The following is a 107,521-nucleotide window of genomic DNA, read 5'->3' as shown; positions in this document are numbered from 1 at the left end:
TGGGGGGGTGGTGTGTGGGGGGGGGAACACACGCAAACACGGGGAGAATGTGCAAACTCCACACGGACAGTGACTTAGAGCCAGGATCGAACCTGGGACCTCGGCGCCGTGAGGCAGCAGTGCTAACCACTGCACCACCGTGCTGTCCAGGAATCGTATATGTTTTTTTTTTAAATAATTTTTATTGAAAAATTTTGATTTTATACAACATTGACACACCTTAATAAAATACCGAAAATAATAATATTAACGATCATATACATTCGCCCCACCTCCATGAACAACACAGCAGTTTAACAACAATGCAAATTAACACACTATAAAGTTACAGAATAGACACTACAATAATGCACCTCCCCCCCCCCCCCCCCCCCGGGTTGCTGCTGCTATTGACCAAGTTACCTATCTCTGAGCCAGGAAGTCCAGAAAAGGCTGCCATCGTTTATAGAACCCTTGTATTGATCCTCTCAGTGCAAATTTGACCTTTTCCAATTTTATAAATCCCGCCATGTCACTGATCCAGGTCTCCACGCTTGGGGGCCTTGCATCCTTCCACTGTAACAGAATCCTTCGACGGGCTACTAGGGACGCAAAGGCCAGGACACCGGCCTCTTTCGCCTCCTGCACTACCGGCTCTACCGCAACTCCAAAGATCGCGAGTCCCCACCCTGGTTTGACCCTGGATCCAACCACCCTCGACACCGTCTCCGCCACCCCCTTCCAGAATTCTTCCAGTGCTGGGCATGCCCAGAACATATGGGCGTGGTTCGCTGGACTCTTTTATACAACATTGACACACCTTAGAACCAGGCAACGTGCCTCAATGACTACCGCCCGGTGGCCCTGACGTCAGTTGTAATGAAGTCCTTCGAGAGGCTGATCATGAAGCGCAACTGCAACTGGATCAAGTTTGCTGACGATACGACCATAGTGGGCCGGATCTCGAACAACGACGAGTCTGAATACAGGAGGGAGATAGAGAACCTAGCGGAGTGGTGTAACGACAACAATCTCTCCCTCAATGCCAGCAAAACTAAAGAGCTGGTCATCGACTTCAGGAAGCAAAGTACTGTACACACCCCTGTCAGCATCAACGGAGCCGAGGTAGAGATGGTGAGCAGTTTCAAATTCCTAGGGGTGCACATCACCAAAAATCTATCCTGGTCCACTCACGTCGACGCTATCACCAAGAAAGCACAACAGCGCCTTTACTTCCTCAGGAAACTAAGGAAATTCGGCATGTCCACATTAACCCTTACCAACTTTTACAGATGCACTATAGACAGCATCCTATCGGGCTGCATCACAGCCTGGTATGGCAACTGCTCGGCCCAGGACCGCAAGGAACTTCAGAGAGTCGTGAATACCGCCCAGTCCATCACACGAACCTGCCTCCCATCCATTGATTCCATCTACACCTCTCGCTGCCGGGGGAAAGCAGGCAGCATAATCAAGGATCCCTCCCACCCGGTTTACTCACTTTTCCAACTTCTTCCATCGGGCAGGAGATTCAGAAGTCTGAGAACACGGACGGACAGACTCAAAAACAGCTTCTTCCCCACTGTCACCAGACTCCTAAATGACCCTCTTATGGACTGACCTCATTAACACTACACCCTGTATGCTTCATCCGATGCCAATGCTTATGTAGTTACATTGTATATATTGTGTTGCCCTATTATGTATTCTCATGTATTTTCTTGTATTTTCTTGAATTCTGTTTAATTCCCTTTTCTTCCCATGTACTGAATGATTTGTTGAGCTGCTTGCAGAAAAATACTTTTCACTGTACCTCGGTACACGTGACAATAAACAAATCCAATCCAATCCAATCCAACTCCCCGAACATCTGGTGCACCTATCCTCACCCCCAAAGAACTTACTCATCCTGGTCCCAGACATGTGGGCCCGGTGCAGCACCTTAAATTGGATGAGACTAAGCCTCGCACATGAGGAGGAAGAGTTAACTCTCTCCAAGGCATCCGCCCAAGTCCCGTCCTCTATCCGCTCCCCGAGTTCCTCCTCCCATTTAGCCTTCAGCTCCTCCACTGACGACACCTCCACCTCCTGCATTACCTTATAGATGTCAGACACCTTCCCCTCTCCGACCCACACCCCCGAAAGCACTCTGTCCATCGTCCCCTGCGAGGGCAGCAAAGGGAATCCCTCTACCTGTCGCCTAGCAAACGCCTTTACCTGCTAGGAATCGTATATGTAACTGCAATTATGTAAAACTGTTGCTGGGCAGAAACTGATAAATATGTCACCTTCTCCAGATATAATGTAGAAAACAGCTTTCATTCTAATGTCTTTGACTAAGACTGACATTTCAAAATACCAAGCACTTTTAATAGTTTGTCACCGTCATAAGCACAACATTTCATATTCCCTGGTTTGTTGGAAAGGGGACAATTTTGAAGTTTGTTGAACATTTTGTTTCCCATGCTATTGACAGATCTTTCTGTATTTATGACAGCATCAATATATCCAAGCAGTTAATGGTCGCACTCACACATGGATGGTTTTTGTGTCTGAAAGAGAGCATATCAGTGTATTCAAGTTCATCCACCTCTACCGTGACTACTTGAGCCATCTAAGATGTCCACCTGCAAAGGACCATGGGAAGTATGGCCAACCCAGGACAACTCAGACAGATACAGAGCCTATGTGTATCTAAAACACAGGTAACCAGACCTGATTGAAACTCCCACTTGTTTGCATTTTAATGGCCCATTTTCCCAGGACAATAGAACTCCAATCAAGCAACCGGAACAGCCACAGACTGATCGGCACCACGCCCCTTACTCAGAAAGCACAATTGCCAAGATCAATGACCACTAAGGACCCGCTCAGCTACCAAGGCACCCGCCCCTTTATTGGCCGAAATCGAAGACAGTGATCAGAGCCCTGTCGAACTATTGGGTCCAGGGTTAAGGACCACCTCAAAGACGTGAAATCCCAGAAGGATAAAAGAGGACACAGCCATATGTTCTGTCTCTTTTGGATCCGGCCAGTGCCAACCCAATTCTAGCAGGAACAGCCAGCCAAGCTCAAGACCAACGATCGCTACCTGACGGATGAGCCCAGCAGAGACAGAGCCACTTTCTTCGAACCAGCCAAGTGAAATCCAGATAAAGGCCTTACCCATTTGCACAGTGCCGGTCGCCCTGAAGTTAAGTATAGGTTATTGTAGCTGATAGGTAGAGTAGTTTAACTCGTAGTAGATATTGTGTTTGCATGTTGAGATAACTCTTGTGTACGTAAATAAATCATCTTTTGAACTAATTAACTGGTTGTGTGGTCGTTTGATCGATATAAGGGAAGGCTTGTGGTTCACTAAGATAAATAGAAATACCCACAGTATTGGCGACGCTGTTGGGACCGAAACAGAGCAACACTACACTCCCTCGCTTTCTTGTTGTGGTCAATGTATGGGGCATCCTTCTGGTAATATTAGCTTGAGTCGTTGATTTTGCTGATGAACGACAAACACAAGCAAAGTGGTTGAATTTTCCACAGGCTTCACGCTGTTTGCCAGTAACTATACACTGTCTGGTATGGATAAGCACCAACGGAGTGGAAACATTCTTATGACAAATCACAACTCTGTGAGAATATTTTTGCTTTGCAGGTGGTTTCTTGGCAGTTAGTGATGAGCGGTGTTCACAACAGTCAAACTTGAAGTGTGTGGTATTTACTGTTGGCAGCCTCAATGTGAGTAACTCTTGACTCTGAAAGGGATAACGATCTTTCAAACTGCTACAGCTTTCTTCCTTTCTCATCTTCTGTACCACAAAGTTGAATCGAGGGAGACAACCTTCGACTAATTGTATTTTGATTTCCCACTTGGTACGTTCAACATCACCAAAGTCGCATTTGTTTGCTACCTGCCTCAATCATGTACAATATTAGTCAAATGTCTCGCTTGCTTGTTGCTTAGTGCGTTGGAAGACAATTGTTTCATATATTGTATTTTTCCTGGCCATGAATTAGATTGTTAGTGCATTTTTGACTGAGTCACAGACATCTTGCTCAGGTAAGTCTCGAAAATATCTTCTAATTCTTCACCTCCAAGGAGGAAAAGTAAAATCTTGTTTCTTTAGTCACCTGCCTTTGCACCTTTGAATTGCCAAAGCCACTGCTTGCCAATGCAGGAATACAAACAATGGCTCATTGCACATCAACATGTGGTAGAGTGGGCACAGACAACACCTTGATTTTCAGCACAATTATGTTGCATGATCAAGGATCCGAGATTGCATTCCTTTCAAAGATAAATCTCTCTGTAATGACCCCGCAGTTCATTCTTTTTTGACTGAATCATCATTTTTGTGAGATCAATATGGTGTGAGTATTTGTGTGTGTGTTTGTGTGTGTACAGTGCGCAGGCTTTTGTTGCTACTCCAGAGTTGGAATGTCTCTTGTGTGTCTAATAGTGTACAGCCTCAATGTGTTCCCTCTTATTCCTCCAATTTAAAATGCTCTATGAAGAAATTAGACAAAGATTTTCCAAACGTTGCACACCTGAAAGCAATGTTTCATATTTTACACCATTCTTGTTGCCATTATCAAGCTCCTGGGAAGAAAACGTAAGATTTAGGAAGATTCAGTAAGCAACAGAACTGCTGTGAATGCTGTTACAATGTGGATTATTTTATTCTCCTGGACTCCTTCCACTGGTATAAGTGGACAAAGTGCACAATACAATTCTCAATACGCTACACCTTCCCCGAGATTCTGTCCTCAGCTTGCGCCTTGAAAGTTGCATCTTATTAGCACATTCTGCCTTCTGTTTCTCCCTCCAGCACATCTCAACAGAATGCACATTATTTTCCAATTAGAACTTCCATGCAAAATAAATGCTACCAGCAATACAAAAATAGGATGAACCTGTATGTTGTTGTTGTTTCTTTTCCAGCGCCTAGTGATGCGCAAGGCATTTGTTTCCATTGTGAGTTTTGACCTGGAACAGGTCACTAGCCTGTCGCCAGAGGCTTACAGCTTGAGGGGCGCCACGCCGCTTCAAGCATGGCTGACCAGGAGTCTCTCCCACTCTGTACCGTCTGCCATTGGAAGGATTTTGCAGGTTGATACTCAACCTGTTGGCTGCGCTCTGAATGAACATTCCTTGGCCATCAAGGCCTGGAGTGAGAGTCTAAGAATTTGCATGTTGGAGGTACAAAAATAAATGGGAAAAATGTTCATGCTCCAACAGCATGACCCTGAACAATGACTATATTTCTCAAAGGAGTGTGGGATTTTATAATTGTTTAAAACAGTAAATCCGTTATGTTATGTAATATTCAAAGTGTCTTCTGGTTCATTATGTTTCTGCTAGCTTACAGGTACGTGGGAACATAGGAATAAAGGAACATGTGTGGGCCATTAGGTTCCTCGAGCCTCTTCAACCTTTCAATGAAACCTTGGCTGGCCTGTCACCTAAGTCCATGTATCAACCTTTGGCCCATATCCCTGAATGACTACGGCTGGCAAAAATCTTTCAATTGCACTTTTACAATTAACAATTGATCTTGACTTTAATCTATCCAAATGAATGGTTATCTAATGCTGCTAGCTTGTCAGTTGTCTAAGGCATCTAATTTTAAATGAATCTCACCAATTTGTTTCAATATGAGCAAAATGAATAGCAGGGATGGGTGATAAGGTTAGATGAAAAGGGGTGGGAGGAGGCTTATGTGAAGCTCAAATGCTATCAATGACCAGTTGGCCTGGATGGTTTGCTCCAATGCTGTAAATTCTAAGTAAATCGATGCTCCCTTAAGAATGAAAACATGCGACTGGAGAGCTTAAATCCAACACTAATCTTCTTTCAGCGAGGTAATCACCCGTGTTGTAAGCTTGGTGAAGCCTGATTGAAACTAGTTTCTGATAAATGGACTTAATTCAAAATGGTGGGCTGCATAAATGAAATCCAGTTAATTAATAAACTCCATCATTGACTAAACCAACTTAATGTTTTGGTACTATTTTACACTTGCTTTGATACAACATGCATATGAAAAAGAATTGCTTCAAGCCCCAAAGCTGTTTCATCCCAACAATTTTGTCGCCTTCTGAAATTATTTTTTGTCCACGATCTTGTTTCTCTTCCCTGATGGAGTCGCTGGTCAGCGACTGACAAGCACAAGGGCAGAAACAAAGCACAGAGTCAATCGAGAGACGATACTGGTGGCTCCTCATGTTCATTATGATTAGGTTGAGGTGTTGGGTGTTGGGCACTGTTGTTCTGATCCCAGATCGGATTGGCATACTTGCCCAGTGCCATTGGCCCAAGTTTCAAAGACTACCTCTCACAAATGTGCACAGTTATGGCTGCCTTCTGCTATCGGAATAACTAAAAGCAAATAAACAGCAACAACTTATGTCAACATAGCACTCAAGGTGCTTCAACATCAGGTGATCAAACAAAATGTGACACTGAGGCAAATAAAGAAATGATGGGGCAGATGACCAATAAGTGGGTCAAAGAGAGTGGGGTAGATATTCCGTTCCTGCCCCCCACAGAAATCATTGCGGGTGGGACAGACAATTTGACAGACTATTGAAAAGCCCATCGACCTCGGATGGGCATTTTCGGTCTCGGGCGCACAGGACCCAGTAGTTTTTAAGAAACATCTAAAAGAGGAAAAGAGAAGTTTTTGGAAGGGGCGCCAGCGCTTAGAGTTTTGGCTGCTAAAGGCACGGCCCGCAAAGATGGAGCAATTAAAATCGGAGATGCTCAAGAGGTTCTAATTGGAGGAACACAGCTACCTCAGAGGGTTGTTGGGCTCGAGAAGGTTACAGAGATAGGGAAGGATTAAGCAAGAATGAGAACTGACGCATTGCCTAACTGGCAATCAACAAGGGTCAGCGAGAACAGGGTGGATAGATTACGTGCACATAACAGCAAGGGCAGTATGGACGTCCTCAGGTTCAGAAGAGTAGAAGATAGGAGGCTGGTCAGATGTGCACTGGAATTGTCAAGTCAGTCGGGGACAGAGGCCTGGATGAGGGCTTCAAGCATCAGATGAGGTGAGAAAGGGATAATGTTACGGAGGTGGAAAGGGGCAGTCTTAATCGTGACTCATCTCGGGGTCAATTGCAATACCAAGTTTGTGAACAGTCTGTTCAGCCTCAGGCAGCTCGGGAAAGGGATGGAATTGGCGGCTAGGAAACAAAGTCTTTGGCAGGGACAGATATTTCGTTGGAGGACATTTCTGCTCATCCAGCATTGAGGCGTTACAATTTAGAATAAATCCTTGGAGATCACCAGAGGTAACAATACAGGAGAGGAAATAGATGCCACTGTACATGGCAGCTACTGGATAGATAAGAATGGAAACAAACGAGTGCAGTCCAACCCATCTGGACAATGGTGGAGAGACATTGGAGAAGAATGATGTGGTCCAATAGAAATGCTACCTTTGCACCTACAGAAAACATTTATTATGTTGCTTGACAAGGAGTCCTGCATTTACAGTAAGATTAACCTCTATGTGCCAGCTAAGATGCAGACGATGGAAAATTATTGCATATAAAATCCTGGTAGTATTAGTAACTGGTAACATAAATGGAGGGAGAGGTTTGTCTGAACATGAATTGTAAAATCACCTTTGCAGAAAAGAGAGAATTTCTTTGGAAAATAAATAAGTTCATGACAAGGAATAAATCAGGACCAGAGCTCCACACTGACATCCATTCCAGTGGTGCAGTGGGCCCAAGTAGTTCTGTGATAGATCTTTCTTTGGTTGGTCAAGCCACTCATTGGAATCATGTCGATATCTTGATATTGTCTTGATTTATGATTGTGTTTATTTAGCAATTGAGGGTCATCAGTCTATGGAACTCTCTTCACCAGAGTGGTGGATGCAGCGTTATTGACTACTTTTAAGGCAAAATTAGATAGATTGTTGATTAACAAGGGAGTCGAAGGGTATGGGAGTGGGGGGCAGAATCAGATATCAGATCTGCCATGATCTTATTGAATGGTGGAGCAGGGTCAAGGGGCCAAATGGCCTACTCCTGCTCCTAATCCATATGTTTGGATGTTTTTATGATCATTCCTCATCTTCTTATTGATGTTAGTTCAATTAAAGAGGGTTTAAAATAGCTGGACATGTGGAACATAAACCGGAGTGTAGATCCTAAGGCAGAGAAGCAGAATGGAATTTTCCATTTTGGACACTGAGTAAGTCACACGTAGATGGAAACTAAAATATACAAGGAGGATCTTAATGACTGAGCCTGTCACCTCTGACTCTTAGAGATGCAGAGAAGGAAGAAGCTCACATACGCCTCATCAATCCGGCTACATCATTGCTCCTGATGAAGGCACGTCGAGATGCAACTCAGCATACCCCTCTCAATATCACTGGTAAGAAGATAGCCAACATTTTTATCATTCCTCTCCAATTGAGTCCTCCATTGTCCACACACACATACACACACACATGTCACATAGAAGTGAAATGAAATATATTGGACAAGTGTTCACGTGTTCTATATATAGTGTGAATACAGTAAGCACGGGGAAGCCATCAGTGCTCTAGGTGAGACGGCGCCCTGCACTCACACACATTCCTATGAAGTACTCTCACTGTGTTGCCTCAAAGGAGGTAGAGGAAGGCCGTTCAATTCTCAGTCTAAATAATAATGAGTAGTGTGGTGGTCAGGTTCATTGTTCAGGCACCCATTAGGGACTCCTTTAGAATCAACCTCTACATCTCTACATGCAACTGCGATCACTGGCACATGTGAAGCAGACTGGGACTCTGTTGGAAGAGTTCGGGTGGGGGGGGGCTAGCTGTGGATGAGGATGCTGAGGAATTCTCAGTACCTTCACCCTCGTCATTGACCTCCACAACCCTGGGCTACCCTTCAGGTTCATGGGGTTGGCTGCTGGTGCACAGCAGTAGTCCAATTCAGCAACTGCTGGGCCACCCGCGTGACCGGCCTGTTAAGGGTAGGCAGCTCCTCATGTATCCCATGGAGATCAGCATTCATACTCTGAGCAGATTGCTCCAGGCTATTGAAGGAGGCATCCACCTTTTCATGGCTGAGATGCTGCTCTTACATTCACTCCTGTATGTTCCTGTATGTGAGTCTCCATGAGATTGACCAATCAGAACTCATGCGGCTGAGCCCCCAGGACAATGTGCAACTCATGATGGCGATTAACTCCTTGATGCTCTGTTTAAGAGCTCCCACTGCATCAGGGAATTCCACCAGATGTCCACACATCCACTCCTGATTGGACAAATACTCTGCCTCAAAATTGATTACTTGAGGTTCCACATTCTTGTTCACTGGTGCATCATTGTGACTTTTCCACCTCCTCCGAAGGGGACTGTGCGCAGATATCTCCAAGTCCGACACCTCCTCCTGCATTCTGGCACGATGACTTTCATCCTGTGCCACCAACACTGAACACACGTGACATGTATCTGAAGTGCCCGTTGGCAGGCCATGGGCTAATATGATACGTTTCTTCCTCAGACATCTCTTCCTCCTCTCTGTGACCAATGGGCGAAATGGACCCATTGGAAGAGCCAGCAAAGCTTAGACCTGCGTGAGACACAAAAGGAGATATTTAGGTATAGCCCTTCTCATTAGGGAGAAGGCTCTCAACATTGCCTTAACTATGCTCCTACCTTTAATGTTGCAAACCCTTTGTCACCTTCCCTCTCATACCAAGGTGCCATTGTGCTCGGTGAAGTGATAGAATGACTTCCACCATGTGCCAAGGTAATCTCAGCACCTCCTATGTCACCTGCTACTGGAGATTCACAATCACCAACAGCCAACAGCTCGGGAAACCTCTGCGATCTCCAGGGCCATGTGCCCTTTGGTGCACAGAGGCCTCAGTTGAGCTCTCCCACCCCGAGTCCGGGCCATCTCTCTGGCATTCCCCACCCTTTTGTTCTGCAACCCCAATGCCTGAACCTAGGTCACACTCATAGGTCACACATGCAGACCTATTGCTCTTCAATGCGCCTGCACATTGTACTGCCTTTTCACGTCTAACTTCCATGTAGATAAATGAGCTGCTCCCACAATCCTCTGCTTCAGCATTCAGAGAGCTGTATGTACTGTTTTTCACCTTATCATGCATATGCGGCCCTTCCCTTTGACCTCTGTGCCTGAGTCAAGCTGCTCCCCTTGTCAGAATGCACAAGGTCACAAAACCTTTTGTGACAATGAATCCACCATCTTCTGCATTCGCCTCTGGCACTCATCAGCCCGTGATTTGCAGCCTTGCCGTCTTGCTCATGGTGGGTGATTTTCGATAGCCGACTGGGTGGTGTCCCTTCACTATTCAGTTTGTGGTCGGAAAAACGTGGGACAGCGAGCCCCGTCCCTTTAGATCTGTCTGATCTGTGCGATATTCTATGAATTATTAAGTTAATTCATGAAAATATAAGGTGAGAAGGGTCATGAGCAAATCAAAATACATTGCTATAATTCAATTTTGTGTGTTTATATGCACTAACTATGCACATCATCTAATTTATGAATACTCATAATTGAGAGAAGAGCTCCGCACATACACTTTGTGTCTTGTATGTTGGGGTTTTCCCTCCAATGTCACAAACTGTGCTCAAGGCCAATTGACAGACCTACTGATTTACTCCCTCTGATTCAGACTGTTAAGTCACTGCACTGTGTAAATGTGAGGGACCTGGGAAAGGACCCAAAGTATTGGCGCATCAGAGTGGCAATAGGGTAAGTAGATGGGATAATGAGCATGGTAATGTTCATCCTCTGAGTCAAGCCAGTTTACCAAATCATTGCCTATTATTTATAACAAGTAGTGGTGGAAAGACAATGCCACCTCCATGGCTATGTCTTGGGAATCCACTCAGTGGTCTAGTTCAGCACACTTTTGATTCGGAAGCATCAATGGCAGTTCTACTGGAGAGAGAGTCCATGGCGGGCCATCCATTCTCAGATAATCTAACAATTGGACGACATTTAGTGCTTTGTCAGACCCTGACCATTCCGCAAAGTCTCCACCAAAACCCATGATGTGCTCAATTCTCCAGGACTGAACTTTGAAGGGAGCACTTTATATCTGCACGAGAGGTGCTCCACCCACATCAAGCCCATCTCTGAACCTTCTCAAACTTCCAGGCTCACCGGCCCCAACTCCTTATACAACACCCCCCCCCCCCCCCCCCCCCCGCCGCTCCCCAATAACTGAAAATCTGACCAGTGGGCAGACATTTCTAAAGGTTGTGTTCGCCAAGCTGTGAAATCCCCTGACTTGGTGGACCCAACCCGAGGATGGAAATCCAGTCTGAGGTCCGATGGCAGGTGGGAACATCGATGTGGTTCCCGCTGGGCAGTGGGATGGCTGAACACGCGCAATCTTTCTCTGGTCAGATCATTAATTATGCATCCACGAGGAACTCGGTGAATCTCATGGTGGGTCAAGCAGGAAGTCACCTGCCATCTCCTCATGGGGCCTAATGTTCTGGCAGCACCCAGATAGACATTCGCTCATCACAGACCAGGAGTTCCGCACTACTCCCCCAGAGTCCTTGTGGCCGCAGCTCGTACTGAAGGTGGCAGATGTAAACAATCACGTCCTTGGACATACAAGGCCCCTTACTGCTCAGGCTTTTGCTCCTCATGGTCCTGTGCCAACCAGTGACTGGCCCTCCATCTCCTCATCTGAATGAGGAGCTGATACCGAGGCAGGGTTGCCTGCAGCCTGCATCATTGACGTCTCAGTGGATGTGTGAATGGATTGAGGTGATAAATTTAGTAAACTTTTCCTTTACAGGTTTCCCGCTATCTCAAAGCCAATAGACAAGTGCAAAGCCCTTCACCTAGACCCTGTCTAAACAAAGCATCCCCACCCCATCCCTTCTGATTAAAGGACTTCCAGGGGGACCAGTGATGGGTGTCCCTCCCTTTCTTGCATGTAGACATTGTTTTATGAGCAGGGTGATGAGAGCAAGAGGCCTTCCTCTGACAATGTTCCGCTTGCCTCCGCGACTCTGTAGGGCAGGCATTGTCAAACTTGGGGACACGACCCGCGGGTGGGTCGCAGGCAGGTGTCGGGACGATCGCGGAGCCGTCCATCGCGGCACTCCCGATCGGCGATTAAAAACGCCGACTGCAAGCGACCTTCAAAATGGCCGTAAACATGTAAAAAAAATGTGGCCGCACTGCGCATGCGTGTCAGATCATCGGCGCGCATGCGCATAGCTTTTTTTTTTAAACGGTCACAGCTTTTTGTTTTACAAGTTCGGGGAGGTTTTATTAATTTTATTCATTTATTTTATTCATTTAATTTTTTTTTCATTTACTTTATTCACTTTATTTTTTTTTTTTTACAAGTTCGGAGGGGGGTTTATTTGATAAAATTTTACCGGAAAAAAATGCAGAACTTTGGACAGATGGAGACTCCATACTTTCCGACACTGAAAGGCTTCACCTTCATCCAACAGATTCCATTGGAGGAGCGTGTACGAGGGCCAAAGGGACCCAAAACCATTTCCTCCATTTTTGTCAGCAGCCTCCCTTACTCCCCCTGTCACCCATCAACTACCTCCATCACCACTCAATGTCACCAGTCCTCTCCCCTCTGTGACCTTTGGACTGTCGCCTGTTCCCGTGGACCGCATCATGATGCACTTCCCCATGCCTTCCCTACACTCATAGTCAACACCCATTACTGCCTCCATGCCCATCCTGACCCTATCCCCTCTCGTTATCCAAGCCACCTCTCTAGCTCCCCTTCATGACCCCCCCCACATGGTACCGTCACTGACTAGAGTCACCCTGGACCTGCCACCCTACTGCATCCCACTACCTCCCCCAACCCCTGACACTGACTGTTCCCTCCTCGCACCTGTACCATGATTTCACACCCCAGGAACTCAAGATCAACACCACAGACCTGGCTCTCTAAGACGCTTCCCCACTTTTTCCCAGGTCACTCTCCCCAACATCCCTGGTAAGCCTGCCTCCCCTGTCCAGCCTTCGCTCCACCCTACCTCCCCATTCCAGCCTTCATGGGCTTCCAGTAAAGTTGTGTGATGTAGCCACGTAGGTGAAAGCAACACTTAATGCTTCCATTATTGTTGTGGCAGAGAAAAAGCTGACCAGATACAGTCGCTTATGTACAGTCGCCAAACTGAACCTTCCAAATTCTCACTCGTGAGAAACTTAATTTGGAGGGCAAACTTAATTCCAGCAAGGTGGCCTTTTAATTAGCACCCATGAAATGGGATTGCGGACAATGTTCCTTGGAAAACCTGACCCGCACTGACCACACCTGGAAAGCCAGGAGAACAAAATTCCAAACTAATATTCTGCCAACAGAAAATTTACTTTTTCATTAAAAAAAATGTTTTAAGAGTACCCAATTTTTTTTTCAATTAAGGGGCAATTTAGCGTGGCCAATCCATCTACCCTGCACATTTCTGGGTTGTGGGGGTGAGATCCATGCAGACACGGGGAGAATGTGCAAACTCCACACGGACAGTGACCCAGAGCCGGGATCGAACCTGGGTCCTCAGCTCCGTGAGGCAGCTGTGCTAACCACGGCGCCACCATGCGCCCCCCCCCCCCCCCCCCCCCCCCGCTTAAAATTAACTTTTTCGAGCATACCAAGTTAAGTGCCCTAGCCTGCCACGAATCCCGCTACTGGAAGGAATGAAAAATTGCGTCCGCAATCTTGGAAACGGAGAACAGGAAATTGGTGAGTGTGTAAAGCAGAGCAAACAAAGGCTATATATAATAGGCAACAAAGGGATTATTCACAGATCATTAGTGTATACTTCAATGGAGTCTTGTGAATAAAGTAGATGAGCTGACGACACAGGAAGTATGATGAAGTAGCTGAAACATGGCTTAACTAAGGATAGGAATGGCAGCTTAATATTCACAGTTACAGGGTTTTCAGACGGAATAGAGAGGGGTTAAAAAAGCACGTGGGGGGGGGGGGGGGGTCTGTATTATTAGTTGAAGAAACACTCACTGCTGTAAGGAAGATTGGTATGTCAGAAGGAGACCAAAGGAGTTCATATGGTTGAATTAAGCAACAACAAAGGGCAAATACGCTGCTGGGAGTGTGCTGAGACCCTCAAACAGTCAGAACAAAATAGAAGAGCAAATACCAAAGGGCAGTAGTAGAACCAGATTTCAACCACCCTAAAATGCACTGGGTTAAATCAGTATTAAGGGGAAAGAGGGTGTGGCATTCTTGAAATACGTTCTGGAGAACTGTTTGGGCCAGTCAGTGCACAGCAAGCCCAACAAGAGTTTTAGCGCTTCTGAATTTAGTCTGAGGAAATGAAACTGAGCAGGTCGAAGGAGAATCAGAGGTAGAGCATTGCTGTTAGTGATCACAATTCATTTGGTTTTAGTGGAGGAGAAAGATAGACCAGGAGTAAATGTTCTCAACTGGGGAAAGGCCAACTTTACTAAGTTGAAGAGGTTTGGCCGGCGGGTGGGGGGGTGGGGGGGGGGGGGGGGGGAGTCCCATGTGGGTGGGGACAATGCCATTTTTGCGTCAGTAGGAGACTCCTGGGGGGGTGGGGGGGGGTTACCACTGGTTCCCGGGCATTGTTCCCCAGATTTCTTATCCTAGGTGAGGAGGGATGAACTGACTGCTTTTCTTTATTCAAACCCCTCAGTTGGTCACAACAAGATTGATTTTAAAGGGGTCCATTTCCTTGTGGATATGTTTTCCCAGTCCTAATGTATTTATATTTTAAAAGGAGCCAATTGAAATGAAAATGAAAACGAAAATCGCTTATTGTCACGAGTAGGCTTCAATGAAGTTACTGTGAAAAGCCCCTAGTCGCCACATTCCGGCGCCTGTCCGGGGAGGCTGATAATTTAACCAGGCTTTCATAAGTTAAGAGTTTATTCGCTACTAAATACTACAAAAATGATACAGCATATGCATATACATTCACACAGAAATGAGAATTGAGACCAAAAATAAGTAAAACTATACAAATCAGTCTTTGAAGAGTAGATGGTGCAACGTTGCAGCCATTTGTGATTCCAATAGCATTGACTTCAGCAGGTGAATAGTCAGTTTCGAGATTCCAGTGTTCTGCAGTTTGTCTGCGAAGTTGACCTGTTTCCTTTTCAGCTGTGGCTTTCCTTTTTTTTATAAATGTTTTTATTCAGTTTTCATATTTTATATTGAACAAATTACAAATTGTTAGGAGAGAAAAAAAAAAAGAAAAAACAAACACGCAAAAATTAACATACATATTTACAGGTAAGCATCTTCGTAGTAGTAACTGCGCCCGCCCCCCCCCCCCCCCCCCCCTCAACATGTTTATTTAGTTTGGTTTTGGGCCTTAGCTAGCCATCGAACCCCCGTACCGAACCTGTAGCCCCCCCCCCCCCCCTCCCGCTACCTTCCCCCGACTATTCTTCCTCTTGTACATTGGCTACAAATAGGTCCCGGAACAGTTGCATGAATGGCTCCCACGTTCTGTGGAAGCCGTCGTCCGACCCTCGGATGGCAAATTTGATTTTCTCCATTTGGAGAGATTCCGAGAGGTCGGACAGCCAGTCCGCAGCTCTGGGCGGTGCTGCTGACCGCCAGCCAAACAGGATTCTACGGTGGGCGATCAGGGAGGCAAAGGCAAGGGCGTCCGCCCTCCTCCCCAGGAATAGATCTGGCTGTTCTGAAACCCCGAAGACCGCCACTATCGGGCATGGCTCCACCCTCACTCCCACCACTTTGGACATAACCTCGAAGAAGGCTGTCCAGTACTCCACGAGTCTGGGGCAAGACCAGAACATGTGGGCGTGGTTGGCCGGGCCTCTTTGGCACCGTTCACATCTGTCTTCCACCTCCGGGAAGAACCTACTCATACGGGTTCTTGTTAAGTGGGCTCTATGTACCACTTTTAGTTGCGTCAGGCTGAGCCTTGCGCACGTGGAGGTGGAGTTGACCCTATGCAGTGCTTCGCTCCAGAGTCCCCACCCTATCTCCATCCCCAGGTCGTCCTCCCATTTCCTTCTTGTTGCGTCCAGTACGGTGTCGTCCCTATCTACCAGTCGGTCATACATGTCACTACAGTTCCCTTTCTCTAGGATACTTGCGTCCGGTAGGTCTTCCAGTAGTGTCTGTCGTGGCGGTTGTGGGTACGTCCTTGTCTCCTTTCGTAGGAAGTTTTTGAGCTGCAGGTACCGTAGCTCGTTCCCCCCAGCTAGCTGAAATTTCTCTGTCAGTTCGTCCAGTGTTGCGATCCTGTCGTCCGTGTATAGGTCCCTGACTGTCAGTGTCCCCCCGTCCTGCCTCCACCTTTTGAAGGTGGCGTCAGTCAGTGCTGGTGTGAACCTATGGTTGTTGCAGGTGGGAGCCCTGTTCGACATTTTGGTCAGGCCAAGTTGCTGCCGCAGTTGGTTCCAGGATTGGAGGGTGGCTGTCACCACTGGGCTGCTGGAGTGTTTTTTGGGTGGGGATGGGAGTGCTGCCGTGGCGAGGGCCCGGAGGGAGGTTCCCATGCAGGAGGCCTCCTCCGCACGCACCCACTCAGCTTCTGGCTCCTGGATCCATCCCCTTACTCGCTCGGCTGTTGCTGCCCAGTGGTAGAGCTGTGGCTTTCCTGACTTGGCTTTCTTCAGCAATCAGGGGGAGAGAGCTACCGACAAAACTTTCAAGGGTCTGCTGTCTTACATCCTGAATCATATGCTGACATGCCCAACATTAGTCAACACTGACCAAGTTTTATCCCAGTCTTTGTATATTACTTGAAGTCAAAAATCCACAAACCAGTCTGGGATGTTGCTCACAGGATGCTGGGATGACAATCAGCTCCCATTATCTCCACAGGGGATAGAAGTTAATTTCTATATGGATTATGTGCGTTTTATGTTTCCTAACCTCGAGACAGGGTGTGATTCCATTCTCTCTCTCTCTCTTCGTGTAACCCACCAGCAATTCAGCCTATGACTGAGTTGATTTCCTCAGCCATCTTTGGCTTGCATGCCCATTTTTAAAACCACAGGTTTTATTTAAAAGTTCATTACGTCTCAACATAATTTGGAGTATTCTCCATCTTCAGGGGTTAAGGGTAGTGGAATCCTGTGGGTAGTAAAATCAGCAGCTAGGGGAGACCCCTGGGCAGTCTGGGTGTGGAGGGGAGGGGGGGGATTCCCAGGGGTAAAGTAAAGTCACCTCAGTCCCAGCTGACCATAGGCTGCTTTCCCTTTTGAGGGGGAGAGCTGACTGATGGTGATTTAATCTGAGGATCACCACACCTCAGGTGAAGAGCAAGGTTAGAATGCAGGGCCTTCATGAATAACCGCAGCCCATATGGGAACTGAACCCACTTTGCTGCTCTTGCTTCGCATCATGAACCATCTGTCTAACCAACTGAGCTAAATCAGCCCCCCGCGGGTAGGGTAGTCAGGGGATGGGGAGGATCCTTCGGGGGGGGGGGGGGGGGGGGGGGGGGGGGGGGGGGGGGGGGGTTCCATGGCTATTCTGTCTGGGTGTGTAAATAGTTTCCTGGATGTTGGAAGTGGATTTAATTATTCTAACTTTTTTTGCGTAACTATTGATGAAATCCTGTAGGAACCATCCAATGTTTTCAATTTAAATCACATTCCCGGATCGTCCCCAGTGCAGTTGGCCAGGGGAAGGTAGCATTCCTGGGCAACTGTTATACAAAACCTTGGGGGGAGGGGCATGCCCATGAAGGGTGGGGGGGGTTTAAGGAGGATATAAAGGGACATTATGAAGGTTGTGGGGTGAAGGGAGGGGGGGGGGGTGAAAGGGGGGCCCTAAAGGTGGGGTTGCCCTCAATGACCCCAATGAGGGATGAGCTCACTTGGGTGTGAAGGGTTATGCCCATGTCTGCGGGGGAGGGGGGGGCACATTGTCCATGGGTGGTGGGGTGGGGGACGCTCAAGCTCACTTAGAGATCGGGGCACCCTTTAAAAATGGTCAAGGAAACTCCCCCCCCCCCCCCCCCCCCCCCCCCAGCTCCTCAATTCCACTGTTTGGACATCAAACAATACCGGCAGAAACAGCAGCAAGCCAACATTATCCAGTCTCATCCACTTCCTTGAGGGAAGTGGGGTTTGATTCACCCATGGAATTTCATGAGTGTACAATAAGGAGAGGACATTTCCCTACCGTGTGGGATTTGATCTGACTAGCTAATTCCTGAAGGCAGGGGAATAACCTTTAGCTGATTCACTCAACAATTCTGAAATGAATACATCATTGCAGCAAACACATTTTAATAGTGAGCACTTTCAGTGCTAATAAATTGAAATTAGCCACTGACTGGCCTTCCTTGAACTGATCTAGATACACAAGGCAGTTCTTTGTTTCTCACGTGTCAAGATCCAATTAAATGTTTTACGTACAATAGAGGTCAGACCATCAACAGGCTTAGTCTCCATTACGCTCATAGATGCTTAATGCTGCTTTAATCAGCTCTTGTTAACGTAATATATAGTCATGCAACTTTGTTTAACGCAAATGGGATTATATGTTTCAAAGTGTGGAGGACAAATTACGAACACTTCGAGGTGGGAAAGAATATTTCTGCATTTAGTAGCTGCATGAATCAGCTTTAGTGCGTGCATTTAAAAAAAAAATTTCGAGTACCCAATTCATTTGTTCCAATTAAGGAGCAATTTAGCATGGCCAATCCACCTAGTCTCTGCATCTTTGGGTTGTGGGGGTAAAACCTACGCAAACACGGGGAGAATGTGCAAACTCCACACGGACGGTGACCCAGAGCTGGGATCGAATCTGGGACCTCAGCGCCGTGAGGCAGGGTTAACCCACTGCACCACCGTGGTGCCCCTAGTCTGTGCATTATTGATGGAGAATAAAACGTCACTCCCTGGTTGAGCAAAAATCATTTGCAACGTTTTTTTTTTTACTTTCAATACCGATGACTTTGTGCGCAGGTCACCAGTTGATGTGACACTGAACCAAAAATAACAGAAGATTCCAGTTATAAAACCCAGTCAATGCTCCAACCTGTAGCTTGTTTGGGCTTGAAAAACCCTCTCTTGCTTTCTGAAATCCTGTTCAAGGAGAGCAACTCCCTCTGGCGACTGTACCTCATCTTGGAAAGGTGCGTCTGCAAGTAAAGTGTGCAGATAACACTGAAGGCTGAGGACTACGCCACAGGCCATGAGGGAGAAGCTCGAACAATTTGTCAATAATTTGAAGTCAGGACTCTGCGGCCATTTTCTGACTAAAACTCCTTCCAAACGCTAAGGAAGGATGTAGCAGAAAATGAAGCTCTGGCTTTTTAATTTGGATGGAACATCATGTGTTTGAGGATGCACTACTCCCCATATGTTTTTCGAGCATGCCAGAGCCAAAGTAGAAAATGCTCTCACCTGTCTTGGTACTTTCTCATTCCTTAGCTTTTTCACTGATTTCTCCACTTCCAGTGACTCTTAGTAGATTTCTCTCACTGCTGACAGTCACCATGTAGCTATATGTGACTTCCTTGTCTAAAACCCCCTTTGCCTCTCCTGATTCAGGATCATTCTTAAAACCTGTGGCTTTGATCACCAAGTTCATGCGTGCACCACAGGCACATAGCTATTGAAAAGCTCCTCTTTCGTTCACTTAAATAAGATTTTTAAAAATGCAGTGGTTTTATTAAATAAAGCAGGACATCCCAGTGACATTTGTTTGACTGAATAATAGTTTCAACACTTGGAACATCTGCTAAGAGTATTAATTCCTTCCTACTTGTTTTTTCGGCGTAACTTCCAGTATTCCTTACACCTCTGTGAAGCACCTTGGGGAAATCTTTCTATGTTTACGACATTGTAGAAACGTAGATTTGCAGTGTTGTTGTCAACCGACTGGGATAGTTTTTTTTTACTGAATTCTGTTTCCCTTTAATGGTCAGAAAGCTGGGGGAGCATGTTTGCAATTTCCTGACAAATGCCTCTGATGAGCAAAGTTCAAGCAATTGCACAGCAAATTTCACAGATTCAAGGCTCCCAAAACTGTCTCCCAGTCAATTACATCCCAATAAAGTCACTGTTCTAATGTGGAGAAATGCAACAGCCAATTTGTGGAAAGTTTTCACCAACCGCCTTGAAATAATTTTTTCAAAAAATGTTAGTTCAGGAATAACTACTGGCCTTGACAACTCCAACCCTTCTTTGAATCATGCTTAATATGCCTACTTGAGAGCCCACTTTATAATTGCACTCGGTTTATGAGAGAAACGCTGGTTCCGCCTTCATTTGCTTGGTTTTCAAATCCTTAATGAGGTTCGCACACAACGAGAACTTGAGCCTTGAGTAGCTATGCCCAATCAGAAAATACCAGACACAGTAACATTTATTTGTCTGAATACTAGTTTCAACAGTTGGAACATCTACTAAGGATATTAATTCCATGAGATTAAGGAAATTGTTCTATATAAAATTAGGATAGTCATTTATTAATGAAAAAATGAAAATGAAAACCGTTTATTGTCACAAGTAGGCTTCAAATGAAGTTACTGTGAAAAGCCCCTAGTCGCCACATTCCGGCGCCTGTTCAGGGAGCTGGTACGGGAATAACTTAATAACTTAACATTGTGTTTTATAGTCAAGATCTAATTACATAGAGTGGGGCTGAAAACCTATGGTGGATGTAGAAATATAGAGAGCGCGATCTCATATTTAAAAAAAATCAGAGTCTGTTCTGGGCGGGATTAGCAGGATCGCTCGCGGAGCTACAGGCTACAGGAAGAACCTCGATATTTAATCACATTCCCAGCGGGGAAAGTTGCACCAAGGCCACACTTTGTGTCATTTCCTGGACTGTGGAGCTCCGAAGAGCAGAGCTTCTCAGTGAAGGGATTGGGACGCCAATCTCGTGACACTGTCCCCCCCCCCCCCCCCCCCCTCCGGCCCGCCCGCAACGTGACCCCCAGATATCCCCTCCCCAATGCCCCAATGTTACAGGATCCTCGAGCCCACAGGCACCGCACCATATACCGGCAGGACACACCCGAGCCCAATCCCCGACCCAGGCAAAATGCCAACTTGGTACCTTGGCACCGCCAGCCTGGCAGTGCCTCCTGGGCAGGATCACTATTTTTGCAAACCTGCATATTAGAGTTAGACAGCTAGTGCGCTCCCGTGATCCACCTGAGGTGTTGGGATCAGAGGCCCCCAGTCGCTTGCCCCGGGCAGGGTGGCACCCTTACACTGCTGGTGTCCCCCAGATGGCACTGCCAGTGTGCCAGGCTGGCAGTGCCAAGGTGCTGGAGTGGCACCAGGCATGCTAGGATACCAGCCTGGCCAGAGGCTGACCACCAGGGGCCTCTGATCTCCTCAGAACCCCGCCTCTCCCCCCCCCACCCCAAGTACCCATACGGCTGGTCCCTGTTTGTGGGGACCAGTACTAATCGGCACTCGCCAGAGGTCTCCAAGGTGAAGGGGCTAGATCTGCTGCTCACAGCGCCGAGGTCCCAGGTTCGATCCCGGCCCTGGGTCACTGTCCGTGTGGATTTCGCACATTCTCCCCGTGTTTGCGCGGGTTTCACCCCCACAACCCAAAGATGGTTGTGCATCTGGGCAGCAGGGTAGCATGGTGGTTAGCATAAATGCTTCACAGCTCCAGGGTCCCAGGTTCGATTCCCGGCTGGGTCACTGTCTGTGTGGAGTCTGCACATCCTCCCCCTGTGTGCGCTTCCTCCGGGTGCTCCGGTTTCCTCCCACAGTCCAAAGATGTGCGGGTTAGGTGGATTGGCCATGCTAAATTGCCCGTAGTGTCCTAATAAAAAAGTAAGGTTAAGGGGGGGGTTGTTGGGTTATGGGTATAGGGTGGATACGTGGGTTTGAGTAGGGTGATCATGGTTCGGCACAACATTGAGGGCCGAAGGGCCTGTTCTGTGCTGTTCTATGTTCTATGTGCAGGGTAGGTGGATTGGCCACGCTAAATTGCCCCTTAATTGGAAAAAATGAATTGGGTACTCTAAAAAATTTTCAACTTCAAAAAAAGTATTAGAAGAGTCAAAGAGACTCAAAATGTTAAATCTACTTCATCTCCCACAGATGCTGTCAGACAAACCCGCTGTGTTTTTCCAGCCTCCTGTTTTCTTTCGGATTCCAGCATGCTGTATTTGGTTTGTTACAGTATATCTGGGCCCATGCAGGGGGGGGGGGGGGGGGGGGGGGTGCCCTAAAGAAAGGCTAAATGAGGGTGATGGGTTTTATATACAAGTTTAATATATTACTTTGGAACAATTCCACATAAATTAAACTGATGACCTTCACACTTTCATGGAAGAAAAATAACATGCTGCTGTGGGGAAATAGAAAGCAAATTACTTTGGAACCTAGAAGACTAGAAGCCTAAGAGGAAAGGTTGAGTCTGGAGTAAGAACTGTTGAGTCAAACATTGTCTCATTTCCTCTGTGGCTTTTCTCAGAGTCCTTCCTTTTTGCTGCCGTTCATATTGGCTGCTTTGCTCTGAGCATTGGAAAAATCCCTACATAACTGCCTGATATAGTGTCGAGTCATTGAGGTTAACACCACTTCTGTGGTCACCGTCTGCCTCCTATCTCAGCAGGCCATCTGTGTGGCCTTGCCATCAAGCTATAATCTCTGGTGTCAAAACTCTGGCAGGCGGGAGGACTTCTGCAAACTCAATTGTGATGCTTCATCGCTGTCCTCTGCTGCCCATAAGGAGATACTACAGGATGTTTTGCATATATGCTAGGGGGGGAATCTCTGCTTCCTGCTGCTGAGATCAGAATCCCAGTCGGGTGGAGAATCCTGTGGCGGGGCAAAACCAGGGGCCGGATTGTCCAGTTTTGGGACTATATCCCCACGCCGTCATAGAAACTGTGGCCTCTCGCGCCAGAAAAACTGGGGTCAAAAGGCCCCATATTCACGGGCTAGCAGGGACCCATCTTGAATCTTGCAGCTTTAGATGCGGATACAGGGCCCTGCACTTCGAGGTCAGAAGCCGCGCATGCACATGGCGGCTGCCTCCAGCGGCCGAGCCGTGCTCCATTGGCAAGATTGGAGTCAGGTGCTGTTAGTGCAAATGTGGCACCTACCTGAAGTGCTAGGCAGTCTAGCCGAGACATGTGAACATTGTGACCCCTTCACAAAATCTCTGAATCTCAAATTCTAGCTTTGCTGGTGAGGTGGGAAGAAAGCTCAATTTACAGATGATACAAGGGTTGACACTGACCAACTATATATAACATGCCATTTTTATTAATGACCTTTCATCAAATACGTATTTGAATTTAAAAAATTGTTCATGTGCACAGAGGTTTATGGGGTGAATTCTCCGCCGGCGGGATTTTCCGTTCTACTGGCAGCGCACCCCCCCCCCCCCCCCGTCCTCGCGGGTTTCCACAATGGGAAATCCCATTGGCCAGCGGCCAAGGAGCATATGACTGGGGTGGCAGAGAATTCACCCCTATGCTGAAAGGTACGACATTTATGTTTCAATAAAAATAGCTGAAAAGAGCCTTATCAATCAGAGGTTGAGAACCACATCCTAACAAACGGAGAGTGTTGTACAAAGTTTCTATGTTATAATTGCGTAACTGCCAATGGCTGATATGTGTATAAAGTAGATCCTTTGGACAGAACTTAACACAAACGTTTACTTCAAACGTGGTGACATAATTCCGTTTGGATGTTTTCTCGAGTGAATGACAATCACCATGATAACATCTTAGGCTAATCTAAGCTCTTGTCCTGTCTCTCTGAAACCTTCTACCATTGGATAATGTGTGACCTATATAAACACTGTATCGCACATGCAGAAAGCAAAAGGCTGTAATTAGTTGTGTACAATCTAATGTCAAAAGACCTATGATCTAATATTGACATGGTAATTTAGTATCTTTTTATACTGCAGAATTCTCCAAGGTCTACCTTGAAAACTATACAGCAGTTAGTTCTGCTGAAACACTTCGGTTTATGCAATTATACGGTTTTAAACTTCAATAATGATGGGTGGGTGGTCCTTCCAGCCATGGTGGGAGTAAAATAAAACTATATACAGCTTTTGTAACAATGTTTTGATCATAAAAGGTTAAATGGGTTTAAGCTAAAAGCAAAAGCAAATGTTGGAATCTGAAACAGAAACAGAAAATGCGAGACAATCTCAGCAGGTCTGACAGCATCTGTGGAGAAGGGAGCTAAACGTTTCGAGTCTAGATGCCGCTTTGTCAAAGATGCTGTCAGGCCTGCTGAGATTGCCCAGCATTTTATGTTAAATGGGTTTAATGGCAGATAACTGATCCCTCGCAATCTGATGTGGAATGGACCTCCATTCTTGCCATTTTTGACATGGGTTGCTCAGTTCAGATGGGCAACAAGTGATTTTCCTGGCAGTCATGCATCTACCTGCTTCCTAAGCGCCTAGTATGGGGAAGATGAAAAGAGATATCACTGCGGTGAGTGTCTATCCAATCACACCAGCACAATGTCTGAAACTTGGCTAAAAGGCGTGAAGATCAATATGATAAGTTATGACCCTATATAGGAAAAAAAACATACTAAACATAGGTAGGAACCAACTCAATTTTGATTTAGATACTATCATCTTAATACTTGCTTCTGAAGGGCTAGCTAAAACTAAGCCTAAATTTAAATCCAAAAATTGAATTAACCCCAACATTCATCCCTCTGGGTATGCAAGATTTTTGAGTATGTTAAAAACTCAGGTAATCACTGGGCTCTTTCATTGTACAATCTTTTTGTTGTTCAAGGTTGAATGAAACAGATGTTATTTTCTAAATCATGGACCCAAAGAATCATATGGCCCAGAAGGAAGTAATTTGGTTCATTATGCCTATGCCACAAATACTTTAGGTGGCACAATGGTTAGTACTGCTACCTCACAGAGCCAGGGACCCAAGTTCGATTCCAAGCTCGGGTGACTGCGTGGAGTTTCTATATTCTCCCTACGTCTGAGTGGGTTTCCTCTGGGAGCTCCGCTGTCCTCCCACAGTCCAAAGATGAACAGGATAGGTGGATTGACCACGCTAAATTGCCCCTTAGTGTCAACGGTTAGGTAGGGTTAGGGGGTCGGGCAGGGGTGTGGGCCTAGGCAGGATGCTCTTTCAGAGGGCCGGTGCAGACTCGACGGGCCGAGTGGCCTTCTTCTGCACCGTAGGGGTTCTTTGATTACATTCTATGATTAAACAGGTAAAATTACATAGTTTACGTATCTGGTGTTTTTCTTCAGCACGTTTTCCACATTATATTCCTTCTTTCCCAAAGCTTCATTCCTTGTGATCTTTGCCTGCTTTCTTTGTAGATCAATGGATCATTTATGCTTTAGTCAAAACATAAAGAAACTGGTCTAAAGAGGTCCAACCACCACACACATATTGCAAATAAAATTGGGGGTTAAATGGCCTAATTTGTTTTCACGGGACTTGTAATCTCCATAACTCAGCATAATTGATTTTAATGAAACAAGTACAAATGTTGCAAATTAAACTAATCTCAGGGTCATACTTTGTGTTCCTTCGGAATATGTGGCTGTGGAGATGCAGGAGGAAATGAATGCTGGCCAGATCGAAATCATTCTCTTCAACTGCTTTTGGGACTATTTCATATTTGAAAACTTAATATACGACCATACTATTCTGAAATATTAATCAAATTTCTTTAAATAATTCAGGGTAGCCTGGCAGCTTTTGTTGAGGCAGGGCTCTGGATTGTAATTTGGCGATTTCACATTGCAGTCTTGTTTGATACAGGAGTTCCACTTCACTGGATTTTCAACCACACTTCTTTGATAAGACATAAAGTAGCAGATTGATGAGTCTCTGAGGAGGGAGACATTTATCAAAGACTATATCGTCTGCTCCAACTGAATTCACACTGTCTGACAATATCAATGAGGCATTGATCACGAAGGTAGAGTTTCTTGGATCAAATTGTATTGCAACTGAAGATTACTTAAAGTGGAAACTTGCTGGTAGTTGTGTCCGTGTGTTTAGGAAACATTGAATCTGTGGGCTAAAAGAGTTTTTTTTAAAGAAAAGATCTTTTAAAGAAACATGACAGATCAACTGTAACAAACTATTATCTCTTAAAGAAAATAGTCAAAATAAGAATCGTAGAACATATAAGAATAATAGAATTCCTACAGTGCAGAAGGAGACCATTCAACCCATCGAGTCTGGACTGACCCTTTGAAAGGGCACTCTACCCATGTCCACTCTCTCGTCTGCCCTACTCTATCCCTATAACCTAACCTGCACATCCCTGAACACTAAGGAGCCATTGATCATGGTCAATCCACCTAACTTGCACATCTTTAGACTGTGGGAGGAAACCAGAGCATCAGGAAGGAACCCACGCAGACACGGGGAGAACGAGGAAACCCCACACAGTCACCCAAGGCCGGAATTGAAGCCGGGTCCCTGGCGCTGTGTGGCAGCAGTGCTAACCACTGTGCCATCGTGCCGCCCTATTAATTATAATTTCCACAAAATAAATGAAAACAGTTATTTACGTTCAATATTTTGGTTATATTTATAAATCCTTGATTTTTCCTTTGAAGCACCTTTATTGTTGTGAAGTGGTGGAAAAGTTTACAAAATTTGAATTCCTGCACATGCAACATGGTAGCACAAGTGGACGGGCAGCACGGTAGCACAAGTAGATAACACTGTGGCTTCACAGCGCCAGGGTCTCAGGTTCAGTTCCCCGCTGGGTCACTGTCTGGGCGAAGTCTGCATGTTCTCCTCGTGGCTGCGAGGGTTTCCTCCGGCTGCGCCGGTTTCCTCCCACAGTCCAAAGACGTGCAGGTTAGGTGGACTGGCCATGCTAGATTGCCTTTAGTGTCCAAAAAGGTTAGGAGGGGTTATTGGGTTACGGGGATAGGGTGGAAGTGAGGGCTTAATGTGGGTCGGTGCAGACTCGATGGGCTGAATGGCCTCCTTCTGCACTGTATGTTCTATGCTCTATGTGGGTCTGGAATTAAAACTGAAATGCTGCAAAATGGAGGATAGCATTGCGTGAAGTTAATTAAGTCAGTGTTCAGGTCACAGCGACGAGGAAATAAAATCAGATACTGGCCGGATTCTCCCCTACCTGGCGGGACGGAGGGTCCCGGCGGGATGGAGCAGCGTGAACCACTCCGGCGTCAGGCCGCCCCAAAGGTGCGGATTTCTCCGGAGTGGATGGCGCCCCGCCAACTGGCGGGAAAGGCCTTTGGTGCCATGCCAGCCAGGGCCGAAGGGACTTCGCCGGCCAGCAGAAGTCCGCGCATGCGCCGGAGCATCAGCGGCTGCTGGCGTCATCCCCGCGCATGTGTAGGGGAGGGGGCCACTTCCGTGTCTGCCATCGTGAACGCTAATGCGGAAGGAAAAGAGTGCCCCCACAGCACAGGCCCGCCCACCAATCGGTGGGCCCCGATCGCGGGCCAGGCCACCGTGGGGGCACCCCCCGGGGCCAGATCGCCCCACGCCCCCCCCCCCCTCCCAAGGACCCCGGAGCCCGCCCGCGCCGCCTGGTCCCGCCGGTAAGGTAGGTGGTTTGATTCCCGCCGGCGGGACCGGCATGACAGCAGCGGGAGTTCAGCCCATCGCGGGCCGGAGAATCGCCGGGTTGGGGGGGGGGGGGGGGGGGGCGCCGACAGGCGCGGCCCAATTCCTGCCCCCGCCGAATCTCTGGTGCCGGAGACTTCGGGAGACGGCGGGGCGGGATTGACGCCGGCCCCCGGCGATTCTCTGACCCAGCGGAGGGTTGGAGAATCCCGCCCACTGTTCCTGCGAATTGTTTTGAGTTTCGCTCGAAAGATGGGGAAGGGAGAGCAGAAGTGGGAAAGCAGGTTAAGGGAGCTCAATATCATACTTGTAGTCAGAATAGAGGTGCTCAATATCATACTTGTAGTCAGAATAGAGGTGCTTAACATACTGGTTCTTAATCTGTTCTTGGTGCACAGGTAAATCTCCACAATATGTTTAGTTCATAAACTTAAAATTGGCAGCAACTTGCCACCCCTGTCCCAAATATCGCAGAGCAAATTTCCGTGTGGAGGTCTGGAGCAGGTGTTCCGGCTTTACCTGTACAAAAAACCCAGCACCTATTTTATGTGCGACCTTGTTTCTGGTGGAATGCTTTCTTGAGAAGTGAACACTTCTCCCTCAAACTGGACTCTTCTGCTTGTTTTACATCGGAAAACCCCAAGAAGGTGGCTCAGATATAGGTGACACTTTAATGGAAGTAATCTCAACAAGGGAATATTGGGATTTGGGAGCACAGATTCGCAGCACAAAACCGACCACAGGTGTTAAGACAATGTTCCTTTCTTCCAGTTCCTCAATCAACTTAGTGATGGAAAATAACATTATAAAGAAGTGAAATTCCATAGGAATGCGCATAAAGTCAATACCGGATTAAGTGGCTCTGTTGCTTTTTCTTCTCTGTGGAGATCTTGTAATGATATTTTGTAAACGCTGCAGTGCATGTGCAAATTGTTCTGTTCATACCTAAATGTATTTTTCCAAAGATAAACCAGCGTTTGCAATTGCAAGCATTTCCTTAGGTGCGAGAGTTAACCCAGACTGGGAGGGGAGAGTTTGCCGGAAAATTTTATCCATACTTCCAGTATTCCAACTGAAGAAGCGAGACAAGTTCTACTCTACAGGAAGTGGATCAGCCAGTATGGAATTCCTACTGCATGGAACACTGTGTACCAGGACCAAAACAATGACTGCAAAAATAAACAGCTTTTCAGCTCACAGAAAAATAACAAAGAAGAATGGTCTCTTTTTTAGCACTTACTTTCCTCTCGCCTCCCTATATTCTTTGCTTGGAGCCTGTTTGGCACTATCTGTCCTGTTTCAGCTTTGAGGATAGGTGGGTCAACATTGGGTCACTGGTGTCTTTGCGTTCACTGTTCCTGGGACTCCAGAAGGTGTCCTGTGTAAGCTGCAGCTCTAATCGTGCAAGTCAGTGTCAGGATTTCCTCTTCCTGAGATGAGCTGCCTCATTTATGACTTCCTCTTTACTCAGCAGCCATAATGAAGAAACAATGGTCAGCAGATTCAAGTGGCAGATAATGCTGGAATTCAAATCCATACCGGCTAAATCGGGAGAGTGGCTGCAGTGCTTTTATTTGGGTTTACAATGTGAAATTAAAATATTCTGGGATTGGCGTTTACATTTGTTTTGGGTAGGTCTAAATAGTGGCGGAATTCTCCCACGTGCCCACCATCGGGTTCAAAGGTGGGTGGGCAGTGGAGAATTCAGTGGGAGGTCCATAAATCAGGGGAGGGATTCTCCCGCCCGCCAGTCGCGTTTTCCTGTGCGGCGTGCCCCCCGCCAACAGCGGGATTCTCCGTTCCCATAGCCAGCCAATGGGGTGTCCCATTGTGACCACCCCCCAACATCGGGAAACCCGCGGGCGTGGGTGCGCTGCCGGCAGACCGCTGTGTCCCACCGATGGAGAATTCCGCCGATGGAGAATTCCGCCGATGGAGAATTCCGCTGCAGTTTACACCAGTGTGAATTTCCCACAGAGGGCTGGATTCTCCGATCTCCAGGCTATGTCCGTAGGATCTGTGGCGTTTTACGTGGAAATCTTGGCGCGGCCCACACACTGATCCTCCGACCGGTGAGGGGCTAGCAACTGCGCCATGTAAAACGCACGGCCTTCCCGATAAAAACACCTGGAGAATTGCCGGGCCCGTGGCGCACGGTGACGACCTGCAGAGTTCGTGCCATACAGCGTGGTGCGCAGACCTGACTTGCCAGATGGCGCCCCCTGGATACCTCCTCGCCACCCGGCGCCATCCCCCACCAGTCTACCTAGCCCTCGCCAAAGCAACCCCCCGCCACCTCTACACCCTGGCCAGCAGCACGGCTCTCGCCCGAATGTGGCACTAAAGGTTAGCCTGGATGCAAAATTAATGAGGTTGGAGCCGGAAGCAGTGGTGTGGTTCTCTCTTGGCCTCGGGAAACACTGCCCGTTCTCCATCCCCACCACGGGACTTAGACCCAGATAGGAGAATTCTGCCCAAAGTACTGCACGTAGCTTTTAAGAACATTAGTTTCGTGGAAGATAAATAACAAGTTTCGTGGAAGATAATTTACAGTGCATGAGCTGAAGCGGAAAACTCGATATTCATGAAATGCTTAAAAACATCAGAATCCTTGGTTCAAAAGAAAACTGTGAAGATTTTCATCTGTATTAATTATTTCCTAAGAAACCGAGTTCTGAGCTTCGTGAACTCAATCTAGTCCCATGTCACTGAAAAAAAAACTTCTGGATTTAGCATTTTGTGTCCGTGTTGTAAAATCAAGACGAGCTGGAGCAGAAAGGTAGAATCAGGTCAGTGGGAAGACCATTTGAAACAGATAATATTTTTAAAATGTCTTTTAGAAGAATCTTCAATCCGGGGTGCTAGACAAATAGAAATTGCGGGCGAATGCCGATTTAGAAGAGCTTGCGTTCTGGAGAGGTGAGCTTGATGGGCTATTGACCTATCATCAACCTTACTTGTTCATTACGTACCAGCTAATTCATTTTTAAAATTGTAAATAAAATTAAGCGACAGCTGACATTACCTACCCCTTCTGTCGGACTAAAATCAACAGCAATTAAAAGCAGTGACATATTCCTTCTTATTACATACCTTTATTGGCAACGCAGTAACAAATCAACCCAATAGTCAAAACCAGCAGAACAGTGGCTGTGATACTGACTGCAATTGTTACAGGTTGGAGACTGGAATCTGGAAAAGTAAAACGATAATGATTATTACGTTCCTGTAATGTCTGCCTTATGCCATTGAAATTAATAAATTCGCACATTGTTGTTCGTCTCAATGGCCTTGAAGCTGCTCCTTGGAATATTAACATATATACCCTTAATACATTTATGTGCAATTACTTTGCCTGTTACTTTAAGCAAATTAATACTCCTTTAAGGAACACTGAAGCAGCAAGGGGCAGATTTTGCTATTGCCACCAAGAATTGCCCATGCAGAGTGAAAGAAGAAACGTCAGCCAGGAAATATTATATACTCGTCAGGATGGGTTACCGGCCCTGCTGTTCCCATCATTGCCCAAGGCCCCTGATGCACTATCAATTACGACGAGACGAGAGTAGAGAGTAATCGAGGCTTTATTACGCAGAGATGTGGAGCCTCCCGCAGCTGCTGCCGAAATGGCTACAGCTCGGAGCGCCCACACACTTATACTCTGCCTACTGGGCAGAGCCAGCAGGCAGGGATCTATCCCTGTACCTGTAGTAAAGGGGTCTTATCGTAATACCCTCGTATGCAGAATACACAATACAACAGTGGTGACTACCACATTCACCCCCTGTTTAAAAACAAAAAGAGTCCAGCGGGGGTGGTGGAAACTATTTACATACAGGTTGATTAAAATTCAAGAGGTTACAAATTTAGACGGTCGGGCGCCTTAATCCAGCGTTGCAAGCGCCGCAGTTGTGGTGGCAATTCAGACGTCGGTTCGGTGATCGGTGACTCCGGGAGCGTGTCGACCTCATCTTCATCCACGGGTGGGACCAAGGGGAGGGTGGATCGTCCTGCATCGGGGGCTGTGTTGGAGTGCGCCGGGGGGATGGAGGGTGGCGCCGGGCAGAGTGGGGGGAAGGGGGGGGGGTTGTGGGGACCCAGCTAGTGCCAGGTCCCTGAGTGAGACTGTGTCTTGGCGGCCGTCGGGGTACGCTACATAGGCATATTGCGGGTTCGCGTGGAGAAGCTGTACCCTCTCAACCAACGGGTCCACCTTGTGGAACCACACGTGCTTGCGGAGGAGAATGGGTCCTGGAGCTGCCAGCAATGTTGGGAGCGAAACCTCGGAGGTGGAATTCCTAGGGAAGGCAAAGAGACGTTCATGCAGAGCTTCATTAGTCGAGGAGGACCTCCTGCCAGCAGGAGACCGGGAGATTTCTGGACCGTAGGGCCAGCTGGACGGCCTTCCAGACCGTCCCATTCTCCCACTCCACCTGTCCGTTTCCCCGGGGGTTATAGCTGGTTGTCCTTCTCGAGGCAATGCCCCTGTTGAGCAGGTACTGACGCAGCTCATTACTCATGAATGAGGATCCCCGGTCGCTGTAGATGTAGGCGTGGAAACCGAACAGAGCGAAGATGGTGTTGAGGGCTTTGATGATGGTGTCAGACGTCATGCCGTGGCATAGGATGGCGAAGGAGAATCTTGAGTACTTGTCAGCCACATTGAGAAAGTACGTGTTGCGGTCAGTGGAGGGGAGGGGCCCTGGGTGGCAGAGATCGTTGTGCAGGTTTCGGAGTCGGTCCACTTGTGCGCTGGCAATGTACCTCGGGATAGGGCATCGGGGAGCTCGTTGAGCTTACCAGGGCGATACAAAATCTCGTAATTGTAGGTGGAGAGCTCGATTCTCCACCTCAAGATTTTATCGTTTTTGATCTTGCCCCGCTGTGTGTTGTTAAACATGGAGGCTACTGACCGTTGGTCAGTGAGGAGAGTGAATCTCCTGACGGCCAGGTAGTGCCTCCAATGCCGCAGAGCTTCAACGATGGCTTGGGCCTCCTTTTCAACAGAGGAGTGCCAAATTTCGGAGGCATGGAGGGTGCGGGAAAATAATGCCACGGGCCTACCTGCCTAGTTAAGGGTGGCGGCCAGAGCGACGTCTGATGCATCGCTCTCGACTTGGAAGGGTAGCGTCTCGTTGACCGCATGCATCGCGGACTTGGCGATGTCGGCCTTGATACGGTTGAAGGCCTGGTGAGCCTCAGCTGTTAGTGGGAAAACAGTGGAGTGAATGAGTGGGCGGGCCTTGTCTGCATAGTTAGGGACACACTGGACGTAGTACGAGAAGAAGCCCAGGCATCGTTTGAGGGCTTTGGGGCAGTGGGGGAGGGGGGAGTTCCATGAGGGGGCGCATGCGATTGGGGTCGGGCCCTAGAACTCCGTTGTGGACCACATAGCCGAGGATGGCTAATCGGTCCGTGTTGAACACACACTTCTCCTTGTTGTAGGTTAGGTTGAGGAGTTTGGCGGTGTGGAGGAATTTAGAAAAGGTTAGCGTCATGGTCCTGCTGGTCGTGGCCGCAGATGGTGACGTTATCCAGGTACGGGAAAGTGGCCCGCAGTCCGTACTGGTCAACCATTCGGTCCATCTCCCTTTGGAAGACCGAGACCCCGTTAGTGACGCTGAAGGGAACCCTAAGGAAATGGTAAAGGCGGCCGTCAGCCTCAAACGCGGTGTACTGGTGGTCCGCCTTGTGAATGGGGAGCTGGTGGTAGGCAAATATGAGGTCCACTGTCGAGAAGACCCGGTACTGTGCAATCTGATTGATCATATCAGATATGCATGGGAGGGGGTACGCGTTGAGCTGCGTGTACCAATTGATGGTCTGACTGTAGTCAACGACCAACCTGTTTTTCTCCCCAGTTTTCAACACTACCACTTGGGCTCTCCAGGGGCTGTTGCTGGCCTTGGTGACGCCTTCCCGCAGCAGCCGCTGGACCTCAGACCTGATGAAGGTCCTGTCCTGGGCACTGTACCGTCTGCTCCTGGTGGCGACGGGTTTGCAATCCGGGGTGAGGTTTGCAAACAGGGAAGGTGGGTCGACCTTAAGCGTCGTGAGGCCGCAGACAGTAAGGGGTGGTAGGGGCCCGCCTAATTTCAGGGTTAGGCTCTGGAGGTTGCACTGGAAGTCCAGGCCGAGTAGCAAGGCAGCGCAGAGGTTGGGGAGGATGTAGAGCCGGAAGCCGTTGAATTCTACGCCCTGGATGGTGAGGGTGGCGGTGCAGTACCTTCGGATCACCACGGAGTGGGATCCGGAGGCCAGGGAGATTCCCTGGTTGGTGGGGTGGACCGTGAGGGAGCAGCGCCTTACCGTATCGGGGTGGATGAAGCTCTCAGTGCTCTTGGAGTCCAGAAGGCAGGATATCTTGTGGCCGACGACCTTCACTGTCGTCAACGCGGTCGGGAGGTTGCACGGTTGGGACTGGTCAATCGTGACGGAGGCCAGACGTGGCTGGTCAGCAGCGATTGTAGGCGATGAGCGGCCCGACGAGCTGTCCGATGAGTCCGGTGCTCCGTGCCGGGCAGCGTTTTCGGAGATAGAACATAGAACAGTACAGCACAGAACAGGCCCTTCGGCCCTCGATGTTGTGCCGAGCAATGATCACCCTACTCAAGCCAACGTATCCACCCTATACCAGTAACCCCCCCCCATTAACCTTATTTTTTAGGACACCAAGGGCAATTTAGCCTGGCCAATCCACCTAACCCGCACATCTTTGGACTGTGGGAGGAAACCGGAGTACCCGGAGGAAACCCACGCACACACAGGGAGGACGTGCAGACTCCGCACAGACAGTGACCCAGCCGGGAACTGAACCTGGGACCCTGGAGCTGTGAAGCATTTATGCTAACCACCATGCTACCGTGCTGCCCAAATAAAGATGTTTTGACTGTCCGCAGAAATAGCACTTGGGTCCCCCGGGATTGTTTGGCTGCCGCGCGGAGCAGGCCTGGGGTTGGCTGGGGGAGGTCGCTGGTGGGGTGCACGGTAGGGTGTTCGCTGGCGGGGTGCACGATACCCAGGAGGACTGGGCCGTGCGCTCGGGGCCATATGCCTGTATATTGCGTGAGGCGACTGTGAGCAAGAGCGCTAGTTTCTTGGTCGCCGCGAGGTCGAGGGTAGCCCCTTCGAAGAGTCGCTGGCGGATGTAGTCCGACCCTATGACTGTAATGAACGCATCTCTAAGTAGCAGGTCAGAATGTTCAGCGGCTGAAACGGCCTGGCAATCGCAGTCTCTCACCAGGAGTTGCAGAGCATGCCAGAAATCTTCCACAGACTCACCAGGGAGTGATGCCACATGGAGAGGAGGTGCCTGGCATAGATCTTGTTGGTCTACTGAGTGTAGTTCTTCTTCAGTAGCACCATGGCCTCAGCGTATGTCGGCACGTCCCGGATGAGGGGAAAGATGTCTGAGCTCAGCCGCGTGTAAAGGATTTGGAGCTTCTGTGCCTCGGAGGGTGGTTCAGTCGCAGATTAGATGTATGCCTCGAAGCCAGCTAGCCAATGTTCGAAGGCCGACTTGGCGTTGTCTGCTTGAGGGTGCAGCTGCAGGCGATTAGGTTTGATGCGGAGATCCATCGTTTTAAAATCTCTGTGTAATAAATTGATGCACTATCAATTACGACGAGAGGAGAGTAGAGAGTAATCAAGGCTTTATTACGCAGAGATGTGGAGCCTCCTGCAGCTGCTGCTGAAATGGCTGCAGCTGGGTGAGCCCACACACTTATACTCCGCCTACTGGACGGCGCCAGCAGGCAAGATCTACCCCCGTACCTGTAGTACGGGGGCCTTACCGTAATACCCTCGTATGCAGAACACACAATACAACAGTGATGACTACCACATTCCCAACACTGGCCAGTCAGGATTTTAAAATGCAATTTGGGGTCCTATCACATAAAAAGGTACCTGGATCTGTACCCAAACTCCTGCAATCTGTGAGGCTATGGGCCAGGTGCTGGTCGGTGGGATTGGAATAGGTGGCTAATTTTTAAATACTTTAATTTATTTCAGCCCGCACGCAAAAGGATGGGCTGAATGGCCTCTTTCAGTGCAGTAGCTTTTCTGTGGGTCCATAATTCTATATATAGTGCCCTGCTTAAGTGGGGCACTCAGTTTACACTAATGTGGTTCAGAATTGACAGACCCGCCCATGGTGCTTTGAAAATGAGATATGTACTGGGAACCATCTATACATTGGGTTTCCATATCTGCCTGGCAAATAGCTGATATTGAGAAAATAGGAAACGTTTGATTGCACAGCACCATTATCCCTTGCCTTTGCTACTAAAAAAAAAAGACGTAAATCTTTCCAGCGGAAGAAACACCAATGACATGGTTGATGATAACACTCCAAATGTACGTTACCTTGACCTGGTACTTCAATCCAGTTGCTAGTCTGCTTGTTAACTGAACAGTAATATCTTCCAGCCTCTGTTTTAGCGACAGTTAATTGATTCCCAGTTGTATTTTGGGTTGAATTCTTTCCTGGATGCACAAAGTGCCAGGTGTAGGGTCCACTGTGTTCATAGGAAACGCTGCAATTAAGTGTGAACTGGTGGCCTGGTATCGGGGGATCTGGATCGGATGTCATCTTAACAGCTAAATCTGTAAAGGAATTCAGAACAGAAATCTCTGATTGTTGCATGACCAGTTGAACTGGATTCAAGGCGTTAAAAGAAAACCTGCATATTAAGCAAATTATACCTGGCATTACCGGGGCTTCTGATGAAACCATCAATTCACGCGACACGTGGTTAGAAGAAGTGAACAATGGTTTTAATCGTCTTACAACAGAGCCTGCCTGTGATGAAATGAACTCTAGATGAACTGGCAGGCAGGCTCCAACTGCCAAGCTTTGTACAACCAGTGGGGGGGGGGGGAGGAGTCATGGGCGGTGCCGAGGGTGAAGCCCAGTACAAACTTCCGTACATTCCCAGTACACCTCCCCCTAGGGGCAGAGCCGCGCAACTGCTCGTGTGCCGAGCTTACAGAGGCATGGTGCAACATTTGATAACAGTGTGAATTATGCTATTATGATTCACCACAGCTTCATAACAAAGACAATAATTTTGCTACCATGGTGTCATGTATCTTTGTATCCATGAATGCAACTGTAAAATTCTTAAGGTTACTCCAGTGCAGGGAAGATCTCCACACCGAAATACTGTTTCCTGGTTCAAGTAAAGTAGCTATAGTATCTACCATAGGCTTCTTGCCCCTTTGAGGGGGGAGAGCTGACTGGTGGTGATTTAACCTGAGGATCACCACACCTCAGGCAAGGAGCAAGGTTGAGAAGGTAGGGTCTTCATGAATAACCTCCATTGTTGAGTATAACTAAGGCTCAGATGGAGGGATTTTGAAGTGTAGATTGAGGGATTTTAAGGTTGAGATAGAGATTTTTGGTCTCAGTGAAGCAAGGGATTTGGGGTGTGGGCAGTAAAGTAGCTTTGAGGCGAAAGATTAGCCATAATCGTATTGAATGTTGGAGTAAGCACAAAGGGATTATATGGTCTACTTCTATTTCTCATGTTTCATTTCACATCTTTTCACAATGGTGGTCTAGGACTGGAGACTTGTCCTGTTAGAAAATCAGGGTGAGAATGTTCATAGAATCCCTACAGTGCGGAAGGAGGCCATTCGGCCCATTGATGTGCACTGACCCTCTGAAAGAGCATCCTACCCACACCACTCCCCCCACCCTGTCCCCGTAATGCGCCTAACCTAAGGGACACCAAGGGGAAATTTAGTATGGCCAATCCACCCAACCTGCACATCTTTGGACTGTGGGAGGAAACCGGAGCACCCGGAGGAAACCCGTGCAAAACATGGGGAGAACATTCAAACTCCACACATACAGTCACCCAAGGCTGGAGTTGAACCAGGATCCCTGGCGCTGTGAGACAGCAGTGCTAAACACTGTGCCACTGTGCTGCCCTAAAGATAGTATTAGCAGCAGTTAGCAGCAGCATTCACTCCTAAAAGCAGCAGATTTGGTTGGAGCAGCATTGAGGGAGGAAGGTCAATGGCTGAAACTAAAGTGCTTTGGAGGGAAAGAGAAGCTGTCGGCATCTCTTTAAAATAAGAGAGCAGGCAGAAGCAATCTTTTTTGTCTGTTGCTACTTGCCCCCCTCCCCCATGTCACTCTATCCAGATTAGCAAATATATTCAGTAAAACATATATTCCAGCAAGGTCCCCTTTGAAAAAAACTGGAAAATTAAATGAGTAATGAAAGAAAAATGATTTAAATTATAACACTGAGTGTGTCCATACCTATATTTATCGCATTGCTGTATTTTGGTTGAAATCCATTCACAGCTTTGCATTTGAAGTTATACAGCTTGTCACTGTATTTTCCTGGTACAAGCAACTGTCCTTCTCTCCGACCGTGTGCAATGTAACTGCTTACAATTGTTTCATTTCTATACAATGTATATGTTATTGGTAAGGTTCCTTCACGAGATAAACAGGAAAAAACGGTGAACATTTTCTCCTTATCCATAAGGGTTATTGTTGCAGAAATCTCAGGATTGGACGCCGGAACTTAAATGACAAAATGAAGAACATAATATTACTTTAAAGTGACAGTTTTAACTTCTTTTCAAAAATCAAATACAGCTCACACAAATCCAGAACAGTTCCCCGATCCTAATGCAGCGAATGGTTCAACTGGTGTCAGAAACAATATGGCCGACATTTTTGTAACCGGGACAATTCTGAGCAGGCTCTGCCTCTATTAAATTTGAATTCATTGTGAACAGTAAGACTGACTACAGGATCATCTTCCTATGCAGCCACAAGGTTTTTGTATCATTATTGTACCTGGGTCAGTGAATGGAAAATTCAGCACACTATTTGTAGAAAGACAGATAATCAACTAAGGTGAACAGACCTAATGACAGATCATTGACCTGAAACGCTAACTCAGTTTCTCTCTCCACAGATTCCACCAGGCCTGCACTTGCTGCTTTTAATAATAACAATAATAATCTTTATTAGTGTCACAAGTAGGCTTACCTTAACACTGCAATGGACTTACTGTGAAAATCCCCTAGTCGCCACACTGCGACACCTGTTCGGGTACACTGAGGGAGAATTCAGAATGTCCAATTCCCCTAACAGCACATCTTTCGGGACTTGTGGGAGGAAACCGGAAGGAAACCCCACGCAGACACAGGGAGAACGTGCAGACTCCACACAGACAGTGACCCAAGCCAGGAATCGAACCCAGGTCCCTGGCGCTGTGAAGCAACAGTGGTAACCACTGTGCTACCGTGCCACCCTATCAGATATCAGGGACTGGATTCTCCGCACCTCGGCGCCGGAATCGCATCCGGTGCCAGGACGGAGAGAATCCAGCATGGAATCAGGATCAGCGCCGGTTCTTTGATTCTCCGGCCCCCGAAAAGCGGTGTACTCAGAAAATACACTGCGCCACGTAACCCCTACCCGCGCCCATTGCCAGAGGCCTGCCCTGCTATTCTCTGCCCTTGACCGGCCGAAGTCCCAACGGCGTGGACCGCTCATGGTCCTGACGTTCGGGATACTCGGGTGGCGGACAATTTGTATTTTGTTCTTCAACGGAGGCTATCGTTTGCATCATCACAAAAGAAATAACTAATAGAATATAGAAAGCACTTACCTTTCACAGTGACTTGTGTGGGATTGCTGGTAATCCTGAATGTTTTCATATTGAATTGATTGCTGACTTCACATTCGTAACTACCAGTGTTATTGAGATTTACATGATCAATAACCAAACTGGATTGGTTTATTTTGACTGACGGAGATGGCAATAGTTGCTGGTTATCAAAGTACCATTGGAAAGTCACATTAGAACCTTGTTTTACAAAGCAGCTCAGAGACAGTTTGCTCTGTACTTTCAGGACTGGTGGATAAGGTGTTGACTTTGTCGTAACACCCAATACTGGAGCTAAAAATAAATACAAAGAATGAATTGATAGTTTAAAGTTCTTAATTTCTCAGTCCTTATTCGAAAATAGTCATTAGAAATGAGGCCAGGAGGATAACCAGGACATGCTCCCCGCCATTGAGGAACTACACCAATTGCAACATGTAATTGTAAGGCAGCTTTAACGTCGTGAAATGTCTTGGGCGACTTCCCAAAGTGTGAACAAAAAACACGGAGTGAAACAAGGAAAGATTAGGTGGGGCAAAGGTGCTCAATTATCACTGGATGTCAATTGGGTGGACATCAAGGAGGCTCCAAAGAGGGACGAAAATTCCAGGGATGCAGCCTAGGGAGAGGAGTGCAGCTGTTGGGTGAAGGAATGAGGGGATGCAAAAGAGACCAGAATTGGATCGCCAGTGATTTAAGGGACCGTCGTGAGACAGGTTAGTTTGACCCTACTGATGATTAAAGGAGCCGTGTTCTAGGGCTCGAAGAGACTACAATGAGAGGGAGGGGTTTAAACACAAAGAATGGGCATGTTAAACTTGAAGCAGAGCCAGGGAGATAAAACAGTGCAAGAAAGGAGACTGAGAGGGAAGCTGGGAGGATAAAGGAGTGCGAGAAAGAACGAGACAGAGAACAGAACCGGGAGGATAAAGGAGCTCGAAAAAGTGCGAGACTGAGAGCAGATTTAGGACGATAAAAGGGCGCAAGAAAGAGTAAGACTGACAATGGAGCTGGGAGGATAAAAGAGTGCAACAAAGAGCGATACTGAGACCGTGGCTTGGAGGATAAATCATGGTGAGAAAGAGAGAGAATGAAAGCAGAGCCAGGTGAATAAATGAGCACAAGAAAGAGCAATACCGAGAGGGAGCTAGGAGGATAAAAGAGCGCGAGAAAGAGTGAAACTGAAAGAGGAGCCAGGAGGATACAAGAGCACGACTGAGAGTGGAGCTTGGCAGAAAATGGAGCACACGAAAGAGCAAGATTGAGAGAGGAGCTTCCAGGATAAAAGAGGGCAAGATAAAGCCAGATTGAGAGCGGAGACGGGAAGATAAAGAAGCGCGAGAAAGAGTGCTGGACTGCGAGCAGAGCTGGGCGGATAAAAGTGTGTAAGAAAGAGTGAGACTTTGGAGCGGAACAAGGGAGATAAAAGAATGCAAGAAAGAGCGAGACTGAACGGAGGCAGGAAGATTTAAAAAGCTTGAGAAACAACGAGACTGAGAGTGGAGACAAGAAGATAAATGGTGAGACTGAGCAGAATCAAGAGGGAAAAAAACGAGCACAAAGACGAGCGAGGATGAGAGTGAAGAGCTAGTTTGAAGTTTGGAGCTCCTGAGATGACGTCAGGATTTTAGAATGACGCGCGCAAGTGGAAGCAGCTGATTGGGTGAGTCTGGTTGGATAGATATTTACTACTTTTATCACTTATATTTGGTAAGGTCTACATTTCGTGACCTATAGTTTATATTCTATATATAGTCTAATTTTTTTTTTAAATTCAGAGTACCCAATTATTTTTTTCTCTAATTAAGAGGCAATTTAGCGTGGCCACTCCACCTACCCTGCACATCTTTGAGTTGTGGGGGTGAAACCCACGCAGACATGGGAAGAATGTGCAAACACCACACAGATATTGACCCAGGGCCGGGATTCAAACCCGGGTCCTCAGCGCCATAGTCCCAGTGCTATTCACTGCGCCATATATTCTAATGAAACGAGGATCAGGGAAGAAGCGCCCGAGAGTAATTGATATTATTTGATTTTAAGTATCTTCCAGAAGTTTTAATTTAAAGGGTTAAGTTATGGTAGGAGAGCTCAAAGCCATTCTGCTACTCCTGCTCCATGTGGGAAGCTGGGAACTGTCCCAGTGCCCAGGGCAGCATATGTGCAGCAAGTGTTTCCAGCTGCAGCTCATGAAAGACTGGATTTCGGAGCTTGAGTTGCGGCTGGGTACACTGTGGAGCATCAACAAAGCAGAGTGTATCGTCAATAACACAGATAGAGAGATGGTCTCACCGCAGGCTAAGACCCCACAGGCAGAAAGGGAATGAGTGACCAGCAGGCAGAGCAAGAGGGTAGTTCAGGAATCTCCTGTGTTCAGTGCCTGGCAAACATACATATGCTTTGTATACTGGGGGCGGGAAATGGCCTCTCAGGGGAAAGCAGCAACAGCCAAATATGTTGCACCATGGTTGGCTCTACTGCACAGGGGAGGAGTAGAAAGTGTGGGAATGCAATACTTGTAGGGGGTTCAATTGTAAGGTGAATAGATAGGTGTTTCTGTAGCCATAAACAAGTCTCCAAGATGGTATGTTGCCTTACTAGTTCTAGGGTCAAGTATGTCTCACAGCGTTTACAGGACATTCTGGAGGGTGGACAGCCAGTGGTTGTGGTACACATTGGTACAAACAACATAGATAAACAACAGGAAAAGGCTCTAAAAGAACATAAGAAGTTAGGAAGTAAGTTGAAGAGTAGCACCTCAAAGGCAGTGATCTCAGGATTACTAGTGGCATGTGCCAGTCTCAGCAGAAATCGCAGGATATGTCAGATGAATTTGTGGCTGAGGAGATGGTGGGAGGGGGGGGGGGTTCCCGATTTCTGAGACATTGGGCGGAATTCTCCGACCCCCCCGCAGGGTTGGAGAATCGCCCGGGGCTGGCGTAAATCCCGCCCCCGCCGTAGCCGGAATTCTCCGCCACCCGGGAATCAGCGGGTGCGGGAATCACACCGCACTAGTCGGCGGGCCCCCGCGGCGATTCTCTGGCCCGCGATGGGCCGAAGTCCCACCGCTGATAGGCCTTTCCCGCTGGCGGGAATCAGAGCACCTCTGGTGCCGGCGGCTCCAGCAGGCCCCGGGGTCTTGGGGGGGGGGGGGGGGCGCGGGGCGTTCTGACCCCGGGGGGTGCCCCTACGGTGGCCTGGCCCGTGATTGGGGCCCACCAATCGGCGGGCAGGCCTGTGCCATGGGGGCACTCATTTTCTTCCGCCGCTGCCACGGCCTCCACCATGGCGGAGGCGGAAGAGACCCCCTCCACCACGCATGCGCCAGTGTGACATCAGCGGCCGCTGATGTTCCGGCGCATGTGCGGACTCACGCCAGCCGGCGAAGGCCTTTCGGCCAGCCATTAGCGCTGGCTGTCAGGGCGCCAACCACTCCGGCGCGGGCCTAGCCCCTAAAGGTGCGGAGAATCCGCACCTTTGGGGAGGCCCGGCGCCGGAGTGGTTCTCGTCACTCCGGTACGCCGGGACTCCCTGCCCCGCTGGGTAGGGGAGAATACCGCCCATTAGGTCCAGTTCTGGGGAGGTGGGACTGGTACAAATTGGATGGGTTACACCTGGGCTAGACCGGGACTGGTGTCCTCAGGGGAGTATTTGCTAGAGTGGTTGAGGAGGGTTTAAACTAAAATAGTAGGGGGATGGGAAACTATGCAAGGTGCCAGAGGAGGGAGAACGCAGACAAGAACAAAAGACAGAAAGGGGAGTAAGAAAAGTGACAGGCAGAGAAATGAAAGGCCAGAATCAAACAGGACCACAGTAAACAAAAATGGGAACAAGACAAGGAATGTTAAAAAGACAAGCCTTAAGGATTTGTGCCTTATTGGGTTGAGAATGTACAATAAAGTGGGTTAAGTAATCATGCAAATAGTTGTAAATGGTATGAAGAGTTGGGATTACAAATACATGGCTGCAGCATGATCAGTAATAGGAATTGAGCATCCAGGATGTTCATTATTTAGGATGGACAGACAAACGTTAAAGGCGGTGGGGTTACTTTGTTGGTTAATGAAGAAATTAATACAATTAACAATGAGAAACACCAAGGAGGCAAAAACATTAGTGGGGGGGGGGGGGGGGGGGGGGGTGTATAGACTCCAAAACTGTAGTGGTGATGTTGGGGATGGCATTAAACAGGAAATTAGAGATGCATGCGATAAAGGGATGCATTTTGGGAGACTTTAATCTGCATATAGATTGGCCAAATGAAATTGGAACACCGCCATGGAGGAGGAATCCCTGGAATGCATACGGGATGGTTTTCTGGACCAATACACCGAGGAACCAACTAGGGAACAGGCCATCCTGGACAGTGTATTGTGTAATGGGAAAGGAATAATTGGAAATCTAGTTGCGCAAGACCCCTTGGGGATGAATGAGCATAATATAGAATTCTTCATCAAGATGGAGAGTGATGTAGCTGATTCTGAGACTAGCGTCCTGAATCGAAATAAAGGAAACTACGATAGTATATAGGTGTGAGTTGGCTATAATGGATTGGGGAATATTTTTTTTTAATATAAATTTAGCGTACCCGATTATTTTTTCCAATTAAGGGGCAATTTAGATTGGCCAATCTACCTATCCTGCACATCTTTTTTGGGTTGTGGGGGTGAAACCCACGCAGACACGGGGAGAATGTGCAAACTCCACACGGACAGTGACCCAGGGCCGGGATTCGAACCCGGGTCCTCAGCGCCGTAGGCAGCAACGCCACTGTGCTACCGTGCTGCCCGGGGAATATTATTTAAAGGGATGACAGTGGATAGGCAATGGTAAACATTCAAAGAGTGCATGAGTGAACTGCAACAATTGGTCATTCCTGTCTGACGCAAAAATAAAATGGGAAAGGTGCCCAAACCATGGCTTGCAAGGGAAATTAGAGATAGTATTAGATTGAAGGAAGAGGCACAGGCCAGAAAAAAAACGCAGGCCTGAAGATTGGGAGCAGTTTAGAATTCAGCAACGGAGGACAAACGGATTGATTAAGAAGGAGAAAATAAAGCATGAGAGTAAGCTTGCGGTGAACATAAAAACTGACTGTAAAAGCTTCTTTGTGAAGTATGTGAAGAGAAAAAGATTGACGAAGACAAATGTAGGTCCCTTACAGTCAGAAACAGGGGAATTTATAATGGGGAACAAAGAAATGACTGATTAATTAAATACATACTGAGGTTCTGTCTTCACAAAGGAGGACACAAATAACATACCAGAAATGTTTGGGAACGTCGCTTCTCGGCCTTTTGACTGAGATGAGCGGGAGGTCATGTGTAATGCCTGGATCTGGTATGTCTCTCTTGTGGGGGCCATGAATTGGATTCAATTCGAATTGGTTTTTGGAGCAGGCAAGGAGCTGGATTAGGGGTTTGCTCCTGTCCACACCGCTTATAACTCTGATAAAGTAATAAAAAAAAGAAATGTTGGGGAACACGTGTTTAGTGAGAGGGAGGATCTGAAGAAGATCAGTATTAGTAGGAAATAGGTGTTGGGAAATTGATGGGATTGAAAGCTGATGAATCCCCAGGGCCTGATAATCTACATCCCAGAGTATTTAAGGAAGTGGCCCAAGAAATAGTAAATGCATTGGTGGTCATCTTCCAAGATCCTATAGACTCTGTAACAGCTTCTACAGATTGGAGGGTACCTAATGTCACCCCATTATTTAAAAAGGGAGGTAGAGAGAAAACAGGGTATTACAGACCAGTCAGCCTGACGTCAGTAGTGGGGAAAATGCTACAGTCCATTGTAAAACATTAATAGCAGAGCACGTAGAAAACAATGCAGGACTGTACAGGAGGCATTCTTTTATAAAAAGGGAAATTATGCTTGACAAATCTACTGGAATTCTTTGAGCATGACCTCTTAACTAACAGAGTTGAGGAGGGGGGGAAGCCAATGGATATGATTTATTTGGACTTTCAGAAGGGTTTCAACAAGTCCCACACAAGAGTTAGAGTGTAAAATTAAAGCGCTTGGGTTTGGGGTAGAGTATGGAGATGGATAGAAACCGAATTGACAGACAGGAAACAAAGAGTAAGAATAAACGGGTCTTTTTCAAATTAGCGGGCAGTGACTCATCAGTTATCACAGGGACCAGTGTTAGGACCCCAGCTGTTCACAATATATATTAATGAGTTAGATGAGGGGACATGGAGGGGGCCTGGGAGAGACAAGCGGGCATGGGGTGAGCCGGGGGTGAGGAGATGTGGGGAATGAGGACAGTCTAGCAGTCTTGAATACAACCAGGTCAAAGTCCCAGAGAACCACGATGGGCCTCTAACCAGCCCGCCTCACTTGCATGCATTGGAAGAATCTGAGATGAAGCTCTAATGATTGTAATGCAAAGTATCAATTCCCCCTTTCCCTGTTCACCTCCTGCACAGGTAGAATGTTACACTGTTCAGTTACAATGGTACCTAATACTGCAATCTTAATGCTTTCACTGTATTTTGCTCCAGTGCCATCGCCACCATAAGCTTTGCATTTGTATGCTCCTGCATCACTCTCACTGCGAAATGACACTGAGAAGTTAGCCACATCAGGCGTCGATACATTCTTTGTTTGGATGAGTGTCATCTCCCGGAATAAACTGTACATTATCAAACGTGCTTCTGTCGTTGCATTGCAGGATATTGTTTCCGTCTCATTTATATTAACTCTGTCAGGACCTTGGATAGTTGGATTTAATAATTGGCCTAGGGAAAGAATACAGATAAAAATTAATTTTTTCAGCTTAATGTGAATAAGTTGAATCTCACACTGTACCAAATCTACCACATCCTGTTTGTCAGACTATCCAGTGGAAAAGTTCAGATGGAATTGTATGCTTGGGGTAGAATTTTCCACTTGTCTTTAAAAGTCTTCTATGCTTGCGGTGCCCATTTTTCAGTTTCATGAGCAGTGGCAGTTCTCTGGTAGCACGCGCTCAAGTTACTATTCTTTGAGCCAAGCCTGACCTGGGTCTGGGTATTTGTCCATTGGGGTGTTTGGTGCATTCGATAGTTCAAAAGTTTATATGTATCTGTAGACTCTTCTCTGTGCGACATTAGTCAAGACTGGTTTAGTAACAGAGAAAGAGAAACTAAATGAAAAGCAAGAAAAGTGTAAACGTGAGAGAGCAAACCTTTCAAAAGCATTGTAAATAAGCTCCTGCTCAGTCATATAAACTTGTTTATTCTCTCTGCAAATCTCAGAGGCATAAAATACAACAATTAGTGAATTGTTTAAATTGACCAGCTCCAAGCAACTTTCCCTTCTTCACTGGACAAATCTATTACCCCTAGCTCTGGACTCCCTCCACCACGGGGAACATTCTTTCCGAATCTACCCTGCCTAATCCTGTTAGGATTTTATAAATTTCAATGAGGTTCCCTCTCATTCTTCTAAACTCCAATCAATATAATCCTAACCGAGTGAAACTCTCCATATATGACAATCCCAGGAATCAGCCTGGTAAACCTTTGTTGTACTCCCTCTATAGCAAGAACATCCTTCCTCAAAAAAGGACACCATAACTGCACACAATACTCCAGGTCTGGTCTTACCAACATTCTGCACAATTACATCCCTATTTCTGTACTCAAATCCTCTCCCTATGAAGGCCAACATACCATTTGCCTTTTTTACTGCCTGCTGTACCTGTACGTTTACTTTCAGCAACTAATGCACGAGAACACCAAGGTCTCTTTGAGTATCCATGATGTGGAGATGCCGGCGTTGGACTGGGATGAACAAAGTAACAAATCTTACAAACACCAGGTTAACGTCCAACCGGTTTGTTTCGAATCACTAACGTTCGAAGCACTGCTCCATCCTCAGGTGAGCATTCCGCATTCACCCGAGGAAGGAGCAGTGCTCCGAAAGTTAGTGATTCAAATCAAACCTGTTGGACGTTAACCTGGCATTGTGAGTATCCACCTCTCTCAATTTACACCGATTCAAGTAATAATCTGCCTTCCTATTTTTGCTACCCATCTGTATAACCTCACATTTATCCACATTATACTGCATCTGTCATGCATGTGCCCACTCACTCAGCCTGCCCAAATCCCGATGAAGCATCTCTGCATCTCCTCACAGCTCATCCTCTCACCCAAGTTTGCATCATCTGCAAATTTGGAGGTAATATACTTAGTTCCCTTCTCTAAATCATTAATATATAACGTGAATAGTTGGGGCCCAGCACTGATCCATGTAGTACCCCACTAGTCACTGCCTGACACTTGGAAAAAGACCCATTTATTCCACCTCTTTGCTTCCTGTCTGCTAACCAGTTTTCTATCCATCTCAAGACACTACCCACAATTCCATGCACTTTATCTTTACATAATAATCAGCTATGTGAGACCTTGTTGAAGGCCTTCTGAAAGTCCAAATAAACCACATTCACCTGGTTCTCTCTCGTCAACTCTACTAGTCATATCCACAAATAATTCCAGAATACTAACCTTTTGTAAATCCATGCTGACTTTGTCTTATTATACCGTTACTTTCCAAAGGTTGTGCTATGGAATTCTTGATAATGGACTCAAACAATTTCCCCACTATCGATGTTAGGCCCACTGGTCGATAGTTCCCCGTTTTCTCTCTACCTACCTTTTTGAAAAGCAGGCTAACTGTCCTCCAATCTGTAAGAAACATTCCAGAGTCCAAAGTATTTTGGAAAATGACCCCAAAGGATCTACTATTTTTTGAATTTAGAGTACCCAATTAATTTTTTCCAATTTAGGGGCAATTTAGCGTGGCCAATCCACTTACCCTGCACATCTTTTGGGTTGTGGGGGCGAAACACACGCAAACACGGGGAGAATGTGCAAACTCCACATGGACAGTGACCCAGGGCGGGATCGAACCTGGGACCTCAGCGCCGTGAGGCCGCAGTGCTAACCCACTGCGCCACAGTGCTGCCCAGGATCTACTATTTATAGGGCGACTTCTTTAAGTACTCTCCAATGAGAATTATCAGGCCCTGGTTATTTATCAGCCTTTAATCCCATCAGTTTCCCGCAAACCATTTCTCTACTAAACCGGATTTTCTTCAGCTCCTTACTAAAACATGTATTTCACGGAATTTAGACATAGACATAGACATAGCATTTACAGTGCAGGAGGCCATTCGGCCCATCGAGTCTGCACCGGCTCTTGGAAAGAGCACCCCACCCAAGGTCCACACCTCCACCCTATCCCCATAACCCAGTAACCCCCACCCAACACTACGGGCAATTTTGGACACTAAGGGCAATTTTGGACACTAAGGGCAATTTAACATGGCCCATCCACCTAACCTGCACATCTTTGGACTGTGGGAGGAAACCGGAGCACCCGGAGGAAACCCACGCACACACGGGGAGAACATGCAGACTCCGCACAGACAGTGACCCAAGCCGGAATCGAACCTGGGACCCTGGAGCTGTGAAGCAATTGGGCTATCCACAATGCTACCGTGCTGCCCAAATTTCTGGTACATTATTCATGTCTTCCTTTGTGAAAACAGAAGCAAAGTATGAATTCAGTTCCTCAGTCTTTTCTTTGTTTCCTGTTATGAATTCCGCTGTTTCTGACTGCAAGGGGACTACATTCATTTTTGTCAATTTTGTCCTCTTCATATACCTATAGAAACTTTTACAGTCAGTTTTTACGTTCTCCACTAACTGACTTTAAAACACTATTTTTTCCCTTCTTAAAGCAATCCTTTGATCTGCCTTTGCTGAATTTTAAACTGCTCCCAATCCTCAGGTCTATTGCTTTTTCTTGCCAATTTGTATGTTTCTCCTTTGAATCTAATACTATCTCTAATGTCCCTTGCAAGCCCAGTTCCCTTTCCACTCTTGCGCCAAATAGGAAAAAACAACTTTTGAGGAATAAACACATGCATGAAGGCATGTTTCCCCTATCCTGAACAAATGGGCAAGGAAGATACTCTTACTAAGAAGTAACAAAAACAATGAACAATGAGAGGGATGGTCCCACAAATAATTGACACCTGAGAGGGCCAGTCAGGGGACAATGGGAAATGAAATCAATAGATGATCATCATCCTTGAGAAACCAATTAGAAACTGATAATGATTGGGGAAGCACGGTGGAACAGTGGTTAGTACTTCTGCCTCACGGCACCGAGGTCCCAGGTTCGATCCCAGCTCTGGGTCACTGTCCGTGTGGAGTTTGCACATTCTCCCTGTGTTTGCGTGGGTTTTGCCCCACAACCCAAAGATGTGTAGGGTAGGTGGATTGGCCAGGCTAAATTGCTCCTTAATTGGAAAAAATGAATTGGGTACTCTAAATTTATTTTTAAAAAAAGAAAATGATTGATCACACACCCCGTAAGCCAATTAGAATTTAGCCTTGCCCCATTTAGGCCAATAACATCACTGATTACTAATCAGCAGCTTTCACTGAGAAAGTTATGCAGCAAGTTTGAAACTGAAGAGCTTGATGTCCACAGGGAAGGAGATGTTGTGGGGAGACAACAGAGTCGGAGTGTCAACTTGCCCAAGGTTAAACCAGGAAGCATGTGCAGTTATATGCCAGGCAAGTCCTGCCCTGCTGCTGATAAGTGTTAATCTACAACTTATTAAACATTTCCTGAGTTACTGCACTAAACTACCTCCTGTGTCGATATGGTTAAAGTCTCAAATGAATGCAATTCAAATTTAAATTCAAATAGCAGTAGAATTTACTTGGTTACAGTCCTGAGGGATGGGGGGGGGGGGGGAAAGAAAATCCAAGTCCAGATAATGAGGTGGCCGTAGTCCTTTCTACCTGAATCTTCCTCATTCTCTGAATAATTTCAGCCATGGTTGTAAAGGAGAGTCCTTCACAAAATTAACTGAAGCTCTGTTGAATTTTAGTTTAATCACCCGTGCAATTTTATTCAAGTGAGGAAAAAGGAATATTTTGTGTAATTGTTATGTTACATGGATTGTTGCAGGGTTGCACTCTGATTATTTGTTATAGGAATTGTGCATGTTCCTTCAGCTAAAGCACTAAGTATTTGGTTTATCTGAGAAGCTTAAATGTCAGCGTTAGCTTGAATGTTTTCCTATTGTCTGTGGAACTGGAGTTACCCGAACAAAGGAAATTAAGGGTAAGGGTTTCAATTTTTAATGGGGCTGTGTCTGGAGACTAAATGATATTTGCGATCTGGCACTACTCATCACTGCCAATACGGTTTTGAACCTTGTATGCTTCAGCTTCCTGCATAAAAATCAGAGAGGGAAGACCTTCTTTCCATTAAACAACAATTAACTTCAACCCTTTTCAATTTATCTGCACTCCAGGATGTGGCAGCACACGTACAAAAGAAGGCAAGGAAGTTGGAATTTAGATTAACAGAGCTATTTTCAACTACTACAGGAAGCTGCTAACAATATAGTATTCTCTTTCTGTTAGATGATTGGCTTGATGAAAAATGTGTGTCCACAAACGTAAACTCATCGAATCACGTTAAACAGTTTTCAAACCCTGCTGCACTAGGCTGGGTTGTTTTAAAATGTACTACATCAAACAAATGTGACTTTTAAACAAGAAAAGTTTGAATTCCATTAGCTCATCGAGAAGCTAAATTTAATGTAAATGGTAACCACCAAATAGTTCTGTTCTTTGTGGTGTTGACTTGATTATGATCTTTAAAGTACAATTGATGTGTGGGGACGCTTTGCATTGTTCCTGTGGGTTCAAAGATTTGTCATAACAGGACGTCTTCCATGTTCTTTTGCATCTCACCAGGTATGAGTTTATATTTTATAATGACATTAAACGCCTGATGGGCATGTTACTCAGGTGAATGCCATGAGTAACTGTGTAAGTGCAGGAAGGTGTAGGGAGCGATCTAATGGAAAAGTTTCTCAAGGTTTCAGGCAGGTTTTGCTGGGAGTTTCTCCCTAGCCCACTGCTATCTAACCACACATTTTCAGGCCCTGGAGAATTTCTCCCTGGGCTAGCCCACACCTACAATTTCTTCCCATTACTGGGGAGCTGAACTCTCTGGCCAGACCGGCTCCTCTGAGATCGGGCCACCATTTTGAAAGGGTGCCCCAATCTCTAAGTGACCTCGAGGGTCCCCCATGCAATATCGCCCCCCCCTACACACGCACACACACACACACGGTCATTACCCCCCACACCCCCAAATGGGAACACCTCACTATGGGGCGCTGAAGTTCCCCTCCCCTTTTCAGGCCACTTTTGGGGCCTCCTCATTCCAGGAACCCCACCTTCACCCCCTCCTCCCCCAACATGGAGGTTTATTCATACCCCCTCATCCATCCTTTTAAAGGACATGGCTCCCTCCAGGCCCTGACCCTTGCCACTGCTTACCCTGGAGCCCTGGATGTCCTCCTGCCAGGCTGGGAAATGCTACCTTGGGTGCCTTGGCAGTACCAGGGTGACAGTACCAAGGTGCCTGTGTGCCAGGGAGCCACCCTGTACTATACCCTGGGGCCTCCAATGATCCGGGAAAGCCCCCAGGTGCCATGGCCATATGCAACCTAACGCTAGGGAGCCGGTTAGATTGCAGGAGGCTGGTGGATTTGACGACCATCTCGTTAATGAGATGGAGATTGGCCTTACTTGGTGTTTATTGGTTTCTCACCACGTTTGGCGAGATCCGGATCATGCCAACGGGAGCGGGGTGGTTAGATCACAAACCGCCAAGCGCAGTTCCCGGTTCGGGCCTCTCCTGCGATCTAACTGGCCTGCACGGATCCTCACTGGGCGCCATGCAGCCGTTAAAGTGCACCCATGGTCTTTTATAACCTTGCTTCAAAAGGTGTTGATTTAAAAGATATTTACCTAGAAAGTCACTAGGAGAAACTGTTGACCTGCCACAGATATGCCTATGTGTTAATGTTTTAGCCACATGTATTCATTTTAGTAAAAAATAATTCGGATAACTGTACCTCACATGCGTGAAAATACTAAACAATATCTACCACTGTTCAGTAATCAAGGAAGCAAAGCTCTCAATGATTTAAAAAACATATGCACAATCTGCTTTCTGGTTTACAATTTTAGCAATGAGTGCACAAAAAAGGTCACAGTAGATATGCATACACTGTGTGGACAGAAATATTTGACATCACCTGTCCAATTATAATTTTTGTTGGTCATTTTTTAAAAAAATGTTCTAATCATAAATGTATTGAGCGACATCTGGATGGTCAATTAGCTGGACCTGCACTGCAGGAAGAAGGAAAGGCTGAAGGCATTGAGTTCCATATTATTTAGATCCTAGGATTATATCTCCCAATTTGTTTTTTGCCATCGGTGTGCCGTCAGCAATATCATTGTGTTGCTAAGATAGATGGGGAAAGTCCAGAAATGAAAAGACGATTTACAGAACCATTAATCGCAGCAGATTGCATGAGAAATTAAAATAAATGTTTCTGTTCCACTGGAATGTCCAACCATACCTCTATCATGGCAGCAGCTAAACGTACTGGAAATCTCACCAAAAAAAAACACATCTGAACCGGTGTTGGGAAGGTCCTCTGGAATCAGAGCCCCTGGAAGATGAGAACAAAGCCCCGCCCCCAACCACTGACTGTGACCAATTCTTAAAGATAGAAGACAAAGATCACCACTTTCGGTAGGCCCATGCCCAGGACCCACCCAAGAAAGCCAACAACCCCGCCCCCAAGACGAGGAAAAGAAAAGCCCTTCGTCCCAGTGAGATTCCTACCCCTCCCCCCTGTAAACTTGAAAAGACCTTACCAGAAAGTTGGCTCCCACTTCTCCCTGCCCCGCCACCAACTTCCCCCTCCCCCCAACCACTAACCCCCCCCCAACCACCAAATAAACAAGCTAGTTCACTGACCCTTGTTCAAGTCGGTCCAACAAGCCACAGCTCCTTCCCACCTCACTCCGTTAACGAGCTGTAACTTTACAGCTAGCAAAGGAAACCCCCACCCAGGGTGTATGGTCAAAGAACAAAGAAAACAACGGTCCCCAGCTTGTCCCAGCCACAGAAGAGTATCCGAAGCCCAACACCCTTACAACACTTACCCTCTCTCTCTCTCTCTCTCTCTCTCCCCCCCCCCCCTCCCACCCAGGGGCTATAAATTCCCTCTTCTCCCCCCCCCCCCCCCCACCCAGGGGCTATATATTCCCCATATGGTTACCCTGACCACTATCCCCCCCCCCCCCCCCCCCAACAACCATAGCCCCCTCAGTCCCAAACAAACCACAACATCTCTCAAACCAACCCCTCTCAACCATCCCGATTAAAGTCCCAATTAAATCAAGTCCAAGCTGATGCTCCTTGGCAAAACACTCCACCTCCTCCAACCTATTGAAAAAAATGATCTTTCGAACGGAAAGTCACTCAGCCTTGCCGGGTACACCACTCCAAACCTGACTCCACTCCTGAACAGTGCTGACTTTGCCTTATTAAAAGCTGCACACCACTTTGCCAACTCCGCTCCGACATCTTGGTATAGCCAATGATGCTTCCTTCCCACCTTGAGTCCCAATTCACTTTGGCCCATTGCACAACCTGCTCCTTCTCTTGGAAGCTGTTGAATCCAATAATTATCGCCCTCGGTTGCTCCGAGGCTTGCACCGAAGTACTCGTGTGGGTCCGATCCAACTCAGGAGGCAACATTTGCCAGCACCCACCCCGCTCCCCACCCCTCAAAAACTTGGCGAACATCTGAGCAAAGTACTCTGTCAGCTTCGGGCCCTCCACCCTCTCCTGAGGTTTTGTCTCCACTTATCCACCTTTGCCATCGGGGTCTTGTTCCCCTCTTCCACCAGCAACATCTCAGCTTCCAACAAAGTGATTCAATCCCCATGCCTCAACAAGGCTGCCTCCAAACCCTTCAGCAGCTTTCCATGCTTCTTCACCACCTCAGAGGTTTTTTCCGGCTTCTCCCGAATCGGGTCGAGTGCCTCTTCAATTGATCGCTTAAGGGTTTCCTTCATCACATTGCCCTGCTCCTCAAAATGCTTCCCAAACTGTTTTTTCAAACTCCTGCGACATCACCTCAGTCAGCGTTTCCATCGTGATATCAGCAGCCCCACCCAAGGTCAAAACCCCCGATAATCCTCTTGTTATCAACCTTCTCCATAGATTTCAACACATTTTTGCTGACAAATTCCTCATCCCATATGATGGGCCAGTTTTGATAACCAAAATCCCTGGGAACCGGGTTTAAAAAGTCCAAAAAACAAAGACCATGGCGGGAGCTACCTTATGTGTGGCCTTTTCTTAACTGTCAGCACTGAAAGTCCTCCGTTTACAATCTTGGCATCATATCTGATCCCAAGAGGAGCTACTGACCTAATATTCGCAGCATCATTAAGACCTCCATAACAATGCCCGACTTTGCACTGTCTCTGTTCATCTGCTGTTGTAATCTTCATTCATACCTTGCTACTTCTGGATTTGACTATTCCAATGGCTGGCCATATCCTATCGATATCCAAAACTTTAAGACTTCCAAAACTCTGCTGTCCATATTTTAACTCACACCACCTCCCATTCACCTATCAGCCCTGTGCTCACTAATCTACATTTGTTCCCAGTCAAACAATGTCTTCACTTAAAATTCTCATCCTTTTCTCAAATTCCTCCATGCTCTCATCACTCTGTAGTTTAGGCCCAGAGCACTGGAATTCCCGTCCTACACGTCTCCAATTCTCGACCTCATTTTCCACCTTTAAAACGCCCCTTCAAAAACCTACCTTTTATGACCGAACTTTTGGTCAACTGACCTAATAACTCCTGATGTGATTTGGTATAATATTCTGTTTTATAACGCTCCTGTAAAGCACCTTGGAATGTTATATTATGATACAGGCGCCATATAAGTTGTTGTTTCTTCACTTTGTGCTAATTTTCTCAAGGTCCATTACCAATTCAATGGGGCCAATGAGGGGTTCATAGTAATTGAACGACAATAGTCAGAGTGTTGAAGCCATCTTGTGCCATAGCTGGAATGAGCCATCAATTCACACAGTAGGCCATTAATTTGCCCTTTCCTGAAGTTTAGTTTTAAATCTTTCATCAGCCATTTTAAAATACTTATTCTTCATTTCTCAGTATAAAATTTTCTTTCTGTAGCTTTTATGACCTTAACAATACACATATTTACATTCCAACCTGTTACAATGGCAATACATTACTAACCACCTGCTTGATTGACATCTATTTACGACTTCAGAATTTCGTTCACACTATTTTCTGCCACCATTTTGGGATTTTCCTGCTCAGTGCTATTGGTGGACTTTTGATGCACACATGCCCCTACCATTAAAATAAATAGTCAGAAAAATCATGGAAAATTCCTCACTCCTGCTCCAATACATGCACCCAACCCAGAACAGGCTGCAAGTGCAGAAGTTGAAAGCAGTGATCATTGTATATTTGTATTCCACATGCCTCTTCCTTTGTGATTAATTTTTTCAACTTGTTTCTTTGACATTCCACATCGTTCCTCAGGTTTCTCTCGTTTTCTTTATGACTTTTATCTTTTCAGTTTTAGAAAAGAGACTTTTCTAACTCATTACAGATACACTGGATCTTCTTCCAGGAGTTACAATGCTTACATGTTTGATTACCATTTTGTTCTGGAATGTTCCTTAAGGCCCACCAATGCCTGTGGCCATCACATACTGTGGTCCCGTTTTAATGAATGAAATAATACTGGTAGTGAGAAGATAGCCAATATCTCTCTCTTATCTGCTTTCCACAATGCTGTCTAATAGCTCAGATGACGTCAATCGTGACTTCATTATGTTGGTCCCTTAGTCAGCACATTTGTACCAGAACAAAAATATAGCTGTGCTACAATAATCAATAACCCGCATGTAAATGTAAAAGAAAACTCTTCTTGATAAAGGAGTCGCCTTAGTAATGAGTTACATCAGTAGTATATTGTAGTTGGCTTGTGACTCCGATCAAGACACGGCTTTAGATCTGAGCTCAATGAGAATTAGGGTCAAAGAAATTTCAAGCAGTGTGGCTTTACCATCATGACACCTCGGGTTATACTTGAGCTTTGTGTCACACAACATTCACTGAACCGATAAATAGTGACCACAAAAATGTTTCGAATAATTATGGCAATAGAATTAAACACAACAATTACATAACTACACAGTACTTTTTTAAAAAGCTGAATGCAATCTAAGAATCCAGTACTGTAGTGCTCACCTGAGAGTTCCTGGCCTGCAGCAGATTGAACCACAACTGTAAGAGGAGAATAGCATCATTTATACACATGGCAGCATTTACACCAATGTTTGTTTCTATGTATGTTTGTGTGAAGGTTAAATCTTATTTAAGCTGAAGAATTGCACCCGAACAACTTGATCCCCCAAATTAAGTTTAAAGACACCATAAACCCGAGAGGTTAAAGTTAGCAGACGTAATCGCTTCTCGGCCTTATGGTTAAGATCAAGTGTCTGCTCTGCCTTTTGGCTCAGATCTGGTATGTCTCTTGTGGGGCCATGAATTGGATTCAATTTGAATTTGAATTGGTTTTTGGAGCAGGCAAGCAGCTGGATTAGGGGTTCACCCCTGTCCACACTCTTGAGCCCTAGCTTTGTAACTCAGAAAAAGTAATAAAGAAGTTAGCAGGCGTAGTTGAGACAAATGTGTATCATCATCCCATGTAACAGACAACATAGGGTGGTTCAGTATTCCATTAGTCAATTGACATACGGTCGAGCAAGGTGGAGACAATGCATAAGGCATGGTTAACGATGACCATCAACTGCTTTCAGCGATATATTTTGAGAACAGATGTAAACCTTTATTGTTTAAAATATTGCATTTATTCCTTTCAAAAATGTTTGGCTGATTTACACCGAAAGTTCTATTAGCGACCATTCTGTTCTCTATCTGGATTTTATTTGCTCAATTATTATTTCACCAAATGTTTTTTGGCAAACGTTCAAGAAGAAGCCCAAATATCTTAAAACCGAGGCAATTCTTGCCAGGTGCGAGGTACGCTTGCAAACAAAAGACTTCGCCTTGAAGAACCACTCTTAGCCAAAGTGGACTTTTCCTCGGTTCGTGACGGCGAACTGCCCCGAATCCGACAGTACAAGGGGGGAAAATGACAACATTTCTGAATACTGCTGGGAGGTTGAACAGAACCCTGAACAAATTGAATTTCTGAACGACAGAACTTTTCTGTGTTATAATGTCCAATTTGCTGCCTGTATAAACAGAAATATTAACTGAGCCCGTTTACAAATCTCTCTAATCAAACACACGCTGAGAAAACTGCAAACTTTTTGGGTGCCTCGCAGAAACCCAACTTCACAGAAACACAACTTTATTTGAATATGCCATGCTCCATAAATCAATGTTTTAAATATTTACAACTGTCATAGAATACTATGATATTCACACTCAAGTGTTTTCTTGCTTCATTGAAAACTGGCAACCGTTAAAATTGTTACTCACCGAGCAAAAATAATAGGTAGAGATGGATCCCCGTCATCTTGAGCAAGTTGCCCCTTCCTCTGCCTGGTAATTCACTGTTCAATCACTGAATAGAGAGCGTCCAGAGCGAAGTCAAATTACTTAATTTGCTCTTCAGAAGCACAGCAAAGTGTAACAAATGTCTCTCTCATACCCTCTGGGCCAGCCCGATGCTTGAATGGCCCACAGCCCAGACTGGGAGTTTCTAGCACGCCTATGACAACTGCACCCGAGTGATAATAAATGGAAATGAGACAGCACAAGGACATGCTGCAGTGTGATTGGCAGTTGTGAACTCAACTGGGTTTGTTTTTAAGCATTCGCATCATTTTTTTAAAAACTGGGGAAACTGCTGATCTTCCATTTGTGTATCAATTTCGCAAAATTATAATATAAAATCACCCAAGTGTCACGAGAGGTTCTCCACCATTACCCTGACTTATTGCAGTGTATCTTGTCGGTGGTACACTGTTTGTCGGTGGTGGAGGAATTGAATGGTTATGGAAGGGGTTGTGGTGTTAAGCACACTGAGATAACACAGGCTGCAACTGGATGCAGCTATAACTGAAATATACTCCAGACCTTGAAGTTAGTTCAATTTGATTTATTGAACCTGTCACACAGTTAGCTCAGTTCTCTGTGAGTTCGACTCTCTGCTAACCTGTGTGTGATTACTCTGTCTGACTGAACCGACTAGTTCTTAGCCACGTGCTGTAGGTATTATGTGGAATATACACCTGACTATTCTGTAGATGTCCCTAGTGGAAAGAGGAGGAGTGAGGAATCTGGAGCATCCGGAAAAATCCCACGTGGCACAGGGAGAAAGTGTAAACTCCACACAGTCATCCAAGGTTGGAATCGAACCTGGGTCCCTGACACGGAGGCAGCAGTGCAACCACTGTTCCACCCAACAAGTGACCAGTCCAGTTTAGTTTCTGATCATTGGTAACCCCCAGGATCTTGATAGTCAGAGAATTCAGTTATGGTAATGCCATGGAATGTTAAGGAATAGTTAGATTCAGTGCTTGCACTTGTCTGTCCAAGCCTGAATGTGGTCCAATACGTGGGCATGGACTGCTTCAGTTTCTGAGAAGCTGTGAATGATCGTAAACACTGCAATCACAGTAAAAATCCCTAATTTCTGATATTATGTTCGAGGGAAGATCAGTGATGAAGTAGCTGAATCAGTGTGCTGGTTCGACCCAGAATACTGGTCGAAGGAACTCCTACATTAATGCCTTGGAGCCGAGATATCATCATCATAGATTGCCCTCTCCTCACCTCTGGAATTCAGTTTATTTTATCCATGTATCGACCAAGACTATAATGAGTTCAAGAGATGAGTGGTCCTGGCAGAACCCAAAATGAGCACTGGTGAACGGGATGCTAAATGCCGTTTTATAGCACGGTTACTGACATGATTATGAGGCAATAATTGGTTGGATTGGATTTGTCCTGGTTTTTGTGAACAGGGCATATTGGGGATATTTTCCACATTGTCAGACAGATGCTGTACTGGAACAGCTTGGCTAAGGGCAGGGCGGGTTCTGGAGCCTAAGTCTTCAGTACTACAATCAGAATGTTGTCACGGCCCATAGCATTTACTGTATCCATTGCTCGTAGCCATTTCTTGATATCACAGACTATGCACAGGATTGCCTGAAGATTAACATCTGTGATGATGGGGACCAAGCAGAATCTGGTATTGATCATCCACTTGACACCACTGGCTGAAAATGGTTACAAATGTTTCAGTCTTGTCTTGTGTGCTGGAGTTTTCAAAATTCTTTCACAGGTTGTAAGCATTGTTGGCTGGGCCAACATTTATTTCCCCCTCCTAATTACGCTTGCGAAGGTGGTGATGAGCTGCCTTCTTTAACCGTTGCTATCTAAGTAATGTAGATACATCAACAGTCCTGTTAGGAAGAAAGTTCCAGGAATTTGACCCAGAAAGTGATGGAATGGCGATATAGTTCCAAGTCAGAATGGTGTGTGGCTTGGAGAGGAACTTACAAGTGACGTTGTTCCCATGCATCTGTTGCCCTTGTCGTTCTAGGTGGTGGACGTTGTGGGTTTGGAAGTTGCTGTAGTGCATGTTGTAGATGGCACACACTGTTACCACTGTGAATTGATGGTGGAGGGAGTGAATGTTTAAGATAGCGTATGGGTTGCCAATCAAGCGAGCTGCTTTATTTTGGATTGGGTCAAACTTCTTGTGATCATGCCTGTTCCTTGTAGATGTTTGACAGGCTCTGGAAAGTCAGGATGTGAGTTATTCCTGAATTCCCAGCCTCTAACCTGCTCTTGTAACCGCACTATTTAAATGGTTGGTCTAGTTAAATTTCTGATCAACAGTAACCCCCAGAAATGTTGATAATGGAGGATTCGGCAATAGTAAAATCATGGAATGTCAAGCAGAGGTGGATAGATTTTTCTTTCTGGAGCTGGTCATTGCCTGGCACTTGCATGGCATGAATGTTACTTGCCACTTATCAGCCCAAGCCTGAATATTGTCCAGGTCTTGCTTCGTTTGGACATGGACTCGGTATCTGAGTAGCAATTGGTACAGAACAGTGTGCAATCATCAGCAAACATCCCAACTTCTGACATTATGTTGGAGGGGCGGATTTGATGAAGCAGCTGAAATTGGCCTCCTCCAACCTTCACTGAGGCTGGGGATGATTTTGGAGTTTCCTTCTCCAGTTAGTTGTTTAATTGTCCTCAACTGGAAGTGGAGGTACTGCAGAGCTTTGACCGAATCTGTTGCTTGTGGAGTCATTTAGCTCAAATACTGTTTTGGATGTTTACTATGGTGCAAGTTCACCAGATTGCCATCTTATTTTTACGTAGACCTGGAGCTGCTCTTAGCCTGTTCTCCTCGTTGAACAAGGTTTGGTGCTTTGGCTTAATGGTATATAGAATGGGAGATGTGCTGGGCCCTGAGGTTAGATTGTGTTGGAGTACAATTCTTCTGCTAATGGCCCACAGTGCCTCATTGATGCCCAGTTGAGTTGCAGATCAATTCTGAGTCTATCCTATTTAGTGCACTGATAGTGCAACATGTTGGGAGGGTTTCCACATGTACTAAGCAGTAGTCACTCCTGCCAATACTATCATGGACATTTTTTCTTGTGTTGTTTTTTGCTCAGCACCTGGAGGCCCAATCTGGCCTACCTCTAACAGGACCCAGCAAGCTAGGTCAATATTGGTGCTACTGAGCCACACTCTTGGCAATGGGGTTTGTAGTTTCCCTACTCAAGAATACATTCTCTGACCTTGCTACCCTCAGTGCTACTAACAAGCAGTATTACACATGGGCGAAGTACTGATTGCAGAGCTGAGGAAAGGTAACAAGTTGTAATCAGAGATTTATTTGCCTACGTTTGACCTGATGTCATGATACTTAATGGGATCTGGAGCCAATAATGATGATTTGTTTGTGAGACAGCTGTTCTAAATTTGGACAAGTCCATCAATGTTAGTGAAGAGGATTTTGCAGGGTCAACTAACAGGATGTTACTTTGCTTTTTAGATGCCTTGGTCAACAACATGAAGGTAAAGATTGGGATGAGGTCCTAAAAGCAGAATACTGGGAATTGGGAAGAAAGTTGAAAAGTAAGACCTCAAAGGTAGTGGATCTTAAGATTACAACCCGTGCCATGTGCTAGTCAGAGTAGAAATAGCAGGATTTATCTGACGAATACGTGGCTGAAGAGATGGTGAGAGGGGGAGGATTTCAGATGCCAGGGGCATTGCGGCCAGTCCTAGGAGAGGTGGGACCAGCACAAATTGGACAGATTGCACCTGGGCAGGATCGGGACTGATCATAGAATTTACAGTGCAGAAGGAGGCCATTCGGCCCATCGAGTCTGCACCAGCTCCTGGAAAGTGCACCCTACCCAAGGTTAATACCTCCACCCTATCCCCATAACCCAGTAACCCCACCCAACACTAAGGGCAATTCTGGACACTAAGGACAATTTATCATGTCCAATCCACCTAACTTGCACACCGTTGGACTGTGGGAGGAAACCGGAGCACCTGGAGGAAACCCTTGCACACACGGGGAGGATATGCAGACTCCGCACAGACAGTGACCCAAGCCGGAATCAAACCTGGGACCCTGGAGCTGTGAAGCGATTGTGCTATCCACAATGCTACCGTGCTGCCCTGATGTCCTGGGGGTGGTGGGGGAGGGGTGGTTTAAAACTAAAAAAGGCAGGGGGATGGGAACCTATGCAAGAAGTCAGAGGAGGAGGAGGAAACAAGGACAAAAAAAAAAGACAGAAAAGGGAATAAAAAAAGTGATAGGCAGAGAAACCAAGGGCCAGATTCAAACCTGGCCACAGTGGAAAAATATTGTGAGCTGGACAAGTAATGCTAAAAAGAGGAGCTTAATACGTGGAGCATTCACAATAAAGCAGATGAACTAGCCATGCAAATAGATGTAAACGGGTATGATATAATCAGGATTACGGAGACATGGCTGCAGGGTGACCACAGAGATGGGAACGAAATGTCCAGGGCTATTCAATATTTCTGAAGGACAGGCAAAAAAGGAAAAGGCAGTGGAGTTGCAGTGCTGGTTAAAGAGGAAATTAACACAATAGTGAGGAAGGATATTAGCTCTGACAATGTGGAATCTGTATGGGTAGAGCTGAGAAACACTAAGGGCAAAAAATGTTAGTGGGCATCAGTGAAGGATATTAGTGAACCAGATGTTTTTTCCACCAATCCAGCAGTTTCATTATTTAAAAACAAAAAGTTATTCTCCTTTTTCACTTATCAAAATTTGCAACAGATAATCAACAATAACAAATACAATGGCAATCCCCTTATCCCACCCACCCTCAAACAGCTCCCAACATTTTGAATACAAAACATCAATGAAAAAGAATCATCAATAATTTATACATTCCAACCCCCCCTCCCCCAATGTTCGTTGTTATCCAATTTATGAAAATGCATGATTAACAAGGCCCATGAGTTGTAAAACCCTTCCATCCTCCTCCTCAACTCGAATTTTTCTTTCTCAAGCGTTAAGAACCCCAGCAGATCCCCCTGCCACTCCGAGGCACAGGGTGGAGAAGCCTGCTTTCATCCCAACAGAATCCGCCTTCGGGCGATTAGCGAGGCAAAAGCAAAGACATCTGCCTCCGCACCAGCTTCCAACCCCAGCCGATCTGACACCCCAAATATGGTTTCTAGGGGACCCGGTAAGAGTCCCACGTGCACCATCTTTGAGATTACCATCCCCAATACCCCTCTAGTTTTGGACAGGACCAAAACATAAGAACATGATTAGTGGCCCCCAAACGTCCCATCCTCCACCCCCTCAAAGTCAGCTCATCCTCACCTTGTAGGTGAACCCTATACACCACCTTCAAGTGTATCAGCCCCAACCTCGCGCACAAAGTTGACGTATTCACCCTCCGGAGCACCTCACACCATGACCTCTCCTCAATATCCTCCCCCAACTTTTCCTCCCAGTTCACCTTAATCCTCTCTCGTGATACCTTCTCTTACCCCAGAATCACCCCACAAATTGGCAACATTCCACTATCATCAATCTCTCTTCCAACAGTGTGGGAGCTGTCGGAAAGCTCTGTACGTCTTTCCTAGCAAAATTCCAGACCCAAAACATCTCCCCCTGCCCCAACCCATATTTCATCCCCAGCTCCTCCAACTTTGCAAAACGGCCTCCCAGAAACAAATCCTTTAATACCCTAACTCCCCTCTCCTCCCATCTGAAAGTTCCCATTCCACCTTCCTGGCTTGAATCTATGATTCCCTCAAATGGGCATTTCCCTTAACCCCACCCACAACCTAAAGTGGTGGCGCAACTGCCTCCAGATCTTCAGCATCACCACTGGACTCCCTGAATATTTCCCCCGGGCATGGGGAGTGGTGCTGTTGCCAATGCCCTCAACCCCGACCCCCTGCATAGACTCTCCTCCAATATAACCTACTGGGAGCCCCAGCCCCTCTCCTTCTCAGCATTTGCTACCCAGTAATAATAAATTTGGGAGACCCAACCCCCCCAGACTGTCGCTCTCTGCAACAGCGCCTTCTTAATCCTAGCCACCTTTCCTCCTCCACAAATGAACGAGGTAATCATCTTTTCTATTTCCTTAAAAAATGCCTTTGATAAAAAGATCGGCAGGCATTGAAAAATGAACAAAAAACGCAGCAACATTCATCTTAATTGCCTGCACCCCACCTGCCAGCGACAGAAGGCAATCCCATCTTGCCAAATCTGCTTTCACCCTCCCCATCAAACTGATAGTTATATCTACGGAGCTCCCCCCCCCGCCCCAAATCTCATGCCACCTGCACCCCCAGGTATCTAAAATGGGTTACCACCCTACGTAATGGCAGTAGTTTCATGATTATTAACAAAACATTTTATCCCATTTTTATTAATTAATTTGAACGCAAGTTACCCAAGTTGCCATGATTTGAACGCCTGCTTCCAGAGCATAGTCCAGTCTGACATTCAAAATTGGGTCTTCTCTGTAGACATCAGTTGGCCAGAGCTAACGGTGCAGATGTGGGGACATTTTTCCCGTCGATTTCTGATGGAGATTGGGCTTTAAAGGAAGTTACCCTCAGATCATCAAAAATAGCGTCCACGTTGGGGTCAATGGCACATGGTCCACGGAAGCAGCAAGCTTAATGGACAAAATGTCCATTTCTCATTCTATACTGTTTATGCCCCTGAAGTCTTTTGCTCTCCTCAGTTACAAACTATTTACCTCCATTTTTAAATTCAGCAATTAACAGGTGAACATTTTCCTATAAATACCTCAACTTCGGTGGTTTTTAGAGTGGGGGTCAAGACATGTTAAAACATGGGTTGCCAAAATTCATTTCACAATGAATCCTTGATATTTCTTCTCTGGGTAACTGAAATACATAGACCGGGATTCTCCAATCCCGCGGCCAAGTTCTGACGCCGGTGTGAAAAGCGGCGCCAACCATTCCTGCGTCAGGTATGCTCCCCTTCCTAGGGGGCTAGGCCGGTGCCGGAGTGGTTTCCGCAGCTCCAGCCAGCAGGCATGGCCGGCGCGAGTTGCGCATGTGCGTCATTGCTGGCGTGATTCCGTGCGTGCGCGCCTCGGTCGGCGTCATTCCACGCACACGCATGGGCTCCCATCTCCGTGCCGGCCCCCGGGCAATATGGAGGAACGCTACAGGGGCCCGGCGCGAGAGGAACATAGGCCTCCACGGAACCAGCCCCCCCCCCCCCCCCCCCCCGCCAATCGGTAGGTCCCGATCGTGGTCCAGGCCACCGTGGAGGCCCCCTCCGGGGTCAGATCCCCCCACCCCGTCACCAGGACAGCCTCCGCACACAGACCTTTCAGGTCCTGCCCTGTGGGACCATACGTGACCCGCGCCGGCGGGACTCAGCTGCCACTCGGCCCATCGAGACCCGGAGAATCGCCGGGGGGGGGGGGGGGGCTTTCAACAGCTCCCAACTGGCGGACGGCGATCCCGCGGGCGCCCGAGAATTGGAGAGCCAGCATCGGGGGTAGCGTGGCGCAACTCTTGCGGTCGGAGAATCCTGGCCATATTCTCTCTACGGTACACAGTATCACCACGTGAAGCAATAAACAGGTCAGTGTGCACTGCAATTGCCGCCAGTGTTTATTCCCTTTTTAAAAAAAATATTTTTATTCTTTTTCACATTCATATTTCCAACAATTAACAATAACAAATACAATGGCAATCCCCTAGCCAACAATCCCCTCATCCTACCCACCCTCAAACAGCTCCCAACATTTTGAATACAAACCAATGAAAAATCATTAATTTATACATTCCAAACTCCCCCTCCCCCAATGTTTGATGTCAGCCTATTCAAAGTAAATTATGAACCACGCCCATGAGTTGTAAAACCCTTCTATCCTGCCCTCAACTCGAACTTTACTTTCTCTAGTGTTAGGAATTCCAGCAGGTTGCCCCCAGGGCGGAGAAGTCGACCTCCACATCAACAGCATCTGCCTTCGGGCAATCAGCGAGCACCCAGAGTATTGCTTCATGGGGTCCTGGTTCATGTCTCACATGCACCACCATTGAGATTACCCTAAAAAACCTCCCTCCAATACCCCTCCAGTTTTGGGCAGGACCAAAACACTTGAACATGATTTTCAGCCCCCCCCCCCCCCCCCCCCCCCCCACCATGTTCACAAACATCCTCCACCTCCTCAAGAAGGCAGCTCATCCTCGCCCTTGAGGTGCACCCTATACACCACCTTCAACTGTATCAGTCCCAACCTCGCGCATGAAGTGGACACATTCACCCTCTGTAGCACTTCACATCACAACCCCTCCACCATGCCCTCCCCAACTCTTCCTCCGCCATGCCCTCCCCAACTCTTCCTCCCACTTTGCCTTAAATCCATCCAGTAATGCCTTATCGTCACCCAGAATAACCCCATAAATGGCCGACACTACCCCTTTCTCCAATCACCCCGCTGTCAATATCTCTTCCAACAGTGTGGGGGCCAGTACAATCGGGAAAGCTCTGTACCGCCTGCCTGGTAAAACTTTGGACATGCATATATCTAAACAACTCCTCCTGTCCCAACCTATATTTTTCCCCCAGCTCCTCCAACTTAATTTTTGTTCCCTTTCGAGTAAGGTGATACACACATTTTCTATGCTACACATGCAATGACGAGCTGTATGTGATCCATGGATCATTTTGCCATCCGAATCTGTCAGAAAGAATGTTAGCTGCTCCGCCACGTCCAAAACAAGATAGAGCAGCACTAATGGTAGCTCTGAACAGAATGCCTGGGCTTCTTGGTGAATAGCCTGCAAACTATTGGCTCGGGTGGGTGAAACATAAGTGGGTCGCCTGAAAAAAGTTGGAAATCCGCTGCTCTAGATATTTATGAATAACTTATTTCCTCCCTCAATGTCTGTGGCACTGCATCCAGGTCTGATGCTGAATTCTTACTGACATCTTGCTAGCTACTATAAAATGCCAGGTAATGTTAGTTTAATCAGGAAATGAAAAACTAAAGCAAGGCACATGTTAGATCATGGCAAGAGTCAATCCCAACAGGCAGCCCAACATCAACAGCCTGCTATCGAGGAAGCATCTCTGGAAAAAGATTCACGTCATTACACAAAATGGCATAAAAACCATTATCCAGCAGCTTGGGTAGCTTTTTCTTTACTAGTGATAACATAACTAATTTTGATTGAACAATAAGACAGCAGGCTCTCCATTTAGGACTGTTTATTTAAAAAAATTAGTTTTATTGTAATACGATTGACAACAAATAAAGTGCAACAACAGAAGGGTTGTTCTATACTAGTGTCACATCAATTGTATGTGTTTTCATCTTGCAGTAATGAGAGGGGATTTCTTGATTCTGTAACATGAAATGCCATTATGTAAAGTTCTGTTTGGGACACCACAGGTACAAGGATAATATGCCGTGTAAGTGTAACACAGCACATGTGCGACAATCACATGACCACTGACACACAAGTAGAGAGCAACCCAGGTGTTAAATTTACATCCACATGTTTGAACCTCACTTTTTTTCTTTACATGTTTAAAAGTGGAGGCTGATGTTGCTGGAAAGCTGAACAATTTTTCTTGTTTACATTACATAACATTGCAAAACATCAAGAATATTCGAAAGGAGGCATAAGACAGTGTTCAGGATTTTTAAAGAAAAAAAACTATTATAAGTCAGTCCAAGCCCTGTGCCCACATCTGTCAATTTTCTTTTTAAATTTTGACCCTGAAAAGCCATCGCTGGGCTTAATTCACTCGGATGCAAGAACGAATTTAGAAAATGCAGAATGTTTCAAATTTTCAAACAGAAAAAAAGCTCAGATTCAGATAAAAACAGCAGCATCTTTTAACAAAATACACATTCTCCCACTCTCTCAGCCCGGAATCTGTCACTTAATCTGATGCTGCCACTCAATCCACCCACCAACCCACGGTCAGGACACTACCATTGAATCCACTACCTTCATTTGAGATGTCCAGTATTTCTGCTTTTGTTTTACCATTTAATCCATTCATTCTCTTTCAGGATACTAACACTCAATTCGTTCATTAATTGTCAGGATACAAACACACAATCGATTTTACAACTAAAAAAATACCCGTTTTGTACATGTCTTTACATGGTTTTGGTGTTAAAACTAATTTAAGTTGTATTAAAAACAAGCCACAATACCCAGTGTTGTCTTAAGGCTGGTAGATTGATCCCAAAACACTTAAAAAAACAAAAACATTGTGATTTAGAACAAAGGAGGTCTTGTTGAATAGTGGGTAGCATCCCTATCTCTAGCCCAGTAGTTCTAGGTTCAAGTCCACTTCAGGACTTGTATGGTCACAGAAGGTACGTTTATAACGTGGCCAAACAGGTTGATTATCAGATGGTAAATCCTTCTGCTACAGCTAACAGCAGATGGTAAGAGAGTGAGTTTTCTGCTTAGCCATACCGCAGAAGATAACAGCAAACCTTTGCAGTACTTTGCCAAGCATATTCAAAGAAAATCCAATAGGAGTCCAACATTAATGCATGGTACCTGAAGGTGCATGAGGATTTTGAATAGAATGGAAGAGGCTAGAAGGCAGAGATGGAAAAGTCCTTTGGGAACAAACTCAGTTAATGATATGGTCTCCAGGCAATCACACAGTTGGACTCTATCACATACCTGTTAGTCTCTTTGCGTGCATGCGAAGCAACTGAAGTTTTGGCATTCTTGTCTTTCCCTTAAAGAACCCGTCTTTCACATTTAGAACTATGGTCCATTATCAGCAAATTGCATAACTGGAACATTTGCACATTCCCCTCCGTTCCATAGGACGTTATCTATTTTAATATTCTGTAAAACTTTTGCTAATTAATAGGTGGAGCTCACGTTACAGTATGCAAAATGCATATTGTTTACAGCCAGACAGCATATTTGGCTACATTGGGAAACGGAGTAGAAAAAAAATTATGGATTATACTCAGGTCAGGCAGACTCCCTGCTAAGTAGTAATTAAACGCATAGATAACAGTGAGATTGTTTTAGGATCAATCCATCGGTAGCCTAGCTTGCAGCAGTACAATGAACTGGAAAACAACATATTAGAGGCTTCCAACAATCAGCAAGTGTAGTAAATCTAGAAAAGCAACCAATCATTAGAAAAATCCCTGTTCACAAGAGGTGGTTTTGAAAATTCTTCAAGTAGTCCAAATATGCAATACAAGTAAACAAAAGACATAAAAATGGCATTGTAAATTGAATATTTCCTAGTGCAAAATATAGTCAAAAGCTTTATTTTCTTCTGTAGTTTCTCTAACTTTTTCAAAATGTAAGTTAAACCTTTCAGAGCACCACCAGAGCTGGACAAGCTCACTGCTTTATCAGCGTTGATGCCATTACTGAAGATGGAAACTGGCTGTTCTGCAGACAAAATCGAAATTTAAAAATACTACTGAATTTTGGCACAAACAAATACTTGCAATTGCAATACAAGCTATTTCAGTACACAGCTACCACTACTGCATTTAATGTTCAAGGTTTAATGTCACTGGAACTTTCTTTGCATTTTCATACCAATCATTCGGCCGATTTAACAGGAAGTCACAAAACCAGTTTGGTGACAGACTTATTCAAATTATCTGTGTTATCAAAGAAAAAGTTACATGGGCTCTTGGGCATAGGTTTAATGGTGTACATTAGAAAATTATTTGAGAGATTCACTGGCTGAAGGCTTGTCTCCAGTACTTTCCATTGGGCTTTGAAGGGTCATTTTCAACATCATAATGAATGGAAAACTGGCAATAACAGCCTGTTCTCTTGTCTGGTGTTCCCACTGCAGGAAACCAGGAGCAGGATGCAATAACCAGCAATAAAAGCATACCCAAAGGCGGTGCGGTGGCGCAGTGGTTAGCATTGCTGCCTCATGACACCGAGGTCCCAGGTTTAATCCCAGCCCCAGGTTTTAATTCTCCCCATGTTTGGGTGGGTTTCACCCCCACAACCCAAAATATGTGTAGGGTAGGTGGACTGGCCACGCTAAATTGCCCTTTAATTGGGAGGAAAAAAAATTTGTTAAAAAATAAAAGCATACCCAGAGTGTGTTCTTTGAAACTAAACTTCCTGAAATAGATGGTGAAAGAATAACTTTTTTAACCAGATTTGTTGCTTCACTCTCCATACAGCAATAAGGGGTGCATCAGGAAGATTTTGTTTTACTGGCAGTAAGTGGATCCAAATCGTATTTCGTTGCCTGCCAATGCCTTTATGCCAAAATCCTTCACCTCTCCCTGATTTAAGCCATGAAAGGGACTTGTTTGCCGTACCACATACAAAACATTTATTGGCCAAATTTCAAGTGTCACATGATTTTAAATCAGCCCATAAAGTTTAAAATGTTTGAAATTTGGTGGTCCAATTTACACTGTTGGACCCTGAGGACACACACTAACATACTAGCTCAAATCACCAGCCAGGAGGGAATAGGATGGTGTTCTGGACCAACCTAATAAGCAAAATAGAACTAGTCATGCAGCCAGCACAGCCTACTGAATCCGAATCAAGCAGTATTGGCATCAGGCTTTGCAGAAATCTGCCACTGGCTCTGCTCCTTCCCCAAGGTTACGGGGATTACAAGGGAAAGGAGGGAAAATTTATAATTAGAAAATGTAAACAATGACAATCAGCGTTCCCAGTTTAGATTTTCTTCTTTCTTCTACCTTTTGCACAACCTTTTCCATACCAACCTCCGGAGATAGCGGAACCAACACCTCCTGGTCTGTCCTTGCTTAGAAGTTTGCGACTATGACTGTCTTCTTCACCTGGTCTCAGCTGAGTAGTGAGGCTGAAAATAGGATCTTTGGACCTTAAATGAGAATCAGGCATCACAGTAAAAGTCATTTTGAGATATTATTTTTTCATAGCATTTTCATAGAATTTACAGCGCAGAAGGAAGCCATTCGGCCCATCGAGCCTGGAAAGACCCTTGGAAAGAGCACCCTATCCAATCCCATGCCTCCCGCCTATCCCCACACCCTCACCATATCGCCGTAATCCCACCTAACGTTTTTTGGACACTAAGGACAATTTAGCATAGCCAATCCACCTAACCTGCGCATCTTTGAACTGTGGGAGGAAACCGGAGCAGCCAGGAGGAAACCCACGCAGACATGGGGAAAACGTGCAGACTCCGCAGAGACAGTGACCCAAGCCAGGAATCGAACCTAGGACCCTGGAGCAGTAAAACAACTGTGCTGACCACTGTGCTACCGTGCTGCCCCATTAATCTTAATGGATGAAGATTTTGTAATCTATTGTCAATAATTATAATTCACCAACAAATGTCAAAAAATAGAAACAGAAAATGCTGGAAATATTCAGCAAAAAAAGACACCTGTTCAGACATAGTTCAACTGGTAAAGATAGGGTGTAAATGTTTCCCCACGCTGTGCTTTTACTCGGAGTATGGGAAGCATGTACATGTCTTGCTCACTCAGTCTCAGGATTCCCACTTGCTCCCACATACCAACACATAACTGCAACCACTCAGTGGGGTGAGTGAGAGAACATCAAGAGATTGCAAGTGAGCCAAACAAACGGATCCTGTCCCTCTCACTCTAATGTTGATATTTATTGATTACTTTGAGTTGTGTTGGAAAATGAAAGGTGGAATATGGCCAGAGTGGGAGGAACGTTGTGTTGTAAAGCTGGAGAAGGTCAAAGATTGGAAACGGCAATACCATAAATAGATAAAGTTCAGAATACATCAGACAGCCAACAGCACAGATTTTGTGGGTGGAAGATTTTATAAGGAGCAAGAAGTTAAAGGAGGACTGGAGGGCAGTGGAGAAGCAGCAAAATTAAATTTTTGGGATGTGGGCATCGCTGGCTGTTGTCCATCCACAATTGCGCTTTGAGTGGCTTGCTGGGCCATTTCAGAGGGCATTTAAGAGTCAACCACATTGCCGTAGATCTTGAGTCACATGGAGGCAAGACTAAGTAAGGACGGCAAATTTCCTTCCTTAAAAGGACGTTAATGAACCAGATGGGTTTTTAAACAATAATTTTCATGGTCATCATTAGACATTTTAATTCAAATTTCACCATCTGTCAAGAACAGTGCCCTGGGCCTCTCGTTTACTTATCCAGTGACAGTACCACTACACCACCTATACCTGTCATAGTGTGGAATGTCAAGATGAAGTTCTTCCAATAGCAGTTGCATGACATCATCACATTTTGCATGGATCTTCAGTGTAGCTACATCATCCTTTGGTGTCCACTGCAGGAGGATAAGAAGGAAGCAACAAATTACAATTTGCACTGATTCACTGCCTTTAAAATCGAAAAATATCCCAAGATGGTGCAAGGTTGTTGGGCAGTATAAGCCTAGAAAGGGGTCTTGGGAGACACCAGATGGTGCTGTTTGGTGGAGCAAGACAGAGAATTTTAGATTGGAGTTTTGGATCAGGTAGATGAGGAGGGTGGGATCGGCAGGGCAGGGGATGGCTACAGGTTCTGTCACCAAAGATAGAATAGAAAAAGGTGAGGTAAATGCACATTGGACCAGAGTTGGAAGAATGGGAAGTGCAGACTTTTGCATAGGATTGGAGAAGATTTCAAAGCTGGAAATGAGCAGGACCCTGGACCGATGTGAAAACTTTGAAACTGACCCACAGAGATAAAGGAGATTGGCAGGCAGCTTTTCAGCTGGTCAGGGTGCAAGTGCTGGAGTTCAGATGACTGGAGATCATGTAGGGTGGAGCACAGGAAGCCAATATTAAAGGTGTTCGAGAAGTCTCTGATAGCACCAAAGGCATTATTAAGAGTTTTGTGCCTTACAATTCACCTCAGAGTATAGCATGGCAGCAAAGTTACATATTATGCAATTCTTCCCGCGAGGGCATCGAAAATAGGAGATGGAGCAGGGGATTAAAAACAAAATACTGCAGATTCTGGAAATCTGAAATCAAACAGAAAATGGTGGAAAAACCCAGCAGATTTGGCAGCATCTGTGGAGAGAAAAACAGAGTTAACGTTTTGCATCCATACGACAGTCCAAAGACGGGCAGGTTAGGTGGATTGGTCATGATAAATTGCCCTTGGTGACCAAAAAAGGATAGGAGGGGTTATTGGGATGGAGTTTAAGTGGGTCGGTGCCACTCGATGGGCCAAATGGCCTCCTTCTGCACTGTATGTTCTATGACTCTTCAGATCAAGAATGAAATCCTAGAGATGCTGTTAGCACAAGTGGGTCTGCCAATTTGTTCATGATAATAGCATTTAAATGTAATCAACAAAATGAAACTTGCAGTTGTAAAAATAAACAGGATTGGATTCAGACATTAATATATTCTATTACTTAAAGCTACTATGCTTAATCTACAAAAAGGAAGATTAATCACAAAGCCTACTTGATCCTCAATTTTGCTTTGCTACCTCAACATAATAATAATCTTTATTAAGTGTCACAAATAGGCTTACATTAAGTGAAAATCACCTAGTCGCCACAATCCGACACCTGTTCAGGTACACAAGGGGGAAATTCAGAATGTCCAATTCACCTAACAAGCACGTCTTTTGGGACTTGTGGGAAGAAATCGGAGCACCCAGAGGAAACCCACGCAGACACGGGGAGAATGTGCAGACTCTGCACGGACAGTGGCCGCATCTGGGAATCGAACCCGGGTCCCTGGCGCTGTGAAGCAGCAGTGCTAACCACTGTGCTACCGCGCCACCAATATAAACCACCTCAAGGGTGCTCAAGAGAAGTTAGACTTGCCCTGTATGAAAGTCAAAATTTTAATTCATCGAAGCCGATACAGTTGATTTTTTAAACCCATTGATAAAATGTACCATAGAAGTCATTTATTGCTGATAGGTTTCATTTCACGTAACTGGATTCCAGGTTCCTGGGTCGAGGCTCATTTACAATTTCAGCTATAGCAGTGGGAATATAACCAGTCTTGAAGCATAAAGTCACATGTTTTTGAAAAGCCAAGCTTGGAAATCATTTCTCAGTAAAACAAAAGCCTCAAAGCTTTGGTTTGCTACTGAGCTTACATAGGGAAATAAACCTGCTGTCCCTATCTAGTCTTATCCACTATGTGAGACAAGTCCCACGCCAACTTAATAGACTTGTAAACTGCTTTATGCACTGACCCCCACATCACAAGAATGAATAAAGAAAAACCTGGTTCTTACCTGTAGGTTTACTATGTACAGCTTTGGCCTTTTGTGAGGTACCCTGCTCATGCACCAAAGACATGCATACTTTTTAAGAACCTGTAATAAGGAAAGTGTTATTTTGAATGAAAATAATTCGATGGAACTTGCTCACATTTTGATTCAAGAACTCAGGCAGAATAGGGGAAGGTCCTTGGTCCGGACAGGGGTTCCCAGTGGAGTTTTTGAAGTTTGGAGTAGAAATGAGGCCTGTGCTTGTGAGGGTGTATAATGAGGCAAAGGAGATGGGGGGACAGACCTACCTACTTTATCGCAGGCTTCTATCTCCCCCGATTCTTCAAAAGGATAAGGACCCGGAGCACTGTGGGTCATACTGCCCAGTAGAGTTGTTGATTATTGATGCCAAGCTATTGTGGATTGGGTGTGGTTGCTATAAGGTGCCTGTGGCAAGTGTGCGGACAAACCAAATGCACTTGGGAGTACTTTGGGTAGCACTGTGGGACGAGACAGGGGTGCCTGCTGCTTTTCGCCTTGTCATGGCACTTAAGGCGTTGAGGGATTGGAGAGGGATTGAGTGGGCATAGGGTTTCGCTGTATGCAGATGATCTATTATATATTTTGGACCCGTTGAACTGCATGGGGGAGGGGGGGATTATGGGAGAATTTGCCTGGTTTTTGGGATACAAATTGAATATGGGAAAGAGTGAAGTGTTCCCAATCGAAGCAAGAGGGGCAGGAAAGGAGGTTGGGGAGTTAGGGTGGTGGGGTCTAACTTTAGATACCTCAGTATCTAGTTGGCATGGAGCTGGGCCCAGCTGCATAGGGTTGAACTTGGCTCAATTGGTAGAGGGAATGAAGGTGGATTTTAGGTGGGATGTTTTGCCATTGTTGCTGGCTGGACGGGTGCAGACAGTAAAAATGACAGCGCTGCCTAGGTTTCTGTTGAGTTTCAGAACCTCTCTATCTTTGTCCCAAAGTAATTTTTCAGGAAAGTCAATGGGTTGATCTCAGGGTTTTGTGGGCAGGGCAGGCCCCGCAGGCTTTTCTGGAGCAGGGGCAAGGGAAGATGGCTGGCATTGCTGAATTTGATAAATTATTGCTGCAAACATTGCGATGGTGAGGAAATGGCCCGTGGAGGACAGGTCGGTTTGGGGACAGGTGGAGGCAGCAGCGCGTAAGGGGGCGTGCTTGGGGGCTTTGTTATTGGCGCCTGCGCCGTTCTCGCCAGCCAGGTATTCAGTTAGTCCAGTGGTGGTGTCAGCTTTTGAGGGTGTGGGGACATTGTAGGCAGCACTTAGGGTATATTGTTGTGGCCGCCTATTTGTGATAAACATAGGTTGTGCCGGCGAGACTGGATGCGAGGTTTCGGGGTTGGCGTCAGGTGGAGATTGAGTAATTCAGGAATTGTTTATAGGGGGCAAAATTTGTGGGGCTGGAAGAATTGAGTTGCCCAAAGGGAATGGGTTTAGGTTCCTGCAGATTCAGGATTTTGTGAGGAGAGAGGTGCTGTCTTTCCCAGGGTTGCCACCTCCGGCGTTGCAAGATAAGCTTCTGTTAGAGGACAAAATAGGGGAGGGGAAGGTGTTGGATAATTACAAGGAACTGATAGGAGTGAGAGAGCGCCCTGGTGGAGGATGTCATGTGCAAATGGGAGGAGCAGTTGCGAGAGGTGGTGGGGTGAGGGTGCGGAGAGTGAATGCATCCTCGTCACGTGCGAGGTTAAGCCTCATTGGGTTTATAGGGCCCACACGACGGTGGCAAGGATGAGAAGATTTTTTGAGGGGGTGGCAGATAGGTGTGGGCAGAGAACGAGAGAGCAAGAGAGACCGATGTATTGGCCTTTGCCTCCCCGATAGCCCTCTAGAGATGGATCCTGCTATGCTGGAGGGACTCAGGAGTCGGTAGAAGAGTTCACTTGGAGGTGGAAACCGTTCATCGTTTTTTTCAAGGAGGATTGACTGGTCAGCGGGGTGCGGGGGCGGGGGGGGGGGGGAGAGAGAAGAGACACTTTCAGAACGGGTAAGGCAGAACGTCGTTGAGGGTCGGAGTCAGAGGGGCTGGGGTTGTTGGGTGGGTTGATACGACGGTCGCCTGGTGCTCTTTGGTTGTTCTTTTGATATTTTGTATTCTATTTTGTTGAAAAGCCTTGAATACAAATATTCGTTAAAAACTCAGTTTATTAGGATGGAGGCGTGGGCTTAAGTAGAGTGCTCTTTCCAAGGGTCAGTGCAGGGTCGATGATCCGAATGGCCTCCTTCTGCACTGTAAATTCTATGATTCTGTGAATCTTTCAAATTGGAAGTAAATAGAAATAAGAAAATATTTACATAATGAAGAGGCAGTTTCAACAACGAATGGGTCAGTAAAGTGAACTGGCAGAATCTGCCAAAATCCAAACATGCCCAACGAACACCCAATGTACTCCTTCTCCAAATGTTGAAGCAGAGTAGCTTTGGATATTGGATGTGATATATCGGATTGTGCTCATTGAAACAGTTTGGACACAAGACCAAAGATGATCAGTGTTCGAAAATGAAGTTGAAGCGGAGTGTTTCAATCTGAAAAAAATGAAAATCGCTTATTGTCACAAGTAGGCTTCAAATGAAGTTACTGTGAAAAGCCCCTAGTCGCCACATTCCTGCACCTGTTCGGGGAAGCTGATACAGGAATTGAACCGTGCTGCTGGTCTGCATTGGTCTGCTTTAAAAGCCAGCTATTTAGCCCAGTGTGCTAAACCAGCCCCCTGCATCTGCTTCTCATCTGGAAGTGGCTGGTGCCAAAATTGAGGGAAAAGGGTGAAAAAGATTGTAATCCTTAGCAATGATATTGCTCACTTGCAAGAGTGCAAAAAAAAACCCGAACATTTCAATATCAGGGAGCAGTAAATAAATGTACTGTCAGTAATGTTTCTGCACCAATACAAAATTAAGCTTTATATATAAAGTTTGTTTTCAATTTCTTGGGATACTATTACAACCATACAGAACATTGCTTCCTAGTCTTCAGATACAAGAATTGAGAGGTACTGTTCTCAAATGATGAAATCATTTAACACCATTTCTCCAATCATCATTTTTAAAGGGTTAATAATTTTAAATTAAAAAGAGATTACTGTGGATTCCACGGTCCCGGATTTATAACGTATCTTTTATCGCCAGCTACACAAGAAATTGCTAGAAATTCTTATTTACACAAAATGAACAAGCGGGTGTGGCACGACTGCTTCAAAAGCATCCAAAGTCCATTCAGTATCTGAAATGACGAAGGAAGTTTCTGGAAAACAATGCTTAACCTTTAAACTGGATCCCAGACAAATGATGACATCAGCTTTCTTGGCTGCCTCAGCTGCTGCTTTCCAGTTCAGTGGCTGCTCCAGTATTCCCTTTTCCCCAAAGTGCACAATTGTGTCTCGCAGCTCACTGCCACACTTGTGGCACTTCCTTCCAGTATTGTGTCTGTGTAGCGATGTGCGTTCGGTGACATCAAACAGACGAATATATTCTCGGTTAGGAGAGCAATATATGCAAACCTGTGAAAAACCACATCACCATAATGAAGTGAAATGCTGACAGTAATTAACTATTAGATGTACTGACATCATGGGGGGGGGGACAATTTTAATGGAGAGATCATTTCAACATTACAGGACACTAGCACTCTCAAATCAACCCGGTCACTAATTTAGAGAAGGACTGATAGTTCTGTGGAAACTTTAATGTGGGAATGTACCTGAACTCACTTGGTAACTGCTCACAACAATAATAATCTTTATTAGTGTCACAAGTAGATTTATGCTAACACTGAAATGAAGTTACTGTGAAAATCCCCTAGTCTTCACACTATGGCACCTGTTCGGGTACACGGAGGGAGAATTCAGAATGTCCAATTCACCTAACAAGTACGTCTTTCGGGACCCGAGGGGAAACCGGAGCACCCGGAGGAAACCCATGAAGACACAGGGAGAACGCGCAGACTCCACACAGATAGTGCCCCAAGGCAGGAATCGAACCCGGGTCCCTGGTGCTGTGAAGCAACAGTGTTACCATGCCGCCGACAGCGGCAGGGCTGAAATCAAGAGCTCACCACATGTGATTCCATCATTTCACAGTGCAATGTGTTGAAACATTATCTCTTTGGTCAATAAAATTACTATAGTTATAATGTTTTTGTTATCGTAGCTTTTTGCTTTGCAGTCAAAGACGAGTGTAATTCTAGTACATAGAATTTCCAGCACAGTAACAGCCATTCAGTCCAACTATATAACCCGGTATTTATAAACAAGAACTGCCTCATACCTTGCACCCAACATCTTTTTTTTTTCCTTCTCCCTTAGGGATTAAGCCTCCCTTTTAATGCGTTACAGAATCAAGAAGCTATTTGCTTCAGCCACTCCATGTAGCAGAAGTTCAGCATTATTGCTATTCTCTGTGCAAAGAAATTCTTTCAAAATTCTTGATTTGATCTGGCTATCATACATTTATACTTCCTTGTTTTGGAATCATCCACAAGAGCAACACATTTGTCCACACCCACTTTACCAAATCCCTTCATAATTTTGAGACCCCAAAAAGGTTCATAGTTTTCACTTTCTAAGAGCAGCAGCCTTCTCAATCGGTGTCTATAATGTGGAAACCCCTTGATGTTTGATACTGTAGTTAACTCGGGTCAATTGTGCAATTCTAGGTTGCGAACCACTTTTTGCATTGCCTTTGAACTACGCCCCGGACATTCCTGCTTCTAACTTCCTCTTCTAAGAAAAAGAGGAAACAAAAACTGGGGAAACACATTATTTTGAAATTTTGCATTGTTAAATTTTGACTTTGTGCCCCAAAAGCATAATCATTTCTTTCAGTAAATAGCTGAATCATATGGACCAGAAAAGGTCCTTAGTTCAATCTCAGTTCGCTAAATTAGTTGATCTTAATCACATCAATTAGAACTGGTTTCATTGCTCAATGTTACAAAGGGGGAAATCAACCCCGATATGGAAGTACATTTATATGGACGCGTTTGGAAAATAAATTTCATCAATTTTTTCCCTTCTTCTCCTTCTGACTGGGGTGTGCACAGTTACGGTTCCTCTTTGCGCCCCTTGCCAAGTGGCCATTATTACGTACAAGTCATAAAAGTAAAGAGCCAATGCTTTCAGGAGATGGTGAAATTTGACTGAAAACATTTCCCAAAACACTGCTGTAACTTTTTGTTTTTAAATTGCAACAGGAAACATTTAAAATTGCTCCAGAAACCAATCCACAATTGGCATCAGTAACTACTTTCAAGTGACTGAAAACAGACCAATTATACAACAATACTTCACATAATAAATTATGGGCCCTATCCTAACATTCCAATAGTGAAATGGATATTACTATACTATGTTTAATTTGCGTGCCAGTCTCATAGTTACCGTACCTCTATGTACATATTTCCATGCAGTTCTGAAAGTGCCTTCCTAGGAAAACTGCTACGCAAATGTAACCCATCACAATTCTGAGACACCACATGTTGCACCTGCAGGGAGATATATAACAAGGATACTTATCAAGCTGGGTTTTTGAACTCACGGCATGCCGATTTGGTTTTGAAAGCCTGTGAAAGGCACAAAGTCAAATGCTAACCTGAGTTTTCCCAAAAGTGCAATGTTCACAAATCAATCTGTAAAAGGCAGGATCTAACCAACTTGTTTAAGTGTAGATACATTCCCCCTCAACCTTCTCTCTCTGCTGGTTCAGGATTTCCCCAGGATGGAGATGGGGGAAGGGAAAGAATGAGCTATTATTTTATCTGACACTTGCTTCAAAAAGAGTATCCGCTCATTTTACAGTTCAAACTGTATAATTTGCCACATCCCATGGCTTCTTGGTTTTGTTTGTATAAGTCAGTTTTCAACAAACAAAAAGAGGACAACCAGTGTAAGCACAGAAAATATAAAATAGCAAACCTATAAATTAGGAAAAATTATATAAATTTAAGCAAACACAGAAATGATCAGGATTTTCCATAGTGAAATAATTAAAGCTGACTGACATGTTCAACTTAAATCAATCTCTTATTGAGAATTTAATTTCAGAGAAGATCTTGTATTTTTCCTTGATACCTAAAAGGATTCATGGTTATTGAAACAATTCGCAAATAATTTACAGAAGGGGTTCTCCAAGTCTTTTTCCTCTGTGGGCAGCATGTATGCCATGGAGGAATCAGAAAACACACATATGAAGCTGAATGCTACAGTCCCGTTAATTGTATTTAATATCGACCTGCTGATACTATCACATTTTGGTGTTTTGATTTTGGACAAAAAGCAATAATAGCCTTTTCCAAAACCTCTAGGCGTACAAAACATGGGACAGATCGAGGAGTAAGAAATGTGAATGTTGACTGGGCTTAAGGGCTGGATTGTCAAGAGTCTGGGACTGTGTGTCGACCACAGGCTTAGTTTGGACATCAGTCTTGCATGAAAGAGAAGAGAAAATGGCTGAGCAGGTTAGATATACTAACACTTGACTGATTAGATTGAGTTCTTTGATGAAGTAATACTGGAGAGGTTGATGTTGTGCGATTAGATTTTCAAAAGATATTTGATAAGTACCACAGATTTTTGCCAAGGCCCTGCCTGGACTGCAAGGGGCAATGGCTTTGGGGATATGAAATTGTCTTGGGCTCAAGTCAGAAACAATGTGTATGGTTATTTTCCAAACTGGAGGGCCGTGTGCAGTGGTGTCCCCCTAGAGGTCAGTGTTGACATCACTTCTTTTGAATACATATAAATGACTTGGACTCGAGTACTTGGGCAAAATTTCAGAGAGAAGGCACAACATTAGAAAATGTAGTAGTGAGGAAGATTGCAACTGACTTCAGATTGACACAGACAGACTGGTGAGATAGGCAGACCGATAATAGATTAAATTTAACCCAGATATCCAGAGTGGTCCCTTTTGTTAGGAAGACTGAGAGACATTGGGAATGATAGCAGTGGTTGTGCTACTGGACTAGTAATCTAGAGGCCCGGACTGATTAATTCAAATCCACCACAGCAACTGAGGAATTTAAATTCAGTTGATTTAAATAAATCTGGAACTAAAATGTTAGCATCAGTAACGACGACCGTGTAATTGCCAGATTGGTGGGAAAATCCAGCTGGTTCCCTAATATCCTTCAGAGATGGAGATTTGTCAGCCTTACCTATATGTGTCATTGGACATAAATGCAGTTTACTCAACTTCTCCCTGAAATGGCTTAGCAAACCACTTAAGCTGTCAAGAAGATGGCTTTGTCAGTGGTGCCCAAACCCAGTGACTGAACAACAAAAGAAGCAAAAGAAACCGAAAGGTGCAATTTTAAAGTGGGTGCAGGGACAGAGAGATACCTGATGTTGAAGTAATCAAAAGGAGTTATTGGCTCATTCTAGGCACCACTCCTGAAAAGGGTTCAGAGGAGACTTACGACAATTAGACCAGGGATTAAAGACCTCAGTTATGTGGAGAGATGAGAAAACGAAGGTTGTTCTCTTGACACCAGAGAAAGTTAACAGGATATTTGATAGTCAATGATGGAGTAAAGAGAGAGAAACTATTCCCTGTGGCAAAAGTGTTAGTAGCCAAAGGATCCAGGTTTAGGGTTACTGGCAAAAGAACCAGAGGGGATGTGCAGAAACATTTTTCTATGCAGCGCGTTGCTGTGATGCAGACTGCACTGGCTGAAAGAGTGATGGAAGATGATTCAATAATAACTTTTTTGAAAAGTGAATTGGAAACTTGAAAAGGAAAATAACTTGCTGGTCTCTGAAGAAAGGAAGGGGAGTGGGACTAATTGTGTAACTCTTTAAAATAGCTGGAAAAGGCACAATGGGTCTTTCCAATTACGAGTATCATTCCAATGATTCCATGATGTTCTTCTCCTAGCAGAAATGTGAATATATCATTCTTTCTTCATTTGATCTATTTGCTCTAATTTGCAAGAGGGGGAGTTGCTGCACCCATTTCCTGTGTTCTGGGGATCAGTCGCTGTAATACAATGGAATAAAAATCATATTTCTTACTAGTTTTTCTTTGTAAAGTTGTGTGATGCACATGTGTGTCAGGGTGGGCTCTGCCTCACTGAGGTCTGCTGTGCTTTATAACAAAAGACAAACACAAAGACATCATTAGAAGTATGCTTGAATCATAGAACTATTAGAGCCAAAAATGGCCTCTCTTTGAGCTTTGTGTGTCTGTGCTGGACTCCCATTCCCCTTTGAATGCCTCCATTGACCCTGGCTCCATAACACTCTCAGGCAGTGCATTCCAGACCTAACCATTAGCTGTGCCAAAACGTTTTTCCTCATGTCACCATTGCTTCTTTTGCCAACTAGCTTAAACCTGTCTCCACTGGCTCACCATCCTTCCAATAACGGGAACAGTTCATCCCCCTGTCAAGACCCCTCATCAAGGGAGAGGGAGAGGTTGGTGGAAGAAATGGTAAGGGTGGACAGGAGGTACGCGGAGGTCCTGGAAGAAGGGCTTTTGAGGAAGCGTCGTAGTCTCTAAGCGGAGTTTGATATATTGACCACCAGGAAAGCAGAGGCGCAGTAGAGGAGGGCGCAAGGGGCAGTATACGAGTACGGGGAGATGGAGAGTCGGATGCTGGACCACCAGCTCCGGACGTGGGAGGTGGTGAGGGAGATGGGGGGGGGGGGGGGGGGGGGGGGGGGGGAGAGTTAGGGACGGAGGAGGGAATCTGGTGCGGAGTGCAAAGGGCATTCACGGAGTGTTCAGGACCTTCTGTGAAGAGTTATACCAGTCAGTGCCCCCTGGAGAGGAGGGTGGAATGGACCGCTTTTTGGGCATGCTGGAGTTCCTGAGAGTGGGGGAGGAGCAGACGGAGGATCTGGGGGCGCCAGTCAAGCTGGAGGAGCTGGCCAATGCAATGGGGAGTATGCAGTCAGGGAAGGCACCGGGGCCTGATGGGTTCCCGGTGGAATTTTATAACAGGTTTTCACACCTGTTGGGCCCGTTGTTAGTGAGGACCTTCCCCCAACGATGTCCAGGGCATTAATTTAATTGATTTTAAAGGGAGATAAGGACCCCCTTCAGTGTGGGTCTTACAGGCCGATCTCACTCTTCAATGTGGACAGGGGGGAGAGGAGCACCGGCTGTCGTTGTATGCGGACGATTTATTTTTGTACATTGCAGATCCGGCGGGGGGGATGCCAGAGGTGATGAGGATTCTCGGGGAGTTTGGAGACTTCTCTGGCTACAAGCTCAATGTGGGGAAGAGTGAGCTGTTCGTGGTGCATATGGGGGACCAGGAGAAAGAGATAGGGGGGCTCCCACTTAAAAAGGGCAGGGAGGAGCTTTAGATACCTGGGGGTCCAGATAGGGAGCTGGGGGGCCCTGCATAGTTTAAATTTTACGAGGCTGGTGGAGCAGATGGAGGAGGAGTTCAGGAGGCGGGATGTGTTGTCACTCTCCCTAGCGGGCAGGGTCCAGTCGGTTAAGGTGACAGTGCTCCCGAGGTTTCTGTTCCTCTTCCAGTGTTTACCCATCATGATCCCGAAGGCTTTCTTTAGGAGGGTCAGCAGGAGTATTACGGGGTTTGTTTGGGCGCAGAAGACCCCGAGGATGAGGAGGGTATTTCTGGAGCGAGGTAGGGAAGTGGGTGGATTGGCGCTGCCCAACCTGTGGGGGTATTACTGGGCTGCGAACGTGACAATGATTCGGAGGTGGGTGATGGAGGGGGAGGGAGCCACATGGAAGAGGATGGAGGCGGCGTCCTGTGCGGGCACGAGCTTAGAGGCGCTGGTGACTGCGCCGCTGCCGCTTCCCCGGCAAGGTCCTCTACGAGTCCGGTAGTGGTAGCTAGCCTCAAAATCTGGGGCAGTAGAGGCAGCATGGGGGGGGGGGGGGGGGGGGGGGGGGGGGGGGGGGGGGGGAGTGAAGGCTTCAGTTTGGTCCCCGATACGGGGAACCACCGGTTTGTACCAGGGAGGATAGATGGACGGTTTTTGAGCTGGCACAGGGCAGGTATCAGGCGGATGGTGGAACCTCTTCCTTGACGGGAAGTTTGTGACCTTAGAGGAGTTGGAGGGAAAGTGGTGTCTCCCCCCCAGGGAATACCTTCAGGTATATGCAGATTAGGGCGTTTGTTAGGCAGCAGGTGGCAGAGTTTCCGCTATTGCCGCCAAGTGGGGTTCAGGATAGAGTGCTCGCGGGGACGTGGGTCGGCGAGGGCAGGGGTTCTTCCGGCGGTGGCAGCCCTTTCTTGATTTCCTGGGGAAGCGTTAGAGGGCGGTTAACTTCAGCAGCAACCCTGGGGGGGTTTACGGGTTTGTTTGTTTTCATGGTTCTATGCCTATTTCTTTTTCTTGTTAATTTATTGTTTTTGTATTTGGATGGGGGGGTTACTGTTTTTCTTTGTTGTGATAAAATTTGTTGTTGAAAATTTGAATAAAAATTATTTTTAAAAGACCCCTCATCAAAACTACTTTTCTTCAAGGAGAACAGTTCCAACTTCTCCAATCTATCTACGCAACTGATGGTCTTCATCCCTGGAAATATTCTCATGAATCTTTTTTGCACCCTCTATACTGCCTTCACATCCATCCAGAGTGTGATGCCCAGAACTGGATGCAATACTCCAGTTGGGGCTAAACCATGTTTTATACGTGTTTAACACAACTTCCTTGCTGTTATACCCTACTTATCCCATGTTATAGAGCCCAGGATGCTGAATGCTTTACTAATTGCTTTCTCAACCCATCCTGCCACCTTCAATGATTTATGTACATTCCCCCAGGTTTTTCTGCTCCTGCATCCCAGTTAGAATTGTACCCTTTATTCTTCGCATTATTCCAACCAAAATAAATCACTTCACACTTCGCTGCATTAAATTTCATCTGTAACTTGTCTGTCCATTCCATCAACCTATCTATGTTCCTTTTGAAATTGTACACTATCCTCCTCACAATTCACAATACTTCCCACTTTCATTTCATTGAAATCAATAAAAAATACTACAAGTCACATTTTGTTGCAAGTGTATTATTGACTGCACGAATGGCTGGAAACTTGAACCCTATTTAGTAACTCCAACTCCTGCCAGACCAGACCCCAACAGTGGCTAGGATACTGGACCGAAGTCCCAATATCATAGTTTATTTTGTAAGACTGAAGGCAGCACAGTGGTTAGCACTGCTGCTTCATGGCACTGAGGACCCGGGTTTGATCCCAGTCACTGCCCATGTGGAGTTTGCACATTCTCCCTGGTTTACATGGGTTTCACCCTCACAGCCCAAAGATGTGCAAGCTAGGTGGATTGGCTCCGCTAAATTGCCCCTTAATTGGAAAAGAATTGGGTACTCTGAATGTATAACAGAAAAATTGTAAGACTGTGCAGAAAGAATGATTCGCTCCATTGTCATTGCATGACAAAATCGGGCATTGGTTTCTTGAAACAAAACTTTATTATGAATACAATATTAAACGGTTTAATTCACACCAGAAAAGAAGAGCTTACAATTACCCCTTAAACATTACTACTCAATTCCCCGTCAAACAACAAGAAACATACAGCTCTCAATCCATCTTAAAATCAGCATGGCATAGAGTAGTACTTGTTTCACTGAACAGATTTTGACTCCTGTTAGAACTCTGCCAGACTCTGGCTGAATATCTTCAAATAGTTGGTTCAACTGGCGTGTCTCAGCTTCTTCCTTGTCTTCAAACAACACTGCTCTGCCTTAACTATCATTACTCGTTTTCACTGTCTTTGCTTGTGATCAAAGCAAGGGTTGCTAGATCAGATTTAAACTCTTCTTAAAGCTTTCTCAAAAAGTCTCTTAGCTCCACCCAGCAATGACAATCTCCCCAAGCTGAAGAACAAGTTAACTTTCCAGGGAGGTTAACTCCCCAGGGACTGGCCCCAGTCAAACAGTGCAATAGCCCAGATTGAAAAACGGATTAATTTTACCTTCTAGCTCCTAGAAACTCCCTAGCCCTGCAAACCAGGATTTTTTTAAAGCATGACCACTGCAGTCAAACACACTCTAACCCCAGGGCTTTAACCCTTAAACTGCGCAATAGTTTTCTAATCCAATTTTCCTAAAATCCTCCATTCATCACACAAATCATCCTTCACGTGGCTTCAATAGGACCTATGGCAATAACACTATTTTTGGTTCAACTTAATATTGCCGGTGAGAGAAAATTCTCATTTTAAAAGAATAATGGGTCTTGCCAGGAGGGCTGGCAGCAGCCATGGTAAATTACTGCAAACTCAAAAACACCTCCAGGCAACATCCCACGTGGCAGAGATTAAAACAGCACAAAGATTGGAATAAACTAAAAGGTTCGTATTTAATTCAATTTTACTTTGAACTGCCGGACTTTTTTTTGTTTAAATCAGCTCCTACTTGCCACCATAAACAAGGTTTACTTTTTGGATCATTTAAATTGTACTTAAGGCTATACCTAAAATTGTGGCACTCTCCATTAACATTAACTTCACCAGCTAATGACAATCTTTCAGTGTCACAGCTAGGCTTACATTAATACTGCAATGAAGTTACTGTCAAAAACCCCTAGTCACCACACTACGGCACCTGTTCAAGGGTGAATTCAGAATGTCCAATTCACCCAACAAGTACGTCTTTCGGGGACTTGTGGGAGGAAACTGGAGCACCCGGGGGAAACCCACGCAGACACAGGAAGAACATGCAGACTCCCACTGTACTGCCGTTTACTCTAACCACATATAAAAAACACAAATAGTTTTAATCCAGAATGTTATGTGGTACTCGCCATTTTTTTTTTTCTTACCTCACGTCCCGCCCACTCTGCAATAATGTCCACACCCCATTGGGGCCCCTGTAATCTGGGATTGATGCAGCCTGCATTAAGTGGAAACAAGCGTAATGTATTAATACCTCGACAGAGTAAAAAAATGCAGATATATAGAACAATAACTTGCATTTATATAGCACCTTCAACAGTTAAATGTCCCAATACACTTCATAGAATTGAATACCGAGCCACATAAGGACGCACCAGGCCAGGTAACCAAAACTTGGTTTAAAGATGCAGATTTTAAGGAGCATCTTGCAGGAGGAGAAAGAAAGAAATCAAGTTGCAGAGAGGTTTAGAGAAATAATTCCAGAACCTAGGGCCTAGGTAGCTAAAGGTATGGTGCCAGTATTGGAATGGTGAAAACTTGCATTTTGGTGGGCATGGTTAACCTTCCAGTCTTGATAAAGAGGTTCCAAAGAAACTGTTACTACTTACTAAAAATACAGGACAGAACTAACTAGTACAAATATGGCAGCAAAAGAAAATTCTCATTTTAAAAGTATAATGGGTCTCGCCAGGAGGGCTGGTAAATTAATGCAAACCCAACACTCTCTGGCAACATCAATTGTGGCGGAGATTAAAACTTCACAAAGATTTGATAAACCAAAAGGTTGGGTATAATTTTACTTTGAACGGGCTAGTTTTGTTTTGCTTAAGGTTACAAAATGGCTTCATGGGGATGTAGACTGGTTAAGTGAGTGGGCAAGCACATGGCAGACGGAATATAAATGTGGAAAACTATAAAGTTATCCACCTTGGTAGGAAAAACAGAAATGCAGAGTATTTCTTAAATGCGGGAGTTTGGGAAGTGTTGATGTCCAAAGGAACCTGGGTGTTCTTGTTCATAAGTCACAGAGCTAACATGTCGGTACAACAAGCAAATATGAAGACAAATGGTATGTTAGCCTTCATTGCAAAGTGATTTGAGTACAGGAGTAAGAAAGAGTGAAATGAAAATCGCTTGTCACAAGTAGGCTTCAAATGAAGTTACTGTGAAAAGCCCCTAGTCACCACATTCCGGCGCCTGTTCAGGGAGGCAGGTACGGGAATTGAACCGTGCTGCTGGCCTGCCTTGGTCTGCTTTAAAAGCCAGTGACTTAGCCCTGTGCTAAACCAGAGTGCTGGAGTGGCATGGAGCCTTGGTGAGACACCTGGACTAGTGTGCATTTTTGGTCTTCTTACCCAAGGAAGAGTGAACTGGCCATAAAACCACAGGACATAGGAGCAGAATTAGGCCACTCGGCCCATCGAGTCTGCTCCGCCATTCATTCATGGCGATATTTTCTCATCCCCGTTCTCCTGCCTTCTCCCCATAACCCCTGTTCCCCTTATTAATCAAGAACCTATCTATCTCTGTCTTAAAGACACCCAGTGATTTGGCCTCCACAGCCTTCTGTGGCAAAGAGTTCCACAGATTCACCACCCTCTGACAGAAGAAATTCCTCCTCATCTCTGTTTTAAAGGATCATTCCTTTAGTCTGAGATGGTGTCCTCTGGTTCTAGTTTTTCCTACAAGTGGAAACATCCTCTCCAAGTCCACTCTATCCAGGCCTCGAAGTATTCTGTAAGTTTCGATAAGATACCCCCTCATCCTTCTAAACTTCAACAGGTACAGACCCAGAGTCCTCAACCGTTCCTCATACGACAAGCTCTTCATTCCAGGGATCATTCTTGTGAACCTCCTCTGGACCCTTTCCAAGGCCAGCACATCCTTCCTTAGATACAGAGCCCAAAACTGCTCACAATACTCCAAATGGGGTCTGACCAGAGCCTTATACAACCTCAGAAGTACATCCTTGGTCTTGTATTCTAGCACTCTTTACATGAGTGCTAACACTGCATTTGCTTTCTTACTTGCCGACTGAACCTGCACATTAACCTTAAGAGAATCGTGAACAAGGACACCCAAGTCCCTTTGTGGTTCTCTGATTTCCCCATTTAGAAAATAGTCTATGCCTAGATTCCTCCTTCCAAAGTACATAACCTCACACTTTTCCACATTGTATTTCATTTGCCACTTCATTGCCCGCTCTCAGAGCTTGTCCAAATCCTTCTGCAGCCCCCTTGGGGTTTCCTCAATACTACCTGTCCCTCTTCAGATTTTTGTATCATCTGCAAACTTAGCAACAGTGCCTTCAGTTCCTTCTTCCAGATCAATAATGTATATAGTGAAAAGTTGAGGTCCCAGCACAGACCCCTGAGGCACACTAGTCGCCGGCTGCCATCCTGAAAAAGACCCGTTTATCCCCACTCTCTGCTCCATTCATGCCAGGATCTTACCCTTAACACCATGGGCTCTTAACTTATTTAACAGTCCCCTATGCCGCATCTTGTCAAAGGTCTTCTGGAAATCTAAATAAATCATGTCCACTGGTTCGCCTTTGTCTAACTTCCTTGTTAGAGGGAGTGCAACAAACGCTCACCAGACCGATCCCTGGGAGGATGGATTTACCTACAGGAGAGTTTGAGGAGAATGGGCCTGTATTCTCTAGAGTGAAGAATGAGAGGTGAGCTGATTTAAAAAAGTGTACAAAATGCTTACTAGGCTTAACAGAATAATGCAGGAAGGATGATTGCTATCATCAGCAGGAAGGATGATTGCCTAGTTGGGTTGAGGGGTGGTATAGAACTGGGGACAGAGTTCAGAGTAAGAGGCATGCTATTTTGGACTGAGATAAGGAGGAATGTCTTCAGTCAGAGGACTCCTTGGAATTCTTAACCCCAAAGAGCTGTAAAGGTTCATTCACTGGAGTATGTTTAAAGCAGTGGCCAATACCAATGACATCATGGGATTCAGGGATAGTGCAGGAAGATGGCATTGAGGTAGAAGTTCAGTCATGCTCGAGTTGAATTGCAGAGAAGGCTTGAGGGACCAAAGTGCCTTTTTTCTCCTGTGTTCCCATGTCTGTCATATATACTGCTAGTTTCTTGATTTTATTTTAGATAATATTTTCATTTTTAAATGCAACTTGCATATGATGATGAAATATGAAGGGAGTTACCACTCTGCCTTTTCACTTTGTTTAACTCAATGATGGCTTCAAAATCTTCTCTCCATAAAACCTCAAGGATTGTAAATGAAATAAATGGGCACACAGTAACAGGCATGTCCACCTGTTATTCAACACTCCGGAAAATAACTTTCCAGTTCATAATCATGCAGAATATAGACAAATCAATCATAGTGCCAAGTAGTAGTTTCAGTTAGAGCCAAGATATATTTCATTTCTAGTTTTTTAAAACAATATTTTTTAATACGTTGTTGCCTAATTCTTTGGCCAGTGTGCCATTCTGAGCCTGCCTTGGTTAATCTTTTCTTTTTTATTAATTTTTTTTGAGATATGGGGTTCGCTGGCTCGCCCAGCACTTGTTGCCCACCCAGAATTGCCTTCAAAGCGGTGGTGGTGAGCTGTCTTTTTGAACCACTGCAGTGCATGTGGTGTATGTACACCCACTGAGCTATTAGAGGGAGAGTTCCAGGATTTTGACCCAGCAACAGTGAAGGAACGGCGATAGATTTCCAAGCCGGATGATGAGTGACTTGGAGGGAAATTTCCAGGTGGTGGTGTTCCCATGTATCTGCTGCCCTTGTACCTCTAGGTGGTACTGGTTGTGGGTTTGAAGTGGTTGCTGGTTGAGGTGTGTTCCTGCAGTGCATCTTGTAGATGTGCACACGGCTGTCACTGTGCGTCAGTGACAGAGAGAGTGAATGCTCGTGTCTGGTGTGCCAATCAAGCTAGCTGCTTAGTCGAGCTTCTAGTGCTGTTGAGCTGCACTCATCCAGGAAAGTGGGAAGTATTCCATCACACTCCTGACTTGTGCCTTGTATGTGGTGGATAGATTTGGGGAGTCAGGTGGTGAGTTACTTGCTGCAGGATTCCTAATCTCTAATCTGCTCTTGCAGCCCCAGTATTTACATGGCTAGTCTAAGTCAGTATCTGGTCAATGGTAACCCCCAGGATGTTGATAGTGGGGGATTCAATGATGGTAATGCCATTGAATGTCAAAGGGCAATGGTTTGATTCTCTCTTTCTGGTCATTGTCTGGCACTTGCTTGGTGCAAATTTTACTTGCCTAGGCCTGGATATTGTCCCGGTCTTGCTGCATTTGCATGTGGACTGCTTCAGTATCGGAGGAGTCACAAATGGTGAACATTGTGCAGTCATCAGCAAACATCCCACATCTGACCTGATGTTAGAAGGAAGGTCACTGATAGAGAGAGTTGGGCCTAGCACTCTACCCTGAGGAACTCCTGTAGTTATGTCCCAGGACTGAGATAACTGACCTCCAACAACCACAACCATCGTCCTTTGTGCTAGGTATGACTCCAGACTGAGCTTCAGTGAGCATGTTATTGCTGAGTGTGAGTGCCGCTTGATAGCACTGTTCATGATTCCTTCCATCACTTTAGTGATGATTGAGCGTAGACCGATAGGGTGTTAATTAGCCGGGTTGGATGTTATGCTTCTCATGTCCAGGACATACCTAGAAAATTTACCACATTGCTGGGTAGATGCCAGTGCTATAGCTGTACTGGTACAGTTCGGCTTGGGGTGCAGCAAGTTCTGGAGCACAAGTCTTTCGTACTACTGCTGGAACATTGTTAGAGCCCATAACCTATTGCACAACCCCAAAATTGGCAGGGGGTCTTGGGAATGTGGACGGTGGTGAAAAGCTAATGGGCTCGTCAGCAGACATCTTCACCAGCCTCTGCACAATCACTCTTGCCGAGAAAGCACCCACTGATAACAAGTAATTCACCCCAATGCTCTTTTCACTATATTCTGAAGACTTTTCATCACTTTTCCTACCTTTGTTACTCTAAATGCCAACCTTCTTTTTAATACTTAGCACAAAATAGAGACTGTAATAAAGCCAGGCGCGAGATGTGAAATTCCCATTCGTCAAGCACTGGGAATTTGTGTCACAGCCATCAGTTACACAACACAGCTGGAGACTGAGGAGGTACTTGTCTTTAAAATTATACAGAGGTCTGGGTCACTGTCCATGTGGAGTTTGCACATTCTCCCCGTGTCTGCGTGGGTTTCGCCCCCACAACCCAAAGATGTGCAGGTTAGGTGAATTGGCCACGCTAAATTGGCCCTTAATTGGAAAAAATAATTGGGTATTCTAAATTTATTTATTTTTAATTATAAAGAGGTTGGATAGAATAGATGTAGAGAAGATGATAAATATAAGATGGTTTAATTCAGTCAGGGGAATATGGAACTTGTGACCACATAGCCTAGTTGAGCATAGATCCATAAAGCTAAGTAGCTCAGTAAATGAGGAAGAAAATAATTGGAGGGAGGATGTCTTGAAATGCAAGATGGAATAAGGTGGAACAATGCTTCTGCAGAGGATAGACCTGCCAGGCCAAATGGACTGATTATAATCTGTAAATCCAATGTAATCAATTGCTCCATCTCTCATTTCCATGCACTGCAGATGTTGTTTCTGTATGGAATAGATTACAATTCACATGAAAAGAAACTAAACTGTATTGCAGTGTTGGGTTCTTTTACGGATATTTCCATTCAATGCAATTGAAATCAACGCTCATGTCAGTCCCATCCCAGGGAGGTTGTTACTGCCCTCTGGTGCTTCCTATGGCTGTTGAGAGGACCACACTCAATGTGATGTTATGAAAATCTAGTTAGCACCTATAGTAACACATTTTTATTTTGTCAAGCTAATATTGTTACGACTGCTGTTTCATAGTCTGCTGCACATGCTTTCAAGCTGCTAAGCAGAAGTTGTTTGATGTCCTAGTAATTCGCCAATTATGGATCTAATTTCTCTGGCTGTGTTATGGTACTGCCTTACCGTGCTGATCCCTGCACCAGAATAGATCACTGGATATTGTGCATCCTGAATGGCTGCTGCCAGCAGGTTAATTTTTCTCCTTAGTTCTTCAGGCTCATCTATAACCTAATGAGAAGAAAAACTAGTCAGAAACCTCTTAGCATACCAACACTTAACATGTACCCATTCTATACCAGCATCTTAAAAAAATGGTGATTTACAAATTCACTGGTTCAGGAAGAACCTTGTATTTCTATTATGCCTTTCCTAGTTAATTTGTTTTTGATGGTGTTGGCTGAGGGATAAATATTAGTCACGGCAACTGCACAACTCCCTTTCTCTCCTTTGCACATTGTGGTGGGATCTTTTACATCCATCCAAGACGGCATACAAAACCATGATTTAATGCCTCACCCAAAAGTGAAACCCTGAGTTGCTACACATGGAACAGGACATCAATTCCTGACCTGATTCAGAGGAAAGTGTGCTACCACTGAGCCAAGGCTGATATATAATAGGCAGCCCAGTGGGTAAATTCAATATTTTGCTGTATTACAATAATAGAAGTTGAATTAACGTCTGCAATTTCTTCACACGAGTTACCAATAGTGATGATAGCATTGAGGAAATGAGGGCAGACTTCAGGGCTTTCCGGAGGAAAAAAAAAGTTAACACCTGCAGTCTCCAAGTGATGGTTTACAAATTGGCATATGCCAAAGAACAGTTTCCATGCCAAACAAATTATGCATGGCATAGGCAGGCAAGGGATGATGGAAATCTCATAGTTGTCTCAGTATTGAGTGTAACATATATGAGAATTAGATACGTTATAGGAGAAGAGGGAGCATGTACCCACACTAAAGTGCCAACCGCGGCTCAGTGCTAAAAGGTCGTGGATTCAGGCCCCAATTCAGGGAATTGAGTGCATAATCTAGGTTAGTGCAGTACTGGGGGAGTACTGCACGATCTTTCAGATGAGATGTTAAACTGGGGCCCTGCTGTCGAGCGGATGCAAAAGATCCCATGGCATTAGTTTGACGAAGAACAATGGCAGTGGTGCCCTAATTAATATTTATTCCTCAATCTGGTCATTATCGCATTGCTGTTTGAAGAACTTTGCAAAGTGCAAGTTGATTGCCACGTTTCCTAATTACAACATTTTGGTCTTAAGACAATATGAAAGGCACCAAAGAAATACAGTTTTTCTTATCCATTGAAAGAATGGTGCACGGTAGCACAGTGGTTAGCACTGTTGCTTCACAGCACCAGGGTCCTAGGTTCGATTCCCAGCTTGGGTCACTGCCTCTGCAGAGTCTGCACATTTTTCCGGTGTCTGCGTGGGTTTCCTCCGAGTGCTCCGGTTTTCTCCCACAAGTTCCGAAAGACGTGCTGTGAGGTAATTTGGACATTCTAAATTCTCCCTCCGTGTACCTAAACAGGCGCCAGAATGTGGCGACTAGGGGCTTTTCACAGTAACTTCATTGTAGTGTTAATGTAAGCCTATTTGTAACAATACAGATTATTATTAAAGTTGGTCAAAACAGCAGTTGAACACTAGGCACACTCATGTGGTAGTGAGCAGGAACTGCTTTAAGCTTCCCAGCGCTCAGCCTAGTAACGCAATACAATGTTAATTGGTCGACTTAAAAAGGCTCCACGGGCGTCACGCCGCAAATGAAGGTTCGCCAGCCAATTTGCCAGGACCACGCTCGCCAGCCCCCCCGTTAACAAGGTAGAGTAGCACTTCAAACTAAAACTTGCAGTCAACCCTACTCAGCTCGCAGGCATGACGCCGAGACGTCCGGCCCCAAGGTTTCGAGGCACAGACCTGGGGAGGCTCCTAGATGCAGTGGAGGCCAGGAGGAATGTTCCCAGAGGGTGAGCCACAGGGCAGCCAATGCCACCTGGGACGCAGTGGCAGTCAGCCATGACCGGGAGGACTGGCCTCCAGTGCTGCAAGAAGGTCAATGGCCTACACCGGGCAGCACAGGCGAGTTGACAAAGCTCCCCCAACGACACCTTTCTGCCCCCATGCAAGCATTCCCCACCCAACCCTCCCTTTCACCACACCCCCCACCACTGTGCAGCTAACAATGCCCTCTGCAGGAGAAGCTCTCACAATCGCGGGGAGAGGGCTCAGACTGGCAGAGGGTGCTGGACATAAGAATCCTCACTACCTTCGGATAGGCACATGGAGCACACCACAATGATGGAGTGGGATAGCTTGATCCTGGTTTCGGACAAAACTCGGCATAACATCGAGGGCCGAAGGGCCTGTTCTATGTTCAAGGAACGGGCCCTAGAGGTGGCCAAGGACAGAGTGGTCATTGGTGCGGAGGTTGGCGTACACCGTAGAGGCGAGGGTCCACCGGAACCCACCCAGAGGACCTGTCAAACACAGGCTGTTAATGCCATACCGACTGACCAATCCCTCCCACTGACCACAATGTCCATTCTCCCGCAGGTCCTCCAGCCGACGGCCCATCCGGGATGCCCCCCTCTCCTGCGATCACCTCAGAGGAGAGCTCCAAGGATGCCACAAATAAAACGTCACAGCTGTCATCCCCAGCCTCCACAAGCACAGAGACAACCTCGGTGGGCAACATTAGTGGTCAAGCTTCTGGGGCACAATCTGGTGAGCGCCACACAGTTGCTGATGCACATCAGGTGGAGGCAGTAATGTTCAGACGAGACAGCAGTGGGAGGTCCACCGAATCCCAGGACCCAGCTGGCCCCAGAGAACGTATCCCAGGGGCATCAAAGGCCACGGGACATGGTAAACAATTGGCTGCCTGCACCTTGGTGTGCATCCTGGGGACGCAACTAGACGTAGTGGTAGAACATGGAAGGCTAAGTACGTCGAGGATCACTGAGGGCACTGGGGTGGGGGATGACACCATCGGGAGAGTTGGGCATTGTTGGACACCTGTGAAATATTAAAAACCCTTCACCACAACCAGTATGACGCCTGTCACTTGGCTTCCGACCTCCGAACCCTTGGCCCATCTCTTCAGGAATGCATCCCCCCCAGCACACCGCATGCAGGTGATGGGTGTGAGCGAGCAATAAGCAGGGGTCAGACTATGGCATAGATTCAGGACTGTCAGCGTTCAACTCTCTGCGGGTTATCAAGCCCCTGCCCTCGACAGTGACGACAGTCCCAGTACCCTGGAATGATGTAACACATACGCTGGGACAGTGGGAAGAGGAGGGGTCACCCAGTTCATCCCCAAGGTCCTCCTCCAGCTCCTGCTGGTCCGGCTCCTCCTCAGCGGTGGCCACACATCCTCATCCCCCACCTCCAGAACATCGCACTGCTGCTGTGCCAGGTTGTGGAGGACACAGCAGAGGGAGAGGGAGAGATACATACTACAGGGCACCACTGGAGCAGTCGACGCATCAGAATGAGCAGTTTGATGCATCGCTTCTGGACAGCCCGGGTAGCCACACGGGCCTCGTTGTATTGGGACTCCAATTTGGTCTCCAGCCTCTGTACTGGCGTTATTAGCCAGGTCCTCAGCGGGTACCCCTTATTTCCTCCCCCCCCCCCCCCCACAAGAGCCAACTGGTCATCCTGGGATGGTCCTCAAAGATGACGGGGATGCCTGACTGCCCAGGTTGCAGCTGTTGCGCACATTCCCTGGGAAGCGTGCACGATCGGTTTGTTGTGGTAACACGCAAGACGAATGTTGAGGGAGTGGAACCCCTTCCTGTTAATGCAAGGCACTCCCAGCTGGCCTGGCGACATGCGTGCAGTATCAGTCCCTGGACCATCGTGATGATGGTGGAGAATCCTGCTGTCCAGGCATCTTGTCAGGCTTGGTCCATGTCAAAGTTGATATAGTTTTCTGCCCAGGTAAACAGGGCAGCCATGACCTGTTGGATGCACCTGTGGTCTGTGGCCTACGAGATGCCACACAGGTCCCTGCTCACGCCCTGGAATGATCCTGGAGTGTAAAGGTTCAAGACTGCGGTGACCTCGACAGCAATTCGGTGCGAGGTCCTCATCCTCCATATTGTACCAGGTCCGCGAGGACAAGGCGCACGTGCCGCACTGTCTCCTTGTTGAGGTAGTGCTTCCTGCAGCACATACTGTATGTCATCTGTTGAAACGACCGGTCACGTCTGCATACCCTGGGCCCGCCACGAGCCTCCCTCTCTGGGTCTCACCCTGGCTGATGAGCGGCCGGGTCTTCGGGGTGTGGGGCAGGGTCCAGCACATGGCCACTGCCTCGAACCTCTGTAGACATTGCTGTTGCCACTGTCTCCGGCGTCTGGCCACCTGGCCTACCAGCAGCACCACTAGGGCCTGTTCTGTAAAATGGCATGAAAATCGCTTATTGTCACAAGTACACTTCAAATGAAGTTACTGTGAAAAGCCCCTAGTCGCCACATTCCGGCACCTGTTCGGGGAGGCTGGTAAGGGAATTGAACCGTGCTGCTGGCCTGCCTTGGTCTGCTTTCAAAGCCAGTGATTTAGCCCTGTGCTAAACCAGCCCCTGGGTCTAAAATACCATCCAATATCTGTAAGGAATTGAGAGAGGGTGTTAGACTGACAAAGAGTGGTAGCTCCCACTCCAGGACCCTCCAATCCTCATTGATCTTCCCCCCCACCCCCTTCCCCACATACAAAACGCCCTGCCCAAGCACTTCCGGGCACAGCTGGCCCCCCCTTAACAAACCCCAGTACCCCTGACACCCGCACATAACGTTACCTGGGCAGGGCGCTAGTCCCTCCCCATTGCACTCACCCACCCTCCAGCCAAGGATATGTTCCCGGAGCTGTGTCCCATCCCCTGGGTGTTAGGATGTTGGCTGCTGTGTCAGTGGTGTGGCCTGCTGCAGTGATCAGGCAGTGTCCAGGCATCACAGTCTGATTGGGATGCTAGGCAAGAACTCACACATGTTATATGGCCCACCCACCTACTGGAATACACTCTCGTTGCACTCTCATCAAGCGCAATGAGGCTAGAGAATCATGCCCTAGAATTTAAGAGTTTGTTTTTTAAATAAATGTTTCTCTGATTTAAACCACCATTGACAGAGTCTGTTGCTGATCAATAAGCAAGTTCAGGAGTCAACTACATTGCACTGGATAAATTACCCACTTCTTCAAGTTTTCTTTTTCGTGCCTCGGTCTTCTGCTTTCGCTTTTGCAACTCCTGCACAGTGTCAACACATGCTGCAAGGACAGTGAGGTCATCCTTAGTTCGCAGTTGATCCGGTTTTTGTAGGATTTTGGAGACCTGCAAAAGATTCAGTTAAGAGGAGATTAGACCTTGAGGGGATCTGTACAAGGGTTCGCCCAAAGGTGGCAACCATTCAGCAGAATGAGAGTCAGCAGGGTTAGAGTAGAGGGATAAATTGGCAGGTAGTACTGGTGGGAGAGGAGCGGGCTTGTGCAGTATGTTACGACTGAAGTATTGAATGTACGTGGACGTTTGCGCATTTTTGCCTTTTTTGCTTTCTTTCTGTTGATGTTTGTAACTGTTTACAATGCTAAAAAACTACCTCAATAAAATTGTTTGTTAAAAAAAGAGATTAGAAAAAATGAGCAATTAAGATGGGCAACACTTGTTACAGCAGATTCAATTATCCAACTGCCTTATAAGTGTTAATACTTGAAGAAAGACATTGAGCGCGTATAGGAGCAAAAGAATTGAAAGAGAATAGATAGCTAGTGTAGACCAAGTGACAATACTCGTCAGCAAGTTCCACAATCATTTACCGGGGCGTTACGTTACAAACTTTAATTTCAACAGACAAATTCTAAACATCAGCAAATAGCAGCTCTTTCTAGTCGTGGTTTAATGTGTGAAAAAGAATGAAGAATCTAATTGCAAAAAAAAACATATTCTAATTTACTGCTCCAATTGAACACCATCGAACAGGAGTTGAAAACAGTTTTAATTCCTGTACCGATAAAATATTTGAGCCAACTCATTTTACCTAGGCAGTTGCTGTGTAACACTCTTCGTAGATCATGTCACATTGCTTCCACAACTACCAAATCTGTCACATTCCCTCCAGGCACGTTCCTGGTTTGTAAGCCTCAAATATTTACTTTGTGCAATTGTTCCAATGAATCATAAACATGTTTACAAACTTGCATGTTTGTCAAAACTAATGCACAGATTAAGAAATCAAAAAACTAGTTTGAGTGTTTTTCAGAGTTCAATTTTCACACACCCACATTACACTTTGCTAAAATCCTATTTGAAGCTATCCTTTCCCCCTTCACTGTGATCATCCTGTCCCTGGTAAAAATACAAATAGCAATTTAATGCACCAGGCACTTGCCACTGAAACTGAAGAAAGTAATCTCTGTGATAATCTCCAGTGTAACAAGTGACATGGTTATTCTATAATAGTAAAGACACCTCATCAATGGAGTAGATGGACAATGGCTAATTTAATAATATGCAACAGCAGAACTAACACCTGCTGCTGAATATCACACGTTAGTGCTGCGGAGATAGTTGAAGGTTTAATTTTTGATAAAGTTGAAAGAATGCCATTAATATCTAATTAAAAGGGTAATATGCCATTTACTCATGGGCCAGACTTGACAGATTTTAAACACGTACTCATTGCACTAAAAGAGAAGTTTTACAGTATTACCATTAATAGTTAATTGAATTTGACAGTACTTTTAGCCAGGCACTTGCAGTCATTGTCCCCAGCTTAATTAGTTATGTGTTATCTAGCAAACTGTCCCATGATTCATAAGCAGAAAATATTTGATATGCCACCAATTACTGCATTAAAAGCAACCCCCAAGTGTCATTTGTAGGCAAATGCTCTCACTTAGAAAATAGCATTTTTACCACCAAGAATTGTCACGCTAAACTGTGGTGTTTAGCAGAGATTTGCACCACAAGTAGCGACTGTAAATATTCATAAGATTTGTTGTGGGATACAGCACCACACGAAAATTGATCACCCTCATCTTTTGGGCAGTCCCAACCACAGATGATCAGAGAGCACATTTGAGAATGTAGCTATTCTTCCAATCTCTGCAACCTAGTGTGGAAGCTCGATAGTAATTGCCTTGTTTTTCCTTTTTACTCAACACTTTTCTACCCGCCTTTCCCTGAAAACGTGGGATACAGGAGCACAAATTAAAAGATGCCAGGCACCTTCCAGTGCCTTGCCCAACGGGGGCAGGGGAGGAGGCGCAGGGGGTGACGGGGGGCAGGGGTAGAGGCGCAGGGGGGTGATGGGGGGCAGGGGTAGAGGCGCAGGGGGGTGACGGGGGCAGGGGTAGAGGCGCAGGGGGGTGATGGGGGGCAGGGGTAGAGGCGCAGGGGGGTGACGGGGGCAGGGGTAGAGGCGCAGGGGGTGACGGGGGGCAGGGGTAGAGGCGCAGGGGGTGACGGGGGGCAGGGGTAGAGGCGCAGGGGGTGACGGGGGGCAGGGGTAGAGGCGCAGGGGGGGATGGGGGGGCAGGGGGAGAGGCGCAGAGGGTGACGGGGGGGCAGGGGTAGAGGCGCAGGGGGTGACGGGGGGCAGGGGTAGAGGCACAGGGGGTGACGGGGGGCAGGGGTAGAGGCGCAGGGGGTGACGGGGGGCAGGGGTAGAGGCGCAGGGGTGCCGGGGGGCAGGGGTAGAGGCGCAGGGGGTGCCGGGGGGGCAGGGGTAGAGGCGCAGGGGGTGCCGGGGGGCAGGGGTAGAGGCGCAGGGGGTGACGGGGGCAGGGGTGGAGGCGCAGGGGGTGACAGGGGCAGGGTGGAGGCGCAGGGGGTGACAGGGGGCAGGGGTGGAGGCGCAGGGGGTGACAGGGGGCAGGGGTGGAGGCGCAGGGGGTGATGGGTGGGGGCAGAAGAGATTTGGGGGGGAAAGAGGGGCTCGGGGGGGGAAGAGGGGCTCGGGGGGGGGGGAAGAGGGGCTCGGGGGGGGGAAGAGGGGCTCGGGGGGGGGAAGAGGGGCTCGGGGGGGGGGAAGAGGGGCTCGGGGGGGGGGGAAGAGGGGCTCGGGGGGGGGGGAAGAGGGGCTCGGGGGGGGGGGGGGGAAGAGGGGCTCGGGGGGGGGGAAGAGGGGCTCGGGGGGGGGGAAAAGAGGGGCTCGGGGGGGGGAAAGAGGGGCTCGGGGGGGGGAAAGAGGGGCTCGGGGGGGGGGGGAAAGAGGGCTCGGGGGGGGGGAGAGAGGGGCTCGGGGGGGGGGGGAGAGAGGGGCTCGGGGGGGGGGGGAGAGAGGGGCTCGGGGGGGGAAAGAGGGGCTCGGGGGGGAAAGAGGGGCTCGGGGGGGAAAGAGGGGCTCGGGGGGGAAACGAGGGGCTCGGGGGGGGGGAACGAGGGGCTCGGGGGGGGGAAAGAGGGGCTCGGGGGGGGGAAAGAGGGGCTCGGGGGGGGGAAAGAGGGGCTCGGGGGGGGGAAAGAGGGGCTCGGGGGGGGGGAAGAGGGGCTCGGGGGGGGAAAGAGGGGCTCGGGGGGGGGAAGAGGGGCTCGGGGGGGGGAAGAGGGGCTCGGGGGGGGGAAAGAGGGGCTCGGGGGGGGGAAGAGGGGCTCGGGGGGGGGGAAGAGGGGTCGGGGGGGGGAAAGAGGGGCTCGGGGGGGGGGGAAAGGAGGGGCTCGGGGGGGGGGAAAGAGGGGCTCGGGGGGGGGGAAAGAGGGGCTCGGGGGGGGAAAGAGGGGCTCGGGGGGGGAAAGAGGGGCTCGGGGGGGGGGAAAGAGGGGCTCGGGGGGGGGAAAGAGGGGCTCGGGGGGGGGAAAGAGGGGCTCGGGGGGGGGAAAAGAGGGGCTCGGGGGGGGGAAAGAGGGGCTCGGGGGGGGGGGAAAGAGGGGCTCGGGGGGGGGGGAAAGAGGGGCTCGGGGGGGGAAAGAGGGGCTCGGGGGGGGGGAAAGAGGGGCTCGGGGGGGGAAGGAAAGAGGGGCTCGGGGGGGGGAAAGAGGGGCTCGGGGGGGGGAAAGAGGGGCTCGGGGGGGGGAAAGAGGGGCTCGGGGGGGGGAAAGAGGGGCTCGGGGGGGGAAAGAGGGGCTCGGGGGGGGAAAGAGGGGCTCGGGGGGGGAAAGAGGGGCTCGGGGGGGGAAAGAGGGGCTCGGGGGGGGAAAGAGGGGCTCGGGGGGGGAAAGAGGGGCTCGGGGGGGGAAAGAGGGGCTCGGGGGGGGAAAGAGGGGCTCGGGGGGGGAAAGAGGGGCTCGGGGGGGGAAAGAGGGGCTCGGGGGGGGAAAGAGGGGCTCGGGGGGGGAAAGAGGGGCTCGGGGGGGGAAAGAGGGGCTCGGGGGGGGGGAAAGAGGGGCTCGGGGGGGGGAAAGAGGGGCTGGGGGGGGGGGAAAGAGGGGCTAGGGGGGGGGAAAGAGGGGCTCGGGGGGGGAAAGAGGGGCTCGGGGGGGGAAAGAGGGGCTCGGGGGGGGAAAGAGGGGCTCGGGGGGGGAAAGAGGGGCTCGGGGGGGGAAAGAGGGGGTCGGGGGGGGGAAGAGGGGCGGGGGGGGGGGAAAGAGGGGCTCGGGGGGGGGAAAGAGGGGCTCGGGGGGGGAAAGAGGGGCTCGGGGGGGGGAAAGAGGGGCTCGGGGGGGGAAAGAGGGGCTCGGGGGGGGAAAGAGGGGGTCGGGGGGGGAAAGAGGGGCTCGGGGGGGAAAGAGGGGCTCGGGGGGGAAAAGAGGGGCTCGGGGGGGGAAAAGAGGGGCTCGGGGGGGAAAAGAGGGGCTCGGGGGGGAAAAGAGGGGCTCGGGGGGGAAAAGAGGGGCTCGGGGGGGAAAAGAGGGGCTCGGGGGGGAAAAGAGGGGCTCGGGGGGGAAAAGAGGGGCTCGGGGGGGAAAAGAGGGGCTCGGGGGGGAAAAGAGGGGCTCGGGGGGGAAAAGAGGGGCTCGGGGGGGAAAAGAGGGGCTCGGGGGGGAAAAGAGGGGCTCGGGGGGGAAAAGAGGGGCTCGGGGGGAAAAGAGGGGCTCGGGGGGGAAAAGAGGGGCTCGGGGGGAAAAGAGGGGCTCGGGGGGGAAAAGAGGGGCTCGGGGGGGAAAAGAGGGGCTCGGGGGGGAAAGAGGGGCAGGGGTGACGGGGAGGAGGGGGGTGACGGGGGGGGGGAGGAGGGGGGTGACGGGGGGGGAGGAGGGGGGTGACGGGGGGGGAGGAGGGGGGTGACGGGGGGGGGGGAGGAGGGGAGGGTGGTGACGGGTGGGGGAGGGGGGGTGACCGGGGGGGGGGGGGGGGGGGAGTGACGGGGGGGGGGGGGGTGACGGGGGGGAGGGGGGGTGACGGGGGGGGAGGGGGGAGGGGGGTGACGGGGGTGTTGGTTGGGACTCTGTCCCATCCGGTGCCGGTTACCGGGACCCGAGCCCTCCCCGGCTGCAGGAGCCGCCCCGCCAATTCCCGCCGAGCAGACGATGAAGCCACTATGAACCTGACCAGTTTAATCCTGGCCCTCTGCTCCTCCAGCACCCGCTTCTGCCGCCGATCAGCCGCTTTCCGGACCTCCCGCTGGGACACTCCGGCCATGGCCGGGTGAGGGCGGGCGAGCGGCCTCGGCAGCGACCGGGCCCTTTAAAACAAGGAGAGGGAGAGGGCTCCCCGCTCCACCGGAGCCTGGATGAGGAGCACTCACCCCTGCAACAGCGACTCCTGTGGCCGGAGTTCAAACAACACCCTTCAACAGCGGCTCCTGTGGCCGGAGTCCAAACAACACCCTGCAACAGCGGCTCCTGTGGCCGGAGTCCAAAGAACACCCTTCAACAGCGGCTCCTGTGGCCGGAGTCCAAACAACACCCTGCAACAGCGGCTCCTGTTGAAGGGGATAGGAATCACTGAGCCAGCAAACTCTTACCTGTGTGATCCATCAGCAAAACGTAATCACTGGACATAATATTTTGGATTTCAATTTTACTTAAAGCTCCAAGTTTTGGTAGCTACTTTTAATATTCTTGACTAACTGCATTTTTACGTCCAAGTTTCTGAGTGGTTTAGAAGAGTTGGGAACATGGACTGCCTTGTACACAAAGATCTTGGTATCTGCATGGATGTCCAGGTTGTCAAAGATTCTCAGGAGGAACCTTCTGATTGAAGGGACACAATTCTTCATTAACACCCAACGGCAAGAGGAGTTACGGAAAGTAGACTGGGAAAGGAATACCAGCAATCTCGAGTCCAAGGACAAATCCATCCCACCTCCCAGAAACCCCCGACCAAGTATGCGGTCAGATAAATGGCTCGAGGATCAGGCTCATCAGCCACACAAACACCCACAGAGCCCATGACCAGCGACACAGAATTTCTTAGGTGCATAATCATACTCGTCGGTGAGTGATCACCGAAGAAGTTCTTATGTCAGACTTTATGGGCGTGATTTAACTAAATGGGAACAAAGTCCCAAAGTGAGCGTGTTTAGCTGTGTGTTTCCCAGCTCGCGTTTGATAAAGGGCCTCAAGGGGAACATGTTGCTGAAGCCACAAATAGCCCTGTTTTTGTACACCGAGGAGCTCTGCTTGCCGGAACTCCTCAGTGTGAGAAGAGGTCGGGTCGCTATTTTTAAATCTCCAAGGCCCAAAGTGTCCCCTGACTCCCCCCAGCCCCAAAGCACTATGGGATGGTCCTTGACCACACCCCTAACACCCACACAGGGCACCCCCAGACCAATCGGACCCACACAAAAAATGCCACCTGGGTACCTTGGCAGTGCTAAGGTGCCAGCCTGCCCAAAGGGCATGCATCTGGAGGCCTCCTATCCCCTGGGAGACCAGTACTGAATGACACTCGCCCGAGGTCTCCGAGGCAAAGGGGATAAATCACAATGCCTCAGGTATCTCTGGAATCTGCACATTAAAGTGACCCCACCCACAATGGGTGGAATTCACATCACAACATCTCATGATATCGTGTTGGATCAGGCATTTTCAAAGTTGGGGTTGCGACCCGTGGGTGGGTCGTGGGCGAGTGTCTGAAGGGTCACGGAGCCGTCCGTCGCGGCGCTCCCAATTGCGCAAATTCACACGCAGTAAAGGCCCGCTGCGAGCGGCCTTCAAAGTGACGGCCGGCGACCATAGAAAAAAATGCGGGCGCACTGCGCATGCGTGTTCACTCATTGGTGCGCATGCGCCGAACCCCACCCCCGTGCGTGGCTCTGCACATACGCACCGATGAGCGGAGCACCGATGAGCGGACATGCATGCGCAGTGCGCCCGCATTTTCTTCTATGGTCGCCGGCCGTCACTTTGAAGGCCGCTCGCAGCCGGCATTGTTAAAAGCCGGCTAGAGGGAAAGTTTGTAAAATTAGAAATCGCCCTTATAGGACAGAGATGAGGATAAACTTTTTTCTCTCAGAGGTTGGTGCAACTTTGGAATCTTCTGCCTCAGGAGGCAATGAATGTGGGGTCATTGAATATTTTTAAGGCTGTGGTAGATAGATTCTTGTTCGGCCTCTAGCCCTGGACTCACCTGGAAGAGGAAACATCCTTTCTACATCCATCTTGTCAAGACAATTCAGGATCTTGTATACTTCAATTAAGTCGCGCTAACTTTTCTAAACTCCAGTAGAAACAAGCCCAGTTTGTCTAACCTATCCTCATAAGCATTCCACTCATTCCAGGTGTCAGTCTTGTAAGCTTCCCCTGAATCGTCTCCTATGCATTTACATCCTTCCTTAAATAAGGAGACCAAAACTGCACACATTATTCGAGATGCGGTCTCATCGATGCCCTGTAGAACCGAGACATGACATCCTTATTTTTATGTTCAATTCCTCTCGTACTAAAGGATAGCATCCCATTAGCCTTCTTGATTACATGTTGTACCTGCTTACTAACGTTTTGTAACTCATGCACGAGAACACCTATATTCCTCTGTACCTTGGAATTCTGTAGTCATTCTCCATTTAAGGAATATGCCATTTTATTTTTCCTGCTAGTGCTAATGAAGACTTGTGCTCCAGAACCTGACGTGCCCCCATCCAAACTCTTCCAGTTCAGCTGCAACACTGGCATCTACCCGGTAATGTGGAAAATTGCCCTGGTATGTCCTGTATACAAGAAACAGGACAAATCCAACCTGGCCAGTTACCACCCCAAAATGATGGAAGGGGCCATCGACAGCACTGTCAAGCAGCACTTACTCAGCAATTGTCTGCTCAAGGGTGTTCAGTTTAGGTTCCGCCAGGGTGACTAAGCTTCTCACCTCATTACAGTAAGACACATTTAAAGTGTGGACTTGATCACATTAGCAAAGTCTAGAGTGTTTTAAGTCAATTTGGAAGCATTGAGCTGACTCCCTAATCAGATGCTTCAAGGGAGGAATGAGTTTTTGAGGTGGCATTCTCCCAATGTTAGCTGTGAAACTGTGCGTCAGAAGCCTTTAATTTTCTGTTTCTCCAAGTTAGTGAATGGAAAGTCAGGGCGAGATTCTCCGCAAATGCGGAGAATCGTAAAGGCTGCCGTGGGACAGGTCGTGACCCACGGCAGCCTTCGCGCCCACTTCTGGGGCCGATTCCACCCCCCCCCCCGGGCGGGGCTAGGAGCACGGCCCCGTGCCTCACGGCGGCGCGGCCTTGACGACGGTCGTCAAGGCCGCACGTCAAGCGTCATGCCGGCTGACGCGGCCGATGACGTCAGCCGTGCATGCGCAGGTTGGACAACACCAACCTGCACATGCGCAGTTGGCGTCTTTCCCTCAGCCGCCCCGCAAGATGTGGCGGCTTGATCTTGCTGGGCGGCGGAGGGAAAAGAGTGCGTCCGTTACGGACGCACGGCCGATCGCGGGTCCTATGCCCCCCTTGGCACGGCCGTGGTACTGCCGTGCCAATCGGGCCCCCAGATGCCCCAAACGGGCATCTGGCGCCCGTTTCATGACGGCAGCGAGCAGGTGTGTTTGCTGCCGTGTTGAAACGGGCATGAAGGCGCAGACGCTCGTCCCATCGGCCTCGGAGAATCGCCACTCGCCGTAAAAAACAGAGAGCGACGATTCATGGCGTGGGTCGGGCGTGGGGGGGGGGGGGAGAATAGCGGGAGGGCGTGAAAAATGTCGGGAGGCCCTCCCGCTATTCTCCCACCCGGCGTGGGGGGGCGGAGAATCGCGCCCAGAGACTACAGGTCTGTGATTTCTTGAACACAGTATTCCCTCTGAACACTATTCCTCATATGGAATGCCCAACTGAGGGATCAGCCATCATATGTTGTAGTGTATAGTCCCAATGTTCCAGGCTTCCAATAGTTTTTTATGGCATTTAGGAATTGTGGACTTTTGCGGGAAATGTTATGCTGATTAAGGTAAAGGTTAGTGCTGAATCATCTTTTAACTTCAAACTTTCTGTCCAAGCACTCCTAGGTCAGCTGTAGTATGGGCGGCACAATGGCACAGTGGTTAGCACTGCAGCCTCACAGCGCCAGGGACCCGAGCTCAATTTCGCCTCGGGTGCCAGCCTGTGTGGAGTCTGCACGTTCTCCCTGTGTCTGCGTGGGTTTCCTCCGGGTGCTCCGATCTCCGCCCACAGTCCAAAGATGTGCAGGGTAGGTGGATTGGCCATGATAAATTGCCCCTTAGTGTCCGAAATATCAGGTGGGGTTACAAGGATAGGGTGGAGGTGTGGGCCTAGGTAGGGTGCTCTTTCCAAGGGTCAGTGCAGACTCGATGGGCTGAACGGCCTCCTTCTGCACTGCAGGGATTCTATGGTAAAGAATCAATCCTCAACAATATCCTTGACTCCAACCACAGGAGAGTTTCAGCTAGTATAACCAGCCTGATACTTTCCTCAATATCCTACTGCAGTTGCCCTTAGTCTTTCAGAATGTGATTTCGAGTTTTGTTGTCGATCGCCTCTTTTCAAATAGTGACCTGCTCACAATTAATGGGCAGAAAATCTACCCTTCCCTCCTTTCTCTTTCAGCTTTCCCCTTGTTACATTGGGGTCACCGCGATGCTGGCTGTTCACCTTCACATCAACAATCCGCCTTGTGCCTTTTGGCAGACCATCTGGACCACTCTCCATTTTTTAGTCGTTTCCAGTCCCATCGGATAAAACAGATTTCGTCTTTCGGGGTGAAAATGGAGGGGGAGAAAGCAAGTGGGGAAGCTGAGGTGGTAAGGAGCAAGGAAAAATGTGTACTTGCTCTCAAAATGCTGTCGATTTTGCGAAATGTCACTTTTCCCTTGCGTC

General features: G+C 47.0%; 2 protein-coding genes across 5 annotated transcripts; both read right to left on the bottom strand.

Annotated features, from left to right (window-relative positions):
• Positions 1 to 25,367: 25,367 nt before the first annotated feature.
• On the bottom strand, positions 25,368 to 57,875 carry LOC119953632 (Fc receptor-like protein 5). 2 transcript variants are annotated; one of them, XM_038778093.1, is made up of 8 exons: positions 57,611 to 57,874; positions 56,351 to 56,386; positions 45,613 to 45,891; positions 39,146 to 39,436; positions 37,777 to 38,046; positions 35,871 to 36,110; positions 30,597 to 30,695; positions 25,368 to 25,968 (listed from the first exon to the last, which is right to left on the bottom strand). In XM_038778093.1, the coding sequence occupies exons 1-8, from the start codon at positions 57,645 to 57,647 to the stop codon at positions 25,946 to 25,948; spliced, it is 1,275 nt and encodes a 424-aa protein (XP_038634021.1). In that variant the 5' UTR covers positions 57,648 to 57,874; the 3' UTR covers positions 25,368 to 25,945. The 2 variants fall into 2 exon arrangements, with proteins under 2 accessions (XP_038634021.1, XP_038634022.1); XM_038778094.1 differs by lacking the exon at positions 56,351 to 56,386 and having other exon boundaries at positions 57,611 to 57,875.
• An 8,988-nt stretch (positions 57,876 to 66,863) lies between these two features.
• sirt7 (sirtuin 7) lies at positions 66,864 to 102,945 on the bottom strand. Of its 3 annotated transcripts, XM_038776758.1 has the most exons (11): positions 102,790 to 102,945; positions 97,557 to 97,694; positions 92,470 to 92,574; positions 86,617 to 86,687; positions 81,861 to 81,933; positions 79,235 to 79,333; positions 77,115 to 77,351; positions 73,841 to 73,921; positions 71,812 to 71,918; positions 70,384 to 70,502; positions 66,864 to 69,061 (listed from the first exon to the last, which is right to left on the bottom strand). In XM_038776758.1, exons 1-11 carry the CDS (start codon positions 102,877 to 102,879, stop codon positions 68,778 to 68,780), a joined length of 1,404 nt encoding a protein of 467 aa, XP_038632686.1. In that variant the 5' UTR covers positions 102,880 to 102,945; the 3' UTR covers positions 66,864 to 68,777. The 3 variants fall into 3 exon arrangements, with proteins under 3 accessions (XP_038632686.1, XP_038632687.1, XP_038632688.1); XM_038776759.1 differs by lacking the exon at positions 79,235 to 79,333; XM_038776760.1 differs by having other exon boundaries at positions 68,865 to 70,502.
• Positions 102,946 to 107,521: the final 4,576 nt, after the last annotated feature.

Source organism: Scyliorhinus canicula, chromosome 18 (genome assembly GCF_902713615.1).
Source record: "Scyliorhinus canicula chromosome 18, sScyCan1.1, whole genome shotgun sequence".
Classification (NCBI taxonomy): domain Eukaryota; kingdom Metazoa; phylum Chordata; class Chondrichthyes; order Carcharhiniformes; family Scyliorhinidae; genus Scyliorhinus; species Scyliorhinus canicula.
This window is presented reverse-complemented; position numbering and strand designations above follow the sequence as displayed.

Coding starts and splice junctions, on each gene's coding strand:
- LOC119953632 (XM_038778093.1), bottom strand. CDS start 57,647: ATGACGGGGATCCATCTCTACCTATTATTTTTGCTCG. Junction 56,387..57,610: donor CTACCTATTATTTTTGCTCG/GTGAGTAACAAT, acceptor CTCCTCTTACAG/TTGTGGTTCAATCTGCTGCA. Junction 36,111..37,776: donor CAGCAATGCGATAAATATAG/GTATGGACACAC, acceptor ATTCCTTTACAG/ATTTAGCTGTTAAGATGACA.
- sirt7 (XM_038776758.1), bottom strand. CDS start 102,879: ATGGCCGGAGTGTCCCAGCGGGAGGTCCGGAAAGCGGCTGATCGGCGG. Junction 79,334..81,860: donor AACTTTACAAAGAAAAACTA/GTAAGAAATATG, acceptor ATCTCCCTGCAG/GTGCAACATGTGGTGTCTCA. Junction 69,062..70,383: donor TGGTTCCGCTATCTCCGGAG/GTTGGTATGGAA, acceptor TTTTGTCTGCAG/AACAGCCAGTTTCCATCTTC.